Source organism: Mya arenaria, chromosome 10 (assembly GCF_026914265.1).
Source record: "Mya arenaria isolate MELC-2E11 chromosome 10, ASM2691426v1".
NCBI classification, from domain to species: Eukaryota; Metazoa; Mollusca; class Bivalvia; order Myida; family Myidae; genus Mya; species Mya arenaria.
The window spans coordinates 21,884,330-22,028,508 of NC_069131.1; the positions used below are offsets into that span (position 1 = coordinate 21,884,330).

General features: G+C 34.5%; 7 protein-coding genes and 1 long non-coding RNA gene across 9 annotated transcripts; 5 read left to right on the forward strand and 3 right to left on the reverse strand.

The window, feature by feature from the left end:
• Positions 1–5,144: 5,144 nt before the first annotated feature.
• LOC128205300 (uncharacterized) lies at positions 5,145–10,779 on the reverse strand. Its single transcript, XM_052906830.1, has 8 exons — positions 10,708–10,779; positions 9,561–9,694; positions 9,227–9,372; positions 8,518–8,651; positions 7,701–7,797; positions 6,836–7,010; positions 5,812–5,941; positions 5,145–5,300 (listed from the first exon to the last, which is right to left on the reverse strand). The coding sequence occupies exons 3-8, from the start codon at positions 9,334–9,336 to the stop codon at positions 5,245–5,247; spliced, it is 702 nt and encodes a 233-aa protein (XP_052762790.1). The 5' UTR covers positions 9,337–9,372; positions 9,561–9,694; positions 10,708–10,779; the 3' UTR covers positions 5,145–5,244.
• Positions 10,780–28,497: 17,718 nt separating this feature from the next.
• Positions 28,498–35,290, reverse strand: LOC128204452 (uncharacterized). Its single transcript, XM_052905867.1, has 10 exons — positions 35,238–35,290; positions 34,545–34,653; positions 34,086–34,167; positions 32,871–33,004; positions 32,537–32,682; positions 31,828–31,961; positions 31,010–31,106; positions 30,145–30,319; positions 29,192–29,321; positions 28,498–28,680 (listed from the first exon to the last, which is right to left on the reverse strand). Exons 1-10 carry the CDS (start codon positions 35,288–35,290, stop codon positions 28,625–28,627), a joined length of 1,116 nt encoding a protein of 371 aa, XP_052761827.1. The 3' UTR covers positions 28,498–28,624.
• Positions 35,291–40,628: 5,338 nt separating this feature from the next.
• On the forward strand, positions 40,629–48,451 carry LOC128204454 (uncharacterized). Its single transcript, XM_052905868.1, has 10 exons — positions 40,629–40,634; positions 42,321–42,401; positions 42,779–42,860; positions 43,942–44,075; positions 44,266–44,411; positions 44,988–45,121; positions 45,843–45,939; positions 46,630–46,804; positions 47,628–47,757; positions 48,269–48,451. Exons 1-10 carry the CDS (start codon positions 40,629–40,631, stop codon positions 48,322–48,324), a joined length of 1,041 nt encoding a protein of 346 aa, XP_052761828.1. The 3' UTR covers positions 48,325–48,451.
• A 14,224-nt stretch (positions 48,452–62,675) lies between these two features.
• On the forward strand, positions 62,676–68,612 carry LOC128204455 (uncharacterized). The gene is made up of 7 exons (XM_052905869.1): positions 62,676–62,825; positions 64,996–65,076; positions 65,454–65,535; positions 66,617–66,750; positions 66,939–67,084; positions 67,657–67,790; positions 68,512–68,612. Exons 1-7 carry the CDS (start codon positions 62,676–62,678, stop codon positions 68,610–68,612), a joined length of 828 nt encoding a protein of 275 aa, XP_052761829.1.
• Positions 68,613–69,277: 665 nt separating this feature from the next.
• LOC128205473 (uncharacterized) lies at positions 69,278–71,115 on the forward strand. The gene is made up of 3 exons (XM_052907133.1): positions 69,278–69,440; positions 70,287–70,416; positions 70,939–71,115. Exons 1-3 carry the CDS (start codon positions 69,300–69,302, stop codon positions 70,986–70,988), a joined length of 321 nt encoding a protein of 106 aa, XP_052763093.1. The 5' UTR covers positions 69,278–69,299; the 3' UTR covers positions 70,989–71,115.
• Positions 71,116–74,143: 3,028 nt separating this feature from the next.
• LOC128206612 (uncharacterized) lies at positions 74,144–81,675 on the forward strand. The gene is made up of 3 exons (XR_008256518.1): positions 74,144–74,245; positions 77,659–77,800; positions 81,324–81,675. It is a non-coding gene; the product is annotated as an uncharacterized LOC128206612 (long non-coding RNA).
• Positions 81,676–85,647: 3,972 nt separating this feature from the next.
• On the reverse strand, positions 85,648–118,760 carry LOC128205871 (WASH complex subunit 2-like). 2 transcript variants are annotated; one of them, XM_052907901.1, is made up of 36 exons: positions 118,679–118,760; positions 117,999–118,082; positions 117,499–117,591; positions 117,147–117,218; positions 116,465–116,545; positions 115,844–116,020; positions 115,178–115,265; positions 114,616–114,707; positions 114,120–114,194; positions 113,406–113,531; positions 111,270–111,393; positions 110,846–110,908; positions 110,355–110,455; positions 108,937–109,000; positions 108,660–108,770; positions 108,168–108,263; positions 107,670–107,827; positions 107,181–107,282; positions 106,813–106,982; positions 106,035–106,152; positions 105,612–105,718; positions 105,210–105,291; positions 104,570–104,692; positions 104,117–104,221; positions 103,681–103,785; positions 102,916–103,132; positions 98,245–98,362; positions 97,474–97,607; positions 96,741–96,790; positions 95,858–95,926; positions 93,549–93,674; positions 92,924–93,119; positions 92,196–92,759; positions 91,450–91,538; positions 90,167–90,308; positions 85,648–86,662 (listed from the first exon to the last, which is right to left on the reverse strand). In XM_052907901.1, the coding sequence occupies exons 1-36, from the start codon at positions 118,742–118,744 to the stop codon at positions 86,553–86,555; spliced, it is 4,398 nt and encodes a 1,465-aa protein (XP_052763861.1). In that variant the 5' UTR covers positions 118,745–118,760; the 3' UTR covers positions 85,648–86,552. The 2 variants fall into 2 exon arrangements, with proteins under 2 accessions (XP_052763861.1, XP_052763862.1); XM_052907902.1 differs by lacking the exon at positions 95,858–95,926.
• Positions 118,761–135,614: 16,854 nt separating this feature from the next.
• LOC128204456 (T-box protein 1-like) lies at positions 135,615–142,232 on the forward strand. Its single transcript, XM_052905870.1, has 8 exons — positions 135,615–135,794; positions 136,815–137,015; positions 137,751–138,277; positions 138,502–138,656; positions 140,247–140,362; positions 140,719–140,865; positions 141,287–141,348; positions 141,749–142,232. The coding sequence occupies exons 1-8, from the start codon at positions 135,615–135,617 to the stop codon at positions 142,230–142,232; spliced, it is 1,872 nt and encodes a 623-aa protein (XP_052761830.1).
• Positions 142,233–144,179: the final 1,947 nt, after the last annotated feature.

Here is a 144,179-nt window from a genome sequence, read left to right on the forward strand (position 1 = left end):
ATCATCTTCATCATTATTCACTACCCGTTTTAGTGTAATCCTCTTTTGAAATATTGTCATTGGCTTAGCGGTATCGTATTTTTTAAATAATGTTATTGGCTAAATGTCGTCTATTTTTCAATATTGTCTTTGCCTTGGTGTCGTCTTATTTTTCATGGCTTAGCGGTATCTTCATTTTTCAAATAATGTTATTGGCTAAACGTCGTCTATTTTTCAATATTGTCTTTGCCTTGGTGTAGTTCCCTTTTTCAAATATTGTCAAAGCTAACATTGTTATTTCTTTTCAAATATTATCATTGCCTTGATGTCGTCTTATTTTTTCAAATATTATCATTGCCTTGATGTCGTCTTATTTTTTCAAATATTATCATTGCCTTGATGTCGTCTTATTTTTTCAAATATTATCATTGCCTTGATGTCGTCTTATTTTTTCGAATATTATCATTGCCTTGATGTCGTCTTATTTTTTCGAATATTATCATTGCCTTGATGTCGTCTTATTTTTTCAAATATTATCATTGCCTTGACGTTGTCTTATTTTTTCAAATATTATCATTGCCTTGACGTTGTCTTATTTTTTCAAATATTATCATTGCCTTGATGTCGTCTTATTTCTTTTCAAATATTATCATTGCCTTGATGTCGTCTTATTTCTTTTCAAATATTATCATTGCCTTGATGTCGTCTTATTTCTTTTCAAATATTATCATTGCCTTGATGTCGTCTTATTTCTTTTCAAATATTATCATTGCCTTGATGTCGTCTTATTTTTTCAAATATTATCATTGCCTTGATGTCGTCTTATTTTTTCAAATATTATCATTGCCTTGATGTCGTCTTATTTTTTCAAATATTATCATTGCCTTGATGTCGTCTCTTTTCTTTTCAAATATTATCATTGCCTTGATGTCGTCTTATTTTTTCAAATATTATCATTGCCTTGATATCGTCTTATTTTTTTCAAATATTATCATTGCCTTGACGTCGTCTTATTTTTTCAAATATTATCATTGCCTTGGAGTCGTCTTAATTTTTCAAATATTATCATTGCCTTGATGTCGTCTTAATTTTTCAAATATTATCATTGCCTTGATGTCGTCTTATTTTTTCAAATATTATCATTGCCTTGATGTCGTCTTATTTTTTCAAATATTATCATTGCCTTGATGTCGTCTTATTTCTTCAAATATTATCATTGCCTTGATGTCGTCTTATTTTTTCAAATATTATCATTGCCTTGATGTCGTCTTATTTTTATTCAAATATTATCATTGCCTTGATGTCGTCTTATTTCTTTTCAAATATTGTCATTGCCGTGATGTCGTCTTATTTTTTCAAATATTATCATTGCCTTGACGTCGTCTTATTTTTTCAAATATTATCATTGCCTTGACGTCGTCTTATATTTTCAAATATTATCATTGCCTTGACGTCGTCTTATTTTTTTCAAATATTATCATTGCATTGACGTCGTCTTATTTTTTCAAATATTATCATTGCCTTGACGTCGTCTTATTTTTTCAAATATTATCATTGCCTTGATGTCGTCTTGTTTTTTTCAAATATTATCATTTCCTTGATGTCGTCTTATTTTTTCAAATATTATCATTGCCTTGATGTCGTCTTATTTTTTCAAATATTATCATTGCCTTGATGTCGTCTTATTTTTTCAAATATTATCATTGCCTTGATGTCGTCTTATTTTTTCAAATATTATCATTGACTTTGATGCCGTCTTATTTCTATTCAAATATTATCATTGCCTTGATGTCGTCTTTTTTCTATTCAAATATTATCATTGCCTTGATGTCGTCTTTTTTTTCAAATAGTATCAATGCCTTGATGTCTTTTTTTTTTTCAAATAGTATCAATGCCTTGATGTCGTCTTATTTTTTCAAATAGTATCATTGCCTTGATGTCGTCTTATTTTTTCAAATATTATCATTGCCTTGATGTCGTCTTTTTTTCAAATATTGTCATTGCCTTGGTCCGTCTTATTGTTCTCATATATTGACATTGCTTTGATGCCGTCTTATTGTTTTCATATATTGACATTGCCTTGGTGTCGTCTTATTTTTTCAATATTGTCATCGCCTTGATTCGTCTGATTTTTTTATTCAAATATTGCCATTGCCTTGATGTCTTCTTATTTTTATTCAAATATTGCCATTGCCTTGATGTCTTCTTATTTTTATTCAAATATTGTCATTGCCTTGATGTCTTCTTATTTTTATTCAAATATTGTCATTGCCTTGATGTCGTCTTATTTTTATTCAAATATTGCCGTTGCCTTTGTGGGGTCGTCGTCGGAGGCTGCGTCGTTTTGAAATTGTATTACCTTGGTAACAAGATATTCAAATGCAGCTTCATGCGGTTATTGCCATACATGTATCATATCCAAAATAAATATCGTCGTCATTGCTTGTATAGATAATTCTTGTTTGAACATGCTATATTTTAATTAAATTTGGTTTACAGGTTTGTTTACGTCAAGAGAGTGTTTGGTTATGAACTTTTTGACTGTTTTCCTTGTGTGTTTTTTATCATTTCATGACATCTTATGTAAGAGTGCTTAACTGTCAAAATATCGGAATAATAAACAAGAGCTGCACAGAGACAGCGTGCTCGACTATTCCGCCGCTTTTAAGATTAGAATTGTGAAACATGCATGGATCACTGTAAAATCAGATTAAATGCAAAACCTTATCCAGAATTTGTAAGTTAAATCATAAAGGGACAAAATTTGTATTACATGTATATGCAAGATAGAGTTATCATACCTGAATGTTTAAACTTTCAATGCAATACATCAAGTAGTTCAAAACCTTAACCACAACTGCTAAGTCGAATAATAAAGGGGCAAAATTTTTATCATATGCAATATAGAGATATCCTACTTGATCAATTTAGAATTTTGAATGATTAGGAGCACATGTAAAAAGTTACAGTGCAATACATGATGTATTTGCTGAGATATTGACTTAAGTGTGGTTACATGCAAAACGTTAACCAGAATTTCTATGTCGAATAATTAAGGGCCATCATTTGCAAAACACAGAAATCTAACTTGGTTTTTCAAGTAGGTTGGATGAGTACCGTTGTATAAAGTCTCAATGCAAATTCATCAAATAGTTGCTAAGATATTAACCTATGTGTTCTTACATGCAAAATCCTAATCAGAAGTTCTATGTTGAACAATAAAAGACAATAGTTTGCATTATATTCAAGATAGAGTTATCTAACTTGATTAATTAAGTAAGTTGGATAGTTGGGAACACTTGTCTAAATATGATGTATTAACTGGGATATTGACTTAATGATGGTACCATGCAAACCCTTAACCAGATTTTCTAAGTCAAATATAAAGGCCCATAATTTGCATTATATTCAAATAAGTGTTATCTAACTTGATCAATTAAGTAGGTTGGATAGTTGGGAATACATATCTAAAGTTTCAATGTGATACATGAAGCATTTGCTTTTGGATAATGACCTAAAGATGCTTACGTGCAAGACTTTAACCGAGGTGTGAATCCGACGCTTGGGCGAGTAGAATAGCTCGAATGATCGAGCTAAAAATGAAAGTGTCGAAAGGCAGTAGGCGCGAAAAGCTTGATTTTACTTTTAAAGATTATGTCATTCAGCAAAAGAAGTAGAATCCAACAAAACCTGTCATAGAACATCGCGCTCGATTATGCGCCGCTTCGTCTTAGAAATGAATACAATACTGATGAAATGTGTGTTGGTCAATGACAATAAAAAGTCAAATTAAAAATTAAGCAATGCGACGAAACCAGGGGTTCAATGATTGACAAAACTGCAGCCTTTATTGTGTAATTTTCAAGGGTTATTTCTAATTTCTAATCGAACAGTGAACTTAACCCTAGGAGCCCTAATTGCAATCCCTTGGATAGCCTCCATAAACTATTCCCTATATACCTAGTTTGCTCCCAATATGTCAACCCTAACTGAGGTAATACAGTACAAAGCCTCTGTCTATTTTTAGTAACATTTACCTTAATCTTAGGGGCCCAAAATGCAATTCTTTTAACAGACTCTATACTACGTTTTAATGCAACATGTCAGTCATAACTAAAGTTATTGTACCGTCTTTTTCTTTTTTAGTAACTGACCTTGACCTAATTGTGTGAGTGTCGTAAACAACTGTGTGAAACACTTATTCAATTGTTATTTAACCGATTTGTGAGATGGCCGTCAGTAATTGTGTTCATTATTAAGTCAATTGAATGAAGGGTATAGAAAGTAATAATACAAACTTTTACCCGACACAATATGCCCTAAAACTAAGTCAATCAGGGGCCATAATTTATATTTCGAGAACTATGGAGTTACGTAACCCCATTGTGTCATGTCCTGAACAACCGTTACATATTAAGTGAATTGAATGAAGGGTATTGGAGTTATGAAAATGCCATGGTCCAAACTGGAGTCTGACGTCGACGTTGTTGCGAGTTGTAAAGGCTATTCCTCCTTACAGGAGAGCTAAATATATTTGAGTGGCATCAAGGTATGACCGATAAGTGCCCGTCATACCTACGAATCAGTTAAAGTAAATTGAATTTTAATACAATTAACTAGTTTTATATCAGGAAATGATAAGCCTATGTACGAGGATATATGAACATTTGATTTCATCGCGCACATTTTTATGTTAAGTGTAAAATTAAATGAAACCGAATATTAGCAAAGGGCGTTTTCATTATTTCCCATTGTACAAGTTAAATCTTTGAACACGTCATCTCAAAATGTAGATCTTTCTATAATCGATTTGCTGTTCTAAGCCCTTGACCTACAGGTTAAGCCTTTATATTATTTCCAAAAGTATTCTGGAAGTTGAATTCGCATCGTTGGACTCCGGTTAGGAACCAAGACATTATAATTTTGACCTAAGAACTATCAAAAAAACTGAAAACTGTGAAGTAACCTTTTATCAATCTATGTATGTACAATCTGGGTACAGTATAGTGAATAAGATTAATGAACTATTATTCTTTAAACTGTTAAAAACCCGTAAAAACCATCATGGCTTTAATATATTGGACACTTGACAAAAGCAGAACACAATAGATTTAATATATATGCATTTATTCGTTAACTATTTTATCAAAATAATTTAACCGGAAATCACGCAAGTGTTCATTTATGACGAGATCCATCCGCACATTGCTGTGTCACGTAATCGGGTCATGGTGTTCAGTCAAGCGCAGCAATCACGTGGTCGTCTTATGCGGAAGCCCACAGCGATGCGATAGTCGAGAGAAGGATGGCCGAGATGGTGACTGAAAATGGAAACCGTTCTTACATCAACGATACGCAACATTCATTGGTAAAGTAAGGTAAAGTTCGGTCGAGTTATAATATAGCTATGTCGCTGTGAATTGCGAAAACGTCTAAAGACGGTTTTAACGTATAATAAGCATTGTTAACAGTAAGGTTCAATTTTATCAATTAGCGCAGTGGTACTGCAGGTTTATCTCCTCTAAATTTACCCTTTTTCGGGACTAGTTCATCTATATCATATTGCTATTTTGAAGGTTTACAGTAAAATGGTTTTTGCAATTCGCATGTACATTATCAATTTGTTTGTATTTTTGAAAGTATGCAGATACACAATGTTTCGATTTTCCACCAGGAAACACGCACCAATGTTTAATAAATGGCCGATGTATAAAATAATTCTATTAAATAGTTTTTATGAATTTAGATGTCCTAGATTAGATTTTTTAAATATTCAAATGATGTCAATTTGTTTCTAGTCTACATGAACTAAAACCTATTTAATATAGTTACCTGTAGGTACAGATGCTGCACCGATTGTGAATGGATCAATGACTTCAATAACATCCCTGGTGGTCATGGAATAACTACCGTCATCCACAGACTCAACGTACCTCCTTTTTCGGGCACAATCTCCGGTGGACTGTAACATTAGATATTAAATTCTCTATAAGGCCATAGGATCATGTCGGAATAAAAATAAATCGTAAAGTAGGCGCCTAATTGAAAGAATACAATGCCACACAAGTACCGCAGACAAAACGCAACAAAATAGCTTGACCAATAAATGATTGCATTTAAGTGTTTGGTTGGATGTAAAAAACATGTTTATCGGGTAGAACGTAAGAGTATTTATACCCTAATATTGCGTAGGCGGAAGGTATAAATACGTAATAGCACAAAGGACCGCAACTTTGTTAAATCGGAGTACTACTATTAATGATATTGTAGTAAATTTTCAAATCTTTCATGTTCTGGAAATAGTGTTTCAGCTGTATTCGTTTATTTTTAAGTCGGAGCACATCAACTAGTTCAAGTTATTAACAATGTTGTTAATTTGGTTGTTAACTTTAACAATGTTCTGAACACTCGGCCTCGCATCTTTGTAATATATATAGTAGGAGTTTTTCTTCAAAGGTGTCCTCTTACAGACGTAATTAGCCGTTTTGCAGGGATAAACAATTTTGTCCGAGGCGAAGCAGAGAATAAAATTAGTGTTCCTCCAAGCGAAACGGTTTCTTACGTCTGTAAGAGGCAACTTGAAGAAAAAAAAAATGAGTAACTATATCCGATTTGTACGGCGATAAGGGTATTGTATATGTTAGTGAGCAAATAAATGAATTAATAAATACAGATTTATAGATCAAATAAAAACATTTACCGAAAGATATACATTAGATATTATCATGGCCATCTTAAATACAATGTATCGGCTAGTGGGATTACTCGAAATTCTCGTGCACTATCCGCTTACAACCAGAAGACACGTTCAATAGCTCTGCTGGGGATAGTCGTATAATCAAGTTTAAATACTTACCAATGCTGCACAGCTTGAGCCGCTAGGGCACACTTTGATTGCACACTCGATCAACACACTAGGCTGACTAAAGAACTTGAATGCTTTTACTGTGGCCTTGTATGTGCCGGCTGTGCTCGCCTTTAACGCCACATTCGACATAAGTGCTCCCCCAGCATTACTGGACGACGTGCATCTATTTGATAAAAACAAACATGTTCATATCATTATGCATATTTCCTTTAATAAGTAATGTCAACATATCTGCATTTGATTAAAAACCGTCAGAAGTCAATTGTTTAAAATTAAGATTACTAGTAGCTTTCAGAAGATGATTCGATTGGTAAGTAGAAATTACTGGATACATATTCACCAATAAATAAACGTTTCGGCTAGCTTGACCAATGCAGAGAAATAACTAGTTGTACTAAATTGGTTGCAACCATGGCGGGCATGGAACTAGTTCCATGGAAGAGTTTATATTATAAGAAGGGTCACACTTGGAAGTTTCACATACTATTTATTTTAGATCTGGCATTGCTGTGTTTATCATACATTCTGGCATTGCTGTGTTTATCATATATTCTGGCATTGCTGTGTTTATCATATATTCTGGCATTGCTGTGTTTATCATAGATGCACTAATATATTCTGGGATTGCTGCAATACATGACAATCGTTTTCATGGAGTCGTTTTTGACGTCAGAAAGTGTTAACTCGAAAAAGTTATAATACATACGCATAAATTTATGGATAACTATCGACCTATCAATGAAGTTTTCGGCCGCCCTTAACCCTACCAAAGAATTAACCATTTGTATACAAGGTGGTGTAGGACATATCGCAGCACGTCTGATGATGTGCAAGGCTTTATTCAGATACCTACCCGCTTGCGCCAAGCAAGGCAACAGAAAGAGCTGCGACCTTCGATGATCCGTCATGCGCAAAAGCATCGCAGCTGACTACACTAATTGTGTATACACCTGGAAATAAGATTATGGTTTTAATGTTTAAGCTCAACGTATGAAATACAGCAAAAACGAAGCCCGGGGACAATATAATTTGCTTATGGTAATGAAAAGCAAGTTTCAACAATAGCATTCTAAAATAACTTATATGCAGCTTTAATGAGCGTTATATGATGTTAGAAGGCATATATCGTTAAATGCATTCTTGAACTCCATAGTTGGATAAAGGTTACATTAAAACCTTTTTAGGTCTTCGAATATTTGTGAAAAACTCTAGAAACAAGCTCAGTAGCCAAATGTTTAAACATTAACCCCGTTTTATGGCACAGGCTTAACGCCAATGACATAGAACACATAAACAATCACAAAGAAGAAACATGGAACAACAGCACACAACACCAAACATCGTGCATATATATTATATAAAAACTAGCTCGTGTTTTTTTCTAAATAAGACTTGTGGGTGCAGTAGCATTTACTTGCCCCAGTTCTAGTTAAGTAGACACAGATATTTGTCCAAGCTGGAATTTCATATCTCGCCGACGGGAAATAAAAACAGTATCTGTATGGAACTACTTTTATTTAGTTACGCACAAGTTCCGGTGAAACCACGTGTTTAAATTTAATGTCTTTATATGGTTCTATATATTTTCGACGATAGCCGTCTTTGTAATATATGAATACTAAAACATGTTTGGTGTCGACGGGTGATTCCTCTTATAATGTATAACTTACTTGGAACTACAATTATGTAGAGGAAATCATTTCCAACAGTTATACTGGAGATAGCTGTAGCGTCGTCATTTGTAGCCGTAATCCTCGATGATACAGTGTACGTAGGCGTTACTGTGTTCAGATCTGTGCTGATTCTGAGAAATACAAAACAGTTTTAAGAGTAGGTTGCTCAAATCTGTGCTGATTTTGGGGAATACAAAACAAGTTTTAGGGGAGTTTGCTCAAATCTGTGCCGATTCTGAGATATACAAAACAAGTTAAAGGGGAGTCTTCTCAAATCTGTGCTGATTTTGAAGAAAAAATTAAACTTGTCTAATATGAAAGTAAGCTCCAACAAAATAGGGGACACCTATGAAACTCTGTATATAGCTCACATACCTCGAAACAAAATATTCCGGAAATTACTTTTAAGGAATCAACGACATTTCATTTGAAGAATAGGAATTTAAGTGTCATGAACACACCAAACCCCCCTACACCCCCCCCCCCCCTGACGACCACAAGTAGTTTTCGGTACGAGCTTGCACATAATCAATGTGAATGTAATAGAACTGGTCACGTTGATAACTTACCAAAACGAATTAAGATTAGTTATTGACAGATCTGTACGCGATAAACATTAAACTACACTACAAGGAGGGCGCATAGTAATTTCAACTGAGCAGTTAAGCTTATAGAAAATGGAAAAGTGTTCATATTGATCACTTACGATGCTGCAGCGCTCGCCGTCACCGTTTTACTAACTCCAGTACTGTCAATTTCGGTGCACTGCAACGAGTAAGCCTCGGCATCGCCGGCAAAAGCTTTGACGGTGGACATGTCATAGTCCGAAAACGCAACTGTGATTTGCGCATCCTGCAAAATCGGAATTATTAATTACACATTTAGAGTAGACTTTTTGAAAACCGACATGTATGACATGAAGTTCTGCAGTATGTTGTTTTTTTTCTAAATATTTCTAACGGATAAAGGCATTTCCAGTTTCATTTGTTATTAATATACACGTCTGTACTTACACGTCATTTCTTAAAATTGATGCCTACCTTTCCAGCGGCAATTTTTAGGATTCCGGAGGTTGAGTCATCTATCGTTAAAACTGTATTCGAGGAGTCAATGGCAATCTTGTTGGCTTTCGATGGAAACGTTGTTATAGAAATTAGACCGGTTTCGTCACATGCTGAAGTTTTAAAATTTATCAGAATTAGTATCAAAATATATTCAGGAGTTATATACAGGCAAAAATGGTACTTGACCGGATTACAATTACCTTTTATAATACTTAAAATGGCATACTAAGGACAAATAAGCAGATTATATATGTGTACGCCACCTTTTTAAAACCGTTCAAGTTATTGCGGAGTGAGTGGATTGCATTACATTCTTTTAAATTACATATCAAAACTTCATTTAAATTACACATCTGATGTGATGTGTATTCCGAACTCAAAAATAGAAGTTAAACCAGATATTGAATATGGCCCAAGGGTCCAGTTAAAAGCAATTTTGACGCTAAAATGTACATTAGAAACAAAGATGAAGCTGATGATACTAACACAGGATACACGCATCTGTATTTAATAAATATCGTACCACGTTGTAGTGCGACTTTCAAAGTAAATATTGTTATACCGTTAGGAGAAAACAATTGTTAATTTTACGATTCATCGGGAAAATAAATCAAGAAAAAACGTGTTTAAGCTTAGTAAGTATCAGCTGAAATAAGAGACCGATAGTTTTTGGTTAAAGTATTTAAAGTTTTAGCATTATATTTTGACAACTTAATTCTCAAAAAAAACAACACCTGTAGCCAAACTTGAAACTACAATAGTTGAATCATACATTAAAATTGTACATTTACTTTAAACATTTCAGTCATAAAGTTGTTCGTATAACAATTTCATTCCTTTATTTTGTATAATTTGTACAACTATTTACGGTTATATCTTGCCAAAATCGAAATCCCCTATCGAAACGCTAAACAATAAAAGATGTGTATTAGTTACCAACAGTAATACGAAAATAGTCGGGTCCACGAATGAGTTAAAAGACGAAAAATCGTGTTTAAATTTCTAACCCTTTTGCAAACATACACAAATCGCCCTATTGATCGAGTACATCTGGAATACCACCTGGATATCGCGTACACAAACAATGCAGATTTTAGCTTCAAATAAAACAGAAAAAACTTACTGAATACGACTGCTGCGTGTATATACAGAAAACGAGTCGCCGTCAAACACACAACCAACAATACAACGGTGGACAGGGACATCTGGAAAAACAAACATGGTAGAATGAGGTACCTTCAATGGTGCATTGTATCTAAAATGTTAAAGTGACAATTTGGAGACGTTTCGCATTAAACACACACGAGAACAAAAATGACCTATTGTAGTTTTTTGCTATACATTTGCAATTTATCAATCACTGTACAATGTACAAACAATATTTTGATGCAAGTGGTAGGGAAATGTTGAATAAAAACAAATTCAAATTTAACATAGTGAAAAACGAGTTTTAAGTTTCGAAGCAGAGTCAGAGAAGTTAAATACATGCAATAAAATTTGTAGCTTTCATTATAGATATATAAAACCTTTCATATAAAGTTATTAAAGATAATAAAAGCTAAAATGCAAGAAACATCCACTTACCTTGTTTTCTGGAGAAAATATGCTTTCTGAAGAATGGAGTATCTGAAAGCGGTTTATATACTCGTAATTAGGGCCATTTTCCTAGAGATCCTCGGAGAAAACAAGAATCCCCAAGGCGGGAAAACGTTGTTATGTAACTGAGAACACATTTGGACTGCTGGGGCGTAGCTACTGTAAACCTAAACGATCAATTTTACTTCCAATTCTAATAGGGACTTATGTTCTTCAATGTGTCCATAGGATGTGGTCCATGCTGTGATTGAACAAAAATAACATAAGCTTATGCTTTACTACCAACCACATCATTAGCACAATCAACATTTCAAAAAAAATCCAATTTCCGAACCAAAACGGATATCTACGAAGGTGCGGTTGATATATTTCCGAAATATTTAATGAACGTTATTGCATTCAGTACACGTGAAGATGGTTTTATTAACCAGGATCATAATTTATCTTAGTTTGTATTTGGTCAATCACCAGCATAAAAGTAACTCTAATTAGTATGATGAACATTGTACATATGCACATCCTGTAAAATACAAGTACGAAAAATACTTTGTTAATCGTTCATTCCTGATATATGTTTTTGTTTAAATGTTTTGTGTATCAGTTTTTTGTTCATTAAGCTATTATTGTTTGGGGGTTTTTGTTTAAAAATAATTACATACAAAAGGTGTTTCACCGCCCCGACTGCGTTAGTTGGCTTGGCTCAATTCGGTTAAATTCGTGTGTTAACGATTAAAGGCATATATATCAAATCTATTGTGTTCTGCTTTGTCAAGTGTCCAATATCTATTTCAAGCCATAATGTTTTTTTACAGGTTTTTAACAGTTTAAATAATAATGGTTCATTAATCTTATTCTCTATGTCCACAGATAGTGCATACACAGTTCGATAAAATGTTACTTTACAGGTTTCACAAGTTTTTGGATAGTTTGGATAAATTGAATTACAATTGGTCTTGGTTCCTAAGCGGGGACCACTGATGCGAATTCTAAACGGAGGATTTTTTAGGCTCACTTTCAGAATAATATTATAAAGACGTTTAGGGAGAGGGCTTTAGAACAGCAAATCGAAATCGAGTATAGAAAGATCTACATTTTAACATGACGTGTTCAAAGATTTATGCCCCGGTGTTTGTAAAATGGTAAATCTGGTGTAACTGTTATGCGGTGTAAAATGGTGCTAACTAAAAGACCACTTCATTAAACAACTTCAATTAGGTTGCAACGTTAATATGACTTTGAAAGCCAGCCAAGTTTTAGATAGATCTTAGTGCGGAAACGACGCAAACAGATACTTATAGAATAACGCAGAATATGTAAATTTGTTCTTGTCTAACTTTACCTACAAATAGTGAAAACACCCTTTGCTATTTCCTGGTTTCATTTAATTTTATACTAACAAAAAACGTGCGCGATGAAATCAAATGTTCATTTATCCTAGTAAAACATAGGTTGATCATTTCCTGTTATAAAACTAATAAGTTATGCCCCCTTCGAAGAAGAGAAGTATATTGCTTTGCACATGTCGGTCGGTCGGTCGGTCCGTCGGTAGACTAAAGCTTGTACAAGTGATAACTCAACAATTCCTTGACGTTTGGTCATCAAACTTGACATGAAGGTTGGATCTGACCAAAATGACTCCTATTGATTTAAGGGGTCATCGGGTCAAAGGTCAAGGTTAGAGTGACCTTTAATGGTAAAAGGATTTTAAAGCTTGTCCTAGTGATAACTGAACAATGCCTAGACCTTTAACACCAAAGTTGACATGGAGGCTGGGTCTGACCAGTAGAGGACCCCTACTGATTTTGGGGGTCGTTGGGCTAAAGGTCAAAGTCACAGTGACCTTGAATGATAAAAGGTTGTCCGAGTAATAACTCGACAATGCCTGCACCCATGGCCAGGAAACTTGGAGGTTTGGGTAAACGCCAAAGACATATAACATAAAATCACAAACAAGAAACATAGAAGAACAGCACAAAACTCCACAAACAGCACAGTGCATACATATATATATGTAAGGTATTTTTATCAAGAATTGTAAGGTACCGCCTTAGAACGGTCAGTAAAATGTAAATTTACTGGGGTGTTAAACCAATTTATGTGCACAGACCTCACTCTTATCCCAACAATCCTTAATAAAGATAAAACGCAAAAGTTAATCTTATCAAAGTATGCATTAACTTGAGGAAACTTATCAATAAAACAAATAATAATAAACGTATAGGTTAACCCCAAGTACTTCTATGATTAGAGATCCCAACTCTATCTGCAGACGGAGGGATACAATTCAGAGCACCTAATGCAAAAACTTTTCAAAGATACGATGCAGTCATTGTTTGAAACTATAAACATCCCACACAGTCTGCCTTATAAAATAAAAGGTTTAAAACTGTGTCATAGAGTTTCATAATAAAAAGCATCATTGTACTAAAACTGGGAACAAATAAGGAAAACATTATTAAAAATAAAAGCGACATGTATTAGCTAATATTTCCTTCCAAATGATTTGAAAGTGTAGAAAATTTGAAGAAAATGAAGTCACATGCCAAAACACTCCGAGTCAGACAAAAACGTGTTCGCCAAATACGGTTTTAAAGATAACATGAATTAGCAAAATCTTCATAAAAAAATCAAAGGACTGAAAGCTTAGTTATGAAAGGATGCTATATTCAACCCTATATTTTGTTTCAGGTATTCATCTTCAAAAATTAGAAGGCAAGTGCTCTCCAAGTGCTCTCCAACATATTACCTTTATATCCACGGTTTAAATAAAATCCAAGTAATTCATTAAGTCTATCTGCCCAACTACCTGCTGGAAACATTTTAATTTTACGAATTTTCTTTAAAACATCACCATAAAAATCGGGATGAGCAATACTATTAGCAATCAGCGATTTAAGACTACTATTGTACTTTGAAATGAGATTATAATGACCATTAACAAATTTTGAGAAAGTTTTCCTTAATTTATAATATCTGAAACCCTGTTTTAGAAGTTTTTGCGTCATAAGTTTACTGCGAGAGCTGATTTTTTTTTACATCTGTACATATTCTAGCAAATCTTATCAACTGTGCAATAAAAACACCATATGATGGTGAACTAGGAACATCACCATCTAAAGAAGAGTAATTAATTATTTTAAAATTAAAATCATCACGTTTATCATAAAGATTGATACTCAATATATCTTCCTTTACTTCGAGTTGCAGATCTAAATAGGATGCTTTTAAAACGGATCTATTAGATTTATTAAGTTGCAATTGTGAAGGGTATATCGACTGAATGTTATCTGTAAACTCAGGAATATCTAAACTTAGAATATCATTAATATATCTAAAAGTGCTATTGAATTTATCAACAAGAGCTAGATCTCCAGACTTCAATGACATCTGTGCATGTCCAATAGATATATTTATCTGAGCGATCATTAGTAAAAAAGTTTTTTTAACATTAACCTTGTATGATAAACGGTTGTCTGAGAGATAACTATACAATGCCTGCACCCATGACCTTTAAACTTGCCTTGGAGGTTGAGCCTGAGCAGTAGATGACCCCTATTGGTTTTAGGGGTCATCGGGTCAAAGGTCAAGGTCACAGTGACCTTAAATGCATAAATGTTGTTTAAGTGATAAATCTACAATGCCTGCACCCATTGCCCTCAAACTTCACTTTGGGGTTGGGCCTGACCTGTTAATTACCTTCTCTTTGATTAAGGAGTCATTTTGGTCAAAGGTCAAGGTCACAGTGACCTTGAATGCAAAGAGCTTCTCTGTGTGATAACTTGATAATGCCTGCGCCCATGGCCCTCAAACTTGACATTTAGGTTTGATGACCCCTATTGATTTTGAGGTCATAGACTCAAAGGTCATTACTCATATTCATCATTAAAATTTTGTTATATATACTTATTCCCTGCTGCTAAGAGGATACACTTTATCTGCAAATATCAGCCATCATCGGAACATTATTAAAAACTATACATACTGTCATCACACTTTGAATGGTCATAATCTTAAAACTGCCTAAAAGGCATCCAATGTCAATTACAAATAAGCTTTCATTTCAGTCCGTGTATATTTCATTCAATTGTCCAAATAATCCTGACATCATGGCGCTCAGGTGGGGGGCATGGTGTTTGACAAGCGTCTCTTGTAATATTAGAAATTCAATTTACAGTAACCCATTCGTAGGTAATGACGGGCACTTATCGGTCATAGGTTGAGGCCACTCAAATATATTACGCTCTACTATAAAGAGGTATAAACTTTACAACTCGCAACGACGTCGGCGCCAGGTTCAACCTTTAGGGTAACATGGCATTTTCATTTAAACTTCAATACCCTTCATTCAATTCACATAATATGTAACAGTTGTTCAGGACCATTACACAATGGGGTAACGTAACTCCATAGATATCTAAATACAAATTATGGCCTCTGATTGACTTAGTTTTAGGGCACATTGTGTCAGGTTAAAGATTTAGGTCAACATGGCATTTTCATTTAAACTCCAATACCCTTCATTCAATTCACATAATATGTAACAGTTGTTCAGGACCATTACACAATGGGGTTACGTAACTCCATAAATATCTAAATACAAAATATGGCCTCTGATTGACTTAGTTTTAGGGCACATTGTGTCAGGTTAAAGATTTAGGTCAACATGGCATTTTCATTTAAACCCAATACCCTTCATTCAATTCACTTAATATGTAACAGTTGTTGAGGACCATTACACAATGGGGTTACGTAACTCCATAAATATCTAAATACCAATTATGGCCTCCGATTGACTTAGTTTTAGGGCACATTGTGTCAGGTTAATGTTTTAGGTCAACATTGCATTTTCATTTAAACCCAATACTCTTCATTCATTTCACTTAATATGTAACAGTTGTTCAGAACCATTACACAATGGGGTTACGTAACTCCATAGTTTCCTTAATACAAATTATGACCCCTGATTGACTTAGTTTTAGGGCATATTGTGTCAGGTTAAAGTTTTAGGGCAAGTTGGTATTTGTATAACTACCTTTTATACCCTTACTTGCGATATAACTTTAACCTGACACAATGTGCCCTATAACTAAGTTCCTTAGTCAATCAGGGGCCATAATTTGTGTTTAGGAAAATATGGAGTTAAGTAACCCATTGTGTACTGCCCTGAGCAATTGTGTGAAATGTTAAGTGTAGTGAATAAAGGGTTAAAGAGTTATATGTAAAAATGCTAACTTGCTATAACACTTTTATCGGACGCTGATACCGGGGCGAGTAATAAAGTCATCGTATTCTTCGAATAGTTGAGCTAAAAATACACGAAAACTGGTTCAAACAATAGGGATGTTTATGAAACTAGTACATTAAAATGATTACACCTAAAACTATTGTTCAATATTCGTACAGGTAGTATCGACATCGACATGATCGTACAAAAATTCCATATTTTTTATTGTTTGTCAAATCTTTGAAATATGATCAAACCAAAGATGCAACTTTTAGATGGAATAAAAGACTAATTTTCATAGAGTGAGCATTGTTCGTTAGACCACGCTCACTCTAATCCAACCAATCAGCATTCGCTATTTCATTGCTCCATTTCTCACCAACACGTTGTACAAATAGATGTATATATATATAACTCCTAAAACACGATTTCCTCGAGGCAAAATGGACCTTTTTTAATGAACAGTTAAGCATGAAACTGTATTCATAGGCCAAGAAGAATAATCTGTATTTTTGAGGCACCTATTTTTAAAACTTCTTTCATGGTCTAATAATAATCATTGAATATATTTTAAAAGCATGGTAACGAACGAACTTTATACAAACTGGAAACACTATTTCATACTGGAACAATAACTAAAATGGGATGTATATAAACAAATTCAGTGGTATTTTAAAATATTCTAAAAATTAGTTGTTACCTCGTTTGTTACATAAAAGGTTCAATGCTATATACTATTATCATGCTTTACATTATAGTTTATTCATGTCACATTTCTCAATTGTACTGATTTATTTATATGCTGATAATGAAAACTTTAGACAGTTATCAAGTTTTATGGTTTGTTGTTCATATGTTGGTATCTATTTCGTCTCAATGAAACGTTAATACTGTAAACAACGGCTAATAAGATAACGAACAATGAAAAACGATCCAATGCCAGTTGAACATTGATTATATTGATCGTGGTGAATTCCGTCTAAAAGTGCAATATTATGACACACGTATAGTTATCAAAACCCTTACTAGAGTCGTTCACGACAAAACTACTATATTAGAGTACGAACTGCACCTATAGTAGTTTTGCCCCACCAGGTAAGGGCCGGGGCATGGTGTGTTTAGCTTGAACTCATAGGATATTTAGACAACCTGATGATTGCGTAAAATCCTCTTGGCATAGAGAAAGTCCAAGGGTAGCCTTCTCAACCCCGACTGTGGTGTATCATCATATGCATAAATATCAGGTCAACTTTATCCCCGAAAGACCCCACTCCCGCTGCACCAACTACTGTGCCATATTTACGAAAAACACTGACTTGTGCATTAGGCTGTTCTCATTTTAGATATTTTTTACTTATCTCTGTTAGCATACACTCTTGTTGGTAACTAGTTCAATGGTGATAATTAAACATCAAAACAACAATTAATAATACTGAAAAAAGCATTACATCTTTTCCCACATTAATTCTTTACCCATAGAAAATTCTTGATTGAGCCGAACCAAAATACGCATTGTTTGCGGGTTACAAAATGAAATGGTATTTGGATTTTATGAGTCTTTAGATTGAAGACAAGAACCCACCTTGCTTAAGTTAACAGTCCCACTTAATCAAAGAATTAAAGAGAATTGAGTTTTTCCTGACTTTTAAGGGTTTTTAAATTTTGGTACGTATTTAAGATAAGTGATCCAATGTGGAAAAAATTTGATGTAACCGCATGACCAGTCCTGTACCAATGGCTTTGCGTCATTCATGATTGATCGCAGTTGTTAATCAAAATAGCCCCTTAATGACACATTTATAATGAAAAAAATGACGTTTATATCCAAATACATGTCATGTTTTTAACACGAAAAATCCCTCCTATAGAAATTAAATTATGCATGGTATGTCTTACAATTGTAACATATGTAATTTATGATCTGGCCTTTAAAGTAAATATCGGTAAGCCGTATTGGTATGATATAAAAATATTCGGTGAAACCATGGGGTTAGTTATAGCTTAGAATGTCAAGGTTGGCCAAGCCAATTAACGCAGTCGGGGCGGTGAAACACCTTTGGTATGTATTTTTTTTAAACAAAAAAACAATACCTTAATGAACAAAAATCTGATACACAAAAACATTTAAACAAAATCATATATCAGGAATGAACGAATAACAAAGTATTTTTCGTCTTATTTTACAGGATGTGCAGATATACTGTGTTCATCATACTAATTAGAGTTACTTTTATGCTGGTGATTGATTAAATACAAACTAAGATGAATTATGATCCTGGTTGATAAAACCATCTTCACATGTACTGAATGCAATAACGTTCATTAAGTATTTCGGATGGACTACTTCCTACGGCCCATTTTCACGTAAGTAGTTCTGTTGCTACTCAGGTGGTGTGTATTAATATATTCATGTTCAATATGTCGTGTCAGGCGACTAGTCGCGTTTCTGAAATACCGTTCTTTAAAGACTAAAAATCAATACGGGAGTTTTTTTACGTCCAGGCGCGTAGGAAGGAAATTGACATTAGGGCCGCTGAAGGGGTGGGCTTCGGAGGGGTGGCCCCTATGGTGGTTTTTCTTAATTTTAAGCATTGAAAGACTCGATTTCCAGTGAGTTCAGGATTTATTTTCATGTTTTTATCTAAACCTTTTTCGGTTAAAATAGTTGATAAATATAAAACTATTATCGTTTAGGCCACACCAAATTGATAACTCGTTAATCGGATATTTGTTTTGCATTTAGCAAAAAAGAGGAGCGAGCGAAGAGCGAACAAAAATATAAAGTCATTTAACTCTTGCTCACAGTTTATTCACCTATTAACTAAACAATGGTATTGTAAACAGTACAAGGATAACTTTCAGTGAAAGAATGATAACACTAAAAGATTATTCTATACAAATATTAGTTTTGAGATCAAACAAATGCTATTTGAGATCAAGCAAATGTATTTCTTTAAAATATTTAAAATGAGAGAACTTAAAATATTTTCAAAATACCCTATGCATGGCTAAGTTAAAGCCTGGACACAAGCGCCAATGGTCACAGCCACCTGCCTGCCCAGTGGCATATCCAAATCTATTAACTAGGTTTTCCACTTTTCCTTAGGAAAACTTGGTTTAAAAAATATCCATTAAAATACATTGTCATATCTCATGCCATGGAAATGACCAGACAAGGTGACTTGGAAAATATCTCTAAAATAAATATAGGCATTTGCAATCAAATATAAACTACAGCTATCACTCTTGCAATGACTACACGATTGGCCTTGGTAGCCATCTTAGTTCTGGAAGAGAATTTACAAAAATCCTACACCGTATTGTGAACCATTTCAGCACCAAATATGTCACAGAAAATTCCAGCCAGCGCCAGATTGATTTTAGGCTTTCTCGGAATTTAACGCCTTTCTTTTTTAATCTTGCAGATTTTCCTTAATTTTTTTAGATATCTTGTTCAAATTTAGACAAGTAGATAGATAGATATAGATATATATAATTTTATTATGATATATGGCCTCCGGCCCAATCATTTACATATACATATATATATACAAATCAATACAACAGGTATGACAGGTCATGAAAATTATGCAATTCAATATTCATTATTCATAACGTAATATAGATATTATAGATTGGTTCTATTTTACAAACATATCAGTGTAAGTACATAGACATATTTAACAATGTGCATCATTTCTTATAATTTAACACATATGAAGGTAATATTGATATACTATGCGTAAAATGGCAAGACGTTTTATCAATCTCACATGCTGATATAACATTCAATTCATGATTAATACACTATGCACAATGACATAAATATATGCCTATACATAATAATCATGGAAATAATTATTTCGTAGTTTAAAAGCATGGTATACAAACATAGCAGTATTTCTTATAATTAGCTCATTTCTACTTGACATCAAATTATAAAATCTTTGCAATGTTGGAAACTCATGATACATGCCAGATATGTATTTAACACGTAATTTAGAATAAAGGGGGCACCCAAGAAGGAAATGAAATTCATCCTCGACAATACATTCACAATATGGACAATATCTTTAGTCTCTATTTATTTCATAATGCCTCCCCTTTTCAATCATAAGATTGTGACAAGAACTTCTAAATCTTGCATAGCAGATTCTGACCTCTACAATATCAATAACATGTACATATAATGCAACTTCAAAGCTATCTTTGTAATTTGCAAAATGAAATAACTTGCTATTCGAGAATATCCTTTCTCTCCAAGTTTGTACATATTGGTCTTTTAGCCTTTGAACATATTGATGCAAGAAAAGTTTCTCATTTGCAACAGATTGGCATTCCCATACATATCCAAAACCATTTATATACAAATGTTTTCTAACATGTGTCACCCAAGATTCAATGCCCAAGTTATCATAATACAAAAGCATATTATAGCATTTCCTAACATATCTGTCATTGTTTAAATTCAGGATTCTAATCCAATATTTCAAACATCTTTTGGCAGACATAATAAACATAGGAAATCTCCCAAGATCAGCTAATATAGCATCATTGCAAGCACTGGGTGGGACTTTTAAATATCGTTTACAAGCAGTAACATGTGCAGATTCAATACATTGCATATGTTTTAGTCCCCACAGCTCTGATCCATATAATAGAATAGGTCTTATTTTAGTATCAAATATTTTATAGTATAATATATCGAGTAAGGCACATAACACAAATTCTGCAGAGAAACATAGATATGATTTAGTACACGTCTTGCCTTAAGGGCAACAGATTCTGACATTTTATACAATGACAATCTACTTGTAAAATAAACATCAACATACGTAAAACCATTTACAACTTCTATACATCTGCTATTGTACACCCATTTCTCACTTCTGGCGATTCTACCACCATTTTTAAAAGCAACAACTTTTGATTTATCAATATTAACAGTAAGCTTCATTTCTAGACAATATGTATGCAGTAAATTAATTTGCTTTTGTAACCCACTTATCGTATCCGACAGTAGAGCTATGTCATCAGCAAACATCAATAAGAATATATCTGTATAATCCGAAAAAGGTTGAATACCTTTGACATCATTATTAGACATAAAAACAGATAACTCATTTATGAACATACAGAATAAAACAGGACTAAGACTGCAACCCTGACGTAGACCAACAGGGCATGTGAATACATCTGAACATCCTTCATCCGTTTTAACATAAGCTTTAACAGAAGAATATATAGCATTAATAGCATTTTACAAATTTCCCTTTACACAATTCTGGCTAATAACATCATACAATTTTTGTCTAATAACTGAATCAAATGCCTTTTGAAAATCAATAAAGGCGACATACAAAGGTTTCTTTCGGACATATAGTTGTTTACTTATTAAAGATAACATAGTAAACGCATTGTCAATTGTACTATAATTGGTTCTAAACCCTGCTTGTGACTCACATAATTTACTGTACATATCAACATAAAATGTCAGACGTGCAGTTAAAATTGATATATATATTTTACTCAACACATCAATGAGTGCAATACCTCGAAAGTTATTAGTATTGTACATATCTCCCTTTTTATAAACAGGTATAATAATTGTTTTTGTCCATGCTGTTGGGAATGTACCCGTAGTGAATATTCTATTAAAAAGATTAACAATAAATGAAAGCAGCGGTTTAATACCATATATTAAATGTCTTGGCTTCAAATTTCCACCAACTGCCTTATCAGCCTTAAGATGTTTCGCACTTTCTATTATTTCAATGTCAGTAATAGGGGAATTAAAAATATAGTCTGTAATATCGTCAACACTGTCATCTGGTTGGCGTTCTCCCATCGGTTCTGCGTTGCCGCTCGAGTCGGTAGAAGAAAATAACTGTGAGAAATGTTCATACCATGTATCAAAGGAAATATTAGAACTGTCAACATAGCAATTGTTAGATAATTTCTTAATTTCACCCCAAAACAATTTAGAGTTATTAATATTCTGCTGCAATTTCTTGGTGTAATTCCTCTCATACTGATATCGTTTTCGCCTACATAGTAGCTTATAAGCTTTTTTCTTATTGGTATATTCTACGAGACTAATTTGGCTTTTATTAAGTCTAAAAGCGCGTAGGAACTTTCTAGTTGTTTTCTTAGCTTTGTGACATTCATTGTCAAACCAGGATTTTGTTGATCGTTTTGATTTAACTGATTTTAAAAATGTTTCACTAGAGAGCAATATTTTGTTTCTACAATAATGTCTATATCTGTATTGTCATCAATTAACATATTATTCAATTCTTCAAATTGCCCTTCATTAATATTTTGAATAAGGATATCTTCATAATTTCCAGCTGTTGTGTTGTTTAGATTATAGAACATGCTTTTATTTTGCTCTTTATCATTTCCTATCGTACTTTTAAAATCTGTCTTTAATTTTATAGCTATAGGCATGTGGCAACTTTCTTCAGATTGTAGAACTCTGAAATTGTCAATGATAGGCATCATATCTTTTGAAACACTGAAATAGTCCACTACACTACATCCATTTCTGTTAATAAAGGTATATTCGTTACTTCCAAACCAATTTTCTTAGCAAAAAAAATCAAGAAAATACAAGAATATGCAATATTTTTTCAAAGACAAAAACCAATCAGCATAAATATTTAACACTTGAATGAAGTCCATATACACATGAACATCTAAAAAATCTACAACAATTTATTCGCAACACAAAGTGTGATTAATACCTTTTCCAATCACACAGTCTGACACCATTTTCTTTATCCTTTTTGACTAAAATTTACAAAACATACACAATCCGGCTTGTTTGATGTTTTTATGTGAATGGTAAAACTCATGGGATAGCATGAAGCACACAGGAATGTCAGTCAGGTTATTTTTTTAGCGTCATCCTACTGTCCACGAACATTGACTCATCGGCGACCAAGGCCTCCACCACGAGCACGCCCTCGTTGCCTCATGGGGACAGGAATTTCATGATCCGCTGCATCGGAGGAATTTAAAATTTTAATAAGCAATATTATACATAAATGTTCATTTTAGCATAATGTAGTTTGCATTACTCAAACAGTTTGATGATAACACAAGAAAAGTAGTGCTCGATTCTTGGCCAAACTTTATTTTTCTATTACTGTACATGCATTTCATATGCATTAAATAAACACTATACTCTGATCTGTAGCAAAATAAAAACAAACATGCATAAATCATTAAATGTATATTTTTGAAGGCAACAAAATACAAAAAAAATGCATCATATTTGCTAACAACAAAGAATTTAAGTGAGAGATAGTAAAAATAATTATTCGGCAGAATTTGAATGCCCACTAGGGCTTAAACAAGGCTGTTTATGTTCACAGATGCTTTTTGTATTCTTCGTGAATGAATTCGTCAAAACGTTGGAAAAGAATGGAGCAAGAGGAATACAACTTTTTCCGGATTGGAGAGAAATCGTTTCATTACTATTTGCGGATGATTTGGCCTTTACCTCAGATACAGTTGTCGGATTACAGAGACTTTTCAATTTACTAAAAGAATTTACTGAAGATTTTAATCTTAAAGTCAACACACAAAAAACTAAAGTGATGGTATATAAAAACGGCGGCATTCTGTTTAGGCATGAAAAATGGTATTATGGGGAACACCAACTGGAGACTGTTAATGGATTTGAATACGTCGGTGTTTACTTCTCAAGCCAGCTTTCCCTATATAAAATGGCTAGTCAACAAGCACTTAAAGGAAAACGTGTATTGATTGCATTACTATCGAAATTACACAAATTCGGCCAACTATCCAATTCAGCGTATTTCAAAATATTCGACACAAAAATTATGCCTATTCTCTTGTACGGCAGTGAAATATGGGGAACGGAAAGACAGGCTTCCATTGAAATTATCCAAAATTATGCCTGTAAGCGATACATGTGTGTGCCACAGAAAACTAACAACCTGGCTGTTCTTGGAGACTGTGGACGATTCCCCCTACACATATATGCGGTAAAACGGGTGTTAAATATTGGATTAAAATTCTCAGTATGCCAAATGACAGATATGTGAAGTTGGTTTATCAGATGCTTATAACGCTTCATGACGCGGGCCAAACTAATTGGGCATCTCGTGTGAAGAGCATTTTAAACCATTTAGGATACGGACATGTATGGATTGAGCAAAAGGTTTACAATGAGAACAGTTTTATAGCAGCAGTGGTACAGAGGCTTAAGGACCAATACATGCAAGAATGGATAGCTCTCACTTCGGATAGTTCTAAACTTAAAATGTATGTTCACATAAAAACAATATTGATCATGAGTACTATTTAGACAAATTAACAATTAGAAGGTTTAGAAGTTCACTAGCTAAATTAAGATGTTCTTCACATAAATTAGAAATTGAATATGGAAGATATTCAAATACTCCATCGACTGAAAGACTATGTAAACTATGTTTTGGGGACGTAGAATCAGAGTATCATTTTATAATTAAATGCCCTGCCTATTCTGATTTACGAAAGAAGTATTTACCGGCTAATTATTTTGAAAACCCAAGTATACATAAACTTTATAGTTTGCTTAGTACAAAATCAGAAAGCCTGTTACAAAATCTGTCATTGTTTGTATATTATGCTTTTATGGTAAGAGACGATCTCCTCAAATAATAGGAATTAAGATAGCTGAACATGAAATCCAGGAAAATATATCATGTGGAAGGATTCTTTAACAGGACTATTGTTTATCATGATAACATGTATAAGATATATGCAATCCAGAAATAACCTTTTATAAAATTCAGTGAAATATAATTTATGTATTAATAGCAAACTACTACACTACATTAATACTATATTTGCCCTTTGATGTACACATATTTTGTTATGGGCCGGTGGCCTTTGTCAAATAAACGTATGAAATTGAATTGAGTTAAAATACACACGTGAAATTTTTACCTGGACAGGTGTAGTAGTTATAGATGACCGATTGGAAACTGTCTTTTCAAGGTAACGGTCATCCGAATTCCCGTCAAACATGTCCGAACCAAATTCAAACTTTGGATAATCACTGTCATTCACGATGAAATTCAGCACTTTTTGCCCAGTAAATATGCGTTTACTTTAAGCGGAAGCCAAATTAAAACAAACACATTTGTCCAAAATTTAATCAAACTTAAAATGGTGGTAGAATTGTCATTTGTTCACGTAATTTTCAAGAATCAGGAAATGAAATAAATGTTTTCATGTTGCCAATTTAGTCTCAATCATCTAGACGCTTGTATCCGGGTCTATATCGTTCATTGACTCTAATAAGAGCGGCTGCATGATTGAGACTAGCCGGTGCTTTGATAATTGTAACGATCTTAAACACGGTTATCAGGGCTACATTCTACTTAACGAATTAGCGCACGTAAAAATAACTATTTTTTTAGATGATGCGGGCGCAAGTGATATATTTGTTTATTTATTTTTTGCTTTTCTGAAGAAATAGGTGCGGGAAATCCGATGAACAAGTTATTAATTTGGTGTGGCCTTGGTAGCATTTATTCTTATTTGCGCTGTCTCACAATGTATGTTAAATAACAAATTAGCGCAGTTTACCTCCTAATAGTGAAGCCACGAATGACTTTGGGACCATTGCGAGTTAAATGCCATGTGTTCAGTTTTTTTAGTGCCAAAAGATCTCTTAGGAAATTTAAAACTTTTATGCTGATTAAACTTTAATGTGACGAGTTTGAAATAATACATATTGCTGGCTATTTAATGACAGTTCTATTTTAACGAGTAATTATATATATATACTCTTTATTTCCACTTTTCAGTGCTTATATATATAAGTTATTGACATATTAAACGCAAATAATAAATAATGAAATATAAATATGTGAACAAACAAAAATAGTATGGTGTATGATAAAACATGTAAACACAATAGCAAGAAATAAGTTTCTGTAACAGAAATTTCTTTATGAGTTACAAACCCCTAATTCACCCATCGTCAACGTTTATTGAAAATCGAAATATAAACCATAAACCAGGTTGGGATGTTTTAGATGCAACTCTTTGTGATTACTTAATGTTTTATAGAGAACATTATAATAAGGACTAATACATTTTATAATCGGTTGTACATGTTGACCGTGTCATAAATGAATTTGAGCGTCTTATTGAACTACAGTTTTTGAAAGATAAAAAACGATACAAATAATTATTGTCTTATTGCCTCTTCTTCCACTAACACATCTTTAATAATCCGCCGACTGTTTTCACGCCATTCACACGCCAATTAGCTAGATGGTCACAGGTTTAATTATGACCTGGTGACCGGTTTATTCAATATCGTGTCAGACTGGTATTGATATATATGCGCGTAGCTTTATTTAAAATACGATTATTAAGAAAATCGCTATCAAATATTTGCGACCCCATTGCCGATACTAGCCAGAATATTGGGACCGCGGCCGCTGCGACCCCAGCACCCGCTGCGACCCCAGCACCTACGCGCCTGACGTCGGCATACACAATTTCATCACGACCAAAATTAAGGGGTGTAACTTTTAAGTTAACCTCACACAAACTCTTTACCTTAAAACATGTAGATAAACTCAAGGCGTTTTTGCATACCTAAACTTATCAATCTTTCGCCAAATTGACATAGACAATGCGTTCATTTCGCCAGAAAAGCGCGTGTGACGTTGTTTACTGACGTCTGGCAGCGTAGTAATTTTAGACCTCTATTTAAAACCAGTTATCGTTTGGATTTAGTTTTGATTTAAGTTTGTTTACGTTAAGAGTTTCTGGTTATGACTTTTCCGACTTGTTTGTTCATTACGTGAGGCCATTCCATAGTTCAAAAGTGGGTGGGGAAGGCAAAAATTGAAAACGTTTCAAACTTATTTTCAGTTTTTAGGAACAGTCTTTTACGGAGAATAACAACCAGCCCATGATTTTAGGTCATGTTGAGTTAAAAGTTTATAAAAGATTTCATATTTTGGACCAAAAAGCATTTGCATTCTGCCAATCAATGATATAAGACTGCTGACAAAAAATCAGATCGTAGATTTTCATATTTCCGTGCGAAAATTCATGTTTTATGGCTTGAACCGTTACTAACAGTTTAAGAAAAATGCATAAAACATCAATTTTTGGACTAATATAAAAATCCGCGATCTAATTTTTTGTCAGCAGTCTTATATAGCCGGCTTCCATTGATTTTCGCAAACATTGGCTCGTTCCAAGACAAAAAATAAAATAAAAAAAGTTGTTAAAACTTTCAATCTGTGAGAGTGCAGTTTTAAGGATCTCTTTTCAAATAAAAATATTCAATAAGGAAAAATAGTGGATTTAATTCCTTCCGAGGTTACAAAAATTAATATCTTTCTTTAAATAGCTGCATTCACAAAGCCTCAAGACACGGTTGATTTGGAAGTAGGACATAAAGCATTCATTTTGATAAGAATTCTTATAAAATCTTACTTCGTAAAATTTGCTCAAATTCTTATTACAGCTGCGCAAGTTGTAACATATATATGTATTAAAGTTGCTATGAAGCGAACCTAAAAGTAAATAAGTTTTAAATCATCTTTTGATTTGGTCATTTAACGTCTTGGGTACCGCGGAAGGCTCTTAACATCCCATGGAAGTAGGATCAACTATATACTTCAAGCTGCACTCCGATATGTTTCTTAAAAGCGTAACTAACGCTTTTAACAAAATAGGAATTTTCGAAATTGAATCTGAAAACCTGCGATCTGATCTTTTCGTAGCAGTCTTATATCATTAGTTTCAGGTTTCAAAGTTTTTCCTAGGTACCCAAAAATTAAAATTAGTCTGGAACAGGTGGGATTTATTATACGGGTTAAAATTACCTATTTTGAATGCATCAATGCCCCCGATTGTGAACATCACTTGACCTTAACTATTGAAACACATTCAAGCTTGTATTTCTTAAAAAAATGTATGCGCAATCTGGGGATACTGCCAATATTAAGGCTCGTTAAACGGTTCATAAATCATGACTTGTAATATGTTGGACACTTGACAAAGCAGAACAAAATAGATTTGATATATATGCATTTATTCCTTAACTATTTTATCACAAGAATTTAACCGGAAATCACGCAAGTGTTTATTTATGACGAGATCCATCCGCACGTTGCTGTGTCACGTAATCGGGTCATGATGATCAGTAAAGCGCTGGTATCACCTGGTCGTCTTATGCGGAAGCCCAAAGCGATGCGATAGTAGAGAGAAGGATGGCCGAGATGGTGACTGAAAATGGAAACCGTTCTTACATCAATGAGTCGCAACATTCATTGGTAAAGTAAGGCAAAGTTCGGTCGAGTTATAATATAGCTATGTCGCTGTGCATTGCGAAAACGTCTAAAGACGGTTTTAACGTATAATAAGCATTGTTAACAGTAAGGTTCAATTTTATAAATTAGCGCAGTGGTACTGCAGGTTTATCTCCTCTAAATTTACCCCTTTTCGGGACTAGTTCATCTATATCATATTGCTATTTTGAAGGTTTACAGTAAAATGGTTTTTGCAATTCACATGTACATTATCAATTTGTTTGTATTTTTGAAAGTATGCAGATCCACAATGTTTCGATTTTCCACCAGGAAACACGTACCAATGTTTAATAAATGGCCGATGTATAAAATAATTCTATTAAATAGTTTTTATGAATTTAGATGTCCTAGATTAGATTTTTTAAATATTCAAATGATGTCAATTTGTTTCTAGTCTACATGAACTAAAACCTATTTAATATAGTTACCTGTGGGTACAGATGCTGCACCGATTGTGAATGGATCAATGACTTCAATAACATCCCTGGTGGTCATGGAATAACTACCGTCATCCACAGACTCAACGTACCTCCTTTTTCGGGCACAATCTCCGGTGGACTGTAACATTAGATATTAAATTCTCTATAAGGCCAAATAAATCGTAAAGTAGGCGCCTAATTGAAAGAATACAATGCCACACAAGTACCGTAGACAAAATGCAATAAAATAGCTTGACCAATAAATGATTGCATTTAAGTGTTTGGTTGGATGTAAAAAACATGTTTATCGGGTAGAACGTAAGAGTATTTATACCCTAATATTGCGTAGGCGGAAGGTATAAATACGTAATAGCACAAAGGACCGCAACTTTGTTAAATTTGAGTACTTCTGTTAATGATATTGTAGTAAATTTTCAAATCTTTCATGTTCTGGAAATTTAATGATACACATGTGATCGGCTATATTTGAGACAGTGTTTCAGCTGTATTCGTTTATATTTAAGTCGGAGCACATCAACTAGTTCAAGTTATTAACAATCTTGTTAATTTGCTCTTACAGACGTAATTAGCCGTTTTGCTTGGATAAAATTTTTTGTCCGAGGCGAAGCAGAGAATAAAATTAGTGTTCCTCCAAGCGAAACGGTTTCTTACGTCTGTAAGAGGCAACTTAAAGAAAAAAATGAGCAACTATATCCGATTTGTACGGCGATAAGGGTATTGTATATATTAGTGAGCAAATAAATGAATTAATACAGATTTATAGATCAAATAAAAACATTTACCGAAAGATATACATTAGATATTATTATCATGGCCATCTTAAATACAATGTATCGGCTAGTGGGATTACTCGAAATTCTCGTGCACTATCCGCTTACAACCAGAAGACACGTTCAATAGCTCTGCTGGGGATAGTCGTATAATCAAGTTTAAATACTTACCAATGCTGCACAGCTTGAGCCGCTAGGGCACACTTTGATTGCACACTCGATCAACACACTAGGCTGACTAAAGAACTTGAATGCTTTTACTGTGGCCTCGTATGTGCCGGCTGTGCTCGCCTTTAACGCCACGTTCGACATAAGTGCTCCACCAGCATTACTGGACGACGTGCATCTAATTGATAAAAACAAACATGTTCATATCATTATGCATATTTCCTTTAATAAGTAATGTCAACATATCTGCAGTTGATTAAAAACCGTCAGAAGTCAATTGTATAAAATTAAGATTACTAGTAGCTTTCAGAAGATAATTCGATTGGTAAGTAGAAATTACTGGATACATATTCACCAAAAAATAAACGTTTCGGCTAGCTTGACCAATGCAGAGAAATAACTAGTTGTACTAAATTGGTTGCAACCATGGCGGGCATGGAACTAGTTCCATGGAAGAGTTTATATTATAAGAAGGGTCACACTTGGAAGTTTCACATACTATTTATTTTAGATCTGGCATTGCTGTGTTTATCATACAATCTGGCATTGCTGTGTTTATCATATATTCTGGCATTGCTGTGTTTATCATATATTCTGGCATTGCTGTGTTTATCATAGATGCACTAATATATTCTGGGATTGCTGCATTACATGACAATCGTTTTCATGGAGTCGTTTTTGACGTCAGAAAGTGTTAACTCGAAAAAGTTATAATGCATACGCATAAATTTATGGATAACTATCGACCTCTCAATGAAGTTTTCGGCCGCCCTTAACCCTACCAAAGAATTAACCATTTGTATACAAGGTGGTGTAGGACATATCGCAGCACGTCTGATGATGTGCAAGGCTTTATTCAGATACCTACCCGCTTGCGCCAAGCAAGGCAACAGAAAGAGCTGCGACTTTCGATGATCCGTCATGCGCAAAAGCATCGCAGCTGACTACACTAATTGTGTATACACCTGGAAATAAGATTATGGTTTTAATGTTTAAGCTCAACGTATGAAATACAGCAAAAACGAAGCCCGGGGACAATATAATTTGCTTATGGTAATGAAAAGCAAGTTTCAACAATAGCATTCTAAAATAACTTATATGCAGCTTTAATGAGCGTTATACGATGTTAGAAGGCATATATCGTTAAATGCATTCTTGAACTCCATAGTTGGATAAAGGTTACATTAAAACCTTTTTAGGTCTTCGAATATTTGTGAAAAACTCTTAGAAACAAGCTCATTACCAAAAGTTTAAACATTAACCCCGTTTTATGACACAGGCTTAACGCCAATGACATAGAACACATAAACAATCACAAAGAAGAAACATGGAACAACAGCACACAACACCAAACACCGTGCATATATATTATATAAAAACTAGCTCGTGTTTTTTTTCTAAATAAGACTTGTGGGTGCAGTAGCATTTACTTGCCCCAGTTCTAGTTAAGTAGACACAGATATTTGGCCAAGGTGGAATTTCATATCTCGCCGACGGGAAATAAAAACAGTATCTGTATGGAGCTACTTTTATTTAGTTACGCACAAGTTCCAGTGAAACCACGTGTTTAAATTTAATGTCTTTATATGGTTCTATATATTTTCGACGATAGCCGTCTTTGTAATATATGAATACTAAAACATGTTTGGTGTCGACGGGTGATTCCTCTTATAATGTATAACTTACTTGGAACTACAATTACGTAGAGGAAATCATTTCCAACAGTTATACTGGAGATAGCTGTAGCGTCGTCATTTGTAGCCGTAATCCTCGATGATACAGTGTACGTAGGCGTTACTGTGTTCAGATCTGTGCTGATTCTGAGAAATACAAAACAGTTTTAAGAGTAGGTTGCTCAAATCTGTGCTGATTTTGGGGAATACAAAACAAGTTTTAGGGGAGTTTGCTCAAATCTGTGCCGATTCGGAGATATACAAAACAAGTTAAAGGGGAGTCTTCTCAAATCTGTGCTGATTTTGAAGAAAAAATTAAACTTGTCTAATATGAAAGTAAGCTCCAACAAAATAGGGGACACCTATGAAACTCTGTATATAGCTCACATACCTCGAAACAAAATATTCCGGAAATTACTTTTAAGGAATCAACGACATTTCATTTGAAGAATAGGAATTTAAGTGTCATGAACACACCAAACCCCCCTACCCCCCCCCCCCCCCTGACGACCACAAGTAGTTTTAGGTACGAGCTTGCACATAATCAATGTGAATGTAATAGAACTGGTCACGTTGATAACTTACCAAAACGAATTAAGATTAGTTATTGACAGATCTGTACGCGATAAACATTAAACTACACTACAAGGAGGGCGCATAGTAATTTCAACTGAGCAGTTAAGCTTATAGAAAATGGAAAAGTGTTCATATTGATCACTTACGATGCTGCAGCGCTCGCCGTCACCGTTTTACTAACTCCAGTACTGTCAATTTCGGTGCACTGCAACGAGTAAGCCTCGGCATCGCCGGCAAAAGCTTTGACGGTGGACATGTCATAGTCCGAAAACGCAACTGTGATTTGCGCATCCTGCAAAATCGGAATTATTAATTACACATTTAGAGTAGACTTTTTGAAAACCGACATGTATGACATGAAGTTCTGCAGTATGTTGTTTTTTTTCTAAATATTTCTAACGGATAAAGGCATTTCCAGTTTCATTTGTTATTAATATACACGTCTGTACTTACACGTCATTTCTTAAAATTGATGCCTACCTTTCCAGCGGCAATTTTTAGGATTCCGGAGGTTGAGTCATCTATCGTTAAAACTGTATTCGAGGAGTCAATGGCAATCTTGTTGGCTTTCGATGGAAACGTTGTTATAGAAATTAGACCGGTTTCGTCACATGCTGAAGTTTTAAAATTTATCAGAATTAGTATCAAAATATATTCAGGAGTTATATACAGGCAAAAATGGTACTTGACCGGATTACAATTACCTTTTATAATACTTTAAATGGCATACTAAGGACAAATAAGCAGATTATATATGTGTACGCCACCTTTTTAAAACCGTTCAAGTTATTGCGGAGTGAGTGGATTGCATTACATTCTTTTAAATTACATATCAAAACTTCATTTAAATTACACATCTGATGTGATGTGTATTCCGAACTCAAAAATAGAAGTTAAACCAGATATTGAATATGGCCCCAAGGGTCCAGTTAAAAGCAATTTTGACGCTAAAATGTACATTAGAAACAAAGATGAAGCTGATGATACTAACACAGGATACACGCATCTGTATTTAATAAATATCGTACCACGTTGTAGTGCGACTTTCAAAGTAAATATTGTTATACCGTTAGGAGAAAATAATTGTTAATTTTACGATTCATCGGGAAAATAAATCAAGAAAAAACGTGTTTAAGCTTAGTAAGTATCAGCTGAAATAAGAGACCGATAGTTTTTGGTTAAAGTATTTAAAGCTTTAGCATTATATTTTGACAACTTAATTCTCAAAAAAACAACACCTGTAGCCAAACTTGAAACTACAATAGTTGAATCATACATTAAAATTGTACATTTACTTTAAACATTTCAGTCATAAAGTTGTTCGTATAACAATTTCATTCCTTTATTTTGTATAATTTGTACAACTATTTACAGTTATATCCTGCCAAAATCGAAATACCCACGCTGGTAAAATGCTTTAATAAGACATGAAATATCCACATCATCGCTACATAACGGCGTTTGGTTCTAATTGTATGAAGATATTTGATTCAACACTCGAAAGGTTGTGTATTATAGTCGTGTCCACGAATGGAGTAAAAAACGAAAAATCGTGTTTAAATTTCTAACCCAGTCCAAAGCTTTGCAAACATTACACAAATCGCCCTATTGATCGAGTACATCTGGAATACCACCTGAATATCGCGTACACAAACAATGCAGATTTTAGCTTCAAATAAAACAAAAAAAACTTACTGAATACGACTGCTGCGTGTATATACAGAAAACGAGTCGCCGTCAAACACACAACCAACAATAAAACGGTGGACAGGGACATCTGGAAAAACAAACATGGTAGGATGAGGTACCTTCAATGGTGCATTGTATCTAAAATGTTAAAGTCACAATTTGGAGACGTTTCGCATTAAGCACACGATAACAAAAATGACCTATTGTAGTTTTTTGCTATACATCAGCAAATTATCAATCACTGTACAATGTACAAACAATATTTTGATTAAATGGTAGGGAAATGTTGAATAAAAACAAATTCAAATTTAACATAGTGAAAAACGAGTTTTAAGTTTCGAAGCAGAGTCAGAGAAGTTAAATACATGCATTAAAATTTGAAGCTTTCATTATAGATATATAAAACCTTTCATATAAAGTTAATATAAAATTATAAAAGCTAAAATGCAAGAAATATCCACTTACCTTGTTTTCTGGAGAAAATATGTCTTCTGAAGAATGGAGTATCTGAGGGTGGTTTATATACTCGTAATTAGGGCCATTTTCCCAGAGATCCACGGAGAAAGCAAGAATTCTCAAGGCGGGAAAACGTTGTTATGTAACTGAGAACACATTTGGACTGCTGGGGCGTAGCTACTGTAAACCTAAACGATCAATTATACTTCCAATTCTAATAGAGACTTTTGTTATATGTTTTCCAATGTGTCCGTTTTAGTTTTCATATCTGAAACAAAATGGTCCATAGGAAGTGGTCCATGCTGTGATTGAACAAAAATAACATAAGCTTATGTTTTGCTACCAACCACATCATTAGCACAATCAACATTTCAAAAATTCGGAACCAAAACGGAAATCTCCGAAGGTGCGGTTGATATATTTCCGAAATATTTAATGAACGTTATTGCATTCAGTACACGTGAAGATGGTTTTATCAACCAGGATCATAATTCATCTTAGTTTGTATTTGGTCAATCACCAGCATAAAAGTTACTCTAATTAGTATGATGAACATTGTACATATGCACATCCTGTAAAACACAAGTATGAAAATACTCTGTTATTCGTTCATTCCTGATATATGTTTTTGTTTAAATGTTTTTGTTTATCAGGTTTTTGTTCATTTAGCTATTGTTATTTTTGGTTTAAAAAAATACATACAAAAGGTGTTTCACCGCCTCGACTGCGTTAGTTGGCTTGGCCAACCTTGACATTCTAAGCTATAACTAGCCCCATGGTTTCACCGAATATTTTCATATCATACTGATACGGCTGACCGATATTTACTAAAAAGGCCAGATCATAAATCATATATGTTACCATTGTAAGACATATCATGCATAATTTAATTTCTACAGGAGGGATTTTTTGTGTTAAAAAACATGACAATGATTTTGGATATAAACGTCAATTCAACACATTATATTTTCTTAAAAATGTGTCTTTTATGTGATTAACAACTGCGATCAATCTAGAATGAAGCAAAGCCATTGGTACAGGATTGGTCATGCGGTGACATCAATTTTTTTTCCACATTGGACCCCTTATAATAATTACGTATCAAAATTTAAAAACCCTTAAAAGTCAGGAAATATTCAATTCTCTTTAATTCTTAGATTAAGTGGGACTGTTAACTTAAGCAAGGTGGGTTCTTGTCTTCAATCTAAAGAATCATAAAATCCAAATACCATTTCACTTTGAAACCCGCAAACAATGCATTCAATTAAAGAATTAATGTGGGAAAAGATGTAATGCTTTTTTCAGTATTATTAATAGTTGTTTTGATGTGTTATTATCACCATTGAACTAGTTACCAACAAGAGTGTATGCTAACATAGATAAGTCAAAAATATCTAAAATGAGAACAGCCTAATGCACAAGTCGGTGTTTTTCGTAAATATGGCACAGTAGTTGGTGCATCGGGAGGGCCGGGGGTCTTTCCGGGATAAAGTTGACCTGGTATTTATGCATATGATGATACACCACAGTCGGGGTTGAGAAGGCTACCCTTGAGTTTTCTTTATGCCAAGAGGATTTTACGCAATCATCAGGTTGTCTAAATATCCTATGAGTTCAAGCTAAACACAATTGCCCCGGCCCTTACCTGGTGGGGCAAAACTACTATAGGTGCAGTTCGTACTCTAATATAGTAGTTTTGTCGTAAACGACTCTAGTAAGGGTTTTGATAACTATACGTGTGTCATAATATTGCAATTTTAGACGGAATTCACCACGATCAATGTTCAACTGGCATTGGATCGTTTTTCATTGTTCGTTATCTTATATAGCCGTTGTTTACAGTATTAACGTTTCATTGAGACGAAATAAGTACCAACAGATGAACGATCAAACCATAAAACTTGATAACTGTCTAAAGTTTTTATTATCAGCATATAAATAAATCAGTACAATTGAGAAATGTGACATGAATAAACTATAATGTAAAGCATGATAATAATATATAGCATTGAACCTTTTATGTAACAAACGAGGTAACAACTAATTTTTAGAATATTTTAAAATACCACTGAATTTGTTTATTTACATCCCATTTTAGTTATTGTTCCAGTATGAAATAGTGATTCCAGTTTGTATAAAGTTCGTTCGTTACCATGCTTTTAAAATATATTCAATGATTATTATTAGACCATGAAAGAAGTTTTAAAAATATTTGCCTGAAAAAAATACAGACTATTCTTCTTGGCCTATGAATACAGCTTCATGCTTTACTGTTCATCAAAATTGACCCATTTTGCCTCGAGGAAATCGTGTTTTAGGAGTTATATACAGTGGAAACTTACTGAACTGGATCTCCACAAAACCGGAATCCTCGGGATACCGGACTTTTTTCAGAGTCCCGATTTCCCCCTTCTATTTTCAATGTAATAATCCCTACAAAACCGGAACCTCGGAATTCAGGATACCGGACAAAAAATCGAGAACATTTGTTCGTTATCAACGTAATTTTACTTCACAAAACCGGACGTATATTTGTCCAAACATGTCAAGATATTTTTGTGTATTAGGAATTCGTGAATCGCGTGTCACTTTGGTTTAACAGCCGGTGCGTCGTTAAATATTGCACCTGTGATGTTGTGTTAACTCGATAATCGATAATGATGATTGCGCTGTGGATTGACTGCCGCGCGGTAATCAAACGATAATCAAACTTGTGAAATGAAAATTGATTGCAACATTAATTTGTTTAATGCTGAAAATAAAGAACTAGACATGATTATTAAGTGATCATTTTGGAGGGTTGTTTATACATTTATTGGTACAACGTGTACATGAGAAATGGAGCAATGAAACAGTGAATGCTGATTGGTTGAATTAGAGTGAGCGTGCTCTAACGAACAATGCTCACTCTATGAAAATTAGTCTTATATTCCATCAAAAAGTTGCATATTTGGTTTGATCATATTTCAAAGATTTGACAAACAATAAAAATATATGGAAATTTTGTACTATCATGTCGATATCAATTCTCCCTGTACGAATATTTAATAATAAGTTTAGGTGTAATCATTTAAATGCACTAGTTTCATAAACATCGCTATTGTTTGAACCAGTTTTCGTGTATTTTTAGCTCAACTATTCGAAGAATACGATGACTTTATTACTCGCCCCGGTATCAGCGTCCGATAAAAGTGTTATAGCAAGTTAGCATTTTTACATATAACTCTTAAACCCTTTATTCACTACACTTAACATTTCACATAATTGCTCAGGGCAGTACACAATGGGTTACTTAACTCCATATTTTCCTAAATACAAATTATGGCCCCTGATTGACTAAGGAACTTAGTTATAGGGCACATTGTGTCAGGTTAATGTTATATCGCAAGTAAGGGTATAGAAGGTAGTTATACAAATACCAACTTGCCCTAAAACTTTAACCTGACACAATATGCCCTAAAACTAAGACAATCAGGGGTCATAATTTGTATTTAGGAAACTATGGAGTTACGTAACCCCATTGTGTAATGGTCCTGAACAACTGTTACATATTAAGTGAAATGAATGAAGGGTATTGGGTTTAAATGAAAATGTCATGTTGACCTAAAACATTAACCTGACACAATGTGCCCTAAAACTAAGTCAATCAGGGGTCATAATTTGTATTTAGGAAACTATGGAGTTACGTAACCCCATTGTGTAATGGTCCTGAACAACTGTTACATATTAAGTGAAATGAATGAAGGGTATTGAGTTTAAATGAAAATGTCATGTTGACCTAAAACTTTAACCTGACATATTATGCCCTAAAACTAAGTCAATTGGAGACCATAATTTGTATTTAGATATTTATGGAGTTACGTAACCCCATTGTGTAATGGTCCTGAACAACTGTTACATATTAAGTGAAATGAATGAAGGGTATTGAGTTTAAATGAAAATGTCATGTTGACCTAAAACTTTAACCTGACACAATGTGCCCTAAAACTAAGTCAATCAGGGGTCAAAATTTGTATTTAGGAAACTATGGAGTTATGTTACCCCATTGTGTAAAGGTCCTGAACAACTGTTACATATTAAGTGAAATGAATGAAGGGTATTGGGTTTAAATGAAAATGTCATGTTGACCTAAAACTTTAACCCGACACAATGTGCCCTAAAACTAAGTCAATCAGGGGCCATAATTTGTATTAAGATATCTATGGAGTTACGTTACCCCATGGTGTAATGGTCCTGAACAACTGTTACATATTAAGTGAATTGAATGAAGGGTATTGGAGTTTAAATGAAAATGCCATGTTGCCCTAAAAGTTGAACCTGGCACCGACGTCGTTGCGAGTTGTAAAGTTTCATAATACCTCTTAATAGTAGAGCTAAATATATTTGAATGGCCTCAACTTATGACCGATAAGTGCCCGTCATTACCTACGAATAGGTTACTGTAAATTGAATTTCTAATATTACAAAAGACGTCATGCTACCCCCCCCCCACCTGAGCGCCATGATGTCAGGATTATTTGGACAATTGAATGACATATACATGGACTGAAATGAAAGCTGATTTGTAATTGACACAGGATGCCCTTTAGGCAGTTTTAAGATTATTACCATTCAAAGTGTGATGGCAGTATGTATAGTTTTTAATAATGTTCCGATGATGACTGATATTTGCAGATAAAGTGTATCCTCTTAGCAGCAGGAAATAAGTATATATGACAAAATATTAATGATGAATATGAGTAATGACCATGACCTTTGACTCTATGACCTCAAAATCAATAGGGGTCATCAACTGTTAACCCCAAACCTAAATGTCAAGTTTGAGGAACATGGGTGTCAAGTTATCACACAGAGAAGCTATTTGCATTCAAGGTCACTGTGACCTTGACCTTTGACCCAATGTCCCAATGACCCTTAATCAAAAGAGAAGGTTATCAACAGGTCAAGCGCAACCCCATGTAAAGTTTAAGGGTCATGGGTGCAGGCATTGTCGATTTATCACTTGAACAACATTTATGCACTCAAGGTCACTGTGACCTTGACCTTTGGCCCGATGACCCATAAAATCAATAGGGGTCATCTATTGCTCAGACTCAACCTCCAAGTCAAGTTTAAGGCCATGGGTACAGGCATTGTTGAGTTATCTCCCAGACAACCGTTTATCATACAAGGTCACTCTGACAATGGTCTTAAGCCTGATGACCCCAAAAATTATGGCCCCTAATTGACTAAGGAACTTAGTTATAGGGCACATTGTGTCAGGTTAATGTTATATCGCAAGTAAGGGTATAGAAGGTAGTTATACAAATACCAACTTGCCCTAAAACTTTTACCTGACACAATATGCCCTAAAACTAAGACAATCAGGGGTCATAATTTGTATTTAGGAAACTATGGAGTTACGTAACCCCATTGTGTAATGGTCCTGAACAACTGTTACATATTAAGTGAAATGAATGAAGGGTATTGAGTTTAAATGAAAATGTCATGTTGACCTAAAACTTTAACCTGACATATTATGCCCTAAAACTAAGTCAATTGGAGGCCATAATTTGTATTTAGATATTTATGGAGTTACGTAACCCCATTGTGTAATGGTCCTGAACAACTGTTACATATTAAGTGAAATGAATGAAGGGTATTGAGTTTAAATGAAAATGTCATGTTGACCTAAAACTTTAACCTGACATAATATGCCCTAAAACTAAGTCAATCAGGGGTCATAATTTGTATTTAGGAAACTATGGAGTTACGTAACCCCATTGTGTAATGGTCCTGAACAACTGTTACATATTAAGTGAAATGAATGAAGGGTATTGAGTTTAAATGAAAATGTCATGTTGACCTAAAACTTTAACCTGACACAATGTGCCCTAAAACTAAGTCAATCAGGGGTCAAAATTTGTATTTAGGAAACTATGGAGTTATGTAACCCCATTGTGTAAAGGTCCTGAACAACTGTTACATATTAAGTGAAATGAATGAAGGGTATTGGGTTTAAATGAAAATGTCATGTTGACCTAAAACCTTAACCCGACACAATGTGCCCTAAAACTAAGTCAATCAGGGGCCATAATTTGTATTAAGATATCTATGGAGGTACGTTACCACATGGTGTAATGGTCCTGAACAACTGTTACATATTAAGTGAATTGAATGAAGGGTATTGGAGTTTAAATGAAAATGCCATGTTGCCCTAAAAGTTGAACCTGGCACCGACGTCGTTGCGAGTTGTAAAGTTTCATAATACCTCTTAATAGTAGAGCTAAATATATTTGAATGGCCTCAACTTATGACCGATAAGTGCCCGTCATTACCTACGAATAGGTTACTGTAAATTGAATTTCTAATATTACAAAAGACGTCATGCTACCCCCCCCCCCCCCACCTGAGCGCCATGATGTCAGGATTATTTGGACAATTGAATGAAATATACATGGACTGAAATGAAAGCTGATTTGTAATTGACACAGGATGCCCTTTAGGCAGTTTTAAGATTATTACCATTCAAAGTGTGATGGCAGTATGTATAGTTTTTAATAATGTTCCGATGATGACTGATATTTGCAGATAAAGGGTATCCTCTTAGCAGCAGGGAATAAGTATATATGACAAAATATTAATGATGAATATGAGTAATGACCATGACCTTTGACTCTATGACCTCAAAATCAATAGGGGTCATCAACTGTTAACCCCAAACCTAAATGTCAAGTTTGAGGAACATGGGTGTCAAGTTATCACACAGAGAAGCTCTTTGCATTCAAGGTCACTGTGACCTTGACCTTTGACCAATGTCCCAATGACCCTTAATCAAAAGAGAAGGTTATCAACAGGTCAAGCGCAACCCAATGTAAAGTTCAAGGGTCATGGGTGCAGGCATTGTCGATTTATCACTTGAACAACAAAAAACTTGTGAATCCTGTAAAGTAACCTTTTATCGAACTGTGTACGCACAATCTGGGGACATAGAGAATACTATTAATGAACCATTTTTCTTTAAACTGTTAAAAACCTGTAAAAAAAACATTAAAGCTTGAATATATATTGGATACTTGACGAAGAAGAACACAATATATTTGATATATATGCATTTAATCGTTAACACACGAATTTAACCGAATTTAGCCAAGTCAACTAACGCAGTCGGGGCGGTGAAACACCTTATGTATGTAATTATTTTTAAACAAAAAACAACAACAATAGCTTAATGAACAAAAAACCGATACACAAAAACATTGAAACAAAAACATATATCAGGAATGAACGAATAACAAAGTATTGTCGTACTTGTATTTTACAGGATGTGCATATGTACAATGTTCATCATAATAATTAGAGTTACTTTTATGCTGGTGATTGACCAAATATAAACTAAGATGAATTTTGATCCTGGTTGATAAAACCATCTTCACGTGTACTGAATGCAATAACGTTCATTAATTATTTCGGAAATATATCAACCGCACCTTCGGAGATTTCCGTTTTGGTTCCGAATTTTTGAAATGTTGATTGTGCTAATGATGTGGTTGGTAGCAAAACATAAGCTTATGTTATTTTTGTTCAATCACAGCATGGACCACTTCTTATGGACCATTTTGTTTCAGATATGAAAACTAAAACGGACACATTGGAAAACATATAACAAAAGTCTCTATTAGAATTGGAAGTACAATCGATCGTTTAGGTTTACAGTAGCTACGCCCCAGCAGTCCAAATGTGTTCTCAGTTACATAACAACGTTTTCCCGCCTTGAGAATTCTTGCTTTCTCCGTGGATCTCTAGGAAAATGGCCCTAATTACGAGTATATAAACCACCCTCAGATACTCCATTCTTCAGAAGACATATTTTCTCCAGAAAACAAGGTAAGTGGATATTTCTTGCATTTTAGCTTTTATAATTTTATATTAACTTTATATGAAAGGTTTTATATATCTATAATGAAAGCTTCAAATTTTAATGCATGTATTTAACTTCTCTGACTCTGCTTCGAAACTTAAAACTCGTTTTTCACTATGTTAAATTTGAATTTGTTTTTATTCAACATTTCCCTACCATTTAATCAAAATATTGTTTGTACATTGTACAGTGATTGATAATTTGCTGATGTATAGCAAAAAACTACAATAGGTCATTTTTGTTATCGTGTGCTTAATGCGAAACGTCTCCAAATTGTGACTTTAACATTTTAGATACAATGCACCATTGAAGGTACCTCATCCTACCATGTTTGTTTTTCCAGATGTCCCTGTCCACCGTTTTATTGTTGGTTGTGTGTTTGACGGCGACTCGTTTTCTGTATATACACGCAGCAGTCGTATTCAGTAAGTTTTTTTTGTTTTATTTGAAGCTAAAATCTGCATTGTTTGTGTACGCGATATTCAGGTGGTATTCCAGATGTACTCGATCAATAGGGCGATTTGTGTAATGTTTGCAAAGCTTTGGACTGGGTTAGAAATTTAAACACGATTTTTCGTTTTTTACTCCATTCGTGGACACGACTATAATACACAACCTTTCGAGTGTTGAATCAAATATCTTCATACAATTAGAACCAAACGCCGTTATGTAGCGATGATGTGGATATTTCATGTCTTATTAAAGCATTTTACCAGCGTGGGTATTTCGATTTTGGCAGGATATAACTGTAAATAGTTGTACAAATTATACAAAATAAAGGAATGAAATTGTTATACGAACAACTTTATGACTGAAATGTTTAAAGTAAATGTACAATTTTAATGTATGATTCAACTATTGTAGTTTCAAGTTTGGCTACAGGTGTTGTTTTTTTGAGAATTAAGTTGTCAAAATATAATGCTAAAACTTTAAATACTTTAACCAAAAACTATCGGTCTCTTATTTCAGCTGATACTTACTAAGCTTAAACACGTTTTTTCTTGATTTATTTTCCCGATGAATCGTAAAATTAACAATTGTTTTCTCCTAACGGTATAACAATATTTACTTTGAAAGTCGCACTACAACGTGGTACGATATTTATTAAATACAGATGCGTGTATCCTGTGTTAGTATCATCAGCTTCATCTTTGTTTCTAATGTACATTTTAGCGTCAAAATTGCTTTTAACTGGACCCTTGGGGCCATATTCAATATCTGGTTTAACTTCTATTTTTGAGTTCGGAATACACATCACATCAGATGTGTAATTTAAATGAAGTTTTGATATGTAATTTAAAAGAATGTAATGCAATCCACTCACTCCGCAATAACTTGAACGGTTTTAAAAAGGTGGCGTACACATATATAATCTGCTTATTTGTCCTTAGTATGCCATTTTAAGTATTATAAAAGGTAATTGTAATCCGGTCAAGTACCATTTTTGCCTGTATATAACTCCTGAATATATTTTGATACTAATTCTGATAAATTTTAAAACTTCAGCATGTGACGAAACCGGTCTAATTTCTATAACAACGTTTCCATCGAAAGCCAACAAGATTGCCATTGACTCCTCGAATACAGTTTTAACGATAGATGACTCAACCTCCGGAATCCTAAAAATTGCCGCTGGAAAGGTAGGCATCAATTTTAAGAAATGACGTGTAAGTACAGACGTGTATATTAATAACAAATGAAACTGGAAATGCCTTTATCCGTTAGAAATATTTAGAAAAAAAAAACAACATACTGCAGAACTTCATGTCATACATGTCGGTTTTCAAAAAGTCTACTCTAAATGTGTAATTAATAATTCCGATTTTGCAGGATGCGCAAATCACAGTTGCGTTTTCGGACTATGACATGTCCACCGTCAAAGCTTTTGCCGGCGATGCCGAGGCTTACTCGTTGCAGTGCACCGAAATTGACAGTACTGGAGTTAGTAAAACGGTGACGGCGAGTGCTGCAGCATCGTAAGTGATCAATATGAACACTTTTCCATTTTCTATAAGCTTAACTGCTCAGTTGAAATTACTATGCGCCCTCCTTGTAGTGTAGTTTAATGTTTATCGCGTACAGATCTGTCAATAACTAATCTTAATTCGTTTTGGTAAGTTATCAACGTGACCAGTTCTATTACATTCACATTGATTATGTGCAAGCTCGTACCTAAAACTACTTGTGGTCGTCAGGGGGGGGGGGGGGTGTAGGGGGGTTTGGTGTGTTCATGACACTTAAATTCCTATTCTTCAAATGAAATGTCGTTGATTCCTTAAAAGTAATTTCCGGAATATTTTGTTTCGAGGTATGTGAGCTATATACAGAGTTTCATAGGTGTCCCCTATTTTGTTGGAGCTTACTTTCATATTAGACAAGTTTAATTTTTTCTTCAAAATCAGCACAGATTTGAGAAGACTCCCCTTTAACTTGTTTTGTATATCTCCGAATCGGCACAGATTTGAGCAAACTCCCCTAAAACTTGTTTTGTATTCCCCAAAATCAGCACAGATTTGAGCAACCTACTCTTAAAACTGTTTTGTATTTCTCAGAATCAGCACAGATCTGAACACAGTAACGCCTACGTACACTGTATCATCGAGGATTACGGCTACAAATGACGACGCTACAGCTATCTCCAGTATAACTGTTGGAAATGATTTCCTCTACGTAATTGTAGTTCCAAGTAAGTTATACATTATAAGAGGAATCAACCGTCGACACCAAACATGTTTTAGTATTCATATATTACAAAGACGGCTATCGTCGAAAATATATAGAACCATATAAAGACATTAAATTTAAACACGTGGTTTCACTGGAACTTGTGCGTAACTAAATAAAAGTAGCTCCATACAGATACTGTTTTTATTTCCCGTCGGCGAGATATGAAATTCCACCTTGGCCAAATATCTGTGTCTACTTAACTAGAACTGGGGCAAGTAAATGCTACTGCACCCACAAGTCTTATTTAGAAAAAAAACACGAGCTAGTTTTTATATAATATATATGCACGGTGTTTGGTGTTGTGTGCTGTTGTTCCATGTTTCTTCTTTGTGATTGTTTATGTGTTCTATGTCATTGGCGTTAAGCCTGTGCCATAAAACGGGGTTAATGTTTAAACTTTTGGTAATGAGCTTGTTTCTAAGAGTTTTTCACAAATATTCGAAGACCTAAAAAGGTTTTAATGTAACCTTTATCCAACTATGGAGTTCAAGAATGCATTTAACGATATATGCCTTCTAACATCGTATAACGCTCATTAAAGCTGCATATAAGTTATTTTAGAATGCTATTGTTGAAACTTGCTTTTCATTACCATAAGCAAATTATATTGTCCCCGGGCTTCGTTTTTGCTGTATTTCATACGTTGAGCTTAAACATTGAAACCATAATCTTATTTCCAGGTGTATACACAATTAGTGTAGTCAGCTGCGATGCTTTTGCGCATGACGGATCATCGAAAGTCGCAGCTCTTTCTGTTGCCTTGCTTGGCGCAAGCGGGTAGGTATCTGAATAAAGCCTTGCACATCATCAGACGTGCTGCGAGATGTCCTACACCACCTTGTATACAAATGGTTAATTCTTTGGTAGGGTTAAGGGTGGCCGAAAACTTCATTGAGAGGTCGATAGTTATCCATAAATTTGTGCGTATGCATTATAACTTTTTCGAGTTAACACTTTCTGACGTCAAAAACGACTCCATGAAAACGATTGTCATGTAATGCAGCAATCCCAGAATATATTAGTGCATCTATGATAAACACAGCAATGCCAGAATATATGATAAACACAGCAATGCCAGAATATATGATAAACACAGCAATGCCAGAATGTATGATAAACACAGCAATGCCAGATCTAAAATAAATAGTATGTGAGACTTCCAAGTGTGACCCTTCTTATAATATAAACTCCTCCATGGAACTAGTTCCATGCCCGCCATGGTTGCAACCAATTTAGTACAACTAGTTATTTCTCTGCATTGGTCAAGCTAGCCGAAACGTTTATTTATTGGTGAATATGTATCCAGTAATTTCTACTTACCAATCGAATCATCTTCTGAAAGCTACTAGTAATCTTAATTTTATACAATTGACTTCTGACGGTTTTTAATCAACTGCAGATATGTTGACATTACTTATTAAAGGAAATATGCATAATGATATGAACATGTTTGTTTTTATCAATTAGATGCACGTCGTCCAGTAATGCTGGTGGAGCACTTATGTCGAACGTGGCGTTAAAGGCGAGCACAGCCGGCACATACGAGGCCACAGTAAAAGCATTCAAGTTCTTTAGTCAGCCTAGTGTGTTGATCGAGTGTGCAATCAAAGTGTGCCCTAGCGGCTCAAGCTGTGCAGCATTGGTAAGTATTTAAACTTGATTATACGACTATCCCCAGCAGAGCTATTGAACGTGTCTTCTGGTTGTAAGCGGATAGTGCACGAGAATTTCGAGTAATCCCATTAGCCGATACATTGTATTTAAGATGGCCATGATAATAATATCTAATGTATATCTTTCGGTAAATGTTTTTATTTGATCTATAAATCTGTATTAATTCATTTATTTGCTCACTAATATATACAATACCCTTATCGCCGTACAAATCGGATATAGTTGCTCATTTTTTTCTTTAAGTTGCCTCTTACAGACGTAAGAAACCGTTTCGCTTGGAGGAACACTAATTTTATTCTCTGCTTCGCCTCGGACAAAAAAATTTATCCAAGCAAAACGGCTAATTACGTCTGTAAGAGCAAATTAACAAGATTGTTAATAACTTGAACTAGTTGATGTGCTCCGACTTAAATATAAACGAATACAGCTGAAACACTGTCTCAAATATAGCCGATCACATGTGTATCATTAAATTTCCAGAACATGAAAGATTTGAAAATTTACTACAATATCATTAACAGAAGTACTCAAATTTAACAAAGTTGCGGTCCTTTGTGCTATTACGTATTTATACCTTCCGCCTACGCAATATTAGGGTATAAATACTCTTACGTTCTACCCGATAAACATGTTTTTTACATCCAACCAAACACTTAAATGCAATCATTTATTGGTCAAGCTATTTTATTGCATTTTGTCTACGGTACTTGTGTGGCATTGTATTCTTTCAATTAGGCGCCTACTTTACGATTTATTTGGCCTTATAGAGAATTTAATATCTAATGTTACAGTCCACCGGAGATTGTGCCCGAAAAAGGAGGTACGTTGAGTCTGTGGATGACGGTAGTTATTCCATGACCACCAGGGATGTTATTGAAGTCATTGATCCATTCACAATCGGTGCAGCATCTGTACCCACAGGTAACTATATTAAATAGGTTTTAGTTCATGTAGACTAGAAACAAATTGACATCATTTGAATATTTAAAAAATCTAATCTAGGACATCTAAATTCATAAAAACTATTTAATAGAATTATTTTATACATCGGCCATTTATTAAACATTGGTACGTGTTTCCTGGTGGAAAATCGAAACATTGTGGATCTGCATACTTTCAAAAATACAAACAAATTGATAATGTACATGTGAATTGCAAAAACCATTTTACTGTAAACCTTCAAAATAGCAATATGATATAGATGAACTAGTCCCGAAAAGGGGTAAATTTAGAGGAGATAAACCTACAGTACCACTGCGCTAATTTATAAAATTGAACCTTACTGTTAACAATGCTTATTATACGTTAAAACCGTCTTTAGACGTTTTCGCAATGCACAGCGACATAGCTATATTATAACTCGACCGAACTTTACCTTACTTTACCAATGAATGTTGCGACTCATTGATGTAAGAACGGTTTCCATTTTCAGTCACCATCTCGGCCATCCTTCTCTCTACTATCGCATCGCTTTGGGCTTCCGCATAAGACGACCAGGTGATACCAGCGCTTTACTGATCATCATGACCCGATTACGTGACACAGCAACGTGCGGATGGATCTCGTCATAAATAAACACTTGCGTGATTTCCGGTTAAATTCTTGTGATAAAATAGTTAAGGAATAAATGCATATATATCAAATCTATTTTGTTCTGCTTTGTCAAGTGTCCAACATATTACAAGTCATGATTTATGAACCGTTTAACGAGCCTTAATATTGGCAGTATCCCCAGATTGCGCATACATACTACTAAGAAATACAAGCTTGAATGTGTTTAAATAGTTAAGGTCAAGTGATGTTCACAATCGGGGGCATTGATGCATTCAAAATAGGTAATTTTAACCCGTATAATAAATCCCACCTGTTCCAGACTAATTTTAATTTTTGGGTACCTAGGAAAAACTTTGAAACCTGAAACTAATGATATAAGACTGCTACGAAAAGATCAGATCGCAGGTTTTCAGATTCAATTTCGAAAATTCCTATTTTGTTAAAAGCGTTAGTTACGCTTTTAAGAAACATATCGGAGTGCAGCTTGAAGTATATAGTTGATCCTACTTCCATGGGATGTTTAACAGCCTTCCGCGGTACCCAAGACGTTAAATGACCAAATCAAAAGATGATTTAAAACTTATTTACTTTTAGGTTCGCTTCATAGCAACTTTAATACATATATATGTTACAACTTGCGCAGCTGTAATAAGAATTTGAGCAAATTTTACGAAGTAAGATTTTATAAGAATTCTTATCAAAATGAATGCTTTATGTCCTACTTCCAAATCAACCGTGTCTTGAGGCTTTGTGAATGCAGCTATTTAAAGAAAGATATTAATTTTTGTAACCTCGAAAGGAATTAAATCCACTATTTTTCCTTATTGAATATTTTTATTTGAAAAGAGATCCTTAAAACTGCACTCTCACAGATTGAAAGTTTTGACAACTTTTTTTATTTTATTTTTTGTCTTGGAACGAGCCAATGTTTGCGAAAATCAATGGAAGCCGGCTATATAAGACTGCTGACAAAAAATTAGATCGCGGATTTTTATATTAGTCCAAAAATTGATGTTTTATGCATTTTTCTTAAACTGTTAGTAACGGTTCAAGCCATAAAACATGAATTTTCGCACGGAAATATGAAAATCTACGATCTGATTTTTTGTCAGCAGTCTTATATCATTGATTGGCAGAATGCAAATGCTTTTTGGTCCAAAATATGAAATCTTTTATAAACTTTTAACTCAACATGACCTAAAATCATGGGCTGGTTGTTATTCTCCGTAAAAGACTGTTCCTAAAAACTGAAAATAAGTTTGAAACGTTTTCAATTTTTGCCTTCCCCACCCACTTTTGAACTATGGAATGGCCTCACGTAATGAACAAACAAGTCGGAAAAGTCATAACCAGAAACTCTTAACGTAAACAAACTTAAATCAAAACTAAATCCAAACGATAACTGGTTTTAAATAGAGGTCTAAAATTACTACGCTGCCAGACGTCAGTAAACAACGTCACACGCGCTTTTCTGGCGAAATGAACGCATTGTCTATGTCAATTTGGCGAAAGATTGATAAGTTTAGGTATGCAAAAACGCCTTGAGTTTATCTTCATGTTTTAAGGTAAAGAGTTTGTGTGAGGTTAACTTAAAAGTTACACCCTTTAATTTTGGTCGTGATGAAATTGTGTATGCCGACGTCAGGCGCGTAGGTGCTGGGGTCGCAGCGGGTGCTGGGGTCGCAGCGGCCGCGGTCCCAATATTCTGGCTAGTATCGGCAATGGGGTCGCAAATATTTGATAGCGATTTTCTTAATAATCGTATTTTAAATAAAGCTACGCGCATATATATCAATACCAGTCTGACACGATATTGAATAAACCGGTCACCAGGTCATAATTAAACCTGTGACCATCTAGCTAATTGGCGTGTGAATGGCGTGAAAACAGTCGGCGGATTATTAAAGATGTGTTAGTGGAAGAAGAGGCAATAAGACAATAATTATTTGTATCGTTTTTTATCTTTCAAAAACTGTAGTTCAATAAGACGCTCAAATTCATTTATGACACGGTCAACATGTACAACCGATTATAAAATGTATTAGTCCTTATTATAATGTTCTCTATAAAACATTAAGTAATCACAAAGAGTTGCATCTAAAACATCCCAACCTGGTTTATGGTTTATTTTTCGATTTTCAATAAGCTTTGACGATGGGTGAATTAGGGGTTTGTAACTCATAAAGAAATTTCTGTTACAGAAACTTATTTCTTGCTATTGTGTTTATATGTTTTATCATACACCATACTTTTTTTGTTTGTTCACATATTTATATTTCATTATTTATTCTTTGCGTTTAACATGTCAATAACTTATGTATACGCACTGAAAAGTAGAAATTAAGAGTATATATATAATTACTCGTTAAAATAGAACTGTCATTAAATAGCCAGCAATATGTATTATTTCAAACTCGTCACATTAAAGTTTGACTTTAAAATGGACGTTCCAAATCAGCCTAAAAGTTTTATATTTCCAAAGAGATCTTTTGGCACTAAAAAAACTGAACACATGGCATTTAACTCGCAATGGTCCCAAAGTCATTCGTGGCTTCGTTATTAGGAGGTAAACTGCGCTAATTTGTTATTTAACATACATTGTGAGACTGCGCAAATAAGAATAAATGCTACCAAGGCCACACCAAATTAATAACTTGTTCATCGGATTTCCCGCACCTATTTCTTCAGAAAAGCAAAAAAAATCAAATAATTATTTTTACGTGCGCTAATTCGTTTAGTAGAATGTAGCCCTTATAACCGTGTTTTAGATCGTAACAATTATCAAAGCACCGGCTAGTCTCAATCATGCAGCCGCTCTTATTAGAGTTAATGAACGATATAGACCCGGATACAAGCGTCTAGATGATTGAGACTAAATTGGCAACATGAAAACATTTATTTCATTTCCTGATTCTTGAAAATTACGTGAACAAATGACAATTCTACCACCATTTAAAGTTTGATTAAATGTTGGACAAATGTGTTTGTTTTAATTTGGCTTCCGCTTAAAGTAAACGCATATATACTGGGCAAAAAGTGCTGAATTTCATCGTGAATGACAGTGATTATCCAAAGTTTGAATTTGGTTCGGACATGTTTGACGGGAATACGGATGACCGTTACCTTGAAAAGACAGTTTCCAATCGATCATCTATAATTACTACACCTGTCCAGGTAAAAATTTCACGTGTGTATTTTAACTTCTTTGTTGTTAGCAAATATGATGCATTTTTTGTATTTTTGTTGCCTTCAAAAATATACATTTAAACAAACCGCAAAATGAAAAGGGAAAACGCAACTTTCCCTTTTCAGCATGGTAACATTTTTATTCAACAGAAACCCTTTGTAATGTCCTCAAAGCATTTCTGTAGGATTAGAAATATCTTTGGGAATATTACCAAACACTTCATAGTATAGTATTGAAGAGTTATAGTGTGGTTTTCAACATTTCTGGTAATATTCCCAAAAGTATCCATAGTATGCCAGGTTTTCTGGGAATATTACCAATATGATCTTGAAAATTTGGTAACATTACCAAAACATTTTGAAAATATTTCCAAACACTTTGTAGTATAGTATTGAAAGTTGTGGTGGGGGTTTCAACATTTGTGGGAACATTCCCAAAATAATCGATACTATGCCGAGAGATTTTCTAAAATATTCTTCAACTATGAAAAGTCACAAATATTTGGTAATATTCCCAAAAAAAATGATGAACATTTTCTGCTAGGATTCTGAATTTAATGTCCAGGTTTTCTGGGAATATTACTAATTTGATCTTGAAAATTTGGTAACATTACCAAAACATTTTGAAAATATTTCCAAACACTTTGTAGTATAGTATTGAAAGTTGTGGTGGGGGTTTTAACATTTGTGGGAACATTCCCAAAATAATCGATACTATGCCGAGAGATTTTCTAAAATATTCTTCAACTAGGAAAAGTCAACTATGAAAAATATTTGGTAATATTCCCCCCAAAAAAAAGATGAACATTTTCTGCTAGGATTCTGAATTTAATGTCCAGGTTTTCTGGGAATATTACCAATTTGATCTTGAAAATTTGGTAACATTACCAAAACATTTTGAAAATATTTCCAAACACTTTGTAGAATAGTATTGAAAGTTGTGGTGGGGGTTTTAACATTTGTGGGAACATTCCCAAAATAATCGATACTATGCCGAGAGATTTTCTAAAATATTCTTCAACTATGAAAAGTCACAAATATTTGGTAATATTCCCCCAAAAAAATGATGAACATTTTCTGCTAGGAATCTGAATATAATGTCCAGGTTTTCTGGGAATATTACCAATTTGATCTTGAAAATTTGGTAACATTACCAAAACATTTTGAAAATATTTCCAAACACTTTGTAGTATAGTATTGAAAGTTGTGGTGGGGGTTTCAACATTTGTGGGAACATTCCCAGAATAATCAATACTATGCCGAGAGATTTTCTAAAATATTCTTCAACTATGAAAAGTCACAAATATTTGGTAATATTCCCAAAATATGAAAATTTGGTAACATTACCAAAACATTTTGAAAATATTTCCAAACACTTTGTAATATAGTATTGAAGAGTTATGATGTGGTTTTCAACATTTCTGGTAATATTCCCAAAAGTATTCATAGTATGTTGAGAGGTTTTCTAAAAATTAATAAAAACTAGGGGTTGTCACAAATATTTGGTAATTTTTCTGAATTATGAACATTTTCGGCTAACATTTTAAAATTCGTCTTGGAAATAATGCCCAGGTTTTCTGGGAATATTACCAATGTTAATCTTGAAATTTCTGGTAACATTACCAAAACCTTTCGGGAATATTACCAAACATTTCAAAGTATAGTATTTAAAGTTATAGTGGGGGTTTTAACATTTTTGGGAACATTCCCAAAACTATCGATATTATGCCGGGAGATTTTCTAAAATATTCTTCAACTATGAAAAGTCACAAATATTTGGTAATATTCCCAAAATAAATGATGAACATTTTCTGCTAGGATTCTGAATAAAATGTCCAGGTTTTCTGGGAATATTACCAATTTGATCGTGATATTTGGTAACATTACCAAAATTATTTGAGAATATTACCAGATGAACTGAAATAGACTAACTCAACAAAAAGCCTTTGAAAACTCCACAAATAGTTTCTGTAGGACCAAACAGTTCATAGTATAGTATTGAAAACTGGGGCTTTTCAACATTTTTGAGAACATTCCCAAAATAATCCATATTATGCCGAGAGATTTTCTATATCATTCTTAAACTAGGAATAGTCACAAATATTTGGTAATATTCCCAAAATGAATTACGAACATGTTCCGTTATCGTTCTCAAATTCATCCTGAATACAATTATATTATCTTGAAATATTTGGTAACATTACCAAAACATTTTTGGGCATATCAAAAGATGAATTGAAATAAAATAATCCAAAAGAAAAAGCTCCACGTGAGCTGCTGTAGGACATGAATTATTCTGGGAATATTACCAAAATCTTCATTGCATAGTATTGAAATTAACAGCAGGTTTTTCAGCATGTTTGTAATATTCCCAGAATAATCTAAACAATAATAATAAACATTTTTAAAACATGCAATATTCGCAAATGTTTGGTAATATTTCCAATAAAAATATAAACATTTTATAACAAGAGATGTTTGTCAAACATTAATCCCCACCACCCCCTGAGCGCCATGTTGTCAGGATTATTTGAACAATCGAAATACGCATGGACTGAAATGACAGCTGATTGGTCATTGCCATTGGATGACTTTAAGGCAGTTTAAAGATTATGACCATTCAAAGTGTGAGGATAGCTAAGATAAGGATAAGAAAAAAGCTTATAAGCTACTATGTAGGCGAAAACGATATCAGTATGAGAGGAATTACACCAAGAAATTGCAGCAGAATATTAATAACTCTAAATTGTTTTGGGGTGAAATTAAGAAATTATCTAACAATTGCTATGTTGACAGTTCTAATATTTCCTTTGATACATGGTATGAACATTTCTCACAGTTATTTTCTTCTACCGACTCGAGCGGCAACGCAGAACCGATGGGAGAACGCTAACCAGATGACAGTGTTGACGATATTACAGACTATATTTTTAATTCCCCTATTACTGACATTGAAATAATAGAAAGTGCGAAACATCTTAAGGCTGATAAGGCAGTTGGTGGAAATTTGAAGCCAAGACATTTAATATATGGTATTAAACCGCTGCTTTCATTTATTGTTAATCTTTTTAATAGAATATTCACTACGGGTACATTCCCAACAGCATGGACAAAAACAATTATTATTCCTGTTTATAAAAAGTGAGATAAGTACAATACTAATAACTTTCGAGGTATTGCACTCATTGATGTGTTGAGTAAAATATATATATCAATTTTAACTGCACGTCTGACATTTTATGTTGATATGTACAGTAAATTATGTGAGTCACAAGCAGGGTTTAGAACCAATTATAGTACAATTGACAATGCATTTACTATGTTATCTTTAATAAGTAAACAACTATATGTCCGAAAGAAACCTTTGTATGTCGCCTTTATTGATTTTCAAAAGGCATTTGATTCAGTTATTAGACAAAAATTGTATGATGTTATTAGCCAGAATTGTGTAAAGGGAAATTTGTACAATGCTATTAATGCTATATATTCTTCTGTTAAAGCTTATGTTAAAACGGATGAAGGATGTTCAGATGTATTCACATGCCCTGTTGGTCTACGTCAGGGTTGCAGTCTTAGTCCTGTTTTATTCTGTATGTTCATAAATGAGTTATCTGTTTTTATGTCTAATAATGATGTCAAAGGTATTCAACCTTTTTCGGATTATACAGATATATTCTTATTGATGTTTGCTGATGACATAGCTCTACTGTCGGATACGATAAGTGGGTTACAAAAGCAAATTAATTTACTGCATACATATTGTCTAGAAATGAAGCTTACTGTTAATATTGATAAATCAAAAGTTGTTGCTTTTAAAAATGGTGGTAGAATCGCCAGAAGTGAGAAATGGGTGTACAGCAGCAGATGTATAGAAGTTGTAAATGGTTTTACGTATGTTGGTGTTTATTTTACAAGTAGATTGTCATTGTATAAAATGTCAGAATCTGTTGCCCTTAAGGCAAGACGTGTACTAAATCATATCTATGTTTCTCTGCAGAATTTGTGTTATGTGCCTTACTCGATGTACTATAAAATATTTGATACTAAAATAAGACCTATTCTATTATATGGATCAGAGCTGTGGGGACTAAAACATATGCAATGTATTGAATCTGCACATGTTACTGCTTGTAAACGATATTTAAAAGTCCCACCCAGTGCTTGCAATGATGCTATATTAGCTGATCTTGGGAGATTTCCTATGTTTATTATGTCTGCCAAAAGATGTTTGAAATATTGGATTAGAATCCTGAATTTAAACTATATGTTCAAAGGCTAAAAGACCAATATGTGCAAACTTGGAGAGAAAGAATATTCTCGAATAGCAAGTTATTTCATTTTGCAAATTACAAAGATAGCTTTGAAGTTGCATTATATGTACATGTTATTGATATTGTAGAGGTCAGAATCTGCTATGCAAGATTTAGAAGTTCTTGTCACAATCTTATGATTGAAAAGGGGAGGCATTATGAAATAAATAGAGACTAAAGATATTGTCCATATTGTGAATGTATTGTCGAGGATGAATTTCATTTCCTTCTTGGGTGCCCCCTTTATTCTAAATTACGTGTTAAATACATATCTGGCATGTATCATGAGTTTCCAACATTGCAAAGATTTTATAATTTGATGTCAAGTAGAAATGAGCTAATTATAAGAAATACTGCTATGTTTGTATACTATGCTTTTAAACTACGAAATAATTATTTCCATGATTATTATGTATAGGCATATATTTATGTCATTGTGCATAGTGTATTAATCATGAATTGAATGTTATATCAGCATGTGAGATTGATAAAACGTCTTGCCATTTTACGCATAGTATATCAATATTACCTTCATATGTGTTAAATTATAAGAAATGATGCACATTGTTAAATATGTCTATGTACTTACACTGATATGCTTGTAAAATAGAACCAATCTATAATATCTATATTACGTTATGAATAATGAATATTGAATTGCATAATTTTCATGACCTATCATACCTGTTGTATTGATTTGTATATATATATGTATATGTAAATGATTGGGCCGGAGGCCATATATCATAATAAAATTATATATATCTATATCTATCTATCTACTTGTCTAAATTTGAACAAGATATCTAAAAAAAATAAGGAAAATCTGCAAGTTTAAAAAAGAAAGGTGTTAAATTCCGAGAAAGCCTAAAATCAATCTGGCGCTGGCTGGAATTTTCTGTGACATATTTGGTGCTGAAATGGTTCACAATACGGTGTAGGATTTTTGTAAATTCTCTTCCAGAACTAAGATGGCTACCAAGGCCAATCGTGTAGTCATTGCAAGAGTGATAGCTGTAGTTTATATTTGATTGCAAATGCCTATATTTATTTTAGAGATATTTTTCAAGTCACCTTGTCTAGTCATTTCCATGGCATGAGATATGACAATGTATTTTAATGGATATTTTTTTTAACCAAGTTTTCCTAAGGAAAAGTGGAAAACCTAGTTAATAGATTTGGATATGCCACTGGGCAGGCAGGTGGTTGTGACCATTGGCGCTTGTGTCCAGGCTTTAACTTAGCCATGCATAGGGTATTTTGAAAATATTTTAAGTTCTCTCATTTTAAATATTTTTAAGAAATACATTTGCTTGATCTCAAATAGCATTTGTTTGATCTCAAAACTAATATTTGTATAGAATTATCTTTTAGTGTTATCATTCTTTCACTGAAAGTTATCCTTGTACTGTTTACAATACCAGTGTTTAGTTAATAGGTGAATAAACTGTGAGCAAGAGTTAAATGACTTTATATTTTTGTTCGCTCTTCGCTTGCTCCTCTTTTTTGCTAAATGCAAAACAAATATCCGATGAACGAGTTATCAATTTGGTGTGGCCTAAACGATAATAGTTGTATATTTATCAACTATTTTAACCGAAAAAGGTTAAGATAAAAACATGAAAATAAATCCTGAACTCAATGGAAATCGAGTCTTTCAATGCTTAAAATTAAGAAAAAACACCGTAGGGGCCACCCCTCCGAAGCCCACCCCTTCAGCGGCCCTAATGTCAATTTCCTTCCTACGCGCCTGGACGTAAAAAAACTCCCGTATTGATTTTTAGTCTTTAAAGAACGGTATTTCAGAAACGCGACTAGTCGCCTGACACGACATATTGAACATGAATATATTAATACACACCACCTGTGTAGCAACAGAACTACTTACGTGAAAATGGGCCGTAGGAAGTAGTCCATCCGAAATATTTAATGAACGTTATTGCATTCAGTACATGTGAAGATGGTTTTATCAACCAGGATCATAATTCATCTTAGTTTGTATTTAATCAATCACCAGCATAAAAGTAACTCTAATTAGTATGATGAACACAGTATATCTGCACATCCTGTAAAATAAGACGAAACATACTTTGTTATTCGTTCATTCCTGATATATGATTTTGTTTAAATGTTTTTGTGTATCAGATTTTTGTTCATTAAGGTATTGTTTTTTTGTTTAAAAAAATACATACCAAAGGTGTTTCACCGCCCCGACTGCGTTAATTGGCTTGGCCAACTTTGACATTCTAAGCTATAACTAACCCCATGGTTTCACCGAATATTTTTATATCATACCAATACGGCTTACCGATATTTACTTTAAAGGCCAGATCATAAATTATATATGTTACAACTGTAAGACATACCATGCATAATTTAATTTCTATAGGAGGGATTTTTCGTGTTAAAAACATGACATGTATTTGGATATAAACGTCATTTTTTCATTATAAATGTGTCATTAAGGGGCTATTTTGATTAACAACTGCGATCAATCATGAATGACGCAAAGCCATTGGTACAGGACTGGTCATGCGGTTACATCAAATTTTTTCCACATTGGATCACTTATCTTAAATACGTACCAAAATTTAAAAACCCTCAAAAGTCAGGAAAAACTCAATTCTCTTTAATTCTTTGATTAAGTGGGACTGTTAACTTAAGCAAGGTGGGTTCTTGTCTTCAATCTAAAGACTCATAAAATCCAAATACCATTTCATTTTGTAACCCGCAAACAATGCGTATTTTGGTTCGGCTCAATCAAGAATTTTCTATGGGTAAAGAATTAATGTGGGAAAAGATGTAATGCTTTTTTCAGTATTATTAATTGTTGTTTTGATGTTTAATTATCACCATTGAACTAGTTACCAACAAGAGTGTATACTAACAGAGATCAGTAAAAAATATCTAAAATGAGAACAGCCTAATGCACAAGTCAGTGTTTTTCGTAAATATGGCACAGTAGTTGGTGCAGCGGGAGGGGGGTCTTTCGGGGATAAAGTTGACCTGATATTTATGCATATGATGATACACCACAGTCGGGGTTGAGAAGGCTACCCTTGGACTTTCTCTATGCCAAGAGGATTTTACGCAATCATCAGGTTGTCTAAATATCCTATGAGTTCAAGCTAAACACACCATGCCCCGGCCCTTACCTGGTGGGGCAAAACTACTATAGGTGCAGTTCGTACTCTAATATAGTAGTTTTGTCGTGAACGACTCTAGTAAGGGTTTTGATAACTATACGTGTGTCATAATATTGCACTTTTAGACGGAATTCACCACGATCAATATAATCAATGTTCAACTGGCATTGGATCGTTTTTCATTGTTCGTTATCTTATTAGCCGTTGTTTACAGTATTAATGTTTCATTGAGACGAAATAGATACCAACATATGAACGATCAAACCATAAAACTTGATAACTGTCTAAATTTTTTATTATCAGCATATAAATAAATCAGTACAATTGAGAAATGTGACATGAATAAACTATAATGTAAAGCATGATAATAGTATATAGCATTGAACCTTTTATGTAACAAACGAGGTAACAACTAATTTTTAGAATATTTTAAAATACCACTGAATTTGTTTATTTACATCCCATTTTAGTTATTGTTCAAGTATGAAATAGTGATTCCAGTTTTTATAAAGTTCGTTCGTTACCATGCTTTTAAAATATATTCAATGATTATTATTAGACCATGAAAGAAGTTTTAAAAATAATTGCCTGAAAAAAATACAGATTATTCTTCTTGGCCTATGAATACAGCTTCATGCTTTACTGTTCATCAAAATTGACCCATTTTGCCTCGAGGAAATCGTGTTTTAGGAGTTATATACAGTGGAAACTTACTAAACTGGATCTCCACAAAACCGGAATCCTGTCCCGATTTCCCCCTTCTATTTTCAATGTAATAATCCCTACAAAACCGGAACCTCGGAATTCAGGATACCGGACAAAAAATCGAGAACATTTGTTCGTTATCAACGTAATTTTACTTCACAAAACCGGACGTATATTTGTCCAAACATGTCAAGATATTTTTGTGTATTAGGAATTCGTGAATCGCGTGTCACTTTGGTTTAACAGCCGGTGCGTCGTTAAATATTGCACCTGTGATGTTGTGTTAACTCGATAATCGATAATGATGATTGTGCTGTGGATTGACTGCCGCGCGGTAATCAAACGATAATCAAACTTGTGAAATGAAAATTGATTGCAACATTAATTTGTTTAATGCTGAAAATAAAAATCTAGACATGATTATTAAGTGATCATTTTGGAGGGTTGTTTATACATTTATTGGTACAACGTGTACATGAGAAATGGAGCAATGAAACAGTGAATGCTGATTGGTTGAATTAGAGTGAGCGTGCTCTAACGAACAATGCTCACTCTATGAAAATTAGTCTTATATTCCATCAAAAAGTTGCATCTTTGGTTTGATCATATTTCAAAGATTTGACAAACAATAAAAATATATGGAAATTTTGTACTATCATGTCGATATCAATTCTCCCTGTACGAATATTTAATAATAAGTTTAGGTGTAATCATTTAAATGCACTAGTTTCATAAACATCGCTATTGTTTGAACCAGTTTTCGTGTATTTTTAGCTCAACTATTCGAAGAATACGATGACTTTATTACTCGCCCCGGTATCAGCGTCCGATAAAGGTGTTATAGCAAGTTAGCATTTTTACATATAACTCTTTAACCCTTTATTCACTACACTTAACATTTCACGCAATTGCTCAGGGCAGTACACAATGGGTTACTTAACTCCATATTTTCCTAAACACAAATTATGGCCCCTGATTGACTAAGGAACTTAGTTATAGGGCACATTGTGTCAGGTTAATGTTATATCGCAAGTAAGGGTATAGAAGGTAGTTATACAAATACCAACTTGCCCTAAAACTTTAACCTGACACAATATGCCCTAAAACTAAGTCAATCAGGGGTCATAATTTGAATTTAGGAAACTATGGAGTTACGTAACCCCATTGTGTAATGGTCCTGAACAACTGTTACATATTAAGTGAAATGAATGAAGGGTATTGGGTTTAAATGAAAATGTCATGTTGACCTAAAACATTAACCTGACACAATGTGCCCTAAAACTAAGTCAATCAGGGGTCATAATTTGTATTTAGGAAACATGGAGTTACGTAACCCCATTGTGTAATGGTCCTGAACAACTGTTACATATTAAGTGAAATGAATGAAGAGTATTGGGTTTAAATGAAACTGTCATGTTGACCTAAAACTTTAACCTGACATATTATGCCCTAAAACTAAGTCAATCGGAGGCCATAATTTGTATTTAGATATTTATGGAGTTACGTAACCCCATTGTGTAATGGTCCTGAACAACTGTTACATATTAAGTGAAATGAATGAAGGGTATTGAGTTTAAATGAAAATGTCATGTTGACCTAAAACTTTAACCTGACATAATATGCCCTAAAACTTAGTCAATCAGGGGTCATAATTTGTATTTAGGAAACTATGGAGTTACGTAACCCCATTGTGTAATGGTCCTGAACAACTGTTACATATTAAGTGAAATGAATGAAGGGTATTGAGTTTAAATGAAAATGTCATGTTGACCTAAAACTTTAACCTGACACAATGTGCCCTAAAACTAAGTCAATCAGGGGTCATAATTTGTATTTAGGAAACTATGGAGCTATGTAACCCCATTGTGTAAAGGTCCTGAACAACTGTTACATAATAAGTGAAATGAATGAAGGGTATTGAGTTTAAATGAAAATGTCATGTTGACCTAAAACTTTAACCCGACACAATGTGCCCTAAAACTAAGTCAATCAGGGGCCATAATTTGTATTAAGATATCTATGGAGTTACGTTACCCCATGGTGTAATGGTCCTGAACAACTGTTACATATTAAGTGAATTGAATGAAGGGTATTGGAGTTTAAATGAAAATGCCATGTTGCCCTAAAAGTTGAACCTGGCACCGACGTCGTTGCGAGTTGTAAAGTTTCATAATACCTCTTAATAGTAGAGCTAAATATATTTGAATGGCCTCAACTTATGACCGATAAGTGCCCGTCATTACCTACGAATAGGTTACTGTAAATTGAATTTCTAATATTACAAAAGACGTCATGCTACCCCCCCCCCCACCTGAGCGCCATGATGTCAGGATTATTTGGACAATTGAATGAAATATACATGGACTGAAATGAAAGCTGATTTGTAATTGACACAGGATGCCCTTTAGGCAGTTTTAAGATTATTACCATTCAAAGTGTGATGGCAGTATGTATAGTTTTTAATAATGTTCCGATGATGACTGATATTTGCAGATAAAGTGTATCCTCTTAGCAGCAGGGAATAAGTATATATGACAAAATATTAATGATGAATATGAGTAATGACCATGACCTTTGACTCTATGACCTCAAAATCAATAGGGGTCATCAACTGTTAACCACAAACCTAAATGTCAAGTTTGAGGAATATGGGTGTCAAGTTATCACACAGAGAAGCTCTTTGCATTCAAGGTCACTGTGACCTTGACCTTTGACCCAATGTCCCAATGACCCTTAATCAAAAGAGAAGGTTATCAACAGGTCAAGCCCAACCCCATGTAAAGTTTAAGGGTCATGGGTGCAGGCATTGTCGATTTATCACTTGAACAACATTTAGGCACTCAAGGTCACTGTGACCTTGACCTTTGGCCCGATGACCCATAAAATCAATAGGGGTCATCTACTGCTCAGACTCAACCTCCAAGTCAAGTTTAAGGCCATGGGTACAGGCATTGTTGAGTTATCTCCCAGACAACCGTTTATCATACAAGGTCACTCTGACAATGGTCTTAAGCATGATGACCCCAAAAATCATGAGGAATCATCTACTAGTCAGGCCAAACCTTCAAGTCAAGTTTGGTGGCCATGGGTGAGGGCATTGTCGAGTTATGACTCGGACAACCTTTTAACGTTCAATGTCACTGTGATCTTGACCTTTAGCCCAATGACCCCAAAAAAGGTGTCCTCTACTGGTCAGACCCAGCCACCATGTCAGCTTTGGTGTTAAAGGTCTAGGTATTGTTCAGTTATCACTAGAACAAGATTTAAAATTATTTTACCATTAAAGGTCACTCTGACCTTGACCTTTGACCCGATGACCGCTTAAATCATTAGGTGTCACCTAATGTTCAGATCCAACCTTCATGTCCAGTTTAATGACCATACGTCAAGGTATTGTTGAGTTATCACTCGGACAAGCTTTAGTTCACCGACGGACCGACCGACCGACCGACATGTGCAAAGCAATATACTTCTCTTCTTCGAAGGGGGCATAACTAATTTGTTTTATTACAGGAAATGATAAACTTATCTTTTACTAAGAAAAATGAAAATTTGATTTCATCGCATACGTTTTTGTTAGTATAAAATTAAAGTGACACTCTTATTCAAAATCAATACATACACATGCATGACAAATATCAATATTGACTGATAAACCTCTAACTACTTACTAAATAATGCATTTATGGAAAATATTAATGACTGATTACAAGATTGTAACCGTGTATTTAATAGCAGAAAGCGCAAAAATATTAAATGATTGGTGAATGCTAATAGATTTACTGTTGTCTACTATAGTCACATAAGGTAGAAATACCGTGTTTTATGCTCGTTTCTTTCAAATTTAACTTGGTATTCTTTATAAGAACCATTGTTTTCTACATTTATTAAATATTTTTGGAATATTAAAACAATAGTATTAATTGTGGTAAATCGTATTTGGGAGTAAGAGTGCATCTTTAAATGAAACCAGGAAATAGCAAAGGATGTTTTCACTATTTGTAGGTAAAGTTAGACAAGAACAAATTTACATACTCTGCGTTATTCTATAAGTATCTGTCTGCATTCGTCGTAAGATATATCTAAAATTTACGTTGCAACCTAATTGAAGTGGTCTTTTAATTAGCACCATTTTACACCGCATAACAGTTACAAAAGATTTTCCATTTTACAACCCCGGTGCATAAATCTTTGAACACGTCATGTCAAAATGTAGATCTTTCTATACTCGATTTCGATTTGCTGTTCTAAAGCCCTCTCCCTACACGTCTTTATTATATTACTCTGAAAGTTAGCCTTAAAATTCCTCCGTTTAGAATTCGCATCAGTGGTCCCCGCCTAGGAACCAAGACCAATTGTAATTTAATTTATCCAAACTATCCAAAAAACTTGTGAATCCTGTAAAGTAACCTTTTATCGAACTGTGTACGCACAATCTGGGGACATAGAGAATACGATTATTGAACCATTTTTCTTTAAACTGTTAAAAACCTGTAAAAACATTAAAGCTTGAATATATATTGGATACTTGACGAAGAAGAACACAATATATTTGATATATATGCATTTAATCGTTAACACACGAATTTAACCGAATTTAGCCAAGTCAACTAACGCAGTCGGGGCGGTGAAACACCTTATGTATGTAATTATTTTTAAACAAAAAACAACAACAATAGCTTAATGAACAAAAAACCGATACACAAAAACATTTAAACAAAAACATATATCAGGAATGAACGAATAACAAAGTATTTTCGTACTTGTATTTTACAGGATGTGCATATGTACAATGTTCATCATACTAATTAGAGTTACTTTTATGCTGGTGATTGACCAAATATAAACTAAGATGAATTTTGATCCTGGTTGATAAAACCATCTTCACGTGTACTGAATGCAATAACGTTCATTAATTATTTCGGAAATATATCAACCGCACCTTCGGAGATTTCCGTTTTGGTTCCGAATTTTTGAAATGTTGATTGTGCTAATGATGTGGTTGGTAGCAAAACATAAGCTTATGTTATTTTTGTTCAATCACAGCATGGACCACTTCTTATGGACCATTTTGTTTCAGATATGAAAACTAAAACGGACACATTGGAAAACATATAACAAAAGTCTCTATTAGAATTGGAAGTATAATCGATCGTTTAGGTTTACAGTAGCTACGCCCCAGCAGTCCAAATGTGTTCTCAGTTACATAACAACGTTTTCCCGCCTTGAGAATTCTTGCTTTCTCCGTGGATCTCTAGGAAAATGGCCCTAATTACGAGTATATAAACCACCCTCAGATACTCCATTCTTCAGAAGACATATTTTCTCCAGAAAACAAGGTAAGTGGATATTTCTTGCATTTTAGCTTTTATAATTTTATATTAACTTTATATGAAAGGTTTTATATATCTATAATGAAAGCTTCAAATTTTAATGCATGTATTCAACTTCTCTGACTCTGCTTCGAAACTTAAAACTCGTTTTTCACTATGTTAAATTTGAATTTGTTTTTATTCAACATTTCCCTACCATTTAATCAAAATATTGTTTGTACATTGTACAGTGATTGATAATTTGCTGATGTATAGCAAAAAACTACAATAGGTCATTTTTGTTATCGTGTGCTTAATGCGAAACGTCTCCAAATTGTGACTTTAACATTTTAGATACAATGCACCATTGAAGGTACCTCATCCTACCATGTTTGTTTTTCCAGATGTCCCTGTCCACCGTTTTATTGTTGGTTGTGTGTTTGACGGCGACTCGTTTTCTGTATATACACGCAGCAGTCGTATTCAGTAAGTTTTTTTTGTTTTATTTGAAGCTAAAATCTGCATTGTTTGTGTACGCGATATTCAGGTGGTATTCCAGATGTACTCGATCAATAGGGCGATTTGTGTAATGTTTGCAAAGCTTTGGACTGGGTTAGAAATTTAAACACGATTTTTCGTTTTTTACTCCATTCGTGGACACGACTATAATACACAACCTTTCGAGTGTTGAATCAAATATCTTCATACAATTAGAACCAAACGCCGTTATGTAGCGATGATGTGGATATTTCATGTCTTATTAAAGCATTTTACCAGCGTGGGTATTTCGATTTTGGCAGGATATAACTGTAAATAGTTGTACAAATTATACAAAATAAAGGAATGAAATTGTTATACGAACAACTTTATGACTGAAATGTTTAAAGTAAATGTACAATTTTAATGTATGATTCAACTATTGTAGTTTCAAGTTTGGCTACAGGTGTTGTTTTTTTGAGAATTAAGTTGTCAAAATATAATGCTAAAACTTTAAATACTTTAACCAAAAACTATCGGTCTCTTATTTCAGCTGATACTTACTAAGCTTAAACACGTTTTTTCTTGATTTATTTTCCCGATGAATCGTAAAATTAACAATTGTTTTCTCCTAACGGTATAACAATATTTACTTTGAAAGTCGCACTACAACGTGGTACGATATTTATTAAATACAGATGCGTGTATCCTGTGTTAGTATCATCAGCTTCATCTTTGTTTCTAATGTACATTTTAGCGTCAAAATTGCTTTTAACTGGACCCTTGGGGCCATATTCAATATCTGGTTTAACTTCTATTTTTGAGTTCGGAATACACATCACATCAGATGTGTAATTTAAATGAAGTTTTGATATGTAATTTAAAAGAATGTAATGCAATCCACTCACTCCGCAATAACTTGAACGGTTTTAAAAAGGTGGCGTACACATATATAATCTGCTTATTTGTCCTTAGTATGCCATTTTAAGTATTATAAAAGGTAATTGTAATCCGGTCAAGTACCATTTTTGCCTGTATATAACTCCTGAATATATTTTGATACTAATTCTGATAAATTTTAAAACTTCAGCATGTGACGAAACCGGTCTAATTTCTATAACAACGTTTCCATCGAAAGCCAACAAGATTGCCATTGACTCCTCGAATACAGTTTTAACGATAGATGACTCAACCTCCGGAATCCTAAAAATTGCCGCTGGAAAGGTAGGCATCAATTTTAAGAAATGACGTGTAAGTACAGACGTGTATATTAATAACAAATGAAACTGGAAATGCCTTTATCCGTTAGAAATATTTAGAAAAAAAAAAACATACTGCAGAACTTCATGTCATACATGTCGGTTTTCAAAAAGTCTACTCTAAATGTGTAATTAATAATTCCGATTTTGCAGGATGCGCAAATCACAGTTGCGTTTTCGGACTATGACATGTCCACCGTCAAAGCTTTTGCCGGCGATGCCGAGGCTTACTCGTTGCAGTGCACCGAAATTGACAGTACTGGAGTTAGTAAAACGGTGACGGCGAGCGCTGCAGCATCGTAAGTGATCAATATGAACACTTTTCCATTTTCTATAAGCTTAACTGCTCAGTTGAAATCACTATGCGCCCTCCTTGTAGTGTAGTTTAATGTTTATCGCGTACAGATCTGTCAATAACTAATCTTAATTCGTTTTGGTAAGTTATCAACGTGACCAGTTATATTACATTCACTTTGATTATGTGCAAGCTCGTACCTAAAACTACTTGTGGTCGTCAGGGGGTGGATTGTAGGGGGGTTTGGGGTGTTCATGACACTTAAATTCCTATTCTTCAAATGAAATGTCGTTGATTCCTTAAAAGTAATTTCCGGAATATTTTGTTTCGAGGTATGTGAGCTATATACAGAGTTTCATAGGTGTCCCCTATTTTGTTGGAGCTTACTTTCATATTAGACAAGTTTAATTTTTTCTTCAAAATCAGCACAGATTTGAGAAGACTCCCCTTTAACTTGTTTTGTATATCTCCGAATCGGCACAGATTTGAGCAAACTCCCCTAAAACTTGTTTTGTATTCCCCAAAATCAGCACAGATTTGAGCAACCTACTCTTAAAACTGTTTTGTATTTCTCAGAATCAGCACAGATCTGAACACAGTAACGCCTACGTACACTGTATCATCGAGGATTACGGCTACAAATGACGACGCTACAGCTATCTCCAGTGTAACTGTTGGAAATGATTTCCTCTACGTAATTGTAGTTCCAAGTAAGTTATACATTATAAGAGGAATCAACCGTCGACACCAAACATGTTTTAGTATCAATATATTACAAAGACGGCTATCGTCGAAAATATATAGAACCATAAAAAGACATTAAATTTAAACACGTGGTTTCACTGGAACTTGTGCGTAACTAAATAAAAGTAGTTCCATACAGATACTGTTTTTTATTTCCCGTCGGCGAGATATGAAAATCCAGCTTGGCCAAATATCTGTGTCTACTTAACTAGAACTGGGGCAATTAAATGCTACTGCACCCACAAGTCTTATTTAGAAAAAAAAACCACGAGCTAGTTTTTATATAATATATATGCACGGTGTTTGGTGTTGTGTGCTGTTGTTCCATGTTTCTTCTTTGTGATTGTTTATGTGTTCTATGTCATTGGCGTTATGCCTGTGCCATAAAACGGGGTTAATGTTTAAACTTTTGGTAATGAGCTTGTTTCTAGAGTTTTTCACAAATATTCGAAGACCTAAAAAGGTTTTAATGTAACCTTTATCCAACTATGGAGTTCAAGAATGCATTTACCGATATGTGCCTTCTAACATCGTATAACGTTCATTAAAGCTGCATATAAGTTATTTTAGAATGCTATTGTTGAAACTTGCTTTTCATTATCATAAGCAAATTATATTGTGCCCGGGTTGTTTTTGCTGTATTTCATACGTTGAGCTCAAACATTAAAACCATAATCTTATTTCCAGGTGTATACACAATTAGTGTAGTAAGCTGCGATGCTTTTGCGCATGACGGATCATCGAAGGTCGCAGCTCTTACTGTTGCCTTGCTTGGCGCAAGCGGGTAGGTATCTGAATAAAGCCTTGCACATCATCAGACGTGCTGCGATATGTCCTACACCACCTTGTATACAAATGGCTAATTCTTTGGTAGGGTTAAGGGTGGCCGAAAACTTCATTGATAGGTCGATAGTTATCCATAAATTTATGCAAACGTTAATTTGCGTATGTATTATATCGAGTTAACACTTTCTGACGTCAAAAACGACTCCATGAAAACGATTGTCATGTATTGCAGCAATCCCAGAATATATTAGTGCATCTATGATAAACACAGCAATGCCAGAACATATGATAAACACAGCAATGCCAGAATATATGATAAACACAGCAATGCCAGATCTAAAATAACTCGTATGTGAAACTTCCTTCTTATAATATAAACTCTGCCATGGAACTAGTTCCATGCCCGCCATGGTTGCAACCAATTTAGTACAACTAGTTATTTCTCTGCATTGGTCAAGCTAGCCGAAACGTTTATGTATCGGTGAATATGTATCCAGTAATTTCTACTTACCAATCAAGCCATCTTCTGAAAGCTACTAGTAATCTTAATTTTATACAATTGACTTCTGTCGGTTTTTAATCAACTGCAGATATGTTGACATTACTTATTAAAGGAAATATGCATATGATATGAACATGTTTTTTTTTATCAAAGATGCACGTCGTCCAATAATCCTGGTGGAGCACTTATGTCGAATGTGGCGTTAAAGGCGAGCACAGCCGGCACATACGAGGCCACAGTAAAAGCATTCAAGTTCTTTAATCAACCTAGTGTGTTGATCGAGTGTGCAATCAAAGTGTGCCCTAGCGGCTCAAGCTGTGCAGCATTGGTAAGTATTTAAACTTGATTATACGACTATCCCCAGCAGAGCTATTGAACGTGTCTTCTGGTAGTAAGCGGACAGTGCACGAGAATTTCGAGTAATCCCACTAGCCGATACATTGTATTTAAGATGGCCATGATAATAATATCTAATGTATATCTTTCGGTAAATGGTTTTATTTGATCTATAAATCTGTATTTATTAATTCATTTATTTGCTCACTTATATATACAATACCCTTATCGCCGTACAAATCGGATATAGTTACTCATTTTTTTCTTAAGTTGCCTCTTACAGACGTAAGAAACCGTTTCGCTTGGAGGAACACTAATTTTATGCTCTGCTTCGCCTCGGACAAAATTGTTTATCCAAGCAAAACGGCTAATTACGTCTGTAAGAGCAAATTAACAAGATTGTTAATAACTTGAACTAGTTGATGTGCTCCGACTTAAATATAAACGAATACAGCTGAAACACTGTCTCAAATATAGCCGATCACACGTGTATCATTAAATTTCCAGAACATGAAAGATTTGAAAATTTACTACAATATCATTAACAGAAGTACTCAAATTTAACAAAGTTGCGGTCTTTTGTGCTATTACGTATTTATACCTTCCGCCTACGCAATATTAGGGTATAAATACTCTTTACGTTCTACCCGATAAACATGTTTTTTACATCCAACCAAACACTTAAATGCAATAATTTATTGGTCAAGCTATTTGATGCGTTTTGTCTGCGGTACTTGTGTGGCATTGTATTCTTTCAATTAGGCGCCTACTTTACGATTCATTTTTATTCCGACATGATCCTATGGCCTTATAGAGAATTTAATATCTAATGTTACAGTCCACCGGAGATTGTGCCCGAAAAAGGAGGTACGTTGAGTCTGTGGATGACGGTAGTTATTCCATGACCACCAGGGATGTTATTGAAGTCATTGATCCATTCACAATCGGTGCAGCATCTGTACCTACAGGTAACTATATTAAATAGGTTTTAGTTCATCTAGGCTAGAAACAAATTGACATCATTTAAATATTTGAAAAATCTAATCTAGCACATCTAAATTCATAAAAAATATTTCATAGAATTGTTTTATACATCGGCCATTTATTAAACATAGTGGTGCGTGTTTCCTGCTGGAAATCCGAAACATTGTGTTCCTAAATTCCTTTGAAAAAACCCCAACCTGTATACTTCCAAAAATACAAACAAATTGATAATGGACATGTGAATTGCAAAAAAACATGTTACTGTAATCCTTCAAAATAGCAATATGATATAGACGAACTTGTCCCGAAAAGGGGTACATTTAGAGGAGATAAACCTGCAGTACCACTGCGCTGATTGATAAAATTGAACCTTACTGTTAACCATGCTTATACTATGTTAAAATCGTCTTTAGACGTTTCCGCAATGCACAGCGACATAGCTATATTATAACTCGACCGAACTTTTGCGACATGATCGGTGATGTATGAACGGTTTCCATTTTCAGTCACCATCACGGCCATCCTTCTCTCGACTATCGCATCGCTTTGGGCATAAGACGACCACGTGATACCAGCAATTTACTGATCGCCATGACCCGATTACGTGACACAGCAACGTGCGGATAGATCTCGTCATAAATAAACACTTGCGTGATTTCCGGTTAAATTCTTGTGATAAAATAGTTAAGGAATAAATGCATATATAGCATATCTACTGTGTTCTGCTTTGTCAAGTGTCCAATATATTACAAGTCATGATTTATGAACCGTTTAACAGTAATAGCTCTGATCTTAATATTGGCAGTATCCCCAGATTGCGCATGCATACTACTAAGAAATACAAGCTTGAATGTGTTTAAATAGTTAAGGTCAAGTGATGTTCACAATCGGGGGCATTGATGCATTCAAAATAGGTAATTTTAACCCGTATAATAAATCCCACCTTGGAAAAACGTGGAAACCTGATAGATGCAATGATTAATTTGTTTTTCAAAGATGCTTTGTGAAGTCTCGATGTGTATCTATACGTTTGAACGTTTTTTAGCCATCATTGTTTTACTTGTATTTCAAACTGTAAGTGAAATGGACCAGTTTTTTTTTTTATTTTAAAAGATGCAATCTCAAAGAATGACTTCACAACATGTGTCAGCAAATGCCCGGATTATAATAGCTAGTGATTATAAGACTGCCACGAAAAAATCAGATTGCAGGTTTTCAGATTCAATTTCGAAAACCAATATTTTGTTAAAAGCGTTTAGTCAAAAAACCTATTTCGGAGTGCAGCTTGAAGTAGTTGATCCTACTTCTATGGGATGTTAAAGCTGCACTCTCACAGATTGAACGTTTTGACAACTTTTTTTATTTTTTGTCTTGGAACGATTTGCGAAAATCTATGAAAACTAGTCCAATAAGACTGCTGACAAAAAAATAGATCGCAGAGTTTTATATTTAAGTTCAAAAATTGATGTTTTATGCATTTTCCTTAAACCGTTAGTAACGGTTTAAGCCATAAAACATTAATTTTCGAACGGAAATATGAAAATCTACGATCTGTTTTTTGTCCGCAAACTTATATTATTGGTTTGCAGATATTTACGCAAAAATTTGCTCTCTACAAGACAAAATTTTTTTAAAAAAGTTGTAAAAATGGTATATCTGTGAGAGTGCAGCTTTAAGAGCCTTCCGCGGTACCCAAGACAAATGACCAAATCAAAAGATAATTTAAAACTTTTTATTTACTTTTGAGGTTCGCTGCATAGCAAGTTTAATACATATATATGTTACAACTTGCCCAGCTGCAATAAGAATTTGAGCAAATTTTACGAAGTAAGATTTTATAAAATTTCTTATCAAAGTATTTGCATTTTGGAAAATATCGTTATAAAAATAATTTATGTCCTACTTTGTCCTATTTTGTACTTCCAAATCAACCATGTCTTGAGGCTTTGTTGTGAATGCAGCTACATGAAAACTGCGGTCGTTCGAACAAGCGGTCGTTCGAGAACCGGCGGTCCCTCGAGGTCGGAGCATGGTCCCGAACATTTTTCCTTCTATTTTCATATAAAATATACCTACGCTGCATCGAAACCTAAATATGTCGAGGAGTCGAGCAAAATAGTCGGTCCCATGTACACAAATCATGCACAAAACCTTATGGCTCCCTCGAGGTCAAAATTTCACACTTTTTCCCGAATGCATGTTCCAAAAAAAACAAAAACAAGTGTAAGTGTTATAATTTTCATAAGTTGTAAAAATTGCAATGCCAGTTGAAAGGCAATTTGATAAGGTGTGAAAAACCGTTTATCACTGGCTACGCATGACTGATAGTAGTTGATAAGAGCATTTTATTTAAAGAAAGATATGAATTTTTGTAACCACGAATCGAATTAAATCCACTATTTTTCCTTATTGAATATTTTATTTGAAAAGAGATCATCAAGACCTAAAAGACATTGGGGCATTTTGACACAACAACATAGAAATATTAATGCCAGACTTTCGAAATAATGCAAATGCTTTTTGGTCCAACATATGAAATCTTCTTTTATAAGCTTTGGTTAACTCAACACGACCTCAAAGCACTGTTCCTCAAAACTGAAAATAAGTTTTGAAACGTTTTGAATTTTGGCCTTCCCACCCAGTTTTTGCATTTGGTGTTCATGGGGTGAAATAAATTGCTTCTTATACGAAAAAGCCCGCATGTTATTTATTTTTTATTTCCTGACTAAAAGTGTTATTTAAAGGCATTCCATTAGAAAGACGCGCTTATTTGGCTGGGCATGTAACCCTGGCAATGTCATTTCGGAAATGATGGCGTTGATATTGTGTCCCAGCTTTGTGCACGCCTATGTTTGATTTTGATGGCAAAACGGGCTAAACCTTTGCCGTGAACAGTGAAAACAATCAATTTCATATTTTCACTGTTTCGGAACTTCCCTTTTTTTACAAAATCGCAGCTACATGTATACTGGTTAGAGGCCACATTGTTTTCATAGAATATGTTTAGTGTTCAAATGGAGCTTTAGCACAGGAAAACTATAACTAATTTCCCTTAAAATAAGCAATTTAATAGCAATCAGGTGCGTAGCAAGGGCCAATTTGGGATTACGCAGATCGATGACGGACAGCATATGAACCCCTTTGAACACCCCCTACCCCCGGCTTTTGTTTTTTATTTAAAATTCGAGGGTTTTGGTATGACCGTTGAAAAACTTCGACCTGTCAAAATTTCATTACGCAACTGCGTATTTGCGTACAGTCAGCTACGCACCTGGCCCCAATTTCTCGAAACTTCTTCAGTCCCTCATAACTGGATAAAGTTAAGCTCACTTTCTTTGGTTTTCAATAAATTGCGTAGTATTAACTTTAATTTTTCTTTTATAGTTTTTATACTTAAGATAGGAAATATTTTTATGATAATTACAATAAACCATTTTCCATTTATCAAAATTCAATTTAAGTATGTATTTTGGCTGATTGAAAAAGCTACTTAATTAAGCCTATTCCAGATATGGGGGCCTGGCAATAATTAAAATGCACAAGGTTGCGCCCCATTTTTTTCCAGCTGGGGATTGTCGGGTAATATTTTAACCCACTTTACAAAATGGCAATTTGTAACTCCAAAATACTTGTTTAAACAGAGCAAAATGTTTAACTTTATAGAAAATATGAAGAAACCATGTATATACATATCACACGTCTGATTGGGAAATTTATTTAGTGGCGTGTATCCTTCCGTTCAGTAGGGCATCGTTTTATAATTGACCTTCGCCGGACTTCAACATTTTTCCAATTTTTAATTCATATTGAACGGTATGCTTGACTAAATACTGATTGAATTATGTTTCCATTTTAATATAACCATTCCATTATTTGAAGTTGGCTTATGTTACTTCTTACCTGTTAAATTGAAATGTACAGGAAAAAACTTGTTTCGGATAAAATTAAAAATTCGGATAGGTCATTGATATATTATTCAAAGAACGTGTTTCTGACTTGTTTTGAGCAGATTACGCATATTTATTTGTTCAAAAAATTGTTTGTTACCATAATTGGATTTCACATGTATGAAGTCAATTTGTAATATATGAGCTGGCAGACTTGTGAGTGGGATATCATAACCACATTCACTGAATCATCTCTTCTAAAAGTTTGAATCCTCATTCGGTCCAGGCTCACATTGAACCACCAGCCTCATCCCTGTTTCCCAAACAACAACAAAAAAAAACACTTTAAGACACTCATATTTCATCACACATAATTATTGTCAAAGGTAATTTATTTTGCATATATCTTACACCCATGCTTTCAAATTTGTAGTGTATTCAAACATTTTGGCCATGATTTGAAGGTTCTCGGACGACAATTATTTATTATTCTTTTTCTAATTGTATGGTATTTTCTTACAAACCTAGACTCGAACATGGTACACATGGTAGTTGATGAACCAGCCTAGAGTAAAATGGGAACATGCGGTATTCAACTGACTGATTCAAATGCATAACATTGCTGTAGGCCTTTAATCTCTACATTGCTCATGCTCTGATGTCACAAAGTGTACTGTTTGACAACACATACAACACATTTCATTACACGTTACTTTTCCCAGGTGTTTGTTTGGATTGCAGTTGATTGGACCTACATTAGGTGAAATAAATAATGGTTGATGATTGCAGATAAATCAATGTAATGATTAATGAAACGTGTATTGAAAATTTGTGTATTCAAAATATACACATGTCTAGAGTTCAGTAATGCCCTCAGTAGGCTTTCAAGCAGGCCCTTCTTTTCCCTACTTTTTACCTTGACTATTCGAAGAATAAGGAGAGCTATCCTAGTCACCCGAGCATCGGCGTAACCACTCATGTTAAAGTGCGTACCACCTCAAATATTTTCAAAGTCCATTGACATATGGCTTTGAAACTTTGCACACTTGTTTACCATCATGCCCCCCAGCCTGTACACAGGAGAAGGTAACTCTATCAAGCATTTTGACAAAATTATGCCCCTTTTTTACTTAGAATTTACGTTAAAGTTTGCGTACCACCACAAATATTTTCAAAGTCCATTGATATGGCTTTGAAACTTTGCACACTTGTTCACCATCATGCCCCCAACCTGTACACAGGAGGAGGTCACTGTATCAAGCTTTTTGACAAAATTATGCCCCTTTTTCGACTTAGAATTTACGTTAAAGTTTGCGTACCACCTCAAATATTTTCAAAGTCCATTGACATATGGCTTTGAAACTTTGCACACTTGTTCATCGTCATGCCCCCCAGCCTGTACACAGGAGGAGGTAACTCTATCAAGCATTTTGACAAAATTTTGCCCCTTTTTTACTTAGGCCTAAAAAAAAAATACATTTGGTTCGGGTAACCTGACCCTACCTACGGAATAGGCGCCGACCCTACCGTTTTTATAGTCAGTTTGAAAAAAAAAAAGAAAAACTAAAAAAAAAAAAAAAATTCGTTTTTTTTTAATTGCTTTTTAATATTAGTTTAAACCTTAAATGCTTGTACAGAAGATAGCTTTAACAGCATTCTCCAATGATGAAAATTATATTCTTATATAAAACCTAATAAAAAAAATAAAAAGCCTACCTACCCTACCTATTTTTTTTAAGGATGTAACCCTAACCAAACAATTATTTTTTTTAGGCCTTAGAATTTACGTTAAAGTATGCGTACCACCTCAAATATTTTCAAAGTCCATTGACATCTGGCTTTGAAACTTTGCATGCTTGTTCACCGTTATGCCCCCAACCTGTACACAGGAGGAGGTAACTCTATCAAGCATTTTGACAAAATTATGCCCCTTTTCGACTACGTTAAAGTTTGCGTACCAGCTCAAATATTTTCCAATTCAATATATGTAAATATCTCAGCACATCATATATTTCATTGAAATCTAATCTAACAGTGATCCATGCATGTTTGCCAAAACTTTTCAATTCATACACCGAAAAGTGGCGGAATAGTCGAGCGCGCTGTCTCTGTGACAGCTCTTCTTTGGTAACTCCTACTTTTTCTTGAAAAAGCCCTACTATCCCTACTTTTTGTAAAAATAGTTTGAGAAATAATAGAAATGTTTAAACTAAAGCATTGTTTGAAATTATCTAAATCTTGATATAAATAAGAAGTAATTTCTAGTATTTTGTTGGATAAGTTTGATGCAGTATGTCTCCAGTGCTGCAAGAGGGGTTCTATGATGAGAATGAGTTGTGCATGTTGACAAGTCAGAGACACCATTTCCAGGTTAATCTCCTCATCCTTTAGCTGAATCCCTCTTGAAGCACTGGTTTCTAAGCAAAGATTACTTCATGTACATAACAATTGATGAATAGGTTGTCATTTATTTCCATCCAAAAAGGTAAGTAAAGAGACCTACTATCCCTTCTTTTTGCTCTTAATATCCCTATTTTTCCCTACCTTTTCAAAAAAATCCTCCTACTTTTATCCCTACTTTTTGGTTACTGGTCACTTGAAAGCCTGCCTCAGTGAAAGTTTATATTAATATTGCGAACCTTGTCAGCTGCCAACATCTTTGAAGTCAATTATCCGCCCATTTTGTAAATTAACAAACTTGCAAAAGCGTTACAACCTTGAAATATGGTAAAAAAACAAAACAAATATGTTAATTTTATTTGTTCATTTAATTTATCAGTAACAAATATAAGAATTATTTATGAATATACCGTTAAATGCTAAAAGAACTTAACTGTTGGCTTTTCAATAACCATCTCTGCTGTTCACACACAACCTTTTTTCAGGAAAGGTCAATATCATAATGGCTGAATTACAGCCCCAAAAAGGGCTGAAAAAAACCCTGATTGTATTTTAAGGATTTACTACAGAGACATTAGTTAGGACAATTATCTACCTTTTTTCATCTTTATCTGTTGTGAAAGGGTACTGTAGGTCTGATAAAGGTACGGCCTAAAAAGCAATCACTTGCCAGTTCGGGTTTGGGTTGCCCAAAATATCCCAAACTGCACAGCAGGATACTCAGATCAGAGATCTGATAAGTCAATTAGGCAATCAGATTAAGATCAATTAATAGAGGCTGTGTACAAATACATGGTTTTGGGGGATGGGGGTGGGTCACTTATACTAGGCCTTGAAAATAAAAAGGCAACACAAAAGTGAAACTTAAGTACTAAAAAGAGCAACTCAAACATTTAATTGATGTTGATTTTACTTGATTTTATTTTTCTATTTTTTCAGAGCATTGTTGAGAATGAGTTCCCTAAAGCACCAAATTGGTAACTTTGCTGCTGATCGTTATGCTGCCAGTCAGGGTTTGCAGGCTGGCAATCATTTTGATGCCCTTGTAAATAGACACCTATATAGACAGTCAGTAGCTTCAGTAAGTAATACATTTCTCGGTAATTCAAGGGCTTCCGTTAAAGCTGCACTCTCACAGATATACCATTTTTACAACTTTGTTATTTTGAAAGAGCAGATTTTTACATAATATGATATAAGATTGCTGGCAAAAAAATCAGATCTTTGATTTTCATATTTCTGTTCATAAATTTATGTTTTATGGCTTAAACCGTTACCACTAACGATTTAAGAAAAATGCATAAAACATCATTTTTTTAACTTAAATATAAAAATCTGCGATCTGATTTTTGTCAGCAGTCTTATATAACTGGCTTCTTTGGATTTCGCAAAAATTGGCTTGTTCCAAGACAAAAATTAAAAAGGTTGTTGAAAAGTACTATCTGTGAGAGTGCAGCTTTAAAGGAAGTTTGGAAGTATATTGCTGCATAGAAATGGCCTAAAACTTTGATTCCTTGGAAGTACAAAAATCTCTATTATTTAGAAAACTTCCAAATTTTGGAAGTTCAAAATATCAAAACCTGGTGTCAATGTTACTTTTATGGTGACATTTTCAATCAGTCTTGAAGTAAAACAAATTATTATAACATGTGAATCTCGCTAGTCTTAGTTGCACATTATTGAATTTTTAAAGTGACACTCTTATTCAAAATCAATACATACACATGTATAACAAAAATCAATTTTGACTGATAAACCTTTAACTACTTACTAAATAATGCATTTATGGAAAATATTAATTACTGAAAACAAGATAGTAACCTTGTATTTAATAGCAGAGAGCTCAAAAATATTAAATGATTGGTGAATGCTAAAAGATTTACTGTGGTCTACTATAGTCTCATAAGGTAGAAATATCGTGTTTTATGCTCATTTCTTTCAAATTGAACTCGGTATTCTTCATAAGAACTATTGTTTTAGACACTTATTCATTTTTGGAATTTTAAAACAATATTATTAATTGTGGTAAATATTATCTGGGAGTAAGTGTGCATCTTTAATATATATACAAATTTTACTATTCACAAGATGTCAAACTTCCACATTTTGGTAAAAAAAACTACGAATATTAATGGTAAGCAAGCTCATACTTTCAGTTTCAAATTCTAAAATTTAGCACATTTAATACAAGGCCTAAAAAAAAAAATTGTTTGGTTAGGGTTACATCCTTTTCAAAAATAGGTAGGGTAGGTAGGCTTTTTATTTTTTTATTATTTTTTTTTTTTTTAGACTTTATATAAGAATGTCATTTTCATCATTGGAGAATGGTGTTAAAGTTATCTTCTATATAAGCAATTAAGGTTTAAAACTACATATTGAAAAGCAAAAAAAAAAAGAATTTTTTTTATTTTTTTTTTATTTTTTTATTTTTTTTAGTTTTTCATTTTTTTTTCAAACTGACTATAAAAACGTTAGGGTCGGCGCCTATTCCGTAGGTAGGGTCGGGTAACCCGAACCAAATGTATTTTTTTTTTAGGCCCAATTGTTTTAATATACCAAAAAGGATGCATAAATGTCGAAAAGAATGGTTTCTATGGAGGATGCTGAGTATAATTTGAAAGAAATGTGCAGAAAACATGGTATTTTTTCTTAAATGATAGATCACAGTAAATCTTTTAGCACTCACCAATCATTTAATATTTTTGCATTTTCAGTTATTATATACACGGTTACAATCTTGTTATAAATCATTAATTAATTTTTTTTTTAAACGTATTATTTAGTAAGTAGTTACAGTGGTACAATTTAACGTAAATTCTTAGTCGTAATTAGCACAAGCCCGCAAGCCCTGCACTGGTAAAATGTCTTTCGGGCTTACTCAAATTCTGAATTTTATATAGCAGGGCTTGTTAAAAAATTTGATGCCAAGAAATAGTATAATAATTCGGGCTTGTTGACCCAAAAGTCTGATTGCGATGACTGTGGTTAAAGGTTTTTCATTTATTCATTATTATGTTTTTTTTATATATATATATATGTGTTTTGATTTTTATATGATGAAATAGCAAAAAAAAAGGAAAATGGTGGAAAACTGACATAAACTTGGTATCGATGTTTACAATGCATTGAAACTAACTAACTGAAGTACCACAATACTAAATAATGCATTTATGGAAAATATTAATTACTATTAACAATATTATAACTGTGTAATCAATAGCTGAAAATGCAAAAATATGAAATGATTGGTGAATGCTAAAAGATTTACTGCCATTTCCTATGGTCTCATAAGGTAGGAATACTGTGTTTTCTGCACATTTCTTTTAAATTAAACTCGGTTTCCTTCATAAGAACCATTGTTTTCAACATTTGTTAATTTTTTGGGTATATTAAAACAATTGTATTAAATGTGCTTAATCTTACTTGGAAGTAATGGTGCGTCTTTAAGTATTTTTTGTGATAAGAGGGCGTAGGAATCAACTAAAGCTAGGTCAAGTTTTGAAAGACTTGATACAGTCATCGAAATTAGACTTTTGGATATAAAGTTTTAGGGCAGGTTGGGATATTTATTAATAACTTCTATACCCTTTGTTCAATTGACTTAATACTTCACAAAGTTGTTCAGGACCATCACACAATGAGCTTACATAACCCCATATTATCCTTAATACAAGTTATGGCCCCTGATTGATTTAGGTTAAAGTTTTAGGGCAGATTAAAGTTTTAGGGCAAGTTGGCATTTTCACTTAAAACTCCAATACCATTCATTCAATTGACTTAATACTTCACACAGTTGTTCAGAGCCATCACATAATGAGGTTAGATAACTCCATATTATCTTTTATACAAATTATGGCCCCTGATTGATTATGGAACTTAGGTTAAAGTTTTAGGGCAGGTGGGGATGTTTATTAATTACTTCTGTACCCTTCATTCAATTGACTTCACACAATTGTTCAAGACCATTACCCAATGAGGTTACATAACTCCATATCCTTAATACAAGTTATGGCCCCTGATTGACTTAGGTTAAAGTTTTAGGCAAGTAAAAGTTAAGGGCAAGTTGGGATTTTAATAAAAAAAACTTCTATACCGTTCATTCAATGCACTTATAAAATTCAAAATTATTTACGACCATCTTACAACAAGAAACGTAACTCTATTTTAACCCTAAATACAAATTATGGCCCTTGATTTTTTTTTATTTTGATTTTTTATTTCTTTTGAAAGGGATATTTGTATATTCTTAACCACATTTTTATAATGGGAAATCAAGTTATTTGAATGACTTACATCATTGTTCGGGCTGGCTGGTGGGAGGGCAGCATAAAAGTCACCTTATGTATCGAATAATTTTAGTTAGGTTTGACATAAAGAGACCAAACTTGGTAATATTACACCGTTATTGTATTCACTTCTAAGTCAAAGCAGCGTAGTCGAGCGTGCTGTCTTACGACGGCTCTGGTTTGTTTTGGGATCTTTAAGGTGAAACAAGTTAAACATAGAAATGAATTAAAATGTGTGTTTTTTCCATCAACCTGTATTGCGCCCCTTTTAAAATTGTTGTTGTTTTTAACTAAATTGTTATGCTTTGTTCTTTTCAGTTTGATAAATTTGGAAGTGCTAGACTTTTTGGTCTCTCAAGACAAGGTCGGATGGTTCAGGTCTGGATGGCCCTTGGAGCGACATTTGTTGCTTACAAAATGGCTACAAAGAAATAACCACGGCAACTATCACCATAGACATAAGTGCAGTGAAATAGACAGACCATTTATTGAGTGAAGTGAAAGATTTTAATTTATATAAAAGATAGATTTTACTGTACCTAAAAAACTGATTAAACAATGGTGATTTAAGATAGTTTACTTAAAGATTTTTTTGTTTGTTTCTTAGTTTCATAAATGAATAGGATTGACATTGAATGAAGTAAACCAGAGAAATAAAAATGTGAATGTTTGTCTGTTTAATTTATGAATGAGTGTACATGATAAATGTATCTACATGTATTACACAGTTTGACAGAGATGCATTGTATTGTGAGAAATATTTCATGGATGTCGCATTTGACATTTCCCTCAATTCTGCTTCAGTTTTCCATGGTCCTATTTCAACAGTGCTATTATTAAATATATATATATTTATTTATATAATATATATATATATATATATATATATATATATATATATATATATTAAGGGAGTCGGGCCGAATTTTGGTCCCAAAAAGGGCCATAAAAACACTGCAAGCAGTCTTGATTAAACACTCCACAGGGCCAAAAATGTTCCTAATAATAAATTCTTGATTAAAAAAGGGGCAGAAATATGCCTATGGGTCCTGATTTTACAAAGCCAAGGGCAAAAAAGTGCCCATATTTCGAGATTAAACCACCCCCACAGCCTAAAACATGACTATGCTTTGTGATTTAACATCTCCAGGGGCCGAAAACATGCCTATGGTTCTTGATTTAACAACTCCCAAATCCTTAAACATATGTTTGACATTATCTAGGATATAATTATATCATGTGATGACTGATGAGTTAACCAAAAATTAGAAAATATTAGGCTTAGGAATTAAAATCAAAGGAAATACCTTCAAATGGTTTATGAATAGTGGCCCAGGCACCATTATCACAAAAACGCTCGAGTCATTTAGAATCTCAATCTTCAGCTCCACTCAATTTACTTCATTGCGGCATGACATGTAATGGTTAAAGGTTGTTAGTATGTTCTCACTTATATAAATGGTTATATATACAATGTCATGTAACCATGATTTTAGCTCGACTATTCAAAGAAAAAGAAGGGCTATACTACTCGCCGCGGCGTCGGTATCGGCGTCCGGTTCAAGTTTTAGGGCAGTTTTTGATTTTCACTTTTAAGTCCAATACCCTTCATTCAATTAACTTAATACTGCACACAGTTGTTCAAGGCCATCACATAATGAGGTTAGATAACTCCATATTATCCTTTATACAAATTATGGCCCCTGATTATCTATGGAACTTACGTTAAAGTTTAAGGGCAGGTTGGGATATTTATTAATAACTTCTATACCATTACTTCAATTAACTTATTACTTCACACATTTGTTCAGGATCATCACACAATGAGGTTACATAACTCCCATATTATCCTTTATACAAGTTATGGCCCCTGATTTACTTGGTTTAAAGTTTTAGGGCAAGTTGGGATTTTCACTTATAAGTCCAATATCCTTTATTCAATTGACTTAACACTTTACACAGTTGTTCAAGGCCATCACACAATGAGCTAAGATCACTCCATATTATCCTTTACACAGATTATGGCCCCTGATTTACTATGGAACTTAGATTAAAGTTTTAGGGCAGGTTGGGATATTAATAACTTCTATACCCTTCATTCAATTGACTTAATACTTCACACAGTTGTTCAGGACCATCACACAATGAGGTTACGTAACTCCATATTATCCTTAATACAAGTTATGGCCCCTGATTGACTTAGGTTAAAGTTTTAGGGCAGGTTAAAAGTTTTAGGGTAACTTGGGATTTTAATAAAAAAAATTCTATACCTTTCATTTGATGCACTTAATAAAATTCAAAATTATTGACGACCATCTTACAACAAGAAACATAACTCCAAGCGTTTCTTTTAAGCTCACCTTAGCCGTAGGCTGAGGGTGAGCTATTAGGATTGATGAATGTCGGTCGTCTGTCGTCCACATTTAGTTTGTTAACACTCGAGTAGTCACATTTTTGCCTCAATTGTCACAAAACTTGGTCAGGATGTTTGTCCCAGTAATCACTTGGACGAGTTCGAATATGTTTCATCTGGGATGAAAGACTAGGTCACATGACCCCAAAAAAGAAAAATCTTGTTATTTAAACACTCTAGAGGCTACTTTTTCAGTCCAAATATCCTGGAAATTTGTCAGAAAGGTTTTTTGGATGATTTCTAGCTCAAGTTCGAATAATTATGGGTCATCTCAGGTCAGAAACTAGGTCACAGAGCCAAAATATGGAAAAACCTTGTTAACACTCTAGAGGTAACATTTTCAGCCCAAATAGGCTGGAAATTTGTCAGTAAAGTTGTTTCGATGATTTCTAGCTCAAGTTCAAATTTGGGTCATCTCGGGTCAATAACTAGGTCACAGATCCAAAATATGGAAAAACCTTGTTAACACTCTATAGGTAACATTCTCAGCCTACGGTAAATAGCCTGGAAATTTGTCAGAAAGGTACTTTTGAACCCTTTGTCCAATTATGACCAAATTTGGTCAGAATGTGTATGCACGTTTGATAATTCGCAAAATTGCTGTAGTCATTGTGCTTTGATTATAGAAAAATTACCTACATGTATAAATAATATTGCTCTTGTCCTATCAATAACTTTTTAAGCATTTGTCCAACCATCACACAATTTGGTGAGAATGTGAATGGGCATAATACATCAGAGAAGCCAAATCCCTGTTATTGCCCTTTAATTATAAACAAGTCTATAGCACAAAGTTTTACTCAAGTGAGCGGTATAGGGTCATCTTGGCCCTCTTGTTTAAAAGAACATGTATGTTCTCTTGTGCATTTACCACATTACAACATTACTAATTCGTTTTTGTTGAGCCCGCTTGCAGTGAACACAACATAATTATGGCAGTGGTGGTTTTTGTATGTGTGTTAGTGCGTCCGTCTTGACTGAACCTTGGCCTGGCTGTATCTTGACCATGCATTATAGGATTTTCAAAAAACTTGCCATGTAGGTTCAACATGATGAGCTGTCATTATGAAAATTTGCCAGAATAGTATGGGCATAACATCTTTGACAAATTTGATTACCAGCTAAATCGCTTGTCATTCAAGAGTTATCGCCCTTACATTATAGAAATCACCTTAATCAGTCTCAATCAATCAATAACTTAATAAGCTTTTGTCCAATTGATAAATTTAGACAATAATTATGTTAATGGACAGAATCTCAGATTCTCTGGGTAAGTAACCAACCATTTCGCCTTAGTCTTTCCAGAGTTATGACCCTTGAAATGGCAACAACTGTTTTTTCAGTGTTCACTCTTAATTTGGCTCAAGTTCAACCAAATATCACCAACCAGACAAGGTGTCCTAAAAATAGTACAAGCGTAAGTTTTTGACAGTTGGGGCCTTTGCTGGGGCCGTGTAGTATCCCTACCATCCCCCTACCTATCCTACTCGGTAATTTGGAGCATGTTACTCAAAATTAAAAATTATTTATTTAGGCCTTATTTTTTATACCAGTATTTTTAAGTTGTAAGAAGACATGAACTTAAATTTTAATGATTAAGAATGGGCGGAGTGAGTGTAGTGAACAAGTCCTTTTTTATCATTAAGATATATAACTTCAGGTCATCTTACTGACTCAAGATACAACCTCATTCGCTGACAAATTGACACAGTCAATTGTATCAGATAAGTGGTTAAGTGGACAGACTTTAAAACAACCCCAAAAGTTGAAACTCTTAATGATTGCCTATCATTTGCTGAAAATGAAAGTAGTGTTCTAAAAATCGATGGTCGCACTTAAAAATGAGGACGCTGCATTTTTTTCCGTTTCAGATTTTTTACATCACCAAAACTTTATCATAAAGGTGAGCTTCTAACTGCAAAATGCAGAGTGAATAAGTCCAATGAGATAATGGTGTAGCATCATGTGATCAAATTGTCTTGCAATGACTGGACATCTCACAGAGAAGCAAAAATGGCGAACCTTCAGAATTTGTAATGACAAAAATTGTTACTTCGGCATTTTGTAAAAAAATATGTGATCAAATTAACAAGAATGAATACTAGAAAAGTTGCCACTGAAAACATGAGATTTTGTAGCTTTGACATTTTGAAGTGAGGCCATCGATATGCTTTCCATATTATCTACCTCTGACATTCATCAAATCAAAAACTAACAGAACGATTTACTTCTATACATCTTTAATTCATTAATTTATATTCATCATAATGATTTTAACAATTATTCAACAATTGAAAAATAAAATCTGGGACTAATGTACCAACATTTAAGTCCCAGATAAAAAACAATATATATATATTGTATATATCATAAATAAAAATAATAATAATATAATAAACTATCATTTATTTCATTGTTATTATTCATAATGGAATATCCTTTACAAATACTTTCCTGTATAAATCCTTTAATTGACTCTTAATTTACATTATTTTGGCCTTAAGAGATTTTCTGTTAGTATTTTGAAAAAAGGCCCGAAAGCCGAAATGTCAATAAAGATATAAATAAAGGATATTTTCAACTTTTCAAGTTAACCAGTTTTTCTATGCTTAAATTTTGTTCAAGAGGTAAAATCTATATATAAAAAATCCTCGAACAGGTTATGAGTTTTCTTCTATATATCACAAAATTGGTCATCTACAGTAATTTGGAGATTATTAAGAAAATCATATAGAAAAATGCTCCAATTGTCAATTAAAATGACATGCAGCCATTGAACGGGTATTACAGTATAAACAATACAATGTCATCATCAAAATTTTATCAGAAGATTTGGAAATGTTATTTGTTTGACTAAATGAGGCTTGCAAAGTTACAAAAAAGCAAAGTGATCCTCTAAGCCTGATTAAAGACAAAGGTGTACTCTAAGCCTGATTAAAGTTGGCTTAAAAGCTCACATCAGCTTATGTAGTTATCTTATAACACTAAGTTCCCCGTTATTCATGAATTAAGATAAAGGCGCTCCTTTAGCTGAATCTATGACAAAGTTCGGCGTTATGCATAATTAGAGTGAAAGTGATCCTTTAAGATCAATTTAAGACACACAAAGTGCCAATTTAAACATGAATGTCGGATTATGAGAGAGGGTCATCAGTAACTGTTGTTGTGGGCTCCTTTGATTTCACTGACTTCTTCTTCTTCTCCTTCGGCTTCGACGCTGGGGAGGCATCGGCAAATATGTCATCTGAAAAATGAAGTAGATGCATTGTCAACTATTTCATGATACCATAAGAATATAAGAAGGTTATAACCTTGACACCACCACATACGCTTTTTGTCCTCATATGCAGCATTCCAAAGTAAACAAACAGTGGTCAAAATTAACACAGGCCTGGTAAAATGTCTTCCGGGCTTGCTTAAATTCTGAATTATGTCTCCCCCTCTCTGGGGGAGACATATTGTTTTTGCCCTGTCCGGTAGTCCGTCCGTACGTCACACTTCGTTTCCGATCGATAACTGGAAAACCGCATGACCTAGGATCACCAAACTTGGTAGGGAGGTTGGTCGTGAGGTGTAGAGGATCCCTATTGTTTTTGGAGTCACTAGGTCAAAGGTCAAGGTCGCGGCGACCCCCAATATAAAAACATTTCTGCTCAAAATCTTGAGAACGGTTTGACCTAGGTTCACCAAACTTGGTAGGGAGGTTGGTCGTGAGGTGTAGAGGATCCCTATTGTTTTTGGGGTCACTAGGTCAAAGGTCAAGGTCGCGGCGACCCCCAATATAAAAAAACATTTCTGCTCAAAATCTTGAGAACGGTTTGACCTAGGTTCACCAAACTTGGTAGGGAGGTTGGTCATGAGGTGTAGAAGATCCCTATTGTTTTTGGGGTCACTAGGTCAAAGGTCAAGGTCGCGGCGACCCCCAATGTAAAAAACATTTCCGCTCAATATCTTGAGAATGGTTTGACCTAGGTTCACCAAACTTGGTAGGGAGGTTGATCATGAGGTTTAGAAAACTCCTATATTTTGGGGGGTCACAAGGTCAAAGGTCAACGTCGCTGTGACCTCTAATGTAAAAAAATATTTCCGTGCAATATCAGGAGAATGCTTTGTTCGTTTCCGATCGATAACTTGAAAACCGCATGACCTAGGATCACCAAACTTGGTAGGGAGGTTGGTCGTGAGGTGTAGAGGATCCCTATTGTTTTTGGGGTCACTAGGTCAAAGGTCAAGGTCGCGGCGACCCCCAATATAAAAAACATTTCTGCTCAAAATCTTGAGAACGGTTTGACCTAGGTTCACCAAACTTGGTAGGGAGGTTGGTCGTGAGGTGTAGAGGATCCCTATTATTTTTGGGGTCACTAGGTCAAAGGTCAAGGTCGCGGCGACCCCCAATATAAAAAACATTTCTGCTCAAAATCTTGAGAACGGTTTGACCTAGGTTCACCAAACTTGGTAGGGAGGTTGGTCATGAGGTGTAGAAGATCCCTATTGTTTTTGGGGTCACTAGGTCAAAGGTCAAGGTCGCGGCGACCCCCAATGTAAAAAACATTTCCGCTCAATATCTTGAGAATGGTTTGACCTAGGTTCACCAAACTTGGTAGGGAGGAAGTACAAATTTCATGTCCATCATTGATTATTTCTCACCTACGACAACACAATGGGGGAGACATGCGCTTTTTCAAAAAAGCAATCTCTAGTTTTATATAGCAGGGCTTGTTAAAAAATTTGATGCCAAGCAATAGTATAAGAAGTAGGGCTTGTACATCCAAAAATCTTATTGGATGACTGAACAAACACTAAGTGTGACCTTGACCTTAGAGATAGGGACACGTGTCTTGCTTGACCTTAGAGGAAGGGATACAGGTCTTGCATGCGACGAGTCATCTTGGTATGTTGAACACATGTAGCAAGTTATTTTAAAAATCTGTCCATCGCTGAGAAAGTTACAGTCCAAAATGAGAAATTGAGCCTGACGGGCGAGCAGTGCAATTTTAACATGGCAACCTTCGGGGGCATAAAAACAAGAAAAATTTCTTCCTGACCTAGATTCAACAATTCAATTCCTATCTGCAGTAATTGGTCTACAAAAGAATGTGAGATAATGGTCTAGTGGTGTAGGTGTCCGCCTCTCACCCAAGAGGTGGGTTCGATCCCCATTAGGGGTACTTTCTTATGAACGCTCAAAAAAGACTCCAGTACTGGTTTCTACCCAAGAAATTGACTTTCAGGCTCCAATTTCTTAAAACTTCTCAAGTTTAACAGGCTTAAATAGCTTATATCAATCAGCCAAAATATATACTTAAATTTCATTTTAATAAATGGAAAATGGTTTATTGTGAATATCGATAATAAGATATTTCTTTATTGAAGTATAAAGACCCTTGAAGAAATAAACATTATACAATTCATTCCAAACCCAAAATAGTGGCTTGATCTTGTTTTAAGGAACTTGAAATGTTAAAAAATGTTAGTAGAAACTACGGGAAAAAGCATTTTTTCTTGTCTATTGTTCCTTGAAGTTTGTACTAAATTTCATTTGAATATCTGGATTGGGGATTATAAGGCATTCAAAAAGGGTTTCCGGTTTCATGAACCTTTCAGTATTAGCATCACTGGTATTCTCAAAAGCCGAAAGTACATTTTTAACGTTTAATAGATTAAAATCAAACAAATGACAAATATATATTTCTCAAGACAATAAAAATGTGTAGGGTCGGGGCAAAAAAATAAGGTAGGTCTAAGTAATGCTCAATGAAACCAGACTAGCTTAATGACACTTCATTAACAGTCAATAAGAATAAAATCAACAAATTAAGATTAGGGCTTGCACTGGTTCGTGCAGGCCTGGTACATTTTGGTCACTACCCAGGTACAATTTCACTACCCGGTTCTGGACCAATACAGCAATACTATGGACCGTTTGGTGCTTTGAATGTGTTTTTGTCAGCCTTATTGCTTGCTCCTTGTTGCATGTCGAAGTGAACATGACGGACTATAAGTATCTATCATGTGTTTCTGGTACGGATAGAAAAATATGACCCGAGGGCACGCGCGTAAGCCAATAACGAGGCTTGCCGAGTTACCGGTCACGCAGCATGCCCATGGGTCGGATTTTTCGATCCTGACCGGAAAAACATGATTGATATTTTTTCTTGCATACCTAAAATTATGAATTTGTGGAAAAAATTTAGTAGACAATGCACTTTTGTACATTTCACCAAAAAGCGTGTGAGACGTTGTGTACTAATTTCATATAGCGCAGTAATTTTAACTCACTATCGACATCAAATAGTTCCTTTAAAAATCACGCTTTTACGATTATTTATTTTCAATTTTAATTAAAGGTATTGTATACCGGTACTTATATTTTTGATTGCACTTTATTGAAATTGCATAATATACTTTTCATAAACCATTCAATAAAAGAAACGGTATGCAAGAATATTTTTTCTTCATGTGCGTTCTTACTGAGCTCACGTGAACAAAACTGTCACTTTATACTTTCATTTTACAAAATTATAATATCTTCTAAACTGTACTTGCATTCTGTTTCAGAAGAAATTTGTTGCTTTACAGTGCTTTAAAACATTGAAATAACACTGTATTTACTGCAAGCTGAATGTTGACTTTTTTCACGTCTTAAAAAAGTACATAATGGTACCCACGAGTATTTGGCAATCGTGGACCCCGTCCCGTGTCTGCAATTTCTACCCGTCCATGTACTAATCTAAATCAAGGTATGTACCTATGTCGTCCTTGAAGATGGTTTTCTTTGGTGCAGCTAAATCTTTCTTTTTCTTAGTTTTCTTCTCTTTTGGCTTGGCCTTTGGAATGTTGCTGAAAATGTCTGTGTCGTCTGCAAACAAGTCTTCATCCTTCGTCATCGCCTATGATATGGAAAAAAAAGTTTCGTGGTGTGTTACAAAAATTGAGGCAAAGTGCTGTTCCTAGCATAAACAAAAGGACTGCAGTGTTAACGTTCTGTATATAGTGGATCTCAGGTGAGTAGTCATATAAAACAGAATTTATCAAACTCATTTTCTAAAATTGATAAAAAAACGTTCGGTGAGTTTAATAAATTTCGTATTGAATGACCACAAATGTGAGCTTCTATTTATATAATAAATACTGTTATGTCGAATTACCGCACTAAAAACATACAACGCTGCTATATAGCACACCCATTTTCAAAGCTATTTATTAATGATGTAACTTCACACTGGATAGTTATTAAACTAGTAATACATAAAAAATATATAATGATGTGAGTTCATTATGGTGACTTCATTTATGATATAAATCAGAGTGTAATGCATGCAACAGAACTAGCAGTTATAGGTTTGTTCCTCATTGGAAGGAATCCATGCTTGAAATAAGCACAGCTTCCTGAAAAGTACATACGCTTAGCTAAAGCTTAGAATACTGCGCTAATGCCATGTTTTTTTCTTTTTTTTAGAAGTATGTGAACACATCATGAAATAGTTCATGTCTAGAAGTTAACAACTATGTCGTTAATCACGTAGTTAACCTTTACAAAGTTTTGAAACAATCGGCCCAGTGTGTAGTGACATTGATTGTTTACCCTACTCTGGATCCTCTATTTCTCCCCTTAAACTCTTTTTTCAACAAAGTTTGGAGTTCATGGATCTTAAGACAAACTTCATACGAAATTTAGATTTTCAAGCTAAATAAATTAATTCTAGTCGGACTATAAATTACAATGTCAATTTATAAAATCAATCAAAACATTTAATTATTAAATATTTTTAACAAAAACGTGAATATGAATTGTCTCCATTCAAAATGGGCAGGGACTTGCCATTGTAATTCCCAATGATTAATTTTTTTTAAATCTTTAAACTAATTGTTTTCGTCATATGAAGCGAGATCATGTTTGAATCATACAATCCAATTTTGAAGAGAAAAAAACAGAAAACTTTCTTTCATCAGAATTATTTTTAATGTACAGCGTACAAAACACAATAGTACCGTACAGTAGTAGTTGAATGCTTTGATAAATTATTATACCTTCTTTGTTTTCTTTTTATCTGTTTTTACAGCTGCAGCAAATAAATCATCATCATCTTCCATTGCAGTTTTCTCGGAGGTTTTGGCATCTAGTAAAAAAGTAAAATAAACACTGAATTTTTACAGGATTATTATAATTATGTTTTTATAATGATGAATAATGAAAACATTAATAATAATGATGTCTGTAAAGTAATTTGTATTTATTAAATAATTATAAAATCTGTAAAATAATTTGTATTATTTAAATAGTAATTAAATCTATAAAATTATTTTGTATTAATTTCTGTAATTTAGAATAGAAGTTAAATATATAACACCATCAATATATGTGAGTTGACTACAAATGGATGCTGTCTGTTTTTTCTCTGTCCATTACTATATTTGAGTACATAACTTGACCAATATATTCGTAAAGAGCAACACAAAGGCTTTGACAATATATCAGTGGTTGAAATTAGCACAAGCCCGCAAGCCCTGCACTGGTAAAATGCTTTCCGGTCTTGCTTAAATTCTGGGTTTTATATAGCAGGGCTTGTTAAAAAATGTTATGCCAAGCAGTAGAGTGAATTCAGGCTTGTTCATCTAAAAGACTAATTTCAATGACCGATATGTCTTTCTTTTCTTCTTTTTTATTAAGAAAACAAAACAAGCTTAATATATATACACAATGCCTATTTTTCTGATGCTTTAGGACATAGCTCGCTGTACATTCACAGGATGCCAAAATATCTTAACAAAGTTACCTTTCTTGGCTGCTGGTTGACCATTTGCCATCTTTTCACCAGATTTTGTCTCTGCTGATTTAGGTTTGTTCACAGAAGATGATGCAAATATATCATCATCATCATCTTCAATAATCGGAGAAGGTTTAGCTTTAGGTTTTGATTTTTTTATAGCAAAAATGTCATCATCGTCATCATCTGCACTAACTCCTGCTTTAGGCTTGGTCCCACTTTCTATATCCTTGACTGAAGTTTTTATTTCTTCCTTTGCTGAGGATGTTTTTGGCACGGCAGAAAATAAATCATCATCATTCGATGTTGTTCTATTTGATGGAGTATCATGCACAGGCTTTGTAAAAAGATCATCAAGATCATCAGTTTTTCTTTTAGACTTTGGGAAATCGATAGATTTTCCAGAAAATAAGTCATCATCATTAGCACCACTGCTTAATATAGAAGTATCACGGGGTGTAGATTTGGAAGATTTAGCACCAAGACCACCTGTACCAAATAGATCCTCATTTCCAAACAGGTCTGTAGAAGTTCCGGTTCCGAAGTCTGGGGATGGGACTCGCTCTGGGGAATCTAGAAAACATGCATAAACAATACTGTAAAAATAAAATCGCAATACAATGAATGTCTATAAGTATTTATAAAATACAGTACCTACATTATGCATGCTGTATGAAGGCTTGTTGCCGCTCTACTAAATATAATATAATTAAATGATTGAAAATGGTGTAAATTACCGGAGAGAGGGGGAGGAACCCTGGAGGGGTCAAAATCCAGGTCGTTATCTTGAGTTCTTGGGCTGGTCGGCAATGATGTGGGGCTTGACAAGGGGCTAGCAGAACCGCCGGGGCTCAACTGGTCATTTGACAGTGCTGCAGACTTTCGGGCTTGGCGTGATGGTGGACGCCTTTTGGCCCCAATCTTGGCACGATCCTGATCACAAAAATAGGAAATTGAAATAATACATTTTATAAATTTCTACAATAAGCATAATTGTACAGATCTATAAAAATAATAGATATTATTCAGGTTAAAATTTGCTGTGGTCTTTGTTTAATTTGAAAGTCACTAACAATGATTGTGCACCAGAAATATGAAAATAGCTAGAAATGGTTTTAACAGTCCTGAAGTATATTATGAATATGATAAACAAATTTGCAGTTGCATAATGAAATTTTGACAGGTCAAAGATCTTGTCATACCAAAAACCCTGAATTTGAAATAAAAACCAAATGGGGGTAGGGGTTGAATGGGATAATATGCTGTCCGTCACCAATCTGCCCAATACCAAATTAGCCCTAGCTAAGCACCTGTCAATGGTCATCTTTCTAGGGGGAAAATCATCATTTTTTGATACCTTACCTTGTTAGCACTTTGCAGTGTTCTGATCTCGGCAGGCTGGTCAAAGCCAATATTTAGAGGTTCAGGCTCTTTCTGTGGGGGGGCTGCTCCTGGCATCATGGCCGAGGGGTTAAAATTTAGCGAAGCCTGTAACACAACCATGGGAGTGATCATTATTATTTGTATAGGACTTTATATGGCCATATATGAAAATGATTAATTTGACAGAAAATTTAAGAAATTTTGTTTATTTAAAAGAATATTAGGTTTCATCTGCCAAATATGTATGAAGTTTGATTGTAGTTATTATCTCATTATGAGTTTGAATCAACTTTAAAGAAATAATTGACATTCTTAAACATCAAAATAATTCTTTGAAGAAAGAAGCGAACTCATGCTAGTCGCCATGAAGGCAGAGGGGTGCTACTAAAAAAAGGAAAGCAAACTTCCATAGCAGGATCTGAATTCAAAGCACATTTCAGTAAGCTTGTTAGTTTCAAAGTTAGGTCAGAATATCTTATTTGGAAATAAACATCACTTTTTTGTTAAATTACATCGGTTGTGACTTGTAGTGACCCATGTTGAAATCCCTTTCAGGGATTATGTTTAAGGAAGTTCGAAAGTATATTACTCCCTAAAAGTGTGCCAACAGTACAAAAACTTCTACTATTTTGGAGAAAATTTCCAAAAGTGAAGGCTTGAAAGTTCAGAATATCAATATCTGGTGTCAATGTTACTTTATGATCACATTTTTATAAGTCTTGAAATAAAATGTATTCTTTAGATACAATTTTGTGAAGTTCTCAAGTTTTAGTTACAAATTATTTAATATTTAATGTATCTAGTTGGAGAATAGTGGAAAATTCTTTAAAGAGGTACAAACATCCAAAATTCAGAGGGAAACTTCCAATATTGCTGTCCAGGAAGTTCAAATTTCCAGTTTTAAATTCTTTATGGAAACCCCGGGTTGGGCCCTTTAAAGTCACCTGATTCCTCACCCTGAATATTTATTTTTACTTTTTAGTAACAGTGATGTGACCATGACCTTCCCCATCCCAAATGCCATTTCAAAGCTTGTCTCCTCATGAGCTTGCGTAACATTTCAAGCATCATAATAATACATTATTCCTTAATTCAAGTTATTATTGGAAACTTTATCTACTAGAGCATATTTTATCACTTGTACAAGAACATTTTATACATATATAATTCTAAATTCAGAAGGATTTAGAATGTGAGTATGAAGACTACTAACAGTTTACAATGAAAAAGGTTATAATCTTTATCTTTTGAAAAATATACAAATATATTACAAAAGCATTTTAATAAATAGGGAAACAAAGTTTTAAAAGCAACATAAAAAGAAGCCATTAAAAAGATAAAACAAGAACAGCATGATAAGTGACAGCCAACAGTGGTCTGGTGTTGTTCCTGGTTGATAAAGAGTATAACCATCAAAGTAAGAGTTATGAGCCTTGCTTTTTATGCATTCATAATGTCGTGTAGAAACTTGAAATAAAGTATTTTCACAATACAAAAGTGCAGCTGACACCAAGGCAGATGATCTCAAGTAGGATTTAAAGCTGCACTCTCACAGATTGAAGGTTTTGACAACTTTTTTATTTTTTGTCTTGGAACGAGCCAAATTTTGCAAATATCCATGGAAACCAGTTATATAAGACTGCTGACAAAAAATAGATCGCAGATTTTTACATTTAAGTTAAAAAATTGATGTTTTATGCATTTTTCCTAAACCGTTAGAAACGGTTTAGGCCATAAAACATATATTTTCGAATGGAAATATGAAAATCTACGATCTGATTTTTTGTCAGCAATCTTATATCATTGGTTTGCAGATATTTACGCAAAAATTTGCTCTTTCCAAGACAAAAAATTAAAAAGTGGTATATCTGTGAGAGTGTAGCTTTAAGCCAGGTTTTAAAAAAGACAGGGTGCTGTAGAAAAAGGACAGACTGTTAAGGGTAAAAACGGCATATTGTATCAGGCTGTGAAAAACTTGAACATATGACAGAAAAGTAAGGATTTGTGTTGATTTGAAGTAATTTGAGGTTTCATCTGCCAAATATGTAATGTTTGTAAGCATGTATAGTCTTCTTTTGACCTTTCATCTGAACAAAAGAATTTTATGACATTCTTAATTATTTAATTCTAAAAAGAAAAGCGTACCCATGCTTGTCTCCATGAGGGCAGAAAGGTGCTATTAAAAATGACAGGGTGAAGCACCCTTCCATAACTATTTAACTAAAAACATACTAACGGTTTATCAGAATACCTCAAAACAAGCTAAAAATAGAAACATATCTGCGGACCTGGAGTTTCCCAATCTTGCCCCTGGCAGCAGACCCAGGTTTCGATTTCTCAGGTGATGGAGCGGTACCCTTATAAAAACACAACAATCTCATGCATGAATATCAAGCAGTTCAGTTCGTTGACCAATCGCCAAAGCAATTACTGAAATAATTTGGCAGAGATTTAGACGTTAATCTGACTGTAACTTGTCACGATCATTTGGCGTAGATTTACCAGCTTATCTATTGCAGCCATGTGCTTACTGGTATGATTATTTACAAAATCCATAATTTTTTTGGTGAGCAGATTGGTTAATTGGCGACTTGTTAATGGATGGATTTGCTTCACAAATATCATGTGCTATCAAATATTGTTTGCAAATATCTCTGATCAGGCTACGCACAAATAACACTTTTTCAATGCATTTTTTTCTGTCAGAATTTAACCTTTCTTCATGAAGAAAATATACAATCTCTTGTGACTGTTAAATATTTATAAAAAAAAATCAGAACATGATCCTGAAGTCGAGTTATATCATTTGTGAAGCCAGCACCATCAAAGAAACGGCAAAACTGTAGCTTATAATTAAATGCTTTGAATGTTAAAAACAACAACTGTTATGCGCAAAACATAACACTCATAAAAGCATATAAAAAGCACAACATAAATAAAACAGGCAACTACGGTAAAATCTATAATGCAGAAAAATAATAGAAAATCAACGAATGCAGAAAGCCACCCAGGTCATACTTTTAATAATACCATGTTCAGGTGCCTATGTTAGTTACCTTGCAAATATATGTTTTTCCCTTACTATAAATCTGATTTCTTTGAAATGTGTGAACTTCCCACTGTTATTATTTGTTATTGAACATACATTTACATAAGCTACATTGTACATACCGCCTTCTCAGAAAATAGCGGATCGACTTCTTCACTTTTGCTGTCTACATCTACAATAAATATACATGATTTTACTTCTTGTCCATAAGTGGTCATCAATTTTACATAGCGTTATGAGTGGGCTATTCCTAAAGATGTCTGCTTAAACATTTCTTAAAGACTTTAAGCATTCTGACCATGTTTTGTAACAAGAGCTGTTGTAGGACAGCGCGCTCGACAAGACATCGTGAAGAATGTCGGTCTAACAGACTTGATGGTCAATCTGGACTGGGTCCAACTAATATTGTAAGGGGTTTGGTCCATCTGACCGCCACTTTTCAAGTTCAATTGTAATTTAAAAATGAAGATGTAATGTTCGTCAATTATTAAATACCACTTAAAAGAGAGAATAATTGATTTGCTTTAAAAGAAAAATTCATATTTTTCTCAACTATATTGTCGAATAGCTTATTGTTAACTATTCTGACGTCTTATTCGTTAAAGTGTAGATGTAGGAATGCATACTGCTCTAGTCAAACATCACACAACATTTACTTCCCTTTGCAGTACATTACCAAGTTAAAATTTTATATCATGAAATGATTTTGATACGCTTAAAATAAACTTAGTTTGTGATAATCATTGACAGGTTTTAAATGACATTTCCAAATGTATCAAAGTTCATACTTTAGCGCATATTCAAACATTATTGAAAACTAAATGCTACATGTGAGTTTTATATTTTTCATCATACCTGGGGTGGGGGATGGGGGTCTGTCCTTTGCTGCTGAGGGGGGTTCGAAAGGGTTCATCCGTCCAAACATTGATACCCCACCCACTGGCTTGCTGGCTCGACTAGGTTCAGGCGTGACCTCCTGTTTGTGGGAACTGGAAATAGGAAAAACACACTGAGTTGTTACTTAAATGGCCGAACTAACTATCCCCCAACTACACCTCCCTCCTGCAACATGCAATTGGCTTTAAAATGTTGACTATAATGCTTATATGTTTTTGAAGAATTGTTTTTTATCAGTCTCAGCCAGCTTGTATATATATAAATCTTATGTGTCCTTAGAGAAAAGTTGACGTTCATATTGTATAATCCACAAAGGGTCTTGAAATGACATTTTTTATTTAAGTGTTCCACTCTAATTGGATAAATGGACCATCATTTAACCAATACGATGTTAGAATAAAAAAAAATCAATAACCTGTCTTTACCAATAAATACTCGGCTGCAAAAGATTTTTAATAATGAAAAATAATTATTTCAAATGTAAATACAGCTAGCTTCATGTAATATGCTTGTGTGCCCTTCTGGTTTCCTACAGCATGAACACACACAAAATGTAATAGGTATATCCTTAAATATTTGCGTTCGCACTTGATTTTATGTACAATAAAATTTGCGTTTATTTTGCATGAACTGGGTGAAATTTCATGACCTCTGTAGTTTGAGTTAAATCCTTAATACACAGGAGGTTGTACAGCAAACTACATTCATAAAATAAAAATGTTGTCATACTCTTCCACTTCCTCTGCTGGTTTGACTGGTTCTGCTTTTTTAGATAGTGGTTTCTTGACTGGTTCCCTAAATAAGTCCCCTTCGTCATCATCATCATCAGCACCAAACAATGGGTCAGCTACAAGTTGATTTAAAAGAAATTAATCCATCATTCAAATCATACTGAGTGTGGCAGATCTGTGGTTTAGTGGTAACACACTTGACTGTTAATCCAGGGGTTGCAGGTTCGATTCTCACCGCACCACTAAAAAAATCCTTATTGTCTTGTAAGGAGAAGTGGCGCAATGTTGCACGTGACTCAACTGGCATTAGGGGCGCCAAATGGAAATTTTAGCATGGCTAACATCATCGGTGGTCCAGTGTGCGAGAATGTTTTATTTTACATGTTTTAGATCAAAACATACTTTGATATAAAGAAGAACCTTCTGACTTTTGCAAATGGATAGCAATGAAGCAATGAACTACCAGTAAAACCAATCAGTAACTTAAAAGAAAGTCCAAAAACCTTTTTAAAACATTAATTAACATTTAATTTCTATATAACCATACAGGTTGTGGTTAATGAGTTGATTGCAAACCTAGGAGCTATGAATTTGGTAAGTGGACACCCAATTGGACAAATGAATTATCTCCAAATATTCTGATTTACTGCTAAATAACAAAATACTTCATTCTCAAAATTATACCAACAAGCTTTGTTGTGATAAGTTTGAAATATCTTGTTTAATAGCAGTAAAAAATCAATTAGATTAAACCAATCATAATACGCATATGATTCATTTAATCAGAGCACAATGGACATTTTCCATCGAAAACATCCTTGTATGTATGCTTGTTCATTAGTAAAAGTACTTCACAAAATTAACTAGAGCTGTCACAGGAGTGACGAATACCCCCAAATGCCGCCTGGACACAGGAATGGCAAACCATTCCTTTGAAAAGAGGCCATAACTCCAAGGTTACTGCACACTGCATCTTCTTTTATCATGCATGTATTGTTTTATTTAAATCTGTTGGGAAATTTAGAAGTTACACTGCTGACAAGAAAAACTAGCCTTTCATGAGTTATCGTCCGGAAACCGTTTTTCTATTTTTAGTAACAGTGACCTTGACCTTGGCCCCACCAGCCCCAATATCGAACTTGACCTGTATCTTCTGAAGTTACATCTGTGTACCAACAATTGTTCAAATCTGTCTAGCCTTTCATGAGTTATCGTCCGTAAACCGTTTTTATATTTTTTGTAACAGTGACCTTGACCTTGGCCCCACCAGCCCCATATCGAACTTGCCCTGTATCTTCTGATGTTACACCTGTGTACCAAAAATTGTTCAAATCTGTCAAGCCTTTCATGATTTATCGTCTGGAAACCGTTTTTCTATTTTAAGTAACAGTGACCTTGACTTTGGCCCCACCAGCCCCAATATCGAACTTGACCTGTATCTTCTGATGTTACACCTGTGTACCAAAAATTGTTCATAACTGTCTAGCCTTTCATGATTTATCGTCCGGAAACCGTTTTTCTATTATTAGTTACAGTGACCTTGACCTTGGCCCCACCAGCCCCAATATCGAACTTGACCTATATCTTCTGATGTTACACCTGTGTACCAAACTGTATCTTCTGAAGTTACACCTGTGTACCAAAAAGTGTTCAAATCTGTCTAGCCTTTCATGAGTTATCGTCCGGAAACCGTTTTTCTATTTTTAGTTACAGTGACCTTGACCTTGGCCCCACCAGCCCCAATATTGAACTTGACCTGTATCTTCTGATGTTACACCTGTGTACCAAAAATTGTTCAAATCTGTCTAGCCTTTCATGAGTTATCGCCTGGAAACCGTTTTTCCATTTTTAGTAACAGTGACCTTGACCTTGGCCCCACCAGCCCCAATATCGAACTTGACCTGTATCTTCTGATGTTACACCTGTGTACCAAAAATTGTCCAAATCTGTCTAGCCTTTCATGAGTTATCGCCTGGAAACCGTTTTTCTAATATTAGTAACAGTGACCTTGACCTTGGCCCCACCAGCCCCAATATCGAACTTGACCTGTATCTTCTGATGTTACACCTGTGTACCAAAAATTGTCCAAATCTGTCTAGCCTTTCATGAGTTATCGCCTGGAAACCGTTTTTCTAATATTAGTAACAGTGACCTTGACCTTGGCCCCACCAGCCCCAATATCGAACTTGACCTGTATCTTCTGATGTTACACCTGTGTACCAAAAATTGTCCAAATCTGTCAAGCCTTTCATGAGTTATCGTCCGGAAACCGTTTTTCTATTTTTAGTAACAGTGACCTTGACCTTGGCCCCACCAGCCCCAATATTGAACTTGACCTGTATCTTCTGAAGTTACATCTGTGTACCAACAATTGTTCAAATCTGTCCAGCCTTTCATGAGTTATCGTCCGTAAATCGTTTTTCTTTTTTTAGTAACAGTGACATTGACCTTGGCCCCACCAGCCCCATATCGAACTTGCCCTGTATCTTCTGATGTTACACCTGTGTACCAAAAATTGTTCAAATCTGTCAAGCCTTTCATGATTTATCGTCTGGAAACCGTTTTTCTATTTTAAGTAACAGTGACCTTGACTTTGGCCCCACCAGCCCCAATATCGAACTTGACCTGTATCTTCTGATTTTACACCTGTGTACCAAAAATTGTTCATATCTGTCTAGCCTTTCATGAGTTATCGTCCGGAAACCGTTTTTCTATTTTTAGTAACAGTGACCTTGACCTTGGCCCCACCAGCCCCAATATCGAACTTGACCTGTATCTTCTGATGTTACACCTGTGTACCAAAAATTGTTCAAATCTGTCAAGCCTTTCATGATTTATCGTCCGGAAACCGTTTTTCTATTTTTAGTTACAGTGACCTTGACCTTGGCCCCACCAGCCCCAATATTGAACTTGACCTGTATCTTCTGATGTTACACCTGTGTACCAAAAATTGTTCAAATCTGTCTAGCCTTTCATGAGTTATCGCCTGGAAACCGTTTTTCCATTTTTAGTAACAGTGACCTTGACCTTGGCCCCACCAGCCCCAATATCGAACTTGACCTGTATCTTCTGATGTTACACCTGTGTACCAAAAATTGTCCAAATCTGTCTAGCCTTTCATGAGTTATCGCCTGGAAACCGTTTTTCTAATATTAGTAACAGTGACCTTGACCTTGGCCCCACCAGCCCCAATATCGAACTTGACCTGTATCTTCTGATGTTACACCTGTGTACCAAAAATTGTCCAAATCTGTCAAGCCTTTCATGAGTTATCGTCCGGAAACCGTTTTTCTATTTTTAGTAACAGTGACCTTGACCTTGGCCCCACCAGCCCCAATATTGAACTTGACCTGTATCTTCTGAAGTTACATCTGTGTACCAACAATTGTTCAAATCTGTCTAGCCTTTCATGAGTTATCGTCCGTAAACCGTTTTTCTATTTTTAGTAAGAGTGACCTTGACCTTGGCCCCACCAGCCCCATATCGAACTTGCCCTGTATCTTCTGATGTTACACCTGTGTACCAAAAATTGTTCAAATCTGTCAAGCCTTTCATGATTTATCGTCTGGAAACCGTTTTTCTATTTTAAGTAACAGTGACCTTGACTTTGGCCCCACCAGCCCCAATATCGAACTTGACCTATATCTTCTGATGTTACACCTGTGTACCAAACTGTATCTTCTGAAGTTACACCTGTGTACCAAAAAGTGTTCAAATCTGTCTAGCCTTTCATGAGTTATCGTCCGGAAACCGTTTTTCTATTTTTAGTTACAGTGACCTTGACCTTGGCCCCACCAGCCCCAATATTGAACTTGACCTGTATCTTCTGATGTTACACCTGTGTACCAAAAATTGCTCAAATCTGTCTAGCCTTTCATGAGTTATCGCCTGGAAACCGTTTTTCTATTTTTAGTAACAGTGACCTTGACCTTGGCCCCACCAGCCCCAATATCGAACTTGACCTGTATCTTCTGATGTTACACCTGTGTACCAAAAATTGTCCAAATCTGTCAAGCCTTTCATGAGTTATCGTCCGGAAACCGTTTTTCTATTTTTAGTAACAGTGACCTTGACCTTGGCCCCACCAGCCCCAATATCGAACTTGACCTGTATCTTCTGATGTTACACCTGTGTACCAAATTTTTTTCAAATCTGTCAAGCCTTTCATGAGTTATCGTCCGGAAACGGTTTTTCTATTTTTAGTAACAGTGACCTTGACCTTGGCCCAACCAGCCCCAATATCGAACTTGACCTGTATCTTCTGATGTTACACCTGTGTACCAAAAAATTTTCAAATCTGTCAAGCCTTTCATGAGTTATCGTCCGGAAACCTTGAAAACCGACAGACCGACCGACCGACAAGCTCACTCCTATATACCCCCTCAAACTTCGTTTGTGGGGGTATAATAACAATAATATTAATTAATTGTAGTGTTTTCAGGTGTAATTTGTATTTCTTAGTCTACTCATTCCTAGTAAAGTATATTATTCCATAAATGATTAAGATTCCTAAGAGCATAGTCCCAAGGCATAACTGCTTAATTGAATTTTCTATGACCCTGTCATTGTAAGCCATCCATATAAATCCAAGGTTGTTTTCGATAAAAAATGGCTGAAGTGCTATGATGGGTGATTCTATCAATCTTTTATATAATTGACACCCTCATACCAGTAGCTTTTTTGGGCTGAGGCTTCTTCACCACAACGTCCGATGTTTTGACAGATTTGGGTTTTCCAAGGCCTGGAAGCCCCGCACCACCAAACATGGCAACCCCACCAACAGGGGGTTTCTTGATTGGTGCTTCCTTCTCCCCACCATCAATAGTGTCTGTTGATTCTGTCTCTGTTGCTCCCGCTACGACAACTTTTTGTGGTTGTTTTGTCACCTGAAAGCATGTTTTGTTAAATTGATTCAGCTTTGTTTCTGTTGTAAAGTTAATTTGATTTAAGGTTGCGCGGTTAGCGCTGTGGTTAGCACACCCACTTCTCACTTTGGCAACCCAGGTTTGATTCCAGGCCTTGGAACATGTAAGTTTGATTTGTGGTCAGCAAGCCAGACAAGTGGGTTTCCTCTGGGTATGCTGGTTTCCCCAACAACACAAGACCACACTCTTGCTTAAAATCATGAGTGATTAATATAATGCTGAAATAACTTGTTTTATAATCATTGTTAAATATGAGTTTAAAATAATTTGATTTCATTTGCTGTTAAATTGAATCATGAAGCGGTTTACACAATATAATTATTACAAATACATAAGCATAATATTGCAAATATACATCTAGATTTCAATCCCTTCCCCAAAATCGTATGTGTTTTAAAGTACTTTTTAAATTTTATTAGCTTACAGTTTAACATAAAGCTTGTATCTAGAGACACCCAAAACGCCGGCCCCACATACCCTAATCACCGTCATAACATGTGTGCCCTTACCTTTGGGGGCCCAAAAATGTCCTTCTCTTCACTGTCACTGTCAAACAAGCCAGCAGATTTGGTTTCCTTGGCAACAGCAGTTTTCCCAGTAGTGGGACCAGACTTCTGAAATTTCAGGAACATAACATGATTAGGTTATAAGTATTGCATTTTGATTTAAGAGGTTGTATTTGACTCTAGTGGAAATTTTCAAATTATGCTTTCATGATGTGCCAACCAAAATCAACAAAAATCATTAAGAGTCGAAAATACCTCCCGGTTAAAAATGCTGTATAAATAAAAATATTTCTATTGTTATATACGATACTGGTTTTAAATCACTTGAAATAAAAAAAATCCAGATAAAATGCATTTTAATGGCACACTTTTTTGTTTTATGATGGATATATAACAATTAAATATATTTCTTGATTTGTGTAAACCAAAAAAGAAATACCTTTGCCTGTGTCGTTGACGGAGGTTTTCCAAAGATATCCTCCCCTTCCTCCTCACCAAACAAGCCTCCACCATCATCAAATATACTCTTCTTTGCCCCGCCAGACTGAAAAACAACGCCTTAAAGTGTCAAAATATTAAGAATGTGAGTTTATACTAATTTCTTATAGCTAGATTGAGAAGAAAGCTGATAAATTATATTATCATGCTCCTGGCTGTTTCCTGGGTAGAAACCAGTGTTTTAGAGAAATTTGTAATCATAATGTCACAATACATGTTTCTTTATCTGATCAAACTCATCATTGAGGACTGCAGCACTTTTATCTATTTTGATGTCTGTGTGAGAGGGGTAGGTTTGAGTTTATCTGCTATCACCTTTTTCTAAGTAATACCTGTGTAAGAGGGGTATGTTTGAGTTTATCTGCTAAGTGAAACACCTTCTTCTAAGTAATACCTGTGTGAGAGGGGGTGGCTTGGGCTTATCAGCAAACATTTCATCATCGCTCTCATCACCCTCAAACATGGAGATGGATTTAGATGGCGGTCTCCCTGTTGCAGCCTGTTTTACAGGCGTTTTCTGAAAATGGGTTACTACAATATCAGATTTGCAATATTTAATTCTCGTGGATATGGCAAAAATGATTTTCTTCCCAGTCTTGTATTTAAGAAGATGAATTTTCAAAGTTGTCCCTGATTCAGCTGGCCCCACAGACTTAATTGGTGATGGCTGAGTTGCCAGTATATCAGACTCTGGGTCAAAGGTCAATGTTGGATCCCCACCCATATCTTCGTTGATAATACACCCAGGGTTTTATTGATCCTTACTTTTACATGTATGAAGATGGATTGAAATGGGATGGTCTTGGTTAGTTTTACAGTGATTATTGTGCAGCCCTGTCAAATATTGCTACAGTGATTATTGTGCAGCCCTGTCAAATATTGCTGAAATGCCTTTCATGCCTTTCATTTACTTCGCAAATTGGCAACCAAAGACTATGTATGAAATTAAATGAAATACATGCATTTGTCAATATCATAATTAAACCAATTGTACTATTATTATTAAAAAATACAAAAGCTGGCCATTCTACTACCGTTGGCTCCGGTTCCTTCTTTGTCCCAGCAATCTCTGTTGGAAAGATTGAAACTGCCCCTGCTGGCGGCTTTTTCTTTTCTCTGGAAAGTCAAGCTCAAATTCTTACAACTTGGCTTTTGATATCATAAGGAGCCAGACTATATGCCTCCATTCCAGCTCATTCAACATATATCATATCTTTTTATTTTAAAAATTATTTTCATTTATAGCATAGTTATTCCAAGGGTTCTATTCGCAAAATGGTGGGGAAAAAAACACAGTCTATTCATCAACAGTCTACAACAATAATATATTGAAATAACAGTGATGATTTAACAAAGTATATGCCAATATAAATACTTCTTAACAAGTAAGAAATAGACTAAATTAAACAACTGACAATACATGTATAAAAACTTACTCAGTCTTGGGCTTGGCCGGAGATGTGATACTAAATATGTCGTTGTTGTCATCTTCATCATCATCGAACAAACCACCACCTAATGGCTTTGGCTTTACGCTAGTCTCCTGAAAATCAGTTTTTGAAACAAATGTACATTTACATTTACACAAGAGCACCGCAATACAATAACAATGCTCCTCCATTTTTACAGCCAGGGAAAGGGACAATACAAGCAAGTCAAGGATCAATATGAAAGATAAATCAAACAAGAGTTTGTTGCACATATTGTCATTGGTGACCTGTTAGTTAACTAATGTCATGTGTGAAGTTCTTAAAAAACATTTTTTTTTATATGAAACAATAAACCTGCTTTTGATTCCAAACCACTTCAATTATTCTCATGGTAAGACTCTTACATCAATTATAAAATATGTCCAATACCTTTGTTGAGGACTTTGCGGCTGGTTTTGTTGCTGGTTTGGTTGTCAAGGAACCAAAGAGGTCATCCTCTTCGTCCTCATCAAAAAGACTTTTTGTAACCTTGGTGTTCCGAGACACACTGCAATGTTTAATTTTACAAATTGTGACGTTACTATTGTAAAACTACATGAAACTTACTAAACAGCCACGAAAATACCTGCATAATATCACAAAAGTGACAATCCACACATATGACAAATGTGTGTGCATGTGTGTAAAGTTTGATGGAAATATTTTCAATTCAATCGGAACTCCCTGGCCATTTTCCATTGAAAACAACCTCAGATGTATGCAGATACATCTGTAGAAGAAGTTAGTAAAATATTCAATATTAGTATTTGTTAATTGTAGTGTTTTAATGCATATTTTGTATATCTAAGTTTAAAATGAGTGCCAGTGAAGTGTATCATTGTAAAAATAATTAATTCCCACGAGTAAAGTCAAGAAGTTAAATGGCTAAATTGAAATTATGATGGGATCTATTGCAGTGTAGATAAATGTTAAGATTTCTGACATTGTAAACCATCCATATACATCCAAGGCTGTTTTTGATGGAAAATGGCAGAGGTGTTCCGAATGATTTTCAATTATGGCCACCTTAAAAAAAAGAAATTAAACCAATGGCACACATGCATGACATAAAATTTAATGCTTTCTATTACAATAGCTCAATTTTGTCTTTCCTATTAAACATGAAAAAGCTGAAATCATGCATTGAAAATGGTAAATGTAGTCTCACCTGTTTGATTTGGGCTTCAGGTAAGCCATTGAATCATCTGGATCATCTACAAATAAGCTGTCTTTCGATTGGACACTTGGTATCTTTGTTGATTGTTTCGAAGCTCCTGATTGGTTGGATTTAATACTGTCACTGTGGGATTTTTCTCCATCTGACCAATCATCATTGTCCTTTAAAACAAACATATTATATACGCTAAAACCTGGTTATGTTGATCAATGCATAGTTTCATGTAAATTTTTTGAGCAGATCTTAAATAATGGCAAAAGATGAAGTAATGGCACAATGCTTAAAACATTGTCAACAACACCAATCTTTTGACAATAATGACAACATTTCCCCTGAAAAAATATAAAAACACTTATTACCTCCTCCTCCGACTCATGCTGCTGCATCTTCTTTTTAAGGGCTGCCGCTAGTGGGTTACCTGCTCCTGGTGGGCCAAACATAGGCACCGATCCAGCAGGGTGCTGGAAATACAAGTCGGATTTTAGTTTATGCCAATTGATCTGAGAGCCATGGTGTATATTTTGTAATGAAATATGGTCACTAAACTAATTATGCTGAAATGAAAACTCCATTTTAAAGAATTAGATTTTTGAAGAAATAAAACAGATTCAAATTTGCACTTAATTTAAAAAATGTTAAACATTTCTTAAGATGTTTCTGTAATACTGACCCTGGCTTCCCTTTCACCTATGGTTTTAGATAAAATTGAACCAAATGTAAAAAAATTCAAATGTTCAACTAATTTTATAAATCATGAAATCAAAACTATCGGGAAATATTTCCAAAATCAGACTGGTAATCTGAATGAATGATGTTTTTCACAAGCCCAAGATCGGTTTAACACATACCCTTTTCTCAGGAGGTGCTTTAACTGGTTCCGCCATTTTTTCCGGCTCCGATTTGGTCTCTGCAGTCTTGCCAACAGTTGCGAACATATCATCCTCATCTTCTTCTTCATCATCAAACAACCCCCCTCCCACACTCGGCTTGCTCGGGGGCTTTTTATCTATACAGGAAATGGTGAAAATAAAACCCTTGTGGAAATTGATGGCCCTTCAGTATTTAGGGGTTTTAACTGCTGATGATCGTCAATTGAAATTTTACCGGGGATCTGTTTGAATATGAGAGATTTATTTAGTAAGTAATGAAAATGCGTTTGTGAGGGCTAATGCAATCTGTTGATTGTTTTTTAATTCGCAAATATAAACACAAACACTGGCCACAACAGTAAATAGGGCTTAAAAACCATGAGGGAGTTATTATATCAGTTCTACACAAACTGACTTCACAATCTGATGAACTGCCTGCCCCCATTGACAGGTAAAGGTGAGTTCTAATTTTACTACCTTGTTTTGGTTCAGGCGCTACAGGTTTGGTTGAGCCAAACAAATCATCCTCATCATTATCGTCGTCAAATAATCCTCCTGCTGCTTGGGGTTTTGCTGTAAAATCAAAACATGCATGACTTAACTACAACATGTGGGTAGATTTCACCATAGAAGAGAGATAGCTTTAAAGGGGCATCATATAGGTTGAGGATTTTTTTTTTTTTTTTTTTTATATAATGTACAATTACTAATAAAAATTGTGTACAGATATAAAAGATATTAATAATACCAACATAGCCATAAATTCCAAAGTTAAAAAGGTGTCAAAATACTGCTAATATTTTTTCATCTCACATTTTTGCATCAGCCTATTATGTGCCCCTTCAATGTTAATATAAAACTTCAATATCTGACCCCATAAAACATGAGAGTCCCTTTAAATTTCAACTTAAAGAAATTTAAAACTGACAAGTTTCTTCATGACCCATTAAAGACTATGAAAAGACGTACGCGCGCCTCCAAACATGGGAACAGCTCCAGCAGGCAGCTTCTTCCCAGTTGAGGTTGTGCGAGTCCGTGACCTTTGTTTGACCTCAGCTGGTTCCACTGGCTCCTCTTCCTCTGTCGAAGGAAAGGTTTACTTCAATTAGATTATACAAAATTGTTTTAGCTTGATTTTGACAGAAGCTCGTAGCTAACATAAGCAGATCCAGCAAAATATCATTTTTATTTCACTGATTTATCTCTATAAATCACTGAAAAGCACATAATAAAGTTCAAGTCTTACCTTCACTGACCACGCTCTTCTCTGTATCCTTCCTGCCACGTTTACTTTCGCCAAACATGTCCTCCTTAGTTAAAACATTAATTATTAATCAAATTTGTTCAAGTTTCATTTATTGTATTATATAAAAGTTGGATACACAATATTTAGTTTAGTTGTTTTACATAAACTTTATATATACAAGAATGTAATAAAATTCTTGTTCTAATGATATTTTGTCATTAAAGTGACACTCATACTTAAAATCAATACATTCACATGTACCGGTATAACAAACATAAATTTTGACTGATAAACCTTTAACTACTTACTAAATAATGCTTTTATGGAAAGTATTAATTATTGATAACAAGATTGTAACCTTGTATTTAATAGCTGAAAACGCACCAATATTAAATATCTGATGAATGCTAAAAGATTTACAGTGATAAACTATCGTGTCATGAGGTAGAAATATCGTGTTTTCTGCACCTTTCTTTCAAAAATTAAACATGGTATCCTTCATAAGAACCAATGTTTTCGATATTTATTCATCCTTGTCGGTAAATTAAAACAATTGTATTAATTGTGGTATATCTTATTTGGGAGTACGAGTGCATCTTTAAACTAAGGTATTTGACATACTAACAGGGTATGATGTAAATTGCCAACTCTGGCAATCATAAATAAATGATAATACTTAAGTGGTCATTTAAGATAGAACTGAACAAACAAGTTTTCCAAAATGTATCAAACTGAGCCATTTGAAGATTTGATCAAATGTAGTAAACAAGATTTATATCGAATTGTTTTTAGTATTGAATGGCTATAAATGCGAGATTTTTTTTGTATAAACAGCCAAATTTAATATATTGTTTGATTAGGATTACATCTTGGCCAAAAACATATAGGCTATGTAGTATATTTTTGTTTTTTATTTTTATTTTTAGCTTTATATTAGAACATAACAGTCAAAAACAGGAAAATAGGCATTTACTTAAGCTTAAGTATAAAGATATTTAGAATACATATACAAACACACTTTTTTTAGGTCTTAATACTAGTTTGATGATTTATAGTGCTAATAACATGAAACATATATATATATATATATACATACATTCACACCACTATTGATTTATGACATCCAATGGTTGGAATTAGCACAAGCACGCAAGCCCTGCACTAGAAAAATGGGTTTAGAATTCATACCTTTGTATAACAAGGCTTAATGTAAATTAATGCCATGCACTTATGTAAGAATTGAAGCTTATTAATTCGAAAGTGTAATTTTGATGACTGGACGTCACATCAAGTGTAATGACACTAATTACTCATAAAAAATATCATAATGATGTTATTTCATGACTAGTACACCATTTATGATACGGGTAATATAAGTCTCAAATATTCTATGCAATGAACTACATCTAGCAACAAACCTCATCGCTATCAAAGAGATTACTGGTCTTTTTCCCGCCAAAAGTTCCACCTGCTCCGAATATATCGTCACCCTCAGAATCATCCCCACCGCCAAACAAATCTGCCAAAATGAAAGATAATGATGGACATAGACATGTATAGCATTAGAAATAGTAAAATTTAACTTTTCATTGGTCATTCATATGTGAAGCATTTCTTTTACGAATAATCAGTTATTGTCATAATCATTAAAGTTTAATAAATTTCATGATTACATGAAATTTTCAATTGAGACTAAACAATTCTGTGATGAGTGGACACCATAAATATCAATGCACCTAAGCATAATAATAATTTATCGTGATTATTTTTGTAATCATTTCCTTTAAAAGTCACGTTGTTCTCTAAAAGTAGGATTTACACAATTAGTGCAAATTATACCAAAAACAAACATAGAGTGATCCAACTTTTTTTTTTTTTAAATAGCCTAACTGTCTTAATTAATTCTTACCGTCTTCCTTCGGTTTTTCTTTCTCTTCCTTCTTTTTCTTTTCTTTCTTTTTCTTTCGAACTTCTGTGTGCAGATGGATAACATGTATATTCAGCAAACACAGGAGAAAATCTTATATTTAAACTTGTTAATAAACTACAATCATGTAATAATAAATAATCAGTTAAAAGATTAATTCTGCAAATTTCAAATTCCTTCACATTACCAATGATTTTTTCTTCCTATTTAACATGAAAATATTATTCTTTAAACTGAACTTTTTGACATTACATCAAATTTTATTCAAAATGAAACAAGAACTTAGTTCTTCAGTATATGAAAAACTGTTCAATAAATTCCTGGCTTTACCAACTGAAAATCATACAACTATTCGCTAAATAACACTCTGTCTGTCATTTATGAAACACACATAACATTATTTCACCTCTTGGCTGTTCCTCCTCCCCACTCTCCATCCCCCCAAGGGTGGGTGATGGGGGTTTGGGGGGTGCCCCACCCAGTTTCCTTGCCAATTCAGATGCAAAGTCTGTAGGAGCTGCTGGTGGTGCCTAGAGATCCAAATAATACTTGTTAAAAGAGATGATAACAAATAGGCCTTAAAGTACATGTACCAGCAGGTTTTTACAAGCAAATTATATAAAAAAAACAGTACAAAGGACTTGGCTTTTACCACTAGGGCTGCAAGTACAAAACAAGTATCTTGAAAACTAACCTAGCACAGCATGAATTGTTACTCTATTATCTTATTATCACCAAAGTGTGTATACCATGTGATAATTGCGTCATAATTCTATGTCAGAAGGCAACATTTTGCTCCGAATGAAGACTTTAAAAAAAGATAACTTCACTATTTCTTCACTATTCTAAATGAAAAAGGGCGCAGTCTACGCCACAGAACCCCACTTTCGGTCTTTCACCAGAATTTCATTGAGAGTTTAGTTTCTTAAAACACTTCCACAACCTTATCACAATACGGCGGTCTGATGGAGCACATACATTATTTTAGAAACAGGTTTGTCACCTTATCGAACTCTGGTAATAAAACAAAGGCAAGGCTCTTTATGAGGCATAGACTGCCCTCTGTTTCATTTAAAATTTTGCAGTAAAAGAAAACTTATCTATGTTTTAAGTCTTCATTTTAAGCAAATTGTTGCCTACCGACATAGCATATATAACATAATTTATCACATGGTATACACACACTTATCACTGAACCATGGGAATATACATATCTATAAAATATATCCATATCCATAATGTGAATGAATATTATTTTAACATGGTTTTTTTGTGATTTTACAGTTACACTAGCATGAAATTTGGTTTGATAAAGTTAAAAGACCCTTAGCTCAAATGCCTGTTTCCAAGTACCTTCAGTTTTAAACAACAAATTTAAAAAAAAACAAACAATACCACCACAACAGACATGCAGTGATTTTTTTTGGGAATTATTTTTTACCGACTGTGCCAAGGAGGTTGCAAATTGGGAAAAATACAAAATCAGGCTAAAATAGCTAATATAATGGTAAATATATATGTTCTAACTTGTTTATGCATACATTATGCTGTAAAAGAGTATAAGTATCTTCCATGGCCGAGAATGTAAGATAGGTTCATTCCGACCCGAGCGTAGGGTGTTTTGCGGAAACGAGGTTTACCGAGTTTCTGCAAAACACCCTGCGTGTGGGTCGGGATGAACCTATCTTACACGAGCGGCTATAGTAGATGCTTTTTCTCCCACCTCAGTTGAACAAAATTAAGTAAAAATGTATTTTTTGCTGGAACTCTTTTGTGCTTAGTGAAAATAATTGCGTATGGATATGCAATAATTCGTGGTTGTCATGGATATGCGCGCAGTGATCCAGATTATGTTAATAGTCAAATCGGTCCTCAAATAGTTCTAAGGAGAGTGAAGCATTATTTCTTGAAAGGTGCGTGAAAACTGTTTTATGGTGATATTTGAAGCAAGAAATAATTAATTAGCGTTCTTAATATTGCCACAAGACAAGGTTTCCATGATACTACAGACGACAGTCTTCAACAAGGGAGGTAATTACAATCTGATGACCATTAAAAGGAGTTCCATACGGGAATTTTGTCTTCGCCAGTGGGCAAGATAAGAATTTCTAGCATGGTTTAATTATTGGATCTACTTATCTGATGTGGGAGAATAAGTACTGTCAACATTATGTTTATATTTCAAGAAATTCATTGCTTTTTTATTCATTAACCTTATCAGTTATCTACATAGATCAAATTGGGAAAAAATATAAAATTTTGGGAAAATGGACATGTTTTAGAAGGGGAAACAGCCTTTAGATGGCAGTAAGTTGTACCAAAAAAACACACACTTACATGTTATATTAACAACTAGAACTACAAGTACCTATGCTCTCAAACAAACCCTTACAGCCAAACCATCCTGCAAGTATCTGTATTTTTTAGGAACCCCTTCACAATTAAACCTCCAAGTACCTGTGGTTTTTAAGAACCCCTTCACAATCAAACCTCCAAGTACCTGTGTATTTAAGAACCTATTACCAATTAAACCCCCTATTACCTGTGGTTTTTCTGTGTCACTTTCATCTTCACTCTGCTCCTCCTCCTCCTCGGAGCTTTCTTCTGCTCGGGCCGCTGGTTTGGATGTGCCGAATAGGGAACCTTCGCTGTCAGAGTCCTCTGAACTCTGAAACAGAATAGGAAAGATATTATTAACACATAAAGCATGAGTATGTAACAATTAGAAATCATAATAATGAAAGTAGAGTTGTAACAATGAAAATTGATCATGAAACAAAGTCTTTAGTACAAACATATTGGCCCTTTTACAAAGTTAAACAAGCAGTTAATCGATGCACATGCGAATGATGGAGTTTAAACTTATGAGGTTGCAATAATAAGTTGGGCAATAGGGTAACAGTTTTCACTCCTCTAGGTCAGACCCTACATGTTTCACTTCATCATAGCCTCTCAATTATATATATGTCAATACAAGAATGATTCAAGTAAATTCATCAAAACAAAAATAGTTGCTACTGATTTAGACATTTTTTCACTGAGGCAACGGTACTAAGATATAAAGGTTTTTAACCCATTTTTTCATGTATTTTTGTCCTGTGTCCTATCTATGCTAGCGTCCTATACACAGTATAATTCGGTAATACACACAGGACATCGACATAAGCGTTATCTAAGCGTCAGCCTAGTATAACAACATATATTTTCATGATTAAGCTTGAATAAATTAAACAGTGAACTAGAAATAGACACCCACCTGTGGAGCGAATGGGGCCTTTTGTTTCTTAGGAGGTTTCTTCTCGGTCTCAGAATCACTCTCACTGTATGAATACTGAAAAAGAATGTATTGCTAATGAAAAACACACTGTTTAGCTGCCTTGTCACAATATATTATCAGTAGTTTTAGGCAGATGATTTAACAATCATCATCATCATCATCATCATCATCATACAGGCATGAGGCATAAAATTAGCATATTTTTATAGTGAATTATATAACAAAATGAGAAATAAATCCTCTTCTTTAAATTCTTAATTAAAAATTATCTCTCCTTAGCCCAAGACCCCCTCCAACAATCTTAACTCCAAACTGCAACTCTCATTTATCTCCCCCTCCCTCTATTCCCCACCCCCTGGTATATGAATATCAATCAGTCCCCTCTGTTTCTTATTCCTCTCTCTCATTTACCGCCCCGCACCCCCCCCCCAACCACCCTCCCTTCCCCCAAAGTGTGATATATTTGTAAGCTGACCTCAGAGTCTTTGCCCCCAGCTGCAGGTTTTGTTTCTTCTGCCTCCGATTCTTCACTTTCACTTATCTCCCCTGCATCTGATTCCTCATCATCTGTGTAAAAAAAGTTCTAAGAGTTAAGTTTTCTTCCTTTTTAAGAGCCAAGATTATGTCCAGTTGGACGTGTTGCTTCTCAGCAACTTACAAACCCAATATCAAATATTGTAAAGATTTTAAATTCTGGTAAACAATTCTTATATTAACTTAAATTTAGAGCATTTTATTTCATTATGCTATTCAAATGCATTTGCATATTAAGTGATGAAACCTATTACAATATATTACAGTGAGTCTGGTATGTTTCTTCCTTAAACGTCTTTTAGCAAAGAGCCAATAAAAAATCTTAACAGCTTCTTGAAGTCATAACCTTAAAAAAACTTCTTAGAATAAAAAATGTTTTTTTGTCATGATCTATCCATTTCTCTTATAAATGATGTTACAATCATGAAGGATTCTTAAATAAACATTTCTAAATCTTTATACAATCAGTTGTCCAAGGAATTTAAGTGGAATGTATATTTTACCTGAAATTTCCCGTAAGCCAACATTATCGTCATTCAGGAACTGTGGCGTGCCTATCAGGTATGGTAAAGATCTCTCCAGATAAGGGTCCTGAAAACCACAAGCAAAATATTGAATTAATACAAGAGTTCTCCACAGCAAACATCCAAAAAAGTATCTTTTAAATTTCAGTTAAAGAAGAAACTTAACTAAAAAAAATTCAAGCTAGAGTTTTGGGCCTTACTATACATGTGTGTAATGTCCCTGGCAACATGTGTACCAAGAATTACTTGAATATCTTGAATGGTTTTCCGGGTGTAATCTATGCTAAAGCACACCTATGCCAACTCCGACATGAGAACATGTGAGGCCTAACCACATGGCTAATGCACAATTTCAATTATGTTATTTTCAAAATGACATTAAATTTGCCTACAGTTTGGCACTCTTTTCTAAAACATAACAATTAAATATCGTTTAAATGCTTTTTATGCATATTACAAGGATTACAATATATTTCACCTCTGAACACCCATAGTAAATATTTAGTTTGAGTCTACACCACTCATGAATTATGGCTTTTGGTGCTAACTTAGTGAAATATATTGTAATCTTACACAAACACAAACAATGATTCTCTATATCTTACACTTTATCAGATGATTATCTTATTTTACGACATACTTTACCTTAGCTTCCAGTATAGGATCAACATGATAGGATTCGTCCTCATCCTCACTGTCACTGTTGTCATCTATATTTGTGTCCAGTTTTTCAAAAGCTTGTTCAATCACATCTACTCCAAGACGTATGGCCTCCGACACTTTCGGTATCAACTCAGCCTCGCGCTGTTCTCTCGTTTTTTCCTTTTAAAGGCCAATGATACAATGATAAGAATATTCAGCATGTTTTAATTGGAAGAAGCAAGGAAATATAAGAGTCTAGAAATGAAATAATTTGAATATATTGTAACTTGAGTTTCACATCAAAAACCATATAATTCCATGATATTATTATCATTATTATTATTATTTATTATCTATTATCATTATTTCCATAGCAGCAACAGTAGAAATAGCACTAGACGAGTCTTGTAGTAGCAGTAGCGGAATAATCGCTATACGTAGTTCAAACACATAATAATAGGTGGTAAATGCATAATTGCATGATTGCATATGATATGAATCTAGAGCCACTTTCAATAAAGCGTTACTATTTCATTCTTTAATAATAGTGCCAAAAAGACTGTCTTATATTATGAGACTTCTTTTTCACTAACTACATAATAAAAACCCCAGAATTCCTTGTACCGTGTTTGCATGGTTGTCTGGCTTTTTCTCCTCTGTAGCAGCTGTTTCAGCCTGTTCACTTTCATCTTCATCATACACTCTCTGAAACCAAGCATTAGACTCCACATTTATAATAATTAGGTATATGTACATGTTACAGGATTTTTCCTAGATATTGCTGTATAACATGAGCCAATAAAAGGTGTATTTTGCTCTGAAAATATCTTTGAAATCATTCAGTTCTCCACAACTTTTGAAGGGTTATCTTTTGAAATATTGTTTCCTAAATAACATGATTTCAAGTGTTTTCCCCAGAAAAATAGAATTAAGAAGACTACCGTCTATACATGGCCCCTTCCAAAAGGCCACAGGAAAAACACTGTTATGTGTATGTATTATTCAAAACAGCTAAAAACTGTTTAATCTAGTTTGCAAAATAATACATTGCACTGGGTTCTAAGGGCATTTATTTTAACTATTATTTGTACATGCAGTTGCAGGAAAGTTACAACCTAAAGCTATCATTTTATTTAGTATTGATAGTCAAAAAATATCATACTTTTTTATTATATTTTTGGGGGGTCATTGGAACTATTAGATCTGCGGAAATCCATGAACAAATCACATCCCTGTCAGATGAAATAAATTACAGGTTGACTAAGCGTTCCCCCTGGGTATTTAAAGGATGACTGACTGTACTTACATTTTCCACAAACTGAGTATTGGCCAGCATCATAAAGTCATTAAAGACATTGTTCACTCGAACAGTGGTCATCTGCAAAAATAAAATGCTACAATAACACGATATAGAGTCGTACGGCAGGTAGGATTTCAGCATTCAGAATGAAATGACAACATTTACCAAAATCAAATATTAACCAATACACGGTATGTCATTCTTAAGCTTACTTTTGAAAGATAGTCAAACCCTCATTTTCAACACTGTTCATGTCTATCCTATATTTAGGAGTTATTTGCAAGGTTTAGATATAATAAATTTACTTATAAAAAACAAAGAAAACATATATGTACAATTTATTTGTAATACCACACACCTTAGAGTCGTGGACAAGACTTTCTACTTCCTTTTCAATCTCATGTGTTCGCGAGACAAGTTTCTGGGAAAAGTCTTGAAGATATTGCAGTAACTGAATACAAAAAATGCATTTTAGCATTGATGCTGCATTCAAATCAACCCATCAAATTCAAATCTTCAAACATTTTTTTTAAGTGTAAAGTTATTACCTATTCCTTCAGTCATGTAAAATAATAAATCAATTGTATCTTAAACATTGTTGAATGTCGTTTTTATCTATATGTTGTATAGATCTATGTTTTAATTAGAGTGTCATGTTTATAAAATTATTCGGCCATTTGTGATACTTTCGCCATAGAAAGTTTTTTATTTCAGTTTTCCAAAAATTATTATCATTTTGTATTACTCCAATAATTTTTTTTAATAGGATTTCAGGAGAAGCATGATTGCAACTGAAGTGATTTGGCCCTTTTGGAGGTGCTTCAAAGCCATGCAATACTTAATATATGAACAAAATACCCCAGCATCTCCAGCCAGAGACCAGCTGGCAGCATTTTCTCTCATCTCCTTCAGACTCCATGCTCTTTCCCAGCTTCTGTCAGCCTAGAAATGAGAAATGTTATAATAGTGTGAGCAATTTTTATGTTTGATTTTAACCATTATTTGCTGTTCAGTTTAAACAATTTGAATATATGAAAACATATTGAGGAGAAACATTGATAAACAATCAACCTCAGCAATGTATTCACAGTTCTTGATTTTAAATTAAAGCACAATCACCATTTCCTCTGAAACAAGTACTATGAGCTGTTTTAAGTGAATGTCTCAGAAAGATAGGCCATCATTCTAGAAATAAGGGACAAAAATTATTTTTATTCAATATTCTGGGCATTTCAATTTAATAAAAAAATAATTTAAAAACATAAATAATAAAAATTGGTTAGGCTTTCTCATTGGCTGACATAGTACATCAGACAAAGAATAAAATTGATATTATATTGGGTAGGTATTTCAATCGCTTTATATGAGACTCTTTCTTGAGCGTGTTTTATTTTACTGAATAAGTGAAACTGAAAGTGTTTGATCAGTCAACAAGTTTGATGAGAAATTATCCAGAAATTGAAAGAAAATCTTATTTGAATTAAAATGCTCTTCGCCATTTATGTAATTAATCCAGTTACATATTATCCTCAACTAACCAGAGCGTTTGGTGCTGAATTTTCATTGCCGATATTGGTGTCTGGAGGAGGTGGTACGTCCGCCATTTTGAATACGAGTGTCACATGATTTATCCAATAGAATTAGACATAACGGCGTTTATTCTAACAGGGATTTAATCGGTTTTTACTAGACTGGTACCCATCTAGCTCTTTTTCCAAAAAATATATTTTTGTAGAAAAAGTAACATAGGGTACCAGTCTAGTTTAAACAGCATGTAGTACCATAGTTATTTCGTACCCTCCGAGATTCAGTCATTTCGTACCCTTTAGATAGTCACTTCGTATCGGACCTTAATTAAGTCAAACGTAACAAAATTTTAATTTTGTTTAAAAGTTATAATTAATATGGAAAAGAACAGCTGCGATCAAGTACCCAGCAATCATGACCATATCGGGCCGATGTCGGCTGAAGATCGGCATATCGGCCAGTGTTTACCGATATCGGCACGATATGGGCATATTGGCTGAAACATTGTATGTGTAATAATACTATGTGATTTAAATTTGAATGTATAAACATAATAACATAAACAATAGCTTTTATTTTTTTTAATAAAAAACATTTTTTAAATATGTCAATATCGGGCCGATGTCGTGAAATCCCGTCGTTTCTCATAACAGGGGTACGAGCGACATATGCCGCCTGGATGAGGACAGCATCGGACAGAGATGGTGAAAGGGAAATAAGGAGGGAAATAAGGCAGGGGCAGATATCTGAGTGCATCCTTGGAACACCGGGATGAAAAAACAAAACAATATTATGTTAAAAGCGCTTAATGTTTAATGCAGGAGCTTTACCTTAAGTATTTTTCAATGAAATAACTCTGAATTTAAATCCTATTTTGTTTGTTTATTTAGACAGTAACAGTCTTTGTGTATTATGGCATGTCTATGTATTATAACTTGTACATTTTGATAATACTGTCCAGGGGTTTTATCCACATTCTGCGATAATCCAATTGTTTAAATATTTAAAGCAATGATAATTATAATAACAATTTGTAAGATCAAAGGGCTTATTTTCTTATGTAGGAATTTGTGAGTAAATAATATGTCTGTAGGTTTACGGTAGATTTTCTCTGCATTATCATTTTTTTCTCTCTGAAGACAAACCAAGACAAAATCTTGTGTTTAACTGCCATGTTCTGTTGTCATTGAGCATGACACTCCAACTGTATGAGAATAGGGACGAAATAGGAAGGATATCGGCATCATGCTGGCTAAATGTCGGCTATTAAAAATATGCCGACATCGGCTCGATGTCGAGCCGTGTTGCACATCCGACATCGGCCCAATGTAAATGCCGAAGTCGGACCGATGAAGTGTTCCATATCGGCCCGACGTCGGGCCGATATAAAATGTTTGCTGGGTACGTAAATATAGACTCATTATGTGAATCTGATGGGACTTTTGAGTTTGAGTTTGATCAAAATTATTGAAAAAAATCATTATGGGGAAATAAAACTAAGCTCAATTTGAAGTAAAGAACTAAAACGTAGGGTTACAGAAATAGAGTTATAAAACTTTTCATTCAAACTGGTGCCGAATTCCTATACATGAAGGCCTGGGTCCGGTCATAGGTTCTTGAAAAATCATAAGTATCTTATATCATTTAGCTAAAATTCATACTTTAACTTGTATGTGTTTTTAAACAAAAAATAATCGATTGACTATTTGTGATAATTTTAGATTCTATTTCCTTTTATAACACATACAATAAAAAGGGATACTGTGTAGAGGATATTAGTTTATTTCAGTGTAAGATCGTATTTTATTTCATGAGTGTCCTAGCAACGAGTGGCGAAGCCTCTACCCGTGGTACGCCCCACAAAATTATAGCTGGTGACGGAGCTGTCCATTTTCTATTTCCGGTTCGTGTTTTTTATAGTATATTATTCATTCGTTTTTAGTGTTCACATTTTATGAACATTATTTTTTATTAACGCACCTATGTTCCAAAAGAAAACGAAATCACTTTTGATTAAGCAGGGCATGCATTACTACTAAATTACTACGCCGCCATATATCGAATGAACATTTGAAAGGTCGGACGTGTTAGCAAAACTCAGATTGGTTTCATGACATATGGGCATTCAGTCATCCATCACTCTCAGAGACCAGTCTGACCAGAAAATATTACCAAAAAAGTATATTAAAATTTCAAAATTGTTCCATATGTGTATTCAGATATATTTTGAAATAAACAGCTTACCGTTTAAAAGTAAAATGGTAATCCTGTTGTTCGAACGTTTTCTAAAACTTTGATGCTGAATTTTCGATCATTTGCTTCATACAAAACATTACAAACGACAACAACTGCTCGAACATAAATAGGATGTTGTATTATCGTTCAAATATCATTTTCAACTGTTTGTCGTTGTTATACTTAAAGCTGCACTCTCACAGATTGAACGTTTTGACAACTTTTTTGTCTTGGAACGAGCAAATTTTTGCGTTACTATCAGCAAATAGTGGTCAAAGACCGCTGACAAAAGATCAGAGCGCAGCTTTTCATATTTCCGTCCCAAAATTGATGTTTAATGCATTTTTCTTAAATCGTTAGTAACGGTTTAAGCAATAAAACATTAAATTTGGAATGGAAATATGAACGTCGGCGATCTGATCTTTTGTCAGCAGTCTTTCATCACTGCTTAGCAGGTATTTACGCAAAAATTTGCTAATTCCAAGACAAAAAAATAAAAAAGTTGGAAAAATGGTAAATCTGTGAGAATGCAGCTTTAATACGAACTTCCCGGAAAATTTACACGGCAATTAAACAAATTAACGGATGGTATCTTTACCCCACCCACATTTCAAAATTTGTCAACACCCAAGCGTGGTCTTCACTCCTTATTTGGAAAACGACCCTTCTTCAAGCGAATCAGACTGATCTTTGACAGTGAGTGGCGAATGAATATCATAAAACAAAATCTTAAACTTGTAAAACTATTTAAAATCCAATATTTACTCACATTTGTTTTATTTATACGTTCCAACTTTCGAAATTTTCATTCAGTAAATGGCGACCAGTGTTATTTTGGTCATGCCCTGTTCAATCTAAAAATACTTTCGTGCATTAACTGTTTGAAACATAGAGTAATTAACAAAAGTTCATTGATGAATGTTAATAAATGTTTGCATTAAAATACGTGTAAATAATATACTATGAAACTCTTTGAAGAATTCTTAATGGGCCGGAAATAGAAATTGCAGCTACGACTTCAGCTGTTAAAACTTTGCGTGAGAGGCGTCCCACGGGTAGCGGCGTTGAAAACACCCTTTTAAAATTTTCCTTTATGAAAAATCAATTAAAATACAAATAAAACTACGAATATAAGCATAAAATAAACAGAAATGTGTTGATTTCAGTGTAAGATTTATATTTACACGTGTTCATATAGAAACACTATATTTTCACACGTGGCTTCAACACTCGTGAAAATATGATTTTCTATGACACTCGTGAAATAAAATACGACCCTACACTGAAATCAACAAATATCCTCTATTTATTTTTGAATATTGTTTTACATTTTCAGTTTTGTAGATATACTGTAAACAAAATATTCTAACATTTACATATATTATATATATTTATACACATGTTCTTCACATCAAATACAGTATCTACAAATTATAATGCATGGTGAAAAGAAGGGGGTGGATGGTGTTTTTGTCCGTCTAGGCAAAAATGGGCCGGGTGCGGAGGTTGGGTATTGCCGATGTTTGTGCACCCATTGCAAGATGACAACCCACCGCAAAAATCCTCCTAAACAAAATCACCCACATTTTTCACATGGGCCAATAAACAAGCCTATAAGATTTCGGGGTAAAATGCAACACATGGTTGACTCACATGACACAGGTATGCAAGCAGCTAAGGCCAAAAAAATAATGTTTGTTTAGGGTAACGTTATACTTTCCCAAAATTTCTAGTTAGGGTGGGTAGGGATTTTTTTTTCAAAATCTGTCGTAAGTTCAGAGTGTTTTCTTGCACATGGCAGTCTTTCCTACATTACTGTCATTGCCTGACTTTGTTTTATCATATAAACAATAATTCTGATTAAAATCTGCATTTATCTGCCCATCGTAACTCTCTATTCGCTAACGAATATTTTTTTCGCTCAGAAACGGAAAAAAAATAGTTAGGGTCGACGCATTTTTATAGGTAGGGTCGGGTTACCCGAAACAGACATTTTTTTAGGCCTAATAGAAGTCATTTTTGTAACGTGCTCGAAGATGAATAACCTATCATTCTTGAATTCGAACTATATATCGATGTTAGAATATACATTCAATAGATAGTCAAGTTTTATACGTCTGAATGGCATCATTTTTGTTGTATTATTAACTTACTAGAATACCGCTGTGAATTGAACATGTACATGTACTACAGGACACACAAGTGCAATTTGTCTCTGCTTCTTGTACCTTACATTGATACATGGGCTGTGTATCTCTTTAAAATAATATCAATATTGTGCTTAAATGTAGAACACGACGTGACGCACATGTACATTCCTTAATGATTTTTTTCTGTGACGTATTCGACCGAGATCTTCAAATCACATGACGTGGATCGGCCGCATATATCTAAACAAATTAACGCAACTTGATATATATGGACATCTTAGTTTTCTATACGTTATGAAATCGTTTCTACGTAAGATACACAATTCTTAGATGTTTAAAGTAGTTATCACAACCATCACAGCCAGCTTATGCACCAGTCAATTGTAACCACGGCCCCCGGGTCCGGGAAATAGCGAGGACTTTGACTTTCGATCCAGCCAAGCCCGGGTAAAAAACCGCCCTGCGGAGACGAACTGATGGTTAAAATGCCCCCGCACCCCAGGGACCCTTGGTAAGGCCCATTCCCCGTTATATTTGGCGCGAAGACAAAACCACCGGATTCACCCATCACTGCAGAGCCACCGGAAAGGTAAAAACATGACCCATTTGCCCCGCTATCCCCGGAATACATCCGGACCTGGGGGCGTGGTTACAAATGACTGGTGCATTAATTATTCATTGTTTTTTGTCCCCTGCATTTGCCAATATCAAGGATAAAGGTGTAATGTCAGGACTTATTGGATACCTGTGGTACTCGGGGACATGGCGCTAGCTGCCTTCTTATTCGTTTGTTCGTTCGTCCGTCCATCCATTTAAAATTACTGAAAAAGGACTCGTTTAAATAATCGAAGATGCAATGGATCTATGCTTGTCTTATCTCCTTCACATTTACCTGGACATCAATTTAAAAAAAAAATCCAGATAATGCAAGCTGACACATTGTCAACGCTTATCTGCAATTTCATTGGCTGAAAGCAAAGGGTGTTGTCACGGTGCCAGGACCCTACTGACCCTAATATAGAGTCCTGGCACGGTGACAACACCCTTTGGTTTTCTCAATCGGAATTAAAATTTGTCCGAAACAACTATTCGACCCGTCAAAATGAAATATGTTTCAATATGGGAGAAAAAAACTCACTCAATGCACTTTATTCTTCAAAACTTCGATTTTATACAGTATTTTTTCTTGCAAAATTCACCGGATACTTTGTGTTGATAAATGAAAGGTATTGCTATTGTTTTCCGCGTGCAGATTGCCAGTTTGAGATAAATCGACACATTTAAGAAAATGCTTACTGGTTCATTCTGTACATTTTCAGATCCAGGTTCATCCCAAATCTGGTATAGCTATGGCACACTAAAATAACGAAAAAAAATGTGTCGATTGTTTTTCCTAATACATGTATGTGTACCATAATACGTATTCGAAGGGTCATCTTGATAATTATCTCAAATCTCTGCTAAAATTAAAACTGTCATTATATTTTGGCGGTTATATTGTAAAAGTCGAGACACGGATAATTTTTTAATCGAAATAGTGTTTTCTTAAGTTGTGACGAACTATATTTAAGACGTTAAATTGTTGACTGTTTCCTAAAGGGTTTCTCTCTTTTTTATATTTTGATTGCCAAATTTAAAGATATTGCTTAAAGACATCTGCATTACCTGTAAGGTTTACTCTTTGTTTCTTTTTATTTTGTTTTCTTTCAAAAAGAGGCAATTCTTAATAGTCCAGGATTTAACCATTAGTGATAAGAGCTGAGTCTACATCAGCTCGATTGATCAGCACGTAGCAATAGAATACAACTTATTTAATATACTTTTAACATCTTCTTTATTAATTCTATCATCAATTGCTGTTCAACATGTCAGCTGCCTGTGTCTGTCGTCACTGTGGGGGACTCCTTAAGAGTTTGTCATTACCGGTGTATTTTTAACACATTTAGAGACAACTATTTCATCAGCTGTTTATATTTAAATTTGTGAGCACATCACCAAATAGTTCACATTTGAAAGTTAACAAAAATGTTGGTAATCACGTTGTTAACTTAAAAAAGAAGACCCTGAACGATCGGCCCATTGTCGTAAATATGACAAAATTGTCATAAAAATAAGCACGCCCTAACAAAGACCATTGGTTTTAAGGGCCACATACGTTGGCAAAATAACGATGGCATAGAAGTTACATGATTGTGTGTTTGTTTTTATAAGCTTCTGTCAGCGACTTACTTAGTTGTTCCCACGACTTAGTTACCTCGATGCCACGACTTTTTTTCGCTGGTCCCATGAGCCAAGCGGGAATGCTAAATTGGTCGTTAACATCGAGTTCGAGCCAACGAGGAAATCGAGCCAAGCCATTCGCATATTTTCGTCGATTCTTTAAGCGTGCCTTTTTTGCACATAAATCCTTTTCATATGCTAGCAAAACAAAACAGGACCACCGGGCGTCGTAAAATCACACTAGTGTATATCAAGTTTCAAATTTAAGTGTTATTATTTTTAATGGGCTATAATTAAGCATATGAGTTAACATAAAACAATAGAATGCAAATGTTGTTGGTACAGTCGAACCTCGTAGGCTCGAACTCCAAGGGACCTGCGAAAGTACCTCGAGCGTCAGGAAAATCGAGCCAAGCGATAATGCTAACATTTAATAGATTAAATGGGTCCTTTAAATCCAATTATTATTATTATTAATATTATTATTATTATTATTATTATTATTATTATTATTATTATTATTATTATTATTATTATTATTATTATTATTGTTATTATTATTACAGTGACGAATTATCGTCTTATAAGGCAGAAATACCGTGATTTTGTACATTTCTTTCAAATTAAAATCGGTATCCTTCATAAGAACCATTGTTTCTGCTGTTTATTAATTATTTTCGGTAAATTGAAATTTATTCTATAATTTATATATCTATCCGACTGCTGTCCATTTAAGTAACTTTTACACAATATTTCAAAAATACAGAGACTAATATGTTGTATATGTAATACATATTACATTTAAAATGTAGGTACACTAATTAATGGCATTACATGTATGTTGTTGCAACATTGTCCTTGTCAAGTCCTAAATATCTTTAAACAAAAATATAAGCGTGTATTATACATTGGTTGTTCAAAGCCTCGCATCAGTGAATTATGAGTCACTGTTACTAGAAAAAATGAGCCAAAATGTATTCAGGGATGTAAATATATAGACTTTAAAAAACAAACTTATTCCATAACATTTTTCTAGAGCAATTGATCCGATATGCAGAAATACTTGTTTTAAACTCGTTCACAGCGTCATATATGATAACTCATTCTTATCAATGTTCAATCGTTCCCTTCCAAAAAAGTGTGCTTTCTGTAATAAACCTGAAACTATTGATAATCTTTTTATAGAATGTCGTTTGGTTCTACCAATGAATAAAACATGCCTGTATTTATTTAATTTAGTTACGAATGGAATTTATTCCTTTAGTAAAATATGGTTTCACTATTTTGACATTAAATGTGACGAACATGTGAAATATGTTTTTTCTAATTATTTTGTCTGTACCAAGACAAATTATTTGGTGTTTCAGAAATGATGTTAATAAAGAAAGTAAAGCCTATATGTGTTGTTTCAAATGATCTTAATTATAAGTTTTTAGATAAAATAAAACATAGAGTAATGAAAGATTTTAAAAGGTAACATATTGATAAATGTAATTAAGTCACATTGGTGAATGGTCTAATTTCTGCTTAAAGCTGCACTCTTACAGATTGAACGTTTTGACAACTTTTTTTTTGTCTTGGAACGAGCAAATTTTTGCGAAAATGCAAATACACCAGACATATAAGACTGCTTACAAAAAATCAGATCGTAGATTTTTATATTGAAGTTCAAAAAATGATGTTTTGTCAGCAGTCTTTTATTACTAGTTTGCAGATATTTACGCAAATGTTGCTCATTCCAAGACAAAAAATAAAAAAGTTGTAAAAGCGGTAAATCTGTGTGAGTGCAGCGTTAATAGAAATCAATTAAGTTAATGATTTTACCATTTTAGAGGCAAATCAGTATATTCGATAGACATTTCAAAGTTACCAATAAAACATAATATGAACATTCGATACTGTGGTTGTTCGTGTGCTGTTGTGTGTGTTTTTCTGCTTTCAGGTTGATGGTTGTACGAGAAAGTAGGAAAGTAAGAAAAATTACTATCGATAATCGGTTTATAAAATCGATCAGTGATCGATTATTAATCGATTTAATTATTATTTGATTATCTTTGGTCATCATATTTAAGGCATACAGATACAATGCATGCACCAGCACCAATGTTCCCTTACAATATTGTTTGTAGATTTATTTATATAAATTGCATTATTTATTCAGAAAGCGACTGTCGCTTAGTGTTGACAAGTAACAATTACAGAACATGAGACCACAGGCTCTAATTATTGTGTTACACTTAGTATTGTATACATGTGCAAACTAAACACAAAAAGGATAGCAATTTATTTTTAATAATCATTCAAATTTCACTATCGATTGTCGCCGACGTAGGCCTTTCCGATCAATTGTCGATTGTATAAATCGATCATCTGCACAACACTACGAGAAAGGCCTGACAGCTTGGACCGTCAGATATCTTCCTATGAGCTGATAATATTAATCTATTTTTAGCTCGACTATTCGAAGAATAAGGAGAATTATCCAAGTCACCCGTGCGTCGGCGTCGGCGTAACCACTTTTGTTAAAGTTTGCGTGCCACCCCAAATATTTTCAAAGTCCTTTGACATATGGCTTTGAAACTTTGCACACTTGTTCACCATCTTGCTCCCAACCTGTACACAGGTGGAGGTAACTCTATCAAGCATTTTGACAAAATTATGCCCATTTATCTACTTAGAATTTACGTTAAAATATGCGTACCAACTCAAATATTTTCAAAGTCCATTGACATCTGGCTTTGAAACTTCGCACGCTTGTTCACCATCATGCCCCCAACCTGTACACAGGAGGAGGTAACTGTATCAAGCATTTTGACAGAATTATGCCCCCTTTTCGACTTAGAATTTACGTTAAAGTTTGCGTACCACCTCAAATATTTTCCAATTCAATTGTCATCTGGCTTTGAAACTTTGCACACTTGTTCACCATCATGCCCCCAACCTGTACACAGGATGAACTCTATCAAGTATTTTGACAAAATTATGCCCCTTTTTCGACTTTGAATTTACGTTAAAGTTTGTGTACCACCTCAGATAATTTCAAAGTATTTTATATTGTCAATCACTGAGAATAGTCGAGCGCGCTGTCTACTGACAGCTCTTGTTGTACATAATTGTAAATTACTGTTTGTTTTGTAACATTCTTCACTGAATTTTGTAAACCAGATTCATAGCATTTTAAACAAGCCCTTCTTTCACTCATCCTCCATATGAAATATTGTTAATTTCGTATATTTGAACATTTTTGATTTTCTTAAAAAAGCAAAAAGGTGACTCATTGTGAACTGGAACTGTTTAGTGCGAATTGACATATCGTGACATCACTTTATTAATATCTTTTCTTAAACATATTTGCTTGATGTACCTTTATACATGTTTTCGTTAATTCTTTTAATGTGTTTTCTCGAGGCACTCATGTTTGCTTTATATGAATACATTTTATAAAAAAGAAAAAGAAATGACGTTATTAATGAAAAAAAAATCTTATATTTATGAAAAAGAAAGAACAAGAACCTATATTGAGATTCAACACTGAATCATCAAAGTTATTGCAGGATTTGTCTGTATACGTTGAAAGCACGATGATCGCACACATATATTATGAAATAATACAAATAATACTAACGTATGAGAAAGCAGTGATAGCCCGTTAATTAATCAGTAATGGGCCATTTAGCGGCCAGTGCTCGACAGCGTTTTGCCAGTACCGGGCCGGCGCATTGAGAGCATTACACATACATGCATTACTTGGTATATACAAAAAAAGATGAAATAAAACAGCCCGCTATAAGGCAGGGTTCACACGAAAACTAATTTAAGAATTGTGGGTTAAAAACTTAAAATACTAATGTTCGAATTAATGATAAATACTCTGTATTAAAAGCACTCACTGTTCATTGGACGAATATCATTTAACTAAAGTTCTTACAAAAGTTTGCACTTTAATCCCACAACAATCTTTCAGCAAGTGCTTCAAAGGTGGTCTATTTACAGATGTTTTAACACACTGCTATTCACTTAGCAACTTGTTTTTAAATATTGTCAGTTTTCCTGTAAAGTATAGATATATTAAAACATCCGTCCGTTTCACTTTAACTGCGGGTGGAAATTAATTGATTTAATCCAACGAATCATGAAATAAGTGTTCGGCAGGACAAAATTATTTCCAACTTAAATTCGAAAAGACCACGCCAAAGTACTTAAAAACTTAAATTATTTGTCAGTCTTAAATCAGTTTATCTCTAAACACCAAATGAGATTCAAAATCGTTCACTCCTTTCAAGGTTTTTTTTTTAAATAATGTGTTGATTTAAGACGCTGGTAAATATACCACAGAAAACTCTTTCTCCAGCAAAACAATGTTCAACTCAATTTTTCAGTAAATACTGAAAAACAGTATTTGAATCAGGTTGAGCGATATATATAAACAGTGGCTGACCCATTTACATGCATTTAGTAGGTAGTTTATACAATAAAATGTGGACCACTTAAAAGTTAAAGGTTGTTGGTGTGTTCTTTACAAAGTAAATGGTTATGCGACTGTGTTATAGTACAGCCTTCATGGTAAAAACATACTGGTAAACCTCCGTAATGTTCAACTGATGCTTGTTCAAGTATTCTTTGAGACCTGGGACCATATTACAGAAGCATCTTGAGTTCAAATTGTCATATCCTTAAATTCAAACAAATCCTTTCGCTGGTAGAATGCCTTATGTTTAGTGTATACTCTTCAATTAAAATATGGAAACTTAAGTTTTTAAATAATTAGTTTTTACAATTTCAAAAGGCGGCAGTAAATCGACTATAAAAGACACATTATGGTATATATGTATATTCTTAAAGTTAAAAATGTCGCAAAAATTTGTATTAAGCACCAGTCAATTGTAACCAAGGCCCCTCCAGGTCCGGGGAATAGCGAGGACTTTAACTTTCGGTCCAGCCAAGCCCGGGTAAAGCCCCCGCGCTGCGGGGACGAACTGATGGTAAAATCCCTGCCAAATGCACCCGAACCCCAAGGACCCTAAGTAAGGCACATTCCCCGCTATATTTGGCGCGAATACAAAACCACCGCATTCACCCGGCACTTCGGGGCCACCGGGAAGGTAAAAACACGGCCCATTTCCCCGGCTATCCCCGGTATACCCCCGGACCTTGGGGGCCGTGGTTACAATTGACTGGTGCATTATTTCAAACAATAAAAACACTACTAATGTTCAAGTCTATGATACCGTGTACTGCAGCAAAGGGTTTTGTAATAGCCGACAATAATAGCTTTTACATGCTAATTGGCCTGTATTTGTAGTCAAAGGCTAGTCATGAAATGATACGTAAGAGACTACTAAAAATGTTATAATTATCGAATATCTAAAACAGAGCACAAACTGGAAGAATTTTATTGTACATTACCTGAATTATATATACAGCCCCTTGTAAACTTTAGACTACGTAATAACCACTTACCTGTTGAAAAGGGAAGAAGGCTTGGACTAAATATTAAATGATCGTAAATGTATTTTTTTGTAACCTAAACGAAATTGGAGACAAATTCCATTACCTCCTTAGAGGTCCAGACTTTAATAACGAACGAAAAACATTATTACCTCATGTTAATAGAAATACTATAACTATTCTCGGATTTAAATCTATTATGAACGAGAATAATGAAACAAAGCTAGTTAATGTAAGCAAATTGTCATGACAATATGTAAAACACTGCAAACCCAACCTGTCATGGACTAAATCTTACGCCAATAATATTTTATATCCAAACCCTTAAATCTGCACCCTCACAGATTTACCATTTTTGCAACTTAATTTTAATGTCTTGGAAAGAGCATTTTTTTGCGTAAATGGCTGCAAACCAGTGATATAAGATTGCTGACAAAAGATCAGATCGCAGACTTTCATATTTCCGTTCGAAAATTAATGTTTTATGGCTTAAACCGTTACTACGGTTTAAGAAACATGCATAAAACATCATTTTTTAACTTGAATATAAAAATCTGCGATCTTATTTTTGTCAGTAGTCTTATATAACTGGTTTCCTTGGATTTTCGCAAAAATTGGCTCGTTCCAAGACAAAAAAATAAAGAAGTTGTCACAACGTTCAAACTGTGAGAGTGCAGCTTTAAGGGCTCACTAATTCCAATTTGTACTTTGTTAGACTTTGTTAGCTGTATTTAGATACCTTACAACCTGATTCAATACTAAATTTGTTCTATATTACAGATGTAATTTGTATTAGATGTATTTACCTCTTTTCACATGCTCTATGTGCTGAGTGTATAATAAAACTGCAAACTGTAAAATAAAAAGACTCCAGAATTAGATGCAGTGTGTTGATATTGCGTTGTCAAACAAGTGTTTTATTTGCATTTATGAACAAAAAAACAACAAAAAAAAAACACACACACAACAAATTGAATTTACCGTGTGGGAAATCACATTACTTCAACTTCTCACATGGGTCACCACTGGTCAAAATTGATGTGAATATACAAGTAAATGACGTTAACTTCTAAATAACATTTTTGACAGAAAAGGTATTAAAATAGTTCTTAACCTATCAAAGACAATGCTATTTTCTGCTTCTGTGCTATGAAATATTTTAGATAAGGTTATATTTCAACGGTGCGATCCTGGACCAAATTTTGAACTTGACGGAATTTTTGTAGAACGATGCAACGCTGTGTGCGCCGTGATTCTTTGTTATGTATGCATTTCTTGATAATGAGTTATATTTAAGAAGTCAGACATGCATTAAAAAGTTAGTTGTGTTCGTTACTTTCATGAAACGAATTGTTTGTAAATAGTATTTTGTTCTAGCAATAGAAATCGAATTTTCAAGCAATGCTGTTGTTAACGTGAATTGTATATATGTTGTTGTTAACTTGAACTTCGTCTCAGCTTAATCAAGCAAACAAATATTTTATCTGAAGACGTTATAGAATCATCGCAACATGTATATTTTATTCTATTACATAGTTTGAAATACTCTCTCAACTGTGGCGATAATGCATACAGCATAAAACTATTCTTTCATAAAATGAATTTATATCTATCCATGCGATCGATTTGAAAATTTATGTTCTAGGGAGACGTCCCAAATACTAATTGTCTCTCTGTTGGAGACGGCTGCGTAATTTTCACCAAATGATAACACAAAGTGGATAAATTTAAATGATTTAAGGAATGAATTGCGGGATTGATGTCATTATCGGGGATATAAACGCAGTTGGGCTAGTTAATGTGAGTGGAGTCCGTACTTTAACCGGCCCAACTGCGTTCATATCCCCGATTATGACAACTATCACGAATTCATTCCTTATATTTACACCAGTAGTTCATTCTTTCATTCAAGAATCGTTAAAAAAAACTTCATTTCATTTAAAAAATATACAGTTATTCTTTCTCACCCATTCTGTAAAAAGAACGACCCGACCGTAACTGGAAACAGTTTATCAAATTGCATTACAATAACGCGGGGAAAAAATCAATCACTTCAAATCAATTTTAAATGAAAATTTTAAATTCTTATGACAAAAATACATTCAACATATAAAAAATGGACACTTTCTAAGATGTTGATTTAAGATTTTCAGGGCCAGTTGACACAATACAAACCATAACAAGATAAAAACACCTCAATTTACATGTATATTGTTATGCGATGATTCGCTATCCGAATCACTTATTTGGCGTTTGTTGGTGCATTCGTCAGTTTTGAACGATGAATTTCCGAAGTTTCATATATACAATATATACCGGAATAGAATAATATAGCAGAAGATGTAGTGTCAGGGTATATCATGCATATCTATATAGTGAAGGAGTCGATGCCACTGTGTGAACACCACGGATCTAAAACTCGTACCTTGTATTCTAGATTAAATGACATATTCTAAATTCCAATATTTCACTGTAAATTATGAATACAGCCCATGATGTTCAAACTACTACATTATATTGCTTCATTTAACTTTTCTCATGCAAAAAACATCATCAATTTTCATTAATACACAATAATAAAGGATAAAAACAAAAGACATACATTTTTTATTAAGACTTGTATAATGTACATCGTCTAAAAAACATATATATATTCATATAACATATCAACGTGTATATGGTCGCTGATTTGAAAGTTTATGGGAGCTACAGACGCTTGCAAACGCATGTATACACCAGTACCCGGTAGAGTACTATCGGGATATCATCTTCAACAAATAGCCAAAGAGACACGAACGCTGTTTACAATGGTCAGGTGCCTACTTTGAGAAGAAGTGAGATCACACCAGACGTATCTCGAGCACGTACATGATATGCGACGTCGTAGACGTCGTCGAACCTATCACGACGCGGGCCGACGGGGCGATGGTGTACGTCTTCAAGTCTCCATGATTTGATGTAGGAGAGACAGACATTTCTAATATTTACACCCGCAGTTGATGATAGAACTACGTTTTTGTTGATATATTTCTTTATTAATGAAGTTAGTACCTTCAAGTATATTGTTGTATAAGAACATATAAAATTGTTGAATGTACTGTTTAAATCTTTGTATTTTGTGTGCATCTCACTTAATATGTTTTATGTTACTTGTTCGTGGCCAAAGCTCTTGTGTTGCCGATATTGCCAATAAAACTTGTAACTTGTAAAGCACAAACAAACTGTAATGTTTACGTGATAACGAATATGTTCTGTTCTATGAAACTGGTTTTGTGCACTCGTAATCGATCTATGTAAAATTAAATCAAAGAAAATTTGAAAAATCCTTGATTGTCATTGGCCTGCGCCGAAATGCAATCACCAAGTTGCTTTATATTTCTTATATATTATGCTAATTTCATGCTTAATTGTTATCATGTGAAGATTTTAAATAGTTTACTGACTAAATTATTCTTGCTTTATTTCACGACAATGTACATGTTTGACACATCTGTCTGTCTGTTTAAATGGATTACAACCACATAATCACAATTTAATCACTAGAATACCCCCCTCCCCAAAAAACTTATATTAATAAATAAATAAAATAATAATAAAATAAATAAATTCGACTATTACTTAATTAATTATATAGTATGAAATAAGTTCTATTCAGGATTTATGGATTTAAATTTCATTCATAATACATGCTTGGCTGATTTCGGATCAAATTTAAATTGGCAACAGTAAAAAAATCAATATCTTTTATCCTGTGTATCGATTCATCCGAGGATGTAATCGGTTGCGCTGAAAAGCCAATATTGTCGAAATATCATTATTAATTGATCTTCCCAAAAAAAATCAGAACCAAAAATATTATAACACGTGGCCAAAATTGTCAATTTGTTATCCGAAATTCGAAAAAATGTCAAATTTTATATATATATATATACAATGCATATATCTTAAGAAACTAATCCCCCTTTTTATCATTATATTATAAAAACTTTTTTTGCCTGAAGTCATGTTTTGCATATGTTGCAATTGCTATGAACAAAATTATATATTTAATGCAAAAAAACATTGTTGAGTGGAGTCGAGCATATCTGAGATATTTAATGTTAAATAAACTTGTAAACTCGAGACAAAAAAGAAATCCAACTGCATCATTATATGATTCTGAAGTACCTAATGTGTGAAAAAGGTCAAACTTAAGTGTCAAATAGTAATTAAAAAATGGCATTTTTCCACTTTTTGGTTTCATCAAAAAACACCTGTCACGATTTACCGTTAATTCACTGCCAATTAAGGGATCCAAGCTTTCCTCGTTTTGCTAAAGACAACCAATCAGAGAGCCAGTAAATGTTCACAGTAACTGGACATGCCATAAGGTTCGAACAAAAGACGTATTGCCTAATTAACATTACTTCGATCGTTTCAAAAATGGCATATTGGGTCGTGCGTACAAGCGTTTAGCGATACAGGCGCTTGTTTTTCGCACCTTTGACTATATTGCGTCAAAGATCAAGCGCGTTCATGGACCAGATGAAAAAGTCGTCTGCAGTTTCTTTAAAAAGCGCACCTGTCAATCAATTAGGCTGTCATTCCTTAAATGGTCATTTTTATAACAATAACTTGACCAATGGTCACCAAGCTGGAGAACATCTCAGAAACTAGTACTTTACTATAAGTTGCAGTCGTGTTTAGGAATTTTCACAATATACCCTGAGGTTGAAAGGGACTCGTTCGCATGTTCAGCTTGGTGATAATCTTTGTTTTTCAAACTATTGTAACAACTTTCGCCAAAGAGGTGCTAGAATAATACAACTGTTTAATTACGTGCAAATATTCGCACTATTTACATTTGGTGCTATAGTTCACAATCAGGGAATACACAAATTGTTGACTTGTCAAAATGAGTGCGGCGACGTTGGTTCAAAATGACGTCGGGATGTTACGGGATACTTATGATTCCGGAAGTGGATATTACAGCGCCAAGGGAGAGCCGCTGCCGCCGACGACGGAGCTGCCGCGGTACCACGGGAGAGACGGTCTGTTTACGGAAGATCATGTGACAGGACGTGGCGAGGCACAGGTTGGTTTAAAAAGAAGCATCCCAATACATTATAATTGAAAATACAAGTGGTACATCATTATTAGTATTTTATTGGTTTTGTAATTGCAGATCGCTCTATCCTGCGCGTGGTACTTGGTCTAAACTCTAATACAACCTTTATGAATTTTGCACTATATTGAATATTTGTTTGTATTACGTGTATTCTCGTAAAAAGAACGATTAAAAACCGGACGTGAAGGTGTAAGTACATGTATGTGTAAGAGTTGCAGTTGTGTTAAGAAGCCATTTGCGAAAGTTCAAATTAATCGTGTACCAGTAGGCACGATAGTAAATAACTTTTCTCGTGCTGTTGTATATTTTATTTAAAATTTGGACACTCTACACACAACTTGATGACGTAGTGCGCAACAATTAGCCTTCGCGTACACGTAGCTGTATAATAAGCGTTTCGCGACCTCTTAAATATCTCTTCTTAACATTTTCCAGGATAGTGCCCCAAATATTTATAATTATGCATGCAAAAAACAACTGTGTGTTTGCGACAAGCAACTGGTTTGCGCTTAATGTATTCTTGTTCTACAGGCTCATTTAACCCATAAAACACTAGCATATATCCTTGGGCCTAAAAAATGGTTTGGTTAGGCCTTTTTTAAAAACAAATATTGGGCTTTATATAAAAATGCCATTTTCATTATTGGAGTTAAGGTAATCTTCTGTATAAAGCATTCAAGTTTCTAAACTACATATTGATTTTTATATATATTTTTTTTGTTCAAACTGACTATAAAAACGGTAGGGTCGGCGCCTGTTTCGTAGGTAGGGTCGGGTAACCCGAACCAAATGTATTGTTTAGGCCTTGCCATGAACAGAACTAGACGTTAACATAAACTATTTTATAGCCAAACGCCATTCACTTGTACGTTTTAAACGTCTTCCGATATTAAGCAAACTTTAAGGTTATAAATTCATTAACCTTTGGCTCCCGCCATAGTAAATGTCAGGTTTATGGCAATTGTGATTTAAAATATTTGTATACAGGTAGAATCCGGATCGTCCGGCGAGGATTCATACATAGCGGAAGATGGCGAGGCGGAGACCTACTCCCACGGTAGTGAGGGTGATGAGGGGGAAGGGAGCGGCAGGTACGCAACCCTGGAGACCGTCAATTCGGCTTACCTAACCGGCGCTGCTACCGGAAACGTCAATGACAACGTGTACAGGAACGTTTCGCAAGCGCAGGTACGACCGTAAGGTGCACTTGGATAGGGTATAAAGTTCTGTAAAGTTTCAGAATTAAAACGGTAATCCAATGTTACAATTTAATGGTGACATTTGACTGCGAATCTTATCTAATTAACAAGTTATTTTGTTACTTATACGGACGCGCACGTACGGACGTGAGATGTTCTTGGATAGGGGGCTGGGGAGAATATGACTGTAATTGTATAAAAATTGTGATTATTACCGAAATCGCATGCAATTGAGCTCCATTCAAAACGTAATAAAATGTCAGTGTCTTGGGGGGTGGGGGGGGGGGGGGAGAGTGTTTGCGTTTCAGAATTAAAACGGTATTCAAATGTTATGGTGACATATGTCTGCGAATCTTATCTAGTTAACCACTTTTTATGTTACTTAAAAAGTGGAATTCACAAACCATAACTAGATAACCTGTAAGTGTTGTACAAGTGTTGCCTGTTTTAAGTCTCATGATATTTATCTTACCGAACAATATTCTCAAATATGAACTTGATAGCTAGATATTTATCGCGAAAAATAAAGCGGTTAACATAAAAACCTTACGGCAATAACATGCAACCAAACAGCATAGATTAAATTCACACTATTCCTTTTACTAGAGTAACGCTTTTATCGCATTTTCATAAAAAAGAAACAAACATGATATGTTTCGGAAATTCAAGAGGGAAGGCTCTTTACCAAAGTAAGCATTGACAATATACAACTCTTTTATCACAGGACGTCAACGTGATAGAATTCAAGGATCACATAACAGCGAAGCCTTACAACTTAAACGCCATGTCACATTTTTATCCATCCATCCCCGGGGACCATAGCCTCAATTACCATGACCCCAACCCACAACACTCATATAGGTACGACAAGTATGACGAGGTGGACGGGACGCCGACGCCGCCTCCCCCGTCCGTCGCCGTACAGCAGCGGGGCAATCTCGTATCAGGTTACCATCCAGTTCCGACGACAGGCCATGTTGAGCCGCATTCGCCGTACACGTGTAACTCCAATGGCGGAATTTCCGGAAATACAGACGGCATCCATATGGAGAAACGGACGGAACTTCCACCGCAGGCATACGCCTACCAAACGGAAAAAGTGGAAAACTGGCAATACGGAGGTGCGCCGCAGATGACCCTTGCGCAACAACCGGAAGCGTCCTCAAAGGCCGCGGTTTTTCTGTGTAACAGAGAGCTATGGTCACGCTTTCACGTACACACGACGGAAATGATTGTCACGAAACAGGGCAGGTGGGTACAATGGCATCAAAGTTGATTCTAATGTTATTTAGCTTGATTGTAGAGACAGTTACAAATGTACATGTATAATTTGCAATGTATCTTGCACGCTTAGTCTCTTGATTCATTTTATAATATAAACGTTGCATTTGTATTTGGCCTTGGGAAGCAGTCCTCAAACTATTTACCTCGAAGAAATGGATACTCATCCTATAATGTTCTCTTTTGATCTCCAGGAGGATGTTTCCCGTCCTGGAGTACTCGTTAACGGGATTGGTTCCCTCGCGGATGTACAATGTGTATGTTGACATGGTGCTTGCCGACAACAATCATTGGAAGTTCCAAAACGGGCAGTGGATTGCAGTGGGGGAAGCAGAGCCGTTGCCCAAAAGTATGTATATGGTTCACAATAGGTACCAGCTATTTTCCTTTGGCATTTCATATGGACCAAAGCCTGGTACGCAATAGCTGCCTGTTCTTTTACCTTGACATTCCATAGGGACCAAAGCCTGGTACGCAATAGCTGCCAGTTCTTTTACCTTGACATTTCATAGGGACCAAAGCCTGGTTCACAATAGGTACCAGCTATTTTCCTTTGGCATTTCATATGAGCCAAAGCCTGGTACGCACTAGCTGCCAGTTATTTTACCGTGACATTCCATAGAGACCAAAGCCTGGTACGCAATAGCTGCCAGTTATTTTACCTTGACATTCCATATGGACCAAAGCCTGGTACGCAATAGCTGCCAGTTCTTTTACCTTGACATTCCATAGAGACCAAAGCCTGGTACGCACTAGCTGACAGTTCTTTTACCTTGACATTCGATAGAGACCAAAGCCTGGTACGCATTAGCTGCCAGTTCTTTTACCTTGACATTCCATAGAGACCAAAGCCTGGTACGCTATAGCTGCCAGTTCTTTTACCTTGACATCCCATAGAGACCAAAGCCTGGTACGCTATAGCTGCCAGTTCTTTTACCTTGACATTCCATAGAGACCAAAGCCTGGTACGCACTAGCTGCCAGTTCTTTTACCTTAATATTCCATAGGGACAAAAGCCTGAAGCGTAAAAGGTACCAGTTATTTTCCTTTGGCATTTTATTGGGGCCAAAGCCTGGTGCGCAAAAGGTACCAGTTAATTAACTTTGGCATTTCATATGGACCAATGCATGGTGCGCAATAGCTGCAAATGTTTCTTTGACACGTAATAAGTACCAACGCGTGGTGCCAAGTTGTTCCACTTTACATATCATAATGACCAACGCGTGGTGCGATATTGGTGCTACGGGATTGTTTTTGTACCACTGTGTAGACTCTTAGCAAATTATGCTGAGACTAACGGCCACAATGGTCAAACTATATTCCTCTCATAATACTGTATACCAAATGTGACAAGTGTTTTTACCGAAAATGGCGAACTGTTTAAGATGCACTTTAACTCCCAGATAAGATTTACCACAATTAATAATATTGTTTAAATATTCCAAAAAGGTTGAATAAATGTCGAAAACAATGGTTCCTATGAAGGACACCGCGTTTAATTTGAAAGAAATGAGCATAAAACACGGTATTTCTACCTTATGAGACAATAGTAGACCACAGTAAATCTTTTAGCATTCACCAATCATTTAATATTTTCTGCTATTTAATACACGGTTACACTCTTGTTATCAGTAATTCATATTTTCCATTAAAACATTATTAAGTAAATAGTTAGCAGGTCTAACATTCAAAATGTATGTTTGTTATACATGTGTATGTATTGATTTTGAATAAGAGTGCCACTTTAATGATGGGTAATGTATGCAAAATAAGAGTTCGACTTCTATTTGGGTTTCGCTCTTGGTATGGTGTTGTTGTTTTTTGTTGTTGTTTTTTTTGGTGGGGGGGGGGGTTAAAATACTTCAATATATCATTTATTGACTACATATTTTATGTTTTTTTCCTCAATGATGTATAATTTTGACTTTTTTCCCACCAGCTGGGCGGATCTACCTCCACCCCGACTCTCCCAACACTGGCGCCCACTGGATGAAACAGGACATCATCTTTAACAAGCTCAAACTGACCAACAATAAGAGCAACTCAAATGGACAGGTGAGATGAGTTTAGTTGAGTTGAGATGAGTTGAGTTGAGTTAATTTATTCTCGAGTCTGAATGCATATAGATTTGTATTGCATTTAAAGTTCACATTGGGTTCCATGCAAAACAGTACGATAATGCTGGATTCATGTTGTATAAAAACTCGGGGGTTGTGACGTCATTGATTATTTCAATATCTTTTGAATTTTATAAACAAGATATTTTTTAGTTTATGTTTTTCTATAGTATGCATTTTTATTTACTTTCCATTGGTTTACTGAGATTTTTACATTTGCTATTTTTCACTGTTTTGAAATTTTAGCCTGGGGACACAATTTCAATGCAGTTTATGATTGTTTACTCTCCTCAGATTGTGTTGAACTCCATGCACAAGTACCAGCCCCGTATTAACGTCATAGAGGTGGGGCCGTGTAAGACTGGGGACCCAAAGACCCTACAGACCCATTTCTTCCCGGAGACTCAATTCATCACCGTAACTGCCTACCAAAACACGGATGTAAGTAGTTAATGAAAGCTTTATATTTATTAAGCTTATATTTTCTTCTTTTCTATTTCTTCATAATTATATATATATATATATTAACATGTTATCATTGATTGAAATTAATGCAGTTTTCTTTTTTTCTTTCTTTTATACATTTGCCCAAATAAGTATGAAACAAGGATAATATGACTCTCTAAGATAATTTCACAATACCACCAACAAATGTCAAACTATGTCGTCATGGTAACAAATATTACAACAAACTGTATACATGTCTCACCACAGCACCAGTTTATGAGATATAAGGTGCTATATAAATAACTTTTTTTTTTTAAAAGATGGGTCTGGAAACGGGCCCATTAATTGATAAAAAACGCATAGAAGTAACCCGTCAATAGAAATAATTAGTTATTACCTATGTCTTACTTTCCAGATCACACAGCTCAAAATCGACCACAATCCCTTCGCTAAGGGTTTCAGGGACACCCAGGATGGGTAGGTTTATTGTTGTGTATATTGTTCATGTATGTATAGGTCTAAAGTGATAGTTTCAGTCTTGTCAGATGGTATAATGTTATCCTGATTATAGGACAACCTACATGTTCAGCCAATGAACTTGCAGATATGCAATCAAAATGTACATTAAAAGTCTTGAAGTGAAATCTAAATGATTAAGAAGGGTTCGTTTGCAACGCTCACTTAACTCGTCCATTCTTAATCGTTAAGAATTTTCTTGTACTATGGCATAACGAGAATCCTCACATAAATCATTTTGTCAAATACCAGTAATGTTCCTTTTGATAGACTAGTGAATAAGGAAATGTTTTTTTTTTGTCGAGTTTTACAAATATATTTCTTTGGTAACGTTATCCACTTAAAGATATTGTGCTTACAGCAACATCCAGATGCCGCGAAACTTCAACTTCCAGCCTCAGTCGACCGCAATCCATCCTGAAATGTACGGCGCTCCCACGTACGGCCGTATTCCACCACCACATCCCTCCATGGCGTTCCCACAGCCACCACTAACGTCAGGTAGCATCATTAAAACGGAACCCTCGACGTCCGACAGCTATTATCCAAATGGCGGTTACCCTATGGTGACTGAGTCCATGCGCTCGCTCCCTTATAGTTACCCGCCCATGAGTTACCCTCTATACACCACGCCGATCACAGAGGCGGAGGGCGGCCAGAGCTACGGGGCGCCCGGAGGGGAGGGATCACCGACGCGCTACAACAACTTCCGGATGACCCCACCGACAAGCGACCAGTACGAGCAGGCACCGGACCAGTACTGGCAGCAGGCGGATGATAAGGACTTTGAAAACGAACAACCTAATAAGCGAGCACGTTACAGTAGTGACGATTACGGCTCCTAGGCAATAATGGACGGAAATTTTGGCAAATTGTTCGTCGCATACATATCAGGGCTGTTGACCCCGGGTTGAATGACACAAGTATTGAATTTCCATAACATTTTCATAGAAAATAGAAGGTCAGTAAACTGAAATGTTGTTTGAAATATGTAGGAAAGTCACCGAAAGTCAATGATCGGACGGTCTCGACGTCGCTGTCGGGAACAATCGAGTTTTACCGAATGTTTCCGACTATTGTCCGGAAACTGCCGAACATGTAGGTATATTATAGACTTTTAAAAGCGTGTTCAAATAGTAACACTAGTCCAATGGCATCGAAAGTGCATTATCAGAAATGTTTATTTTTGTTGTATACATTTTATTTATATTTTGTTGTAAATATATAAATATATTATATAACGTGTATAGTACATGCATTTTATCATGAGTTTACCATAATCATAAACTATTGTAAATACGTATTGGTAGATATATGGGGAGATATCGAGCAGTAAGCTTATCTATCATTTGGAAAAATACTAGTAGAAGCCAACATATACTTATTATACCTCATTTCCGTCCGCTCATTCTGTACATAAGATTCATGTTACAAATTCTCTAACTATCTTAAGTTTGATTCCTTTGAGAAATCAGTACTGTCTCACACTGTCACACAGGGGTTGTGCTACATCGAAATTCAAACAACGCTATGTTTTTCATGGAAATTCATTTAATCTTCCAAATGCAAATTTACAAGTTATACAAAGCAAAATCAAAATATCATGCAGGTCTTTTACATATGAAAATATTTACAAAAATGTGTGCTGTATTAAAGCTGCTCTCTCACAGATTGAACGTTCAACAACCTTTTTATTTTTCGTCTTGGAAAGAGCCAATTTATGCGAAAATGCATGGAAACCAGTGATATAAGATTGCTGACAAAAAAATCAGATCGCAGATTTTCATTTTTAAGTTAAATAATTGATGTTTTATGCATTGTTCTTAAACCGTTAGTAACGCTTTTAGCCATAACACATTAATTTTCGAACGGAAATTTGAAAATCTGCGATCTGACTTTTTGTCAGCAGTTTTATATCACTGGTTGTTAGATATTTTTACGCAAAAATTGGCTCATTCCAAGACAAAGATTAAAAAAGTTGTCAAAACGGTAAATCTTTTCAATATACACTAAACCGTACACAAGTCAACAGTTTGGCCATTTTTAATTATCACCAACGTCTTAAAATCAATATACTGACGTTACATATGAGTTTATTGTTCATACTTTGGCTATAGTTTCGCAGGAGTGCTAATGAATGTGGCCATCATACTTGCATATATCTTACTAAAAACAAGATGTTTTCACAGAAAATACCCAAACAAGGCGCTTGATATTTCCATTAAAGCACATGTTCAGAGTATAGCAACAACAGCTGAATCACAATGGTACTCAATGACTCTTTAAATTAAAAATACACATGTATTTAGTCATCATATATGTAGTTCGATTATGTGCAAAATTGCTGTTTACTTGTTTACAAAACGTGTGTTATTAAGATTGACAAAGCCTTATACTCTAAAGCAACTGTATACTAGTTTACAAAACGGGCGTTTATTAAAATGGACACGGCCAATTAATTTAAAGCAACTGTTTTACCAAAAACGGGCGTTTATTAAAATGGACACGGCCAAATAATTTAAAGCAACTGTTTTACAAAACGGGTGTTTATTAAAATGGACACGGCCAAATAATTTAAAGCAACTGTTTTACAAAACGGGTGTTTATTAAAATGGACACGGCCAAATAATTTAAAGCAACTGTTTTACAAAACGGGTGTTTATTAAAATGGACACGGCCAAATAATTTAAAGCAACTGTTTTACAAAACGGGTGTTTATTAAAATGGACACGGCCAAATAATTTAAAGCAACTGTTTTACAAAACGGGTGTTTATTAAAATGGACACGGCCA

Coding starts and splice junctions, on each gene's coding strand:
- LOC128204452 (XM_052905867.1), bottom strand. CDS start 35,290: ATGTCAAGGTTGGCCAAGCCAACTAACGCAGTCGAGGCGGTGAAACAC. Junction 31,962..32,536: donor ACGGCGAGCGCTGCAGCATC/GTAAGTGATCAA, acceptor TGTATTTCTCAG/AATCAGCACAGATCTGAACA. Junction 29,322..30,144: donor GCTCAAGCTGTGCAGCATTG/GTAAGTATTTAA, acceptor CTAATGTTACAG/TCCACCGGAGATTGTGCCCG.
- LOC128205871 (XM_052907901.1), bottom strand. CDS start 118,744: ATGGCGGACGTACCACCTCCTCCAGACACCAATATCGGCAATGAAAAT. Junction 110,909..111,269: donor GGAGGAGGAACAGCCAAGAG/GTGAAATAATGT, acceptor ATCTGCACACAG/AAGTTCGAAAGAAAAAGAAA. Junction 105,292..105,611: donor CCGGCCAAGCCCAAGACTGA/GTAAGTTTTTAT, acceptor TTGACTTTCCAG/AGAAAAGAAAAAGCCGCCAG.
- LOC128205473 (XM_052907133.1), top strand. CDS start 69,300: ATGTCGAATGTGGCGTTAAAGGCGAGCACAGCCGGCACATACGAGGCC. Junction 69,441..70,286: donor GCTCAAGCTGTGCAGCATTG/GTAAGTATTTAA, acceptor CTAATGTTACAG/TCCACCGGAGATTGTGCCCG. Junction 70,417..70,938: donor TGCAGCATCTGTACCTACAG/GTAACTATATTA, acceptor TTCCATTTTCAG/TCACCATCACGGCCATCCTT.
- LOC128204456 (XM_052905870.1), top strand. CDS start 135,615: ATGAGTGCGGCGACGTTGGTTCAAAATGACGTCGGGATGTTACGGGAT. Junction 135,795..136,814: donor CAGGACGTGGCGAGGCACAG/GTTGGTTTAAAA, acceptor ATTTGTATACAG/GTAGAATCCGGATCGTCCGG. Junction 140,363..140,718: donor AGAGCAACTCAAATGGACAG/GTGAGATGAGTT, acceptor TACTCTCCTCAG/ATTGTGTTGAACTCCATGCA.
- LOC128204454 (XM_052905868.1), top strand. Junction 44,412..44,987: donor ACGGCGAGTGCTGCAGCATC/GTAAGTGATCAA, acceptor TGTATTTCTCAG/AATCAGCACAGATCTGAACA. Junction 46,805..47,627: donor GCTCAAGCTGTGCAGCATTG/GTAAGTATTTAA, acceptor CTAATGTTACAG/TCCACCGGAGATTGTGCCCG.
- LOC128205300 (XM_052906830.1), bottom strand. CDS start 9,336: ATGTCCACCGTCAAAGCTTTTGCCGGCGATGCCGAGGCTTACTCGTTG. Junction 7,011..7,700: donor GCCTTGCTTGGCGCAAGCGG/GTAGGTATCTGA, acceptor TTTATCAAATAG/ATGCACGTCGTCCAGTAATG. Junction 5,942..6,835: donor GCTCAAGCTGTGCAGCATTG/GTAAGTATTTAA, acceptor CTAATGTTACAG/TCCACCGGAGATTGTGCCCG.
- LOC128204455 (XM_052905869.1), top strand. CDS start 62,676: ATGGGTACAGGCATTGTTGAGTTATCTCCCAGACAACCGTTTATCATA. Junction 65,077..65,453: donor TATTTTCTCCAGAAAACAAG/GTAAGTGGATAT, acceptor TTGTTTTTCCAG/ATGTCCCTGTCCACCGTTTT. Junction 65,536..66,616: donor ACACGCAGCAGTCGTATTCA/GTAAGTTTTTTT, acceptor TTAAAACTTCAG/CATGTGACGAAACCGGTCTA.